The sequence below is a fragment of the Rhinoraja longicauda genome, chromosome 40 (genome assembly GCF_053455715.1).
Source record: "Rhinoraja longicauda isolate Sanriku21f chromosome 40, sRhiLon1.1, whole genome shotgun sequence".
NCBI classification, from domain to species: domain Eukaryota; kingdom Metazoa; phylum Chordata; class Chondrichthyes; order Rajiformes; family Arhynchobatidae; genus Rhinoraja; species Rhinoraja longicauda.
In genome coordinates, this window is record NC_135992.1 from 16,725,406 (window position 1) to 16,869,584 (window position 144,179).

Genomic DNA, 144,179 nt, shown 5'->3' on the forward strand with positions numbered 1-144,179 from the left:
AAGCTGTGGCCTCCAGTCTTTGCCATTTCCACTCTGGGGAAACAACTCTGGCTGTCGACCCTATCTACGCCTCATAATTTTATAAATTTATTTCAGGTCTCCCTTCAACCTCTGATGCTCCTTGATTCCCCTATCCTGGCTAAAAGACTGTGTGCATCCACCCCATCTATTCCCCTCATGATCGATACACTGCCAGAAGGTGACTCCTCATGCATGCCCCTCATCCTCAGCTCACATGTCCCAGCTCACTGGCTGTACGGAGCTTCATATTAATACACTGATCATTAATTTTCACTTTGATGGGTTCAAGGTGAGAGGGCAAAGATTTACCAGGAATCTGAAGGGCAGCTCTTTCACTCAGAGAGTTGTGGGTGTATGGAATGAGCTGCCAGAGGAGGTAGTTGAGGCAGGTACAAGACATTTAAAAGACATTTGGACAGGTAGATGGAGAGGAAAGACTCAGAGGGCTATGAACCAAATGCAGGCAAATGGGACTAGCGTAGATGGGCAACATGGAGGAGTGGGCAGAAGGGCCTGTTTCCATGCTGTCTGACTCTGAGTTGAATGCATTTCCCACAGTTGCGCTGGCAACATAGATAATGTTTTATGTTTTGCTCGTCACGCTGTCCGTTGTTTCAATGCTGTAAAGCCTTTTCTTTCTGGCATCTGTTTCCCTTGCTCCTAGAACATTCTTGGCCAACATTTTCTGGCTTGCAGTGCTGGGTTCTAGCCTTACACACTGGGACTGTGTGTCCTTATTTGCAACTGAAGTATTTGCCGGCCACACATCAGATGGGTGGTGCCCACCCGGTGGCGATGGCATCGTACATGGCCGCTGCGCCAACAGCCTGCCTCCTCTTTTTCTTCTTTTGCTGTTTTGGTCTGTGTTTACTTGTATGTTTTTAGTGTACTGTTAGATTTTCTATTATGTGGGGGGGGGGTTGGCGGAAACCATTTTTATCTCTTCCCTCGACGGAAATGCGACTTTTTCATTGTATCTCTGTCTGCACTGCGGCTTTACTCTCGTGGAGCTGGCGGTCCCTTTGTTAGGGATCGACTGCGGGAGCTCCAACCGCAGGCGCTTCGACCGCCCCGATCACAGGCACTTCGACCGCCCCGATCACAGGCGCTTCGACCGCCCCGATCACAGGCGCTTCGACCGCCCCGATCACAGGCGCTTCGACCGCCCCGATCACAGGCGCTTCGACCGCCCCGATCACAGGCGCTTCGACCGCCCCGATCACAGGCGCTTTGACCGCCCCGATCACAGGCGCTTCGACTGCCCCGATACGGGAACTTCGACCGCCCCAATATGGGAGCTTCGACCGCCCCAATATGGGAGCTTCGACCGCCCCGATCGAGGGAGCTTCGACCGCCCCGATCACAGGAGCTTCGACCGCCCCAATATGGGAGCTTCGACCGCCCCGATCGAGGGAGCTTCGACCGCCCCAATATGGGAGCTTCGACCGCCCCAATATGGGAGCTTCGACCGCCCCGATCGAGGGAGCTTCGACCGCCCCGATCACAGGAGCTTCGACCGCCCCAATATGGGAGCTTTGACCGCACCGATATGGGAGCTTCGACCGACCCGATCGAGGGAGCTTCGACCGCCCCGATCACAGGAGCTTCGAACGCCCCGATCACAGGAGCTTCGACCACCCCGATCACAGGAGCTTCGACCGCACCGATATGGGAGCTTCGACCGCACCGATATGGGAGCTTCGACCGCACCGATCACAGGCGCTTCGACTGCCCCGATATGGGAGCTTCGACCGCACCGATATGGGAGCTTCGACCGCCCCGATCACAGGAGCTTCGACCGCACCGATCACAGGCGCTTCGACCGCACCGATATGGGAGCTTCGACCGCACCGATATGGGAGCTTCGACCGCCCCGATCACAGGAGCTTCGATCGCCCCGATGCGCGGGTTTTGATTGCCCCGATCACGGGAGTTTTGATCGCCCCGATCGTGGGAGCTTCGACCGCCCCGATGCGGGGGTTTCGATCGCCCCGATGCGGGGGTTTCGATCGCCCTGATCGCAGGAGAAAAGGAGGAAAGAAGGTAAAAGTTATTTGCCTTCCATTACAGTGGGGAATGTGAGGTCGCGGGAAACAAGATGGACGTGCTGCCTGCCCTGGTGAGGACTCGGGAGTGCCGTAAGTGTGGTGATCTCGGTGTTTGCGGGGACATGGCTTCATGAGGACATCCCGGAGTCTGGTGCGAGTGTGGGCGGCTTTCTGACTGTTCGGGTGGACAAGGACTGCAGACAGAGTGACAGCAGTCGGTACAACTCTGGTCACATCACGGTGAAGGAGCGTGTGTGGCCCGGACATTGAACTGATGGCTGTTGGTCTCTGCTTATGCTTTGTGCCCTGGGGATTCTCATGCACCGCTGTGCTGGCTGTTTAAGTCTATGTTTAATTTTTATGTGGTTATGTATCTTGTTGCTTTTTTATATGACTGTTGGCAAATAAAATTCCTTGTATGTTTACATACTTGGCTAATAAATTAATTATAATGACAATTCCAGTTCATCATCAGTGCAGCCAGCAGTCTCACCTTTCACACAATCCCACCCTGACTTGGGTTGAGTGTACACTCCCATCCCACCGCTGCCTTCTGCCCATTCACCGCACTAATGAGTTGCATTGGGGGCATTCTGCAGCAGTTTTCAGAAATTATCTACAATTTAATTATAAAAACAGAAAATGCTGGAAAAACTTCAGCAAGTCAGGCAGCATCTATGGAAAGAGAAACAGACTGAGGGAGAAACTCATTAGTCGCGGTAGCAGACAAGGTGGGAGAGTGACGTTTGAGTTCAGTTTATTGTCACGTGTACCGAGGTACAGTGAAAAGCTTTTGTTGCATGCTATCCAGTCAGCAAACGGCTGGAACAAAGCGGTTCGCTCTGGTTGGGTGCAATAAACAATGTTTCTCTCTCCACGGATGCTGTCTGGCTTGCTGAGTTCTTCCTCACATTTTATGTTTTCATTTAAAATTTCTAGCATTTGTGTATTGTTCTTATTTCCGTCAATTTAGTAATTTCAATGAAGGTTACGAATCCTGGTTTATGGACATGCTTACATACGAACTAGCTGCCATTATATTGTTAAATTTAAAAAAACGACATACATCACACTTTCACCCTATGAATGTAGAACTAGTTTCTTCCCTCCACTTTTGTAATTGTTATTCTTTATCATCTTATGTGCTCTCAATGCCACCCATTACAGTCGTTTGGAGGTGAGGTTACCACAGCTAATGATGTGACTTGGGGATGTTTGAAATATCTGAACCTGTTCATTACGGGGAACTGCCTGCATCTTTTTCATCTCTTTCCCAGATTGTACAAAGGTTCTCCGACCCAAAACATTCAGCCTGTTTGTCTCCACACACACTGCGTGACCTGTTGAGTGTTTCCATCTGAACTTTGATGAGTTATTTAACCCTCTCAGGAGCCTGACATCACAAGCAATCTCAAATGGTGGCATGCTGCTCCAGGCCAAAACATGGTCCTTTAGGTTGACCCCATAAAGCTATTTAAATATATCTATTAAAAGATGTACAGTTAAATTGTTCTAAATTTATATCAGGACAGGAAGTCAGAGGAATCAGTCTGCTGAAAGAACTGACTATTTTTAATTTGTTCACAGGATGTTGAAGTTACAGGTACAGCTGACCTTTACTGTACATTCCTAACTGAGTGTCAGTGAAGATTGAAATGCTCAGGTGGATCTGGACCACGTGAGAGAAGAACAGCCTAATTCCTTCCCTGAAGAACAATGCTGGCCCACAGTATAGTACAGGTACATCACTGATTTTCCAGCACCCTTGCCATCTGAGCCTTGCTGGATGATCCATTTCACCAGACTAAAGGTCACGTAATAATAATTCAACAAAGTGGAAGCCATTTAAAACTGAGGTGAGAAGGAACTTTTTCACCCAGAGAGTTGTGAATTTGTGCAATAGAGGCCAAATCACTGGATGAATTTAAGAGAGAGTTAGACAGAGCTCTCGGGGCTAGTGGAATCAAGGGATATGGGGAGAAGGCAGGCACGGGTTACTGATTGTGGATGATCAGCCATGATCACAATGAATGGCGGTGGTGGCTTGAAGGGCCGCATGGCCTCTTCCTGCACCTATTTTCTATGTTTCTATGTAATACAAGTACAGGTGAAGAAGGGTCTTGACCTGAAACGTCACCCATTCCTTCTCTCCAGAGATGCTGCCTGACCCGCTGAGTTACTCCAGCATTTTGTGTCTATCTTCGTTGTAAACCAGTATCTGCAGTTCCTTGTGTCTCTGTATGATTTGGAGCCTGGTTACTGTCCCAAACCCGACTGACAACGTGTCGTGTTCGGGTATCACTGAGAAACAACTCCTCGGGCTTGGAATTGAATTCTATTTTCTGAGAGACTCCTCAAGCGTTGGTTTACTGGCAGAATTCAAAGGCCCTCTGCTGCCTTGATTTGAGCTCAGTCCTCCCAGCCAAAAAGCAGGGAATATTAAGCAGAATGCCCTCTCCCCATTCCTTCTTCCCAACGATGTCCTCTTGGTTAAATAGTTAGTCAATGAAAGAATAAGCTGTAAATATGCAGCATTTATTGAGCCGAGATCTAAAAACTAACCACTACGCACTCTCGTAATTTTGTCCGGATTTAAGGACGTGCCGGGCCATCAGTTGCCGGAAAATCGGTGGTGACCTGTAGTTTCATCGTCACCCTTAACCATAAATTTGTAAATCTCTATCAGGTCAGGAAAGAGCCTCAGACTCTTCATTTGGTCTTGGCATCGTGTTTGGCATGGACATTTATTGGCCGAAGGGCCTGTTCTTGTGCTGTACTGTTCTATGTTCTATGTATTATAACTTGCCCACTTTGGCATCGCTGGTAAATCTTTGTGCACTTTGGTTCTTTGGTTCCTTTGCTACCTTCTTACGCTAAGAGGTAATTTAGTCACTAGTTGACTGACCGCCGCACCACTGGAGGAAACGGGAGCATCGAGCAGTAACCAATAGTCATAGAGTCATAGACAAAGTGCACACAGACCCGCCCAAGGTGAGGATGGGACACAGGCCCTTGGAGCGGTGGGCAGCAGCAATGACTACTGCCTCACACTGTTGGTTACTGTTAGAGAAGAAAGACTCGTGGACACAGATATATCATATATGTGCAGAGTGGAGACCAAACCTGGTTGAAAGCAAGAGGATAACTCCTCGAGCTAAGAGAGGGAGGGCAGGCAGCAGCTCAGCTGTGTGTCCTAGAGACAAAGCAATTCACAGCCCAAGGACAAGTTCACCGTCTCAACTAAAGACAGAATTCATCCAGAGTACATATGTCCTCAAATAATTTATCAATTAATTGTCTTAAAAGTTACATAAACACCTACTTACATAATAAACACACCCCTCACCTGTACCGAACTATTACCTGCCGGGCTTTGTTCCGCCCTCTTTTCTACCTTTCTTTCCCATCCCTCCCTCCACTACAATAAGTCAGAAGAAGAGTCCCAACCTGAAATGTCACCTGTCCATGTTCTCCAGAGATGCTGCCTTATGTGCTGAGTTACTCCAGCACTTTGTGTCATTTTTAAAATAATCTGCAGTTCCTTGTTTCTACATAATTTACATGCTCTTTCATCGTTTATCAATGACCTAATTTATCCATTGTTCATTTGTTCTCAAATGCTGGCAAATGGGACAGGCTTAGATGGGGCATCTTGGTCGGCATGGATGAGCTGGGCCGAAGGGCCTGTTTCTGTGCTGTATGACTCTCTGACTCCATGAAAGACATTTGTACAGATATATGGATAGAAAGGGTTTAGGTTATGAACTATACGCAGACAAATACGACCAGCCCAGTGCGTCAACCCTTGGTCGGCATGGACAAGGTGGGCCGAAGGGCCTGCCTCTATGCTGTACAGTTCTATGATTCCATGAAAACAGAAAACATGGTGAGCAGATCAGGCAGCATCTCCGGAGAGAGAAAAAGAGCTACCATTTCAAGTCAGTAATCCTTCGTTAGAACTGGAGAAGTGAGCTTGTTGCACAGAGAAACTATAGTGCCTTGCGCAGCGATTCTGCCCAGTACACGCAGATTAGGAACTCACACCAAGCACCCCTGTAAAAAGGAACAAACGGCAATGGTGATCAGGGTTTATTCGACCTGAAAACACATCTCGGAGCTTAAATCCCAATCATTGTTGTGCCATTTGCTGAAAACATCTATGACCAATTGACCTTAATGCTTCAAAAATCCGAGTGGCTATGTGGAATCTATAAGTCATCTTGCTATTAATATAAACAGTGACGGCCTCTCCCTCTGGTCACTGCTTCAAGCTGAACCAGCCAGCTCCCCACCTCCGTGCCTGCTCTAGCCCCGGGCCGAGCTTCGAGGCCGTACCCTCGGCATCACAGGGACTAGCACCTCTGCCGTGTAACCGAGCTCTGCCGGCACCCTGCGCCTCTGGCAATGTGGTGGTAATACTGCCCCTCTGGCAATGTGGTGGTGAATCTGCCCCTCCAGCACTGTGGTGGTGAATCTGCCCCCGAGCACTGTGGTAGAGGGCACTGCCATAGTGATGGTGGTGGGCACTGCCATTGTGGTGTTGAGGGCACTGCCATAGTGGTGGTGGTGGGCACTGCCATTGTGGTGGTGGTGGTGGTGGGCACTGCTATAGTGGTGGTGGTGGTGGAGGGCACTGCCATTGTGGTGGTAGTGGTGGGCACTGCTATAGTGGTGGTGGTGGTGGTGGGCACTGCCATTGTGGTGGTAGTGGTAGGCACTGCTATAGTACTGGTGGTGGTGGAGGGCACTGCCATAGTGGTGCTGATGGTGGTGGTGGGCACTGCTATAGTGGTGGTGGTGGGCTCTGCCATAGTACTGGTGGTGGTGGTGGGCACTGCCATAGTGGTGGTGGGCACTGCCATAGTGGTGGTGGGCACTGCCATAGTGCTGGTGGTGGGCACTGCTATAGTGGTGGGCACTGCCATAGTGGTGGTGGTGGGCACTGCCATAGTGGTGGTGGGCACTGCCATAGTGGTGCTGGGCACTGCCATAGTGGTGGTGGGCACTTCTATAGTGGTGGTGGGCACTGCCATAGTGGTGGGCACTGCCATAGTGCTAGTGGTGGGCACTGCTATAGTGGTGGTGGGCACTGCCATAGTGGTGGGCACTGCTATAGTGCTGGTGGTGGTGGGCACTGCTATAGTGCTGATGGTGGTGGGCACTGCCATTGCCTCCACTGACCAACGCAATCGCGTCCTTGCTCTGTGACATTTCAGCCCACCCAAAACAAATGTGCAACAGAAAATGGCAAAAGTGGTTTTGGGGCTATTTATTAAACTACACTGAATGTGGCTGACAAGTCTGAAGAAGGGGTCCTGACCCGAAACATCACCAAGGGTGCAGCGATACAAAGCACTGTTTAAACCACTGCTGGATCACCTGGGGAGGGATAGGTCGGCTTCAGAGTGATGGGGCATTGGGCTGGACCTGATCTGACCATGGCCAGTCTCACTTCTGCTGCTCACAGTCGGTGATGCTGGAATCGTCCTGACCTGTGTGGGGTTCTGGTCCAGTCTGATGGGACCAGGGCCACAGCTGAACGTACGCACATGAGGGTTGCAGCAGGCTCTGGTGGGCTGGGCAGGCTGCACAGTAACACTCAGCAGCATGAAAGCAGAACCCCCAAGGAGAAATCACACACACCTGCAGTTCAATCGCTGGCATTTACAAGAGTAAAGGGAGGCTTGGCTGAAGCTTTCACAATAAATATGGATCACATGAATGCAGATAGATTAGTTTAACCTGGCATCATGTTCGGGCTAAAGGGCCTGTTCCTGTGCAGTACTAATAAACTATGTTCTAAGAGGAAACTGCCCCCAGTCTGGGTCGGGGGACTTTAATCTCAAATTTAGACCCAAGTTTTTCAGGAATGAAGTTTCAACACACTCCTACATGCAGAGGGCGAGAGAAACCTGGAGCCAGCTTCAGAAAACAGTACTTGATACCAGTAAAAGACACAAATGCTGGAGTAACTTAGCGGGTCAGGCAGCATCTGTGGAGAACATGGATAGGTGACGTTTCAGTGCTGAAGTAACTCAGCGGGTCAGGCAGCATCTCTGGAGAACATGGATAGGGGACGTTTCAGAGTGCTGGAGTAACTCAGCGGGCTAGGCAGCATCTGTGGAGACATGGATAGGTGATGTTTCACAGAGTGCTGGAGTAACTCAGCGGGTCAGGCAGCATCTCTGGAGAATGTGGACAGGAGACGTTTTGGGTCAGGACTCTTCTTCAGGTTCTCGTTCAGTGTAGGTGACATTTTGAGTTGGGACCCTTCTGACTGGAAATGTCAGAGATTTTCTCCAGAGATGCTGTCTGACCCGTTGGGTTAATCCAACATTTTATGTCTTTTTTTGTAAACCAGCATCTGCAACTCCTTGTTTCAACTCAGGTTCAGTTTAAATCAGAACAGTAGGACACCTTATTTTCTGCCCCAAGGATCAGTTCAATCCAGATTCAAGTTTCATTGACACCACGCTTCCAGCCACACACCGGTACCACAGCCTAGCATGAATGACTATTACTGCAAGCGGTTCTCCAAGACTAGTCTGAAGTAGGGTCTCGACCCGAAACATCACCCATTCCATCTCTCCCGAGATGCTGCCTGACCTGCTGAGTTACTCCAGCATTTTGTGAATAAATCGATTTGTACCAGCATCTGCAGTTATTTTCTTATACTCCAAGACTAGTTGTGACTTTGGGCACTGCCTGAGACTTGAGCCACCGCCTGCAGTAACACTCACTGCCTGGCACCCACCGAGTGCTGCAGTTCACTGTGCCCAACAGCGCTGTCGGTGGACAGGCTGCGGAACTGCAGCTGAGTCGCAACATCCTGCAACTTCTCGCAAGCTGCAAACACTAGTTTTACAAAGATAAGAGCTGGTCTTCGTTTCATGTTCAGCACATACGTTGTGGGCCGAAGGGCCTGTTCCTGTGCTCATAGAGTCATACAGCCCCTTCAGCCCAACTTGCCCACACCAACCAACACGTCCCATCAACACCAGTCCACCTGCCTGTATTTGGCCTATATCCCTCTAAACCGGTCCTATCCATGTACCTATCCAAAGGTTTTTCAAACTTTGTAATAGTATCTGCCTCAATTACCTCCCTGGCAGTTAATTCCATACACCCACCATCCTTTGTGTGGAAAAAAAGTTGCCCCTCAGGTTGCTGTTGAGTCTTTCATCCCTTACCTTAAACCTGTCTCCTCTGGTTCTGAATTACCCAACTCCAGGTACATTAAACTGTGCATTGACCCTATCTGTTCCTCTCACGATCTTATATACCTCCATAAGATCACCCTTCATTCTTCTGCACTCCAAGGAATAAAGTCTGAGCCTGCTCAACTTCTCCCTGTAGCACAGGCCCTCGAGTGCCGGCAACTGTGCTGTACTGTTCTATGTTTTATTAGGCCTTGAAAATTGATAGCCATTGAAGCAAGTAGCTTAGCATTTTTATTTTTAAATTCATGGTTGTGATCTGAGCATGAATGCCAACGACTGCATTTATAATCCATCCCTGCAGCCACTGACTCTTGAACACAGCACAACAGTATAGAAGAGTATAGAAATTGGGAGGTAATGTTGCAGTTGTATAAGACATAGGTGAGACCGCATTTAGAAAATTGTGTTCAGTTCTGGGCACCATGTAAGAGGAAAGATATTGTCAAGCTTGAAAGGGTTCAGAGAAGATTTGAGGATGTTGCCAGGACTAGAGGGTGAGCTATAGAGAGAGGTTGAATAGGCTGGGTCTCTATTCCTTGGAGTGCAGGAGGATGAGGGGTGATATAAAGGGGAATAAGCTGTTGCTGAGTCTGTTCAAGCTTCTGTACCTGCTGCTGGACGGGAGCGGAGAAGGAGAGGAATGAGTGGGGTGGGACAGGTCTTTGATTTTGTTGGCTGGTGGAGCTGGTTGCCGCAAGGTGGCAGCCAGCTCCACCAGCAGGCAGTGAGTGTTACTGCGGCAACGGTTCTAAAGGCGTACAGATATGTAGGTTAATTGGCTTCTGTAAATTGTCCCTAGTGTGTGGCATAGAACCAGTGTGAACGGGTGATCGCAGGCAGTGAGGACTGGGTGGGCTGAATGCCTTGTTTCCATACACTGTATCTCTAAACTAAATTGAATTGTCTGCAATTTCCTACGGTCTTGGGCAGAGCTGTTCCCAAACCAAGCTGTGATGCAAGCCAACAATATGCTTTCTATGGTGCATCTGAAGAAGTTTGTAAGTCACTGGTCTCCTCAAGAAGTGGAGCCATTGGTACCTGATGGATGTCCCATCAAAGTAGTTGGTCCACAACAGATTATATTAGAGCCAAGGAACTTGAAACTCTCAACGATTTCCATTAGGGCACCATTGATGTTGATAGGGGCATGCACTCATCCATGCTTCCCGGACTCAATAACTAGCTCCTTCATCTTGCTGACAATGAGAGGTTTGTGTCCTATCTCCACTCTGTACTACGTCTCATCATTGTTCATGATTCGGCCCATCACAGTGGTGTCATCTGCAAACTTGTAGATGGATTTAGAACTGAATTTGGTTGTGAGGTCATGAGTGTATAGGGAGTATAATAGGGAACTGGGAATACATCCTTGTGGGGCACCAGTGTTGAGAATGATCATGGAGGAGGTGTGGTCACCTATCCTCAGTGAGTGAGGTCTGTGGGTCAGAAAGTCGAGGATCCAGTGGCAGAGTGGGGAGCTGATTCCTTGATCCAGGAGTTTGGAGATTAGTTTGGATGGGATTATGGTGATGAGGGTAGAGCTATAATCGATAAATAGGAGTCTAACATAGGAGTGCTTGTTGTCTAAGTGTTCCAGAGATGAGTTTAGCAGAAGGGAGATGGTAGCTGCTATGAACCTGTTGCAACGAAAGCAAACTGCAGTGGACGAAGGCTGGCTGGGAGGCTGGAGTTAATGTGCGGTATCACCAGACTCTCAAAGTAATTTCATTGTTCTTCTGCTGGTACAAATGACAACTAAACACTCTTGACTATTTGCCACAGTCATACAGAGCAGGAACGGCCCTTCGGCCCATCACTTCAAGTACTGATCTATATTAATTACTTTTACCATAACCTGGCCCATAGCCTTCACTATTTCAGTGTTTCAAGCGTTCATCCAGATGCTCTGACATGTTGTGAGACTCTGCCACCACCCCTCAGGTAGCTTGTTCCAAATTACAAGCATCCTCTGACTTTAGACTTTAGAGAAACAGAGTGTGTGAAAACAGGCCCTTCGGCCCATCGAGTCCGTGCTGACCAGCGATCACCAAATATACTAGCACTATCCTGCATAAAAGGGACAAGTTACAATTTCCAGAAGCCAATTAACCTACAACCCTGTATGTCTTTGGAGTGTAGGAGGAAACCGGAGCACCCGGAGAGAATCATATGGACACAGGGAGAACTCCGTACAGACAGCACCGTCAGTCAGGATGTCTGGCGGTCATTTTACCGCTGCGCCACCGTGCCGCTACATGGATGGAAAAAATCTTCCTCAGATCTCTCCTACATTTCTTACTCCTCACCTTAAACCCTTTGCCCCCTGTCTTTGTTATCTCTGCCTTTGCGAAATGTTTCGTGCCTCTCACAACTTTCTACATCTCTATCACGTTACCCTTCACCCTCACCCATTCCAAGAACAACAAACCCAGCCTGCTAGCACCTTATAACTGAAACATTGAGCCCCAAAGCAGCGAGCTGGTAAATCCCCTCTGAGCTCTGAGAAAGGTGGCGAGTCCCTCCTTAAACCACAGCAGTCCCTCTGCTGGGCTATTGGATAGGAAGCTAACTAGACACAGCCGGCCACAGTCTGAAGAAGGGTCCCAACCCGAAACGTTGTCTGTGCATTCCCTCCACAGAAGCTGCCTGACCCACTGAGTTCCTGCAGCACGTTGTGTTTTGCTCAAGATTGCAGCATCTGTGGTTCCTTGTGTCTCTGTGGAGCTACACGCCTGCTGTCTGGGGGACATGGAGTGTGGTTTGGAGGGAGACCAGCAGGTGGTGGTGTTCCACTGCGCCTGCTGCCTTGTCCTTGGCGAACAAGGATTGGGAGTTGCTGTTGGAGGAACGTTGGTGAGCAACTGCAGTGACTGAACTGACAGCTCTCCATCTCCATGCCCCATACATGAACTGTGCCCTGACAACAGTTACTGAGCTGTCAGAACACCCAAACGCATTCTCATGTAAGAACAATCCCCTGGGTACATAACTGCATCCGAGGGGCACAGAAACTGTCCAATTGACACTGAATAAGAAACCCCAGTAATGAACAAACAGGAGGCTGCAGCTGCTGGAATCCTGAGCAAAAAACAAAGTGCTGGAGAAACTCAGCAAGTTTAGTTTAGTTTAGTTTAGAGATACAGCACAGAAACAGGCCCTTCAGTCCACCGAGTCCCTGCCGATCAGTGATCCCCGCACATTAACATTATTCTACACACAGTAGAGACAATTTTACAATTTTACCAAGCCAATTAACCTACAAACCTGTACCTTTGGAGGGTGGGAGGAAATCTGAGCTGCCGGGGCAAACATAGGTTTGCAGGTCACGGGAAGAACGTGCAAACTCCGTACAGACAGCACCCGTAGTCAGGATCGAACCTGGGTCTCTGGCGATGTGAAGCAGCAACTTTACCGCTGCGCCACCGTGTCATTGTGGTGGAAGGGCGTAATTCTGGCAGGAATGGTTAGCATGGATGTAATGGGTTGAAGGGCATGTTCCTGGGCTGCATGAGCCTTTGACTATCTCACATTTTCTGTAGCTCCTCCAGAGAAGCGGTTAATAGTTAATCCTGAACCATACATTAAGATGGTTCACTTGGCCCTTACCTTATTCCCAGGAAAGAGGATTTTAAAACTAGAGGGCAAAGGTTTAATGAGAGAGGGGAGAGATTTAAGAGGGACAACATTTTCACTTAGAGGGTTGTTTGTACCTGAAGTGAAGTGTCAGAGGAAGCTATAGAAGTGGATACAATAGTGACTTCTAAAAGACATTTGGACAGATATAGTGATAGGAAAGGTTAACCATAAGTTCTAGGAGCAGAATTAGGCCATTCAGCCCATCAAGTTACTCTGCCATTCAATCATGGCTGACCTATCTTTCCCTCCTGCCTTCTCCCCATAAGCCCTGACAACCGTACTAATAAAGTCTGTCAATCCCCGCCATAAAAATATTAATTGACTTGGCCTCTACAGCCGCCTGTGGCAATGAACTCCACAGATTCACCACTCTCTGACTAAAGAAATTCCTCCTCGTCTCCTTTCTGAAGATGGGGCTTATGGACCAAGTGCAGGCAAATGGGATTAACCCAGTCTTCCTTCAGTCAGCACACGTTCCTGAGCACTCTGCTCCCTTTCTTGTGATTATTTTCGTAACCCTCTCCCATGCGATCAACAGGAGCAGGAATTGGCCAAACAGCTCCTCTAGTCCGTTCCTACATTCAATAGCTAATCTGATCCTGGCCTCCACTCCACCTTCCTGCCTGTTCTCCACTACCCTTCCCCTGCTCTTTGCACCAAACACCACAAAGACCTATTATCAAAGACCTATTTTTCTCCCTGGCTCAGAGTAAATTTTCATAGAATCAGATAGGATAGAGTTGGGGATGTAAGTGCAGTGAGGAAAACTGACAGTCCCCTTTGGTGAGAAGCGGTGTAGTCTGTCATTGATCTCCGCGCTCTGGAGTTGTAGAGTGGCCTTTGTCCAACTGGTGTAAAATGACCCTCTCTTTCTCTCACTCGCAGTCCCTGTGAAAGGCTGGATTAATCAGGAGCGGACAATACCTGTTCTTTGGTTGAATCTCTTTCATCTCTCTTTCTTACAGATCAGAGGGGAGAGAGAAAATCTGCCCCATTGTGGAGATAACATGAGACCACCGCCCAGCTTTTAAAGTGCTGAGATATCATTTCAGGCCCTGTCTTCTGAATGTGATGAGAGCTTTGTTCGTTCTGATGGACGGATTGCCATTACGTGTCAGGAGTGAGGGACAGCCGTCTCAGCAGCTGTTATACGTGCCGACTTAATGCTCCAGGTTAGTCCCTGCTCTGTTAAAGCCTCTGATCACCAATGAAACTTGAGAAACAAGACCATTTACTGACATCTCCCACCGCCCAGCCTCTCTGAGGGGAGATGGTTAAAGGGCTCATTCATTTAAAGATCCAGCAACACGAGTTCAAATCCCACCATCACAGCTGGGGAATTTAGTGACTGAATTATAATACAAAATTTTATCATTGTAAAAACGTGATCTTATACACTGTGCGAGATGTAGTTGTTGATGGCAAGGAGACATATGTTGTCCATTCCTAACCCACCACTAAATCGATGATGGGTCTTCCACCAGACACCTTGCTTCAGAAGGATGAGGGGGGATCTCATTGAAGCTTACCAAATAGTGAAAGGCCTGGATAGAGTGAATGTGGAGAGGATGTTTCCACAAGTGGGAGAGTTTCGGACCAGAGGTCACAGTCTCAGAATAAAAGGACCTACCTTTAGAAAGGAAATGAGGAGGAATTTATTTTGTCAGAGGGTGGTGAATCTGTGGAACTCATTGCCACAGAAGGCCTTGGAGGCCATCAATGGGTATTTTTAATGCGGAGATTGACAAATTATTGATTAGTACGGGTGTCAGGCTTATGGGGAGAAGGCAGGAGAATGGGGTTGGGAGGGAAAGATAGATCAGCCATGATGGAATGGTGGTTGACTTGATGGGCCAAATGGCCTAATTCTTCTCCTATCACTTATGAACCTATGACTCTGTACCTCTCTCCGCAGATGCTGCCTGACCTGTCGAGTTTTCCCGGCACTCTCCAGTTTTAGTTCAGATTTCCAGCATCTGCAGGTTTGTGGCAGGCGGAGTGTTTGCAGGGTCTTATTCGAGGACAACAAATCAGTTTGAGTCGCATAAAGGCCAGGCTGGGAGAGGATGCAAGACTTCCTTCCCATGAAGGGTGCTACTGAACCAGATCCATAGTTACAACAATCTGGTGCTTTCAAATTACTGATATTAATTTGTTTCTTTAGATTAATTCCAAATTTAACTTCTTTAATTTAAATGTTATGACTACTACGGTGGGAGTTGGACTAATATCTCTGGAGAATCGCCCTGCAACTTAATCACTGAAGACACCAGATGCTGGAGTCGTGCAGAACACAAAGTGCTGGAGTAACTCAATGGGTCAGCCAGCATCTCTGGAGGAATGGATGAGCGATGTTTCAGGTCGGTACCCTTCTTCAGACTCATTCAACGTAATCTTTGTGCTGGACTGTGCCTCCGGAATACTGTAGCCTACTGAAACTGGTCCTTTATGTGAAGAAATAGGCATTCAGTAGTGGTCAGTACCCCAGTGTGCCCAACCGTGTGTGGAAAAGCCACAGACCTCCCTCTTCATGGGCAGTGTGGTTACCAGAGGATTTTGTAGCTGATTGATTAGTTGCTCCAGTGCTTTCTACGCCCATATCCTGCAGTTCCTCAACAAACTCCAAGTATCTAACACGCCTGGGTGATCATTGAGGACACAGAGTATAGGAGACCAGTCAAGCTGAGTTTATATTCATTTGCATGGCTAATGAGGGTGGCACAGTGACGCAGCGGGTGGAGCTGCTGCCTCACAGCACCAGAGACCCAGGTTCCATCCTGACCTCAGATCCTGACCTGTTGAATGTGCAGAGTTTGCATGTTCTCAATGTGATGGTCCCACATCCCAAAGAAGTGTGTGTTTGTAGGTTAATTAGCCTTTGTAAATTTCCCTTAGTGTGTAGGGAGTGGTTGAAAAAGTGGGATAATATAAAATTAGTATGAATGGGTGATCAATGGTGGGCATGGCCTGTTTCCATGCTGCTTCCCTAAACTAAGCTGAGGTACAGGTACAATGAACACCTTGCTAACTAAGCTGAGGTACAGGTACAATGAACACCTTGCTAACTAAGCTGAGGTACAGGTACAATGAACATCTTGCTAGCAGCAGCATTGCAGGCAACATATACACCATAAATCATATGTAAATTACACATCAAACCCCTCAAAGGAAGAAGGCTGGAGGGCAGGGTGGGTTGTGGTCCATGGACTTTACGCTCACTGCGGTGAGGGCTTGCGATCAGTGAACATATCTGCAGCTCCTGACACCACAGAGCCGGCACTGATGGGGGTGTAAAGCGGAGAGAGCATTAGAGCGCACAGCAACAGGCGTGCTTACCAGAGTGCGGTGAAAGTCCAAACCAAAGCAGAAAACCACGATTAATATGGCCAATGGCAAAGAACGTGACTCCCTGGCTGCGGGCTAGGTGGAGGGGAACACCATTGCAAAGTAAATGGGCTGAATGGCCTGTTTGTGCAACTTTCTGTGTCTGGAATTGCTTCTGTCTGCGTTGTATTTTGGTTCTTTTTGTTACATCAACCAGAAACAACCGCTGGAAAGGGGAAAGGTCACTATTTAAATGTTCATTATTTTAAAGAACCACATTTGTGTTTCATCACCCTAGGACTGGCTCAGTGAAGGGTGGTCACTGTCAGATGGAAATGCGGCCGGTAATCTTTACACAACCTCCCCAAGTCGGCAATGTGTTAATGACCAGATTGTGAGTAATTGTAATGTTGAAGGAAAGATAAATATCCCAAGGAGACCAGGATACTGCCCCGACTGCTCTTCCAAATATTGTCACAGGAGCTCCACATGCAGTGGAGAGGTGGGACAGCTGCAGATGCTAGAAACCTGCAACAAAATCAGAAAACACTGGCAACACTCAGCTGCCCAGGCAGCATCAGTGGAAAGTGAAATGGAATCCACAATTTGGGTCAAAGTTCTTCCCGAGGGACGGGATTCTTGCTGAGGATGTTTTTCCTGAGGAAGGGGATTGGCAGGAATGCTCCCACACCAGTGTAGAGCCAACATTTTACGTTGGACGGAGTTATGAGCAATATGAACAAATAACGGTGCTGCCGGTGGAGCAGTCTGCGTGGAACCAGGCATCGCAGCTGTCCAGCGGTTTCCCCACAGAAACCCCAGCTCATCGTCAGACCCACCACCTCATCCACACATCCAGCAGCATTCCGTCAGCAAAGGTCCCAGTGTCGGCCTGGCTCCGTGTTCATGTTCCTGGAGTGGGGACCCACGCACAACCTGCAGTCCCTTCCTGTATGACCCCCTTCCCACAGCAGGGGGACCTGAGCTGTGCGGAGTCTGCCAAACACTTTTGATGGCTGAGGTTCCACAGGGAGTACAGAACGATGGCTCTGTTCACAGAGTGGTTCCTTCCCGACCGCTCCCTGCTGTCTGTTCCTTGAGGCATTGTGTTGGCTGCAGAGAGGGAGAGGCCCCTGCATGCATTAGCCCCCGGCTCTTACACAGAGAGGGAAACCTCCAGCCGTCCTGGTGTGTCTGAACCATGGGCTGGGGAGGCCGACAATGGGGACTTCCATTAGAAGGGCCACTCATGTTGCAGTGCAGGGTAACACAATCTTACACCATCCTGAACAAAACGATGGAGATAATGTTATATTAAAAAAAGAGACCTTTTCAGCTGAAATGGATTTCTGAAAGACATGCTCAAAAGAAACAAAGAGGAAAGCTATATTGAAAGGGTGTTGGTCCCCAAGGACTGCCCTGAGAATCAAAGTCTGCCTCGCTGCTCTGAGGGCTGTTTGTTCAGTGGGGAAGGACGAGAGGTTATGGTGGGAACTGTACAGTGGCCGTCAGACTGGCCAGTCTCTCGGGCAGTTGTTGCCTCCCCATTGTTGGCCTCCCCAGCCACACCAGGACTGTCCGTGTAAGAACCAGGGGCTACTGCGTGCAGGGGTCTCTCCCTCCTTCCCTCCGCCCAGCCGAACACACAGGCAACACATAAAGAAGGGGCAGCCACGAAGGAAGTTTATGGTTGTTAAATCTCCCTGAATATCTACATAAAGGAAACCACTTTTTTATGGCTTTGAGAGTAGCAGGGCACACTAGGAAGAAGTTAGACTCAGAAATTATTATATAATAATAAAGGTGGTTAGAAATACAGCATGGAAACATGCTCTTCGGCTCACTGAGTCCATGCTGACCATTGATCACCTGTTCATTCTTGTTCTACGTTATCCCACTTTCACATCCACTCCCTGCACACACGGGTAATTTACAGAGGCCACCTAACCTACAAACCTGCGTGTCTTTGGGATGTGGGAGGAAATCGGAGCACCCAGAGGAAACCCACACAGTCAAGGGGAGAACGTGCAAACTCCACATGCACAGCACCCAAGGTCAGAATCGTATCTGGGTCTCTAGCACTGGAGGCAGCAGCTCTACTCACTGCACCACTGCCCCACACTGCACCCTATACACCACAGAAATACACCCTTCTGCCCAACTCATCCATGCCAGCCAGAAGCATTACTGACCTCCCCCCACGCCCGCGTCTGGTCATACCCCTCCAAACCTGTCCATGTTCCTGTCCAAATGTCTTATAAACATTATAATTGTACCCACATCTACCACTTTCTCTGGCAGTTTTTTCCTTCACACTCCACACTTGGTGAGAAAGGGTGACCCCTCAGGCACTTCTACATATATGTCCCCTCTCACATTCAGCTTGTGGCCTGTAGTTTTAGACTGCCAAACCCTGGGGAAAAGACCACTGTTCACCTTATCTATGCCACTCTATGTCACCCCCTCTATAAACCTCTGTGATGTCATCCCACAGCATCTTATCATCCAGGGAAGCAAGACCCAGCCTATCCAGTCTCGCCTTCGAAATGAAATCTTCCAGAATAACATCCTAGTAAATCTATTCTGCGCCCTTTCCAGTTTAATGACACCCTTGCTACATACAGCACGATGACCAGAATACTCTAGATGTGGCCTTATTAATATTTTGAACAGCTGTGACATGACATTCCAACTCCTGCACTCTGTACACTGATCATTGCAGGCAAGGGTGCCATACACCATCCTCACCAGTCTGTTTACCTGCATCACCACCATGTACCTGCATCCGAAGGCCTCTCTATTCTACAACATTCTCCAGGACACTACCATCTATTCTGCCCTGGTTTATCTTACCAAAATGCCACACCCTACATTCACCTAAATTAAGCTACATTGGCTGTGAATGTATGTCGCATGGTGGCTTGGCATGGTTATTAAGTTAGCAAACCTCGTGTTCAGATCACTGCTCCCACACTAACACGTCTCTCATCTGCCCTGCCATCTTTCCCAAGAGGTGGTTAGGTTTTACCCTTCTCTAGTCGAGCCATCTACATATTGATTGAGAACATTTTCATGAACAGACTTAACAAATTCCACCCACCCAAGCCCTTAACGCTATAGCAGTCCCAGTCAATATTAGGAAAGTTAAAGTCACCCACTATTACAACTCTTTTATCGGACATTACTGGCTCTACCTTGCACTAAACGTTATTCCCTTATCATGTATCATCTATACACTGTAAATGTAACCATGTGTTGATTGTAACCATGTGTTGTCTTTCTACTGACTGGTTAACACGTAACCAAAGCTTTCACTGAACCTCACTCAGTACACGTGACAATAAACTAAACTGAAACTTTATTACAGCTATCCGTGATCTCCCTCCATATAGCCTTCTCTAATTCCCACTGACTAATGGGCGGCCTAAAGTACAATCCCATCTCAGTGGTCACCTTCTGATTTTCAACCTTACAGCCTCACTGGATGATTGCCCCAAAATATCCTCTCAAAGTACCTCAGTGATGTTCTCTTTCATCAAAAACACAACTCCTCTCTTGCCTCCACCTCTGTCCCTGCTGCAGAGTTTGTGTATTGGAATGTTGAGCTGCCAGTCCTGCCCCTCCCTCAGCCACGTTCAGCAGGAGCTGTGATATCCCAACCCACATACTATCCATTGCCTGCTTTCAGCTGCCTTTCCAAGGTCTGCTTCATATGCTAACCTGAGGTGATTAACTGCTTCCTTTCATGAGAGACTTGGCAGCACTCGAGGTTAGCTTGCTTTGAATTTTACAATTGTGAGCTATTATCATAATTATATTTTTCTTGGCAAGCACATTCAGCTTCATTAGAGGCTCAACAGCAGTCACAACTTCTTAAAAGCACATCTTGTATATAATATTAACAGGAGTGTGTTCCTGTCAGACCCATAACCAGGGTTGATATAATGCTGCAGCTTCATGCAGCCCATCCAGATGATCAACAGCAAACAGAAGGGACTGGCAACAGCTGGCAAGGACCACCGATGGTGCCCTGAAGTGCCGGATCTCACCAAAACCTTCTGCCAGGGTCCAGCCCAATGTCAGAGATAGGTGGAGCTGCTGGAATTGGGCACAACCCAGCAGCTGGGTCTTGATCTCAACAATATAAGAGGAAAACTTGAATTTGCAAAATGCCTTTCATGACTGATACCAGGTACAGGCGGGTTCTCTTGTGAGGAAAGGTTGGAGATAGTCATAGAGCCAACAGCGTGGAAACAGGCCCTTGCCCAACTTGCCTACACTGGCCAACTTGTCCCAGCTACACTAGTCCCTCCTGTCTGCATTGGCTCATATCCCTCCAAACCCATCCTATCCATGTACCTGTCTAACCGTTTCTTAAACGTTGGGCAGACAAAGGCTCATAACCTCTGGAACGTAGGAGATGATGTGTGCTTTGATTGAAACATACGAGATCCTGAGGGGTCTTAACAGGGTGGACTGAGAAAGGATTTACCTCTCGAAATAAGTAAACTAGGGGTTCACTGTGTAAATACAAGAGATCTCCCGTCTGAGACGGGGATAACGGCAAGTTTTTTTTCTCAGGGGGTTAAAATTCTTTGGAACTCCTCAAAGAGCAGCACAGCAGAGTATTTGTAACAGCAGAGGGAGATGGATTTAGGGTGAGGATGAAAGGTAGAGTAAAGCACAAAGTGCTGGAGTAACTCAGCGGGTCAGGCAGCATCTGTGGAGAACATGGACAGGCGACGCTTCACAGAGTGCTGGAGTAACTCAGCGGGTCAGGCAGCATCTGTGGAGAACGAGGATAGGTGACGTTTCACAGAGTGCTGGAGTAACTCAGCGGGTCAGGCAGCATCTGTGGAGGGAGTGGACAGGCGACGCTTTGGGTCGGGACCCAGGTTAGGTGGGCAGGTGGAGTTGAAGTTACAATCAGATCCGCTGTGGGAAACAGGACCGCGAGGCGACTCCTGCTCTCAATGCACATCTTCCATAAGCTGAGGGTGGATGGGAAATGATCCAGAAAACATAGTGGCAGCACGGGGCCACAACACATCAATGAGAAAGTGACCAAATACCTTGCTATAAATTAATTATTCGGTGACATTAAACATCGACTCAGTTTGGGACATGTTGTGGGAAATGTTGTATCACACACTACTAAACAATGTAAATCTGTTAACATTCACAGCCGACACAACTAACACAAAACCTAGAGGACTAGTGAACAATGAATAGGTGGTAAAAGAGAGAGACTGGCTGGAGGAACAGACAAACAGGCGACTGCTAACATTTTAGCTGAAAAGTGCAAAATACATTTTGACGTGAAGAAATCGAAGAAAGAGGCAATATAAATCCGCGGGTGGAGATTAGAAGATTTAAAGAGGTGAGAGCACGAGTTTGGGGTAAGCTGGGTAGTTTGTTGAAAGAGTTAGTGCAGGTGGAGAAGGTGATTAAAAAGCATATGGGATCATAGGCTTCATAAATGTAGCATTGAATACAAGAGGAAAGAAGTCACAAAATAATCTTTATAAAATACTAGCTTTGTTCTGTGGATAGACCGGAGAAGCTGGGGCTGTTGTCCTTGGATCAGGAGTAGTAGTAGAGCAGATTTAGTGCAGCTTTTAGAAAGATGTCTAGAGAAGTATCTGAAGAGGATTTACAGGGCAGTGGGGAGAGGGCAGGGGAGGGTGCTGCAAACATTCCCTGATTCCAATTCTGAATTTGAGGTTATTATCACATAATACTTTGTGCCAAAAGATGATTTTGTGCAGTGCAAACGGCAGCACTGTGAACATGTCGGCACAAGAAACTGCAGATGCTGGAATCTTCAGCAACTTTCCACACTTCTCTTTTATCCCCCCTCTTTTCCCTTTCCCTGTCTTCTCCCCCCACTTCCCTCCCTCCAGCTTTACACTTCACTCTTCCTCCTCTTTCCTTATTTGACACCCTTTGGTCTCCTTTTCACCTCCAGCCATTGTCACTTACACCACCCATCGGCCAATTACCCCCCCCCCCCTTACCTCCATCCACCTATCACGTGCCATGCTTTGCCCCACCCCTCCTTTCTTTTCCAGCTTTCTCCCCCCCACTCCATATCTGCAGAAAGGTCCCGAACCGAAACGTCGCCTGTCCATTCCCTCCACAGATGCTGCCTGACCGCTGAGTTCCTCTACTCTGCTCACTGTGCTCTGCTCACTGTGAACATGTCTGGGTGCCTGGTGCTCAGCCTCTGCCAAGCGAACGCTCGGGATTTTACTCCAACGACAAATATTCCTTAGTTGTTTATGAATTTAGTCATAAGCAAAATACTTGCCAGTGTTATGAGGAACCACAAATCATTCAAGGTTTTAATTCTCCACTGCTGTAATGTAATTCCTTGCTTTATAACAACAAAATAATCGGGTTTTCACATCACATGTGCAACGTCAGGAACTCATCCACAGTTGCTTTTGTCAGCAGGTGTGAACAGATTCCATTGCTTCTGAATGATTATGCACAAACCTGCATTCTTTATGGCTGCGTTCATATTTGTATAAAACATTTATATACAGTAGATTCACAGGATAGTTACAGCACAGACCATTCAGCCCATAGGCTGTGCTAGCTTTTGAAAGATGAGTCAACAGCATGAATGTAGGAGCCTGCAGAAAGTGGTGGACACTACCTGGTCTAATACTAACCTCCCCACCATTGAAGGGATCTGCAGGAGCCACTGCCTCAAAATGGCAGCCAATATCATCAAACCTGGCCACAATCACACCTCGCTGTTACAATCAGGAAGAAGGTACAGGAGCCTGAGAACCATGACCTCCAGGTTCATCCCAGCAACCATCGGGCTCTCAAACACTGCGCAACACTAACCAGAACCCTTCCTCTGTTGTACTCTGTTCTAGAGTCATAGAGTCATGGAGACATACAGCACAACTTGTCCATGCCGACCAAGGTATCTCATCTACACTAGTACCACCTGCTCGCATTTGGCCCTTTGCGATCCATGTCCTAGGATTTCTTATATATGTTGTTATAGTACCGTTAAATGTTGTTATTGTAATAAGGAACTTGTTTTAGTTGCACTACGCATTGCAGTTTTGCACTCTTATATTCTGGTTTCCTCGTATTACTGACAATTAATTTATTGTATATCGATTATTATGTATTTATTCGTGTGTTATTGCGTAAGGCCTGTTTAGTTGCAGCAAGTAAGAATTTCATTGTTCCATTGCCAGTACATGGGACTATTCAACACTCTTGGCATGGTGCAAGATAAGATGTAGGCAACAGAGACTGGAGGAGCTCATCTTTATATGGGATGAAGCTGAGGAGTTGGCCAGAAAGTTCCTCAGTGTGCGATAGGCACATCAAAACAGGGAATGAAAGGAAGGGATCTAAAGAACGGGAGGAATTAACACTAGAGCGTGAAATGAGAATAAGTGTTTACAACTCAAGTCTGTTGGGAGCAACATTACAGAAAGGAAAATATATGTTAGAATTTCACATTGCTGTAATTGATATAACGCTTCAAGGTAGAATTGGGTTTCACTTATACTTTGTATCAGGCAAAGCAACCTAAACCCTTTGAAATGTAAACCATTGTGACAAAAACATTTAGTATCAAGAAACAGCAGGGCCAGTGAACAAAGGGAAAATCTGATCCCATTTCACTTGCAATCGGGAGAGGGCTCAATTCAGGATCAGTCACTGCACGGAGATAAAGAGAGATATTAGGACTAATGAAAAGGAGTGCAGTATTTAAATGCATAAGAGCACCAGACTGTGAAGGCCTTGGGCATTAGTAGTACAATACAGTCCGCATTCCCCTTGGTGTGAGGGCAGTCTACACTTTCACAGCAACACACTACCCAACTCACGTATCAGAGACACTGACCGCGCTGGTAACATTAGTGGATGCACTGTCCAAACATGCAAAGTCAAATCTCGTCACATAAACTGGGCAACTTAAATTAAATAAACCAAAGGTTTAAAAAAGCAAGTGTCAGTTAAGCTGATAACAAAACTATTGTTTTGGTAAAAATTCAGCTGGTTGACTGGTGCTGAAGGATGAGGGGGGACCTCATAGAAACTTATCGAATAGTGAAAGGCCTGGATAGAGTGGATGTGGAGAGGATGTTTCCATGAGTAGGAGAGTCTAGGACCAGAGATCATAGCCTCAGAATTAAAGGACATTCCTTTAGGATGGAGATGAGGAGGATTTTTTTTAGTCAGAGGATGGTGAATCTATGGAATTCATTGCCACAGGAGGCTGTGGAGGCCAAGTCAATTAATATTTTTAAGACAGAGATATATAGATTCTTGATTAGTACGGGTGTCAGGGGTTATGGGGAGAAGGCAGGAGAATGGGGTCCGGAGGGAGAGATAGCTCAGCCATGATTGCATGGCGGAGTAGACCTGATGGGCCGAATGGCCTAATTCTGCTCCTATCACTTATGAACTAATGACCTTATGAACATGAAATATTGACGCAGGTGCTGCCTGACCACTCAGTTACTCCAGCATTTGTGTCATTTCCTGGTATACCTGCATCTGCAGTTCCTTGTTTCTACCGAAATGTTACCTGTCCATTTCCCTCCCCAGGTGCTGCCTGACCTGCTGAGTTCCTCCAGCCGCATGTATACAGTGAAGATCAGAGCACGGCGGATGGCGAGCATCCTGTGGCGAATGCCTCACCTCCTGGCTTCCACCATCTACACGGCATAAACCAGCAGCCCCAGCCAGGGGCTCACCACCCCTATCTGAGGGCATGGGGATGGACAAAAAAATGCAGAGATCCTGAACAGTGTAAGAATGTATGAAAAACACCAGCTCTTGTGATGCCTCAGTTTGGTATGGCAACTGCTCTACCTGAGACTGTAATAAATTGCAGAAAGTTGTGAGTGCTGCCCAGTCCATCACACAGACCAGCCTTCCATCCATTGACTCCATCTACACTTCACTCTGTCTCAGCCAACATAATCAAACAAAGACCATTTACACCCTGGCCATTCCCTCTTCTTCCCTCTGCTGTAAGGCAGAGTACTCTTCCTCAGACTACTGAATGGACCCTTCATAAGCCAGGGATGGATTGCTGATTTTCTGACCTCCCTAGCTCCAGCTCTTGCACTTTTTACATCTGCACTTTCTTTGGAGCTACAACACTATATTTGCATTCTGTTTATTTTCTCTAAGCAGACCTGGTGTAATCCTGCACAGTCTGAATTGCCTGAATAGAGCACAAAACAAAGCTTTTCACTGCCTTGGTACGCATGACCATCATAAAACAACACCAACACAAGTGAGAACACATGGCATTCTAAGGCTGCATTTCTCATGCACATATCCACACACTGATTTGCAAACACATATACAGAGAGATACACAGCCACATATTTGCAACATAAAGTGGTGCAAAATGTTTTCAGTTCAATTGCCATTAGGTAGAATTTTGCATCCTTTCTGGCAAGACAACACTGTCACATTTTTAGAGTCAGGACTCTGGGTTCAAGTACTGCAAGGCAGATGTTGAGGAAATCAGACCCATCTGTGTTGGGTTCTCTGAAGCCAACAGCAGTTGCTCCCACAGCTGCCACTGCAAGAGGGACAGACAAAGATACAGAGGTCCCTGCACCCTTAGCTATTCTCTCATGTACAACCATGATTACAGGGAGATGATTGTGGGAAAGTTCTGCTGTAAACTTTTCCAGTCCCACAGAAAATTTAAACAAATCCAGTCATACCAATGTCTGCTTCACATTAACGACCAAACCCCAAACCTGACTCAAATCAGAAATTCTGGCATTTGGTTCACTCCTAGTTTTTCAAGGCTCCACACCATGCAGGGAGAGGTCATTTGTCTTTTCACTAAATAATGCTCTGAGATCTTTCATGTCAACCTGGTCTTGCCATTTGGAAATGGGTTCAGCTTAGTATGCATCACAGCTGCAACCTTCAGTGTTACACATTTCATTACCAGACCTTGGAAACTTTCAGAAAGAAGAGGTGGGATTGCTGTCTCCTGCAAATTGGAAAAATTCCTTTACATTAATTTAAGTCAAGATGTGAACTTAATTCAATCTATATGTGTATTAAAACCGCATCCCTAAATTAGGTTAAGGCCCCAGAGTGGTAGGTTAACAATTCTGTGCATTTAGACCCATGCAATGTTGTACAAAGCAGGAAGCAGCTGAAATCCAGCGGCGTAACCACATCTTCAGCAGCATGGCACCCACTTTAACAGTAACCAGTCACCCTTCTTCAGCCTTCCACAGATGCTGCCTGACCCATTGAGTTCCTCGAGCACTTAGTTTTGCTCAAGATTCCAGCCTCTCCAGTGCCTTGTGCCTTCAACTTAAAGAGATTGTCAAATTGGCAAGAGAGAGAAATCTCATGCCTCCAGGGAGTCCTTAATATTCCAGTCAGTATTTTTATTAGATGATATCAACCATTGAAATGTCATGGCCTTATCAGACTAAAATCATTCAGACGTTAGTTTAGAAATCTGGCCAATAAATACAAGAACACTCTTATTACTATCAGTAAACCGGGAGCATCTGGAGTCACGCTCCCAGCACATGTCATGTACGGGGGTGTGAAACCATTGGAACCCTCAGATCAGATGAGTTTATTGTCAGGTACACCTGGGTACAATGGACTTCTTCGGCAGGGCGTAGCTCAGGAAGTACACGGTAATGTACAAAATCATGAGAGGAACAGATCGGGTAGACGCACAGAGTTTCTTGCCCAAAGTAGGAGAATCGAGAACCAGAGGTTTAAGATGAGGGGAGAAAGATGTCATAGAAATCCGAGGGGTAACTTTTGCATGCAAAGGGTGGTGGGTGTATGGAATGAGCTGCCGGAGGAGGTAGTTGAGGCAGGTACTCTCGCAATGTTTAAGAAACATTACACAGGTACATGGAGAGGACAGGTTTAGAGGGATATTGGCCCAACACAGGCAGGTTGGACTAGTGTAGATGGGACACGTGTAGGAAGGAACTGCAGATGCTGGTTTACACTGAAGACAAACACAAAATGCTGGAGTAACTCAGCAGGACAGGCAACATCTCTGAATAGAAGGAATGGGTAACGTTTTGGGTCGAGACCTTTCTTCAGACTTCAAATGGGACATGATGGCCGGTGTGGGCAAATTGGACCGATGAGCCTGTTTTCATGCTGTATGACTCCATGACTATAATGAAACATACAACACAAAATACAATGATACAACAAAATGAACAAAAAATACAATGACGAATGCTTGGCAGCAGAATGGTGCAGATGCAGTGCAATGTGAAGTAGTGTAAAAACATATGAAACTGTAATAAAATAATAACTGAATGAGGCAAAGGTAAGAGTAAGAAGACGTGGCAGCACGTCCAGGTAGGAGGTGTGTAAGAGATGGTTGGTTCAGGGCTCCAATAGCAGTGGGGAAGAAGTTGGTCTGAAGTCTGGACATCTGAGCTTTCTAGTTGCTGTATCTCCTCCCAGATGGTAGAAGAGAAAAACTGAAATGGCCAGGCTGCAGGCATCCTTGAAAACACTTCCAGCTTTCCCTATGCAGGTGGAAGAGGGGCTGGATGGACGGAAGAAATGGATTGGGCTATGTTCACCACTTTCTCTGAAGAAGGGTCACAACCCAAAACGTCACCTGTCAATGTTCTCCAGAGATGCTGCCTGACCCGTTGGGTTACTCCAACTTTTTGTATCTCTTTTTGTAAACCAGAACCTGCAGTTCCTTGTTTCTCAATTTTTTAAGACATTGACTAATACTGCTTTCACTACCCTCGCAGTGAGACCAGAACAAGGCAAAGAATATAAGTTGGTGAATAAAGATTTTTTAAGGAGTTCAGCAGAATTTCCTTTGTCTTTAGAGAGAAATTTGCTGTCACTGGATGTAATTAAGATGAGAAGAGCAGATACATTCAACTTGAGCCCAAAGAAGTAATGAGGGAGGAAGGAACAGAAAGTTATATTAACGAGGTTAGATTAAGGCAGAATAAACTCCCTCATGGACATGTTCACAATTGAATGATCTGTTTTTGTGGTGTAAATATTTGTAACGCACAAAACGTGCCAAAACTAAATGCTTCCATTTAATCTCCCACAGGATTGGGGATTGGTTTGCTGGTTTTTGTGAAGGCAAAAGCATGTACTGAAGATCACAGCCAATAAAACCCCAGACACATTAGATGCAACAGATTCTGAATGAACATCGAAGCTCTGTCCTTTCCATTTGTCCAGAAACCTTTACAGGGAGCAAACTGATGGAGAAACTAACTTTCATACTATATTGAGTGTTAAATGTTGTAAATATATGTAAACATGGCCTACATTTCCAGGATTAAAACTGTGTTTGCAATGAACCGAACTCTGCTTAAATAAAATGGTTAAATTAACTACTGGCAGTTCCAAAACAGTGCAAGGGATACTCCTCATCTAGGTCTGCCCTGCTTCAGCGACACCAGGGGCCTGAGAATGAATATCCTGCACCATTCCCCACAACTGTGATAAAAGGAGAGGGCTAGAATGGTCACACCATGATACACAGCCCACTCGCCCACCCAGTGCAGCATTCTGCAAAGAGTGAGTGCATTCTGTTAAGCTGCAGCAAGCAAGAATTTCACTGTTCCCATTGTCAGCACATATGACAATTAAACACTCTTGACTCTTGACGCTAAAATGATGGGTGGGGGCAGAGTGTTGACAGAGTGCTTGGTGGGGTGGGGGGGGAGGAGGTTTGGTCAAGCAAGACTAGTGCTGTGTAGGAGGGAACTACAGATGCTGGTTTACACTGAAGATAGACACAAAATGCTGGAGTAACTCAGTGGGAGAAGCAGCATCTCTGGATAGAAGGGATGGGTGAGGTTTTGGCTCAAGACCTTTCTTCAAACACTAGTGCTTGCTGGATGCAGGCAAAGGGCACTGACGGCATGGAGCTGCCAGGGAAATGTCAGTAAATGAAAGCCTGCACTTGTGGCCATCCGGCTAGTTCTCCTTTCATCTGTTTATGTAAATTCACTCTGTCCAAACGTCAAAAGATCCCTACTTTGGCAGCTGAGCTTTATTTTTACTTCTGCAACACAGCAGTAAGCAGCAAAGTGTCATGTGCAGCAAGAAACATAGCTAACGTTTCAAGTCGACAACCTTTCATCAGAACAGGCATGTTAAAATAAACATTTCATGTTACAGAGAAGGGGGAAGAATGGAAAGAACAAAGTTAATGTCAGTGATAGAATGGAGGCCATGAGACTGAATGACATAAGTGGTGTTGGTGCTGGCTGAGAGAGGGTGGTGAAGGCTTGTTAATCACAGCTAGGCTGTCTGGGGGAGCATAAATGGACAACGATGAATGAGGAGTGAAAAGTGCTGGAATTGTGAAAAGCTAAACACTCCAAGTGCCGGGAATGTGGAGCTAAGCAGAACACCAAGGCGTTTCCAGTAGGTCAGGCAGCATCTGTGGTTCTTTTACATTAGTGAACCAAACCGTAGCTGGGTGACTACTTTTCAGAACCCCACCATTCAGTGACCCTGAGCTTCCAGGTGTCTGACAGTTTGATTTTCCATCCTTCCGACACTGATTCAACAAAGATAAATATCAATCTAACAAGGCAGACACACTACAACATGTTTGGACAGATACTTGGATTGGAAAGCTGGAGAGGGATACAGGCCCAATAAGTATACATGGGAGTAACGTGGAGAGGTGTCGGGGTCAGCGTGAACAAGGTGGGCAAAAGGGACCATTTCTGTGTGCTACATTTCTCTGATTCTACAATCACATCTTCCAACTAGCCCCCGTACTGCCTTCGCACATAAACAATTTCAATCTTTGCAATTGGCATCGGAACTGGTTTGTAAAGTTAAATCACCTCTTCTTTCTCCATCGATACCACCTGACCTTTTGGGCATTTCCACATCATGTCAGACTTCCAGCATCTGCGGCGTTTTGTCTCCCAGTTGGGTTTCTCCAGCTCTTTCCTGTTCTTCTCACTCGTTTATACCTCCTCTGCAGATTGGCAGCTACTGACAGCCTTGAGACGTTGCCTCAATGGTCGTTTCCCAGTCAGCATGCTCTCAATAGGCTGAATGGTTCCTTCTGTGCCACATCATTCTGATCCTAATATCCTCAAGTCAAACACCATGGAAACAGGTCCTTCAGCCTGACTTGACCATGCAGAACCAAATTGCCCCATCTGCACCAGTCCCACCTGCCTGCATGTGGCCCAAATCTCTCTAAATCTTTCCTATCCATGTATCTGTCCAAATAAATATTAAATGTTATAATTGTGCCTGATTCAACTCCTCCCTCTGGCAGTTCATTCCGTATACTCACCACCCCCTGCATGGAAGAGTTGCCCCTTAGGTCCTTATTAAATATTGCCCCTCTCACCATAGACATGTGATCTCTAGTTCTTAATTCTCCTCCACTGGGAAAAAGGACATTTGCCCTATCTATTTCCCTCATGACTTTATACACCTCAAAAAGATCACCCCTCAGCCTCCTGCGTTTCAAGGAATAAAGTCCTAGCTTTCCCAACCTCTCCCTAGAACTCAGGCCTTTGAGTCCTAGCAACATCCTAGTAAATTGTCTCGGCACTCTTTCCAGCTGAAAGGCATCTTTCCTGTAGCAAGGTGGCCAGAACTATTTACAGCACTACGTGTGGTCTCATCAAAGTCCCGAGCGATGGCTGCACATTTACAAGAACTCTTTTTCCAGAAGTGGCATTAGGCCGAGTCCTTGACTCAATCTGCCTTACACAATATAAAGCAGAGCAGGGGCTGTTCTAATATTTAACCGTCATCCAATAATGTACGAAACTGAGCCTGGTCTTCATCACATTGCTGGTTGTGGCGGCACAAATTGGTCATGCTACAACAGAGATTACACTTCAAAAGTATTTCATTGGTTGTGAATCACTTTGTACTCCCAAAGATTGCAAGAAGGGCTCATAAATGAAGGTCTCATTTCTTTATTGACTGAGACAACAAAATTAAGCCACACATTTCAACAGCAAGAATAACATCTTCGAACTGGTGTGTTGTTGGTTGTGATGTAAAATAATCCTTCCTTTATGACCCAGACTAAGTCAGCAAAATATAGCACACATCTATCAACTTGGGTGCCAGAGTTCACAAAGTGCTTGTTAAGTTATAATAACATTTTACACAGTATTACATCACAAATGACCATAAACCATTGGCAGCCATATCCACCACATTATTCCACCATGCTCTGAGAACACCCTCACTTGTGGCCAGGGAACAGTGGAAATATTTTGCATGTTCGGACCCTGTGATGTCCCAGATCACGTAAAAGAATGCGATAAACCGTTGCAGTCCAACACTTGCTACTTGTGGTCTCCAGATGTAGCTAATTGCAGAACCGTGCAGCAAATAAAATCTGCGTAATGGACACCACCACCAGGCAGGTGATCCTAATGCCCACATCTGTACAGTGAAGTTAAACCTTTTGTATATTTATTGAAAGCTTCTCTTCCTTCATAAGTGAATTAGTTAACTGGTTAAATGTATGTACACAAAGTATATTTAGCTGTGAAGCGGGTGTATGGCATGTTCCATTGAGATTACTTCACAAGGTTAAATACTTACCAATGCCAACCAATGGCAATGTTAACAATGTAAACATTTCCGATAGATGAATCCGTGTTAAATACATCACTAGTTAACAGAAAGATATCAGAACATCCTCACTCATTTCTGGAGATGGGGGGGGATTCAACACAACATTGCCTTCCTCGAACCAAAGAACACAGAAAATCTTATTATAAATTTATTCTCCATTTTATTATAAACAGCACAGGAAATTGTAGGTATCTACGTGTCATTTAATTCACCAATTAGGTGACATAACCCACTCCCTCCTTCCCCATATACTCTTCCCCTCCATTTGCCGCTCCCCATGCCTCACCTGGGCTCACACCTATTTCTCCCCTCCCCTTTCCCTTCAACCTACATTCCTTTCTCTAGCTTCACAATTCACAACTCTCGAATCCTTTTCCTTCTCTCCCGAGATGCTGCCCGACCCGCTGACTTGCTCCAGCATTTTGTGTCTACCTTCTCTAATCCTTTTGTTTTACACCTTCTGTATTTTCACCTCTGGTCTTTGTCCAACCATCTGCCTATCAAAAACTCCTCCTCACCTGTGACAGCCAATAACCTGCTGGGCTTTGCCCTGCCCCACTTCTCTTTCAGCTTTCTTTCCCTCCTTCCCTACAATCAATCTGAATAAAGATTGCGACCTGAAACATCACCAATCCATGTTCTTCAGAGATGCTGCCTGACCTACTGAGCTATACTAGCACTTTGTGTCTTCTTTTGTAAACCAGCAACTGCAGTTCCCTGTTTGTATACAGGGAATCTGATGGGGTTTAAAGATGATGACAGGTTTGCATAGGGAATATAGAGAAAAGTTGTTCCCATTAGGAGATGGGCTAAAGACCAAGGAATACAGATTCAAAATCACAGGTAAGGGTTGCAAGGCTATAGATGGAAGTAATATTTTTATTCAGAGGGCTGCTCTGAATTCATTTTGCATGGAATTCACTTGCAAAGGGGTGGTGGAAACAGTCACTCAGGCTTCAAACCTGAACTAGGAATGGCAATCAATGAGAAATCATTTACAGTATTTTTTAAGGGAATGGGACAGATTTGATTGTAAGGGGCTAGCTAGCATTGATCAAATGGGCCAAATGGCCTACTTTTGTACTTCGTAACTGAAAGTTTTCACTGGATTGAAGATGACTCTCACAATCACATGATTTTGTTCCCAGGGTGAATGGTGAACGTAGTGAAGGTGTGACCACTGAGTGTAAATTCTCAGTGCAGTCAGCACCGTGTGAAACCGCAGCACCCATAACCCTCTGCATCGGCTGATGCACAGCCCCGTCAGTCCGCAAGAGGCAACTTCTAGGAATAAAATAAAGTTCAAAGAGCAGGTGCAAGAGGCCTGAAACTTGGAAATGCTCTTAACGGAAATCAAAATGCAGTCATTGAATTAATTATGCTAGATTATATGAAAAATCAATGTGCAGAACTCCCCTACCCTGTCTGCAGTCATGTCCTATGAGACAGACAATAAACTTGAAAGGAAATTACTGCAAAACCTGTTTCCTTTCGGTCGACCCCCACACCCCGCAACAATCAAAAAACTATTTCTGTCTAAATGCTGTTACTCTAAACATTCCTGATTACATATTATTCCCAATACTGTTGCTTCCTCACAGAGGACAGAGACACTTCATTATAGCTTTAAAAATAACCTGTGCATTGATATGCGGAGCAGGTCAATTAGCAGTTTCACATTTGTATCCTTGTTGATTCAGGTCATTCCAGGACTGAGCCTGAGGAGGTTGACACAGTTTCTTCTGTGTCAATACAGTCCATATTAATACCTAGCCTCATCACTGAAGGACATCCAGCCAAAGATCAGCGGCATGCGGGTTTACATACAGAGTGTTCAGTTCCTCATCTCAGCTAAAATTCCAGAGGAAATCAAAGTGTGAGAAAAGTGCAAAGTGCAGAAATGGGGGGCGATGTCTTCAGCTAATCTGCCCAATCAGATACAGTCATAGAGCCTCGAGAGTCAAGAGTGTTTAATTGTCATATCCACACAGACAGCATCAGAGGTCACGATTCAACCCAGGTGCTGGAGATATGAAGCAGGTGTTCTACCAGCTGCACCATCAATACATCCAGAAACACCAAGAGTTACTACAAACTATTGGTGTGAATTGGAATGTATAAGTTCACATAGAGTTAGGACTGTTAGGTCTGCACTGAGGATTGAAACAGGCATGAACTTATTCAAGAAATAAACACAGCAAACGTTGTGAAGATTGATGTAAGCCATTAAATATCCAATCATCCGTGTCACCATCACTTATATGGAAGAACAAGCTGAAATATCATAATCACCAGAAGGAGAATTCAAATGCATTGCACCCACGGAGTGAAATCAAACAGAATAGACAATTGAAACAGAAACAGGATTGGTATTAATTTAAGATGGAGACAATTAGCTGGAGTAACTCAGCGCGTCAGACAGCATCTTTGGAGAAAAGGAATAGGTGACGTTTCAGGTCGAGACTCTTTTTCAGACACTGTTGATCCTGTTGAATCGAAAGTGTCAAGGTCTGCATCTGACTCACGCCTAAACTCTGGCAAGCAGTTCCAGGTAAAAGCGGAAGCTATTCAAACGCCACAGATGAATCATCTAAAGCCATTCCCTTACACAGAAATATGTCAAGTCCCATCAATCATTGTTATTTACGTTGCTGCTTGAGAAGGTATTGGGCATAATCAGTAGCTACACTCTCATCTTGACAGCCTGTCCTCTGAGACAAGATGTCTGTGCACCACCTCGAGACCACCACACCGCCAGAGGCTAAACTGAGTTGAATATCCCCTTCACTCAAACAAAGATCTCGCTACACTTATCTGAAATAAAAACAAAGTAACCTTTTTCAGTGCATGTGCATCTATCTTGCTTTTTTTTGGGAGTTTACTGTGTTTCCCCCATTTGATTATGGCTGCAACAATACAATGAGTTGAGAGGCTATGACAGCACTCTGGGTGGTCCTTGGTTCATGAATGGCACCATCTGAATGCAAGGTTTCCTTTTCTTCTTACAGAACACCATGCAATAAATCTGAAACATCAATAGGTTAGACACTTGGACATAGCACTGTTTTCATCGATGCGACGTGTAAGAGGATTATATTTTTTCTGGAGTGGAACACATTCACAGTAATCTCCTGGTTGACTTGCATTAATCCGGGAATTCATCCAGGCAGACATGGCCGCATATCGCACTTGCATGGATGACAAGCTCTCAGTGTCGGACACGCATATAATGATGTCATTCTCTGTGCAATGGTCCTGCAGAAAGTTGCCATGGAAATTAGTCGGCATAGTTCCAAGGCACATCTGTCTTCTGGCACTCTGTCTAACCAGGTTTTAATAATGCTGCAGCAGTTGATTTAAAGGGGGCCTCCTTGAACAAGTAACAGCTTGGCACTGGGGACCCAGGTCAGGTACAACCCCTTTAATTTATCCACTTCCTCTGACCCATGGTCACTGATAACCCAATGTTCCTTCACACAAAGCCAGAACTTAAAATAGAAGTAGGCCATCTACTGCCTCGTTACTGCTACACCATTCAGCAAGAGATTGCACACGATTTATCTAAAATATCACAATTTAACTCTTGACCAAAGCGAGTCAAATGTCACAATTTAACACTCTTGACTTGACAAGCTTTGAGGGATAAGGGCCTGATGTAGGCAAATGGGACAAGTGTATTTAGGCATCATGGTCTGCATGGACAATGAAGGCCAAAAGGACTCGTTTCAGTGATTTTAAGATAGAGAGACAAGATCTTCATACAATATTCCAGGCATGTTCTCAGCAAGTGCATATAATTGGAATGTGGCATCTCTATTCTTAATCAGATCAAGGGAATCCTTGATGACAGATGCCTTCTCCTTAAGGCAGCTCCCCATGTAGATGCTTTCCATGGTGGGGAGGGCTGTGCCTATATGGACAGGGCAGTGTTCAGCACTCTCTGCAGCCTCTTGTGTTCATGGATATCAGTATTGATGTACCAGTCCGTGATGCAACCAGTTAGGATAGTTTATATAGTGCCACGGAATAACTTTGATAGAATATTTGGGACATTTTGAATCTCCTTAAATTTCTAAGAAAGTAGAAGTTGTTAGTTCTCACGACCCCCTGATGAAAAGTGGTGTGTGGTCTCCCAACTTCCTCTTTCTGAAGTCAACAATTAGTTCACTTTGCAGTGACACTCTGTCAGGCATGATCTCCCTCTAACTTGCACTTCAATGTTTATTTTTCCTATCTACAACAACCTAGTTCCTCCTCAGTTGCTGCCTGACAACACTTCTGCTTTCATTTTAGTTTTCTAGCATCTGCAGTTTTTTTCTCTATTTTCCATTTTCCAACCTGCCTCATGCTCACAGATGTAATGTTTCAACCTGTGGGCCACGATATGCATCTGAAAGATACCTAGAATGCCTCTCATATCCTTTATGATCTCACACCTGACAAGATATATCCGAGACCACCCAATTCATTTCCTTGCCATTCATTTGCAGGTGTAAAATTAATCAGTGGGAATCAACCGTTCAAGTGAGATTATTTTCCACACAGTTAAGATCAGCTTCCTGACCTAAATACCTACCAGACTAAAGCACAGAAAACATTTGAAATATACAACAGCTGATAAGATAAAAAGTCAGGCAATGTTTTCAATGAACCTCGACATGGAGTTCCAAGAAGCCTATTAAAGTATTGCTTCATCATTCCTATGTGTGTAACATTTATTCATGATATTTCAAGAGTCTGAACAATGTACCTTTACTTGAAGGTTCAATGCACAAAAATGTTATTCAAAAACTAAAAGTAGATCAATGAGAAATAAGTAGAGATTAAAGTTGAAACATATTTTTTAGGGGAACCCCAATGGAACAGGCATTTGGATGGAATATTGCTTTACATTTTGTAAATTTTGATTATTATTAAATTATAACTTTACAATTTGTGAAAAAAAATGAACATTATCTGTCAGCATATGCTGCTGCCATCTGATTTACCTGAACAACTTAATTCTTCATCGGATTTGTTTACATTCTTCCAACAAGTTTTCACCAGAACTGATTCATGTCCATACTTTCTCCCGGATTTCTATCTAACTGAATCACATTACCAAGAAATTGATGCAGTACATAATGCCAAGTTAAGCAAATTTTCAAAGCACTTTTTTGCAAGCAATTGTGAATATTTCATAGTCTTCTGGCAATCCTTATATAATTAACAAGATGTAGTAACACTTCAAAGCACTTCTGCGCCCCATTTAATTAAATTTCCACATTCACGAAACTAGTCATGCACATTGTTAAGCAAAGGATTTTCTTTTTCAGACTGGCACATTTTGTCATGTACTTTGGACAAATACATTGTCATGTATTTTAAGGATAAGGGGGAAGTCTTTTAGGACCGAGATGAGAATGTTTTTTTCACACAGAGAGTGGTGAATCTGTGGAATTCTCTGCCACAGAAGGTAGTTGAGGTCAGTTCATTGGCTATATTTAAGAGGGAGTTAGATGTGGCCCTTGTGGCTAAAGGGATCAGGGGGTATGGAGAGAAGGCAGGTAAGGGATACTGAGTTGGATGATCAGCCATGATCATATTGAATGGCGGTGCAGGCTCGAAGGGCCGAATGGACTACTCCTGCACCTATTTTCTATGTTTCTATGTTTCTATGTTTGTCATGTACATCAGAAGGCTACCAAGGGAGCATAATCAAAATTGGAACCAAGTTAGGGCATATCATGATACATTCACTTAATTTAAAAGATACTTGGACAGGTACATAAATAGTAAAGATTTAGAGGGATATAGACCTAATATGGGCAAATGGGACAATCTTAGATGGGGCATCTTGATCAGCATGGCCGAGTTGGGCCAAAAGGCCTGTGTCCATATTTAGTTTAGTTTGGTTTACTGTTGACACGTGTACCGAGGTACAGGGAAATAGTGTCGGAAAATAACTGCAGGTGCTGGTACAAATCGAAGGTATCACAAAATGCTGGAGTAACTCAGCAGGTCAGGCAGCATCTAGGAGAGAGGGAATGGGTGACGTTTCGGGTCGAGACCCTTCTTCAGAGGTACAGGGAAAAGCTTTTCTTTGCGTGCTATCCAGTCAAACAAAAGACTATACATGATTACAATCAAGCCTTCCACAGTACACAGATTAAGGATAAAGGGTACAACATTTAGTGCAAGATAAAGTCCGATTAAAGATAGTTCAAAGGTCTCCGATGAGGTAGATGGTTCAGTTGTCTGATAACAGCTGGGAAGAAACTTTCCCTGAATCTGGAGATATTCTAGGAACTTGAAGCTTTTGGTACAGCACTGGTAGATGGGAGATACAGCAGTAGTACTTCATGACCCAAATTTCAATATGCTCAGAATTGAACGAGTAATGGATTTAGAAATATTTAAAGGGAGAAATTCTGATTACAAGAAGATTTCACATGAATATTTACTTGAATTAATAATCCCTTCAGCTGAGTTTGTATAAATTAATGGAAATTCGTACCTTGTAGCAAAATAATAAATCTGTCATCTGGAAGTTGAAGGTGTCACCAGGCGTAATCTTCATTCATAACCATGCATATAAACTTAACTGATGAGCTCTTTCATTGTTCCTTGGCAGATGGTATTGAAGTTAGAAGACCCTGCTTCCGGTCCAGAGCTGTGTCGAGTTTGTTATGACCTCAGTAAGAGTTGTGACTTATTCTAACGAGTATCTTAGCCTAGAGGGAGAAACAGTATCAGTCTAGTTTCCCACCATCTAACACTATCCATGAAAATGCACAGAAATCTGGTCATGATTGGCTGATAAAATAAATATAAACAAGCTGTCAGCATTCTGGCTGGATTTGAATATTATGGTATTTTAGGGTTGTTGACCACACAGGAACATTCTTTCCACCCTCAATATGTTTCGTTGCCAGTACGTACCAATTAAACATTGTTGACTCCTTTATATCTCGGCTCTATCTATTCCAATACCTATTGGCATGCTTTCACGTGAAATATTAATCTTCCTGTGAAGCACCTTATGATGGTTTCCCAAGCTAGTGATTGTATGTAAACACACCGGGAGAGAAAACTGAAGAAAATAGACTCACTGACTAGAAGTGTTTATGCATTAATTTAATGAGTTTATGATTTTTTTATTATAAGTTAATATTATACTTGATAATCTACATAAAATGTCATCTGGTAATATCTCAATTTGAAAGTTCTATAGTTTCCTTCTTCCCAACCAACATCTGTAATCTCCTCCAGTTCCCACCACCTTCTTAAGATTTCTGCCACCCCACACCTTCAGTTCAAACAATTTGGCCGTTGCCAATTTTAACCATTCCACCACTGTGGCTGAGCCTTCATCTGCCCAGATCAGAGCTCAGAAATTCCTCCCCCGAACCTCACCACTTCCCCCTTCACCTTTAAAACCAACTTCCATTCATATCTTCTTGTGCATCTCAAGGTAAAAATATTTGCCAACTTTCCTGTAAAATTTCAGGTGGTGGTTTAAGATGCTACATGGAAAAGATTTTCTTGCTGTATTGAGCTTCGTCCCCCCTGATCCTTCTAAACTCCAGCAAGTGCAGTCCCAGTGTCGTTAAACGCTCCCAATTTGTTAACCCAATCAGACTCGGGATCATTCTTGTAACCTCCTCTGGATCCTCTTCAACGCCACAACATCCTTCCTCGGATATGGGGCCCAAACGGCTAGTTTTAGGAACAGTGTTGCTAGCACTTGTTAGCTGTTAACTGAACAGTGGTCCTCGCAATTGTTCCTAGTGCTCCGAACAAGAGCTTGCTCTACGAAAGACCATGCCGTATCTGGTCTGTATGGCCATGGTAAAATAATTCCCACTCAACAGGCATTTTTCATTTCTCAGCACGAGAGGGAAACAAGTCATCCTCGAGCCCAGCACACAGTCCAAGGAGAAGAAAAGTGAAAGTAGGGCTAATATTTGGGTAAGGAATGATGTTGTGATGACATAAATAAACTCAATAAAAATATAGAAATGAGCAAAGGTAAACACATCTAGTTCATTACAAAATCCCGTGCCCACATAAGGAATACATTTAGTGCTGAGATTCCTGATTTTTTGTGTGATATGTAATTAGGAATGTACACACATCACACTTCCTGCCCCTGTGTCTAAACACAGCAGACAGGTTTGGCCTCTAAGTGTCAAACATTCTAAGAGCAGTGTTAGCTCTGTGTGTTTTTTTCTAAACTTCACTTTCTTCAGGGGCAAACCCTCACAAAAAAAGGCAAACTAGTTTTTGTACTATTTGGAATTCTGGGCATTCTGATCAGGCATTTGGGGTTTTCCAAAATTTCCCCAAACTACGAACAATTCGGAGTCGAATGTGATAAGGAGCGTTTTCTTAGTGTTCAGGAGCTGTGTACGTTGCTGGTTACGTCTAGTTATTTTTCTTCCCTTATTTCTCCCAAACTGAGGACACATTTCAGAGCACCGTTCTTAGTTCCCTTCATTGTGTAAGATTTGAGTGCAAGCAAAATTCCTTCCCTGAAGAACTTCAGTCAGCATTTCAATAGATGCAACATTACAACAATCCGATAGTTTCATGACTTTTGACTCTGAACCTATCTTTTTAATTTCCAAGTTATTTAATTACCTGATTGTAATTTCTCCTGTAGCCATGGTGAGATTTGAAGTAATGCCCCCTGAACAATACTCTTGGCCTCTCAATGCAAGACTGGTAGCATAGCCATATGGTTCTCACTACATTACCACTTACAGATTTTCTGGAAGGAGAATTTTTAACTTAGTTTTATACTTTACCAATAAGTTAGATTTGACTTCTTTGAGTTTATCGTACCACTACTGCAGATCTGGTGAGACATATTAAAAAAACACAAAGTACTGGAGTAACTCAGCAGGTCAGACAGCATTTCTGGAGTCCATGGATAACTGATGTTTTGGCTTGGGACCCTTTGTCTGAATGGTGAGACATATGGTGACTTATACCAGTTGCTGAGTCCAAACATGGAAAAAACCTGTTATAAAATCTATCTTTTCAGATGAGTGACACTAAGTTAAAAGAATACCGAATTCAATATAAAATACACTCTCCGTGGATCAGTGCCACTCGGCAGATCTAAATCGTCTGAAATCCTAAACCTTTTATACTACCAATCTACATCAATGGACTGTAGCCAAACATTTCCGTGTAATAGAAGTATCAACAATTTGATTAAATTCTTGTTCAGTAGACGGGGAAATGCACTGGGAGCTAACATTTCAAATCAATCATATCAATCAGAAATTCAATAGTTCAATGCTGCTTTATTTGTCGCATGTGCAACTGCACATTTAAATTCTTTTGCATTTTCACACATGCAGGCGCTGCCATTTCCTGCATTTCCACATCCATTTCCACATCCAACGTCCGGCCCGCTCATCCACTCGGTTTACTGGAACAGTTCCCGATCCAGGTCAGCCCCAGGGTCCTGCAGGGCCTTCCTCCGTATCAACCCGTGAACCGACATCCCTCTCCTCACTCCACCATCTTTGTGTCCCGAGGACGTCTCCTCATTCCTCATGAATTTGGGTTTGTTTTAAGCCACTGTACCAATGGACCATTTCAGGGTACAATATATGATAAATCTGTGAATTGCCAATGTAGAAACACTGAGCGTTGGTTTGGTTTGGTTTATTTGTCACATGTACAGGGACAACAGTGTTGTTCTACATATAGCTCGTTCTGCATGCTATCCTATGAACTCATACCATACATGACTACAATCATTCATCTTCTGGAACAGCACACAGAGAGTTGCCACATTACAGCATCTAGGAACTTGCTGGAATCTCTGAATCTTCCAAATCTCTGAAATGCCCGATATTGGCGTGAGGAGATATACAATTTCTTCCCATTTTAAGGTCAGTGTCCTGGTGGCACTGGATTGATGAAGTAAGGGCCGGCCTGGCCAGGGCAATGCCTCCCACTCAGCTTCACTCAATGCTCAATAATTTGATCTGAGCAGCGAGCTATCACACTTTACTACATTAGCTATCAATTTTCACAAAAGCTCACCCGCGTTATCCTGTCCCTTTCAATCTTTCCCACACCAGGATCTCCCAGAGAAAGGCAGGGGAGCAGGTCTTTATCTTTTCAGGCTATCTCCATCATACTTCTCTGACTATTCTCCCTCAGAATAAAACAAGCTGGAAAGACAAACTACATGTCAGTAATTAGGTTTGCATTAGGAATACATGCAAGCATTGATTGAACAACAGTACGGCAATGAATAAAGACTCCTCAGGCAGATGGCGAAATATCAACGAAGGAGGCAGTTAAAAACACTGCATTGGTTGCTCTGGAGTCTGGACAGCTGATTTTTTTTTCCTTGACAAATACCAGTGAACCAGATTGGTTTGTATAACAATCTCGTCTCGTGTTTACCATTACCGAGTATTAATTACCTAAATTTAAATTCCTCAGCTGCCATGGTGGTATTTGAGGAGTTTATGGATCAGTGGTCCAGTAACAACCATTACACTACCATACCTCAGGGATGACAGATATTCCTACTTTAGGAGGGACCACACAGAGAGCAAAATAGAAAAGAGCCAAAACAATTGAATACTTAAGTACTTTAAAACCCATTGTTTTCTTTCTCACTCATCAAGCTATTCAATTTAGGTATTGGGTTCCCACACACAAGAGATTTTAGAAGATACTAGACCAAGTGGGCCCATTCCTCGTAGTGGGGGGACAGGGAAGGGGAGAGGCTGTGACTGAGGAGCCCACTCTCTCCTCCCCCACCCCCACTCTCACTCTCCCCCACCTCCCCTTTCCCCACCACCCCTTTTCCCCACTCTCTCCTCCCACCACCCTCCCATTCTCTCCTCCCCACCACCACTCTCTCTCCCCCACCCCCCGTTCCCCACCACCCCCCTTTCCCCCACTCTCTCTTCCCCCCACTCTCTCCTCCCCCAGCCCCACTCTTACTCTCCCCCACCCCCCTTTCCCCACCACCCCTGTTTCCCCCAATCTCTCTTCCCCCCAACACCAACCTCCCTCCCCCCCACCCCCGCTGTCCCCCTCCCTCGCTGTCCGCCTCCCCAGTCCCACTCTCCCTCCCACCCCCACTCTCTCCTCCTTCCACTCTCCCCGTCCCCACCACTCTTACTCTCCCGGAGCGGCGGACTACTGGAGACGGGCAGCGCAGCGGCGGCTGTGGCCTAGCCGAGCTGGGATTACTTGCGGCGGTTGTGGGGGGAGAGGAGAGGGGAAAGAGAAGAGAAGCGAGGGGAGAGAGGAGAGGGGAGCCTCTGATTGCGGGCGGGCAGCTCCGCTAACGGCGTCCATCTTGTTTGTGCAAGTGACTTAAACAATATAAGACCGATTTAAATAAAACTTGTTATAAAGAGTCGCCGTGAGAGTGGTGATTAAGTGCAAAAATTGTGGTGCTATGGTTTACCGTTTTGGCAAAATCACAGAAATACATATATTTACATATGGATATATATATATATATATATATATATATATATATATATATATATATACCCAAGATCTGCGTTTTAGTAGTATCATAATATATATAGTTTGAAACTCTCAAAACTAAATTTTATGCAGTAGCTTGTTGTAACATCTACCAAAATCCCCCAAATGCTGAATGCACCTTTCTGTCAGCACCAGGTAGGCTGGACTCTAGTACCAGTAACAAGGTGTATCTGGCCTCCAGCCAGGCGTTCCAAATAACACTGACGAGGAAATGCTCAGATAACCACATTCTTACAGTCAACGACACAAAGAGAGCCTCCGATTGCAACTTGTTGATGGTGATGAAGTCTCCTGTGTTGCAACAGTTCTAAGTGAACATCTGGTGTGTGTGTATACGTGCCTCTGTGGCTAGGACAGTGCGGGCAACTCAATAAATCCAGGGCTGGGTTGTAAACCTTCAGGTACCAGTGATATTACAGGGGCCGGCTCACGTTCCTTCATCCAGCTCAGGTTTCTCGTTCACCTCTTTAAAGGAGATTATGAATATTAATCGATTTCTAATGCATGGTGTAGGTAAGTGATATCTTTGCCTGAACTGTTCACTGTATCGCACAATAATTAAATAAGATCCTTAAATTTTGTCACAGTCCTATTGTCCCAGAAAGGCTTTGAAGTTCAAATATTTGAACAGAATTGATAGCAGTGATAGCTGTGAACACCTGGATGCTGTTGGAACAGCCTTTTAAAAGGAGGTATCTATTTTCTAGTCATGAATAGGTTGGATTTACAAATATTTTCCTTTCTCTTTTGTCCACAACAAGGAGTCTCTGGGAAAATAGATTTTTCTTCATTTTTCCATTACAGAAATCAGTGATGTCACAAAACAGAGCCAGATGTGGCACAAGATACAAAATGCCTGGATTGAGCTTGTTTAATAATGCACTTTAACCTGCTAATACAAGTTTTTCCTCATTACACAAGATGTGTAAATTATTTAATGATGCGCTTTAACCTGCTAATATAAGTTTTTCCTCATTACACAAGATGTGTAATCAACATTCTGGTATCCTGATCTCAGAAACTTTCACAATGTGAATGGATTTACCATACCGATTTCTAATTCCCCTTGTTAATCTTTAATTATATTAATAAATGCACAATACCTCCAGGGTAGTTGCAGCGTGGGTTGGGAAAACATATGTAGAAGCAGGACTGGATTGTATAGCCACTCAAACTTATTCTGCCATTCAACAAGATCATGGCTGATTCCCATAACTTTGATTCCTCTGCAGTCCAAGAATTTATCCAAGCCTTGAATGTACATAATGAACATATGAGGAGGAGAATTCCATCACGTAATTGAAGACCAGAGAATTCTCCTTGGTTTCTGGTCCAGTACCAATCCCTCCGCCAACATGACTAAGGTTCTTTGCCTGGAATGTCTGACACAGCCTCCACTAAAAGTTCCACTTGCCTCCCCGGGGCCCCCCTCGTCCCGCGCCCCACCCCCTCGTCCCGGGCCCCACCCCCTCGTCCCGGGCCCCATCCCCTCGTCCCGGGCCCCACCCCCTTGTCCCGGCCCCCTCGTCCCAGGCTCCACTGCCTCGTCCCCCCCCCCCCCTCGTCCCGGCCCGATTCTGAACATGGATTGGCACCATTGTCTGGTTGGGGAAGAACAGTTCAGATTCATTGTTGGGTGATGTGAGGGTGGAGAAGGGGGATGGGTAGTAAGGAATCGCAGATGTTGGTTTACACCTAAGATAGACACAAAATGCTGGAGTAAATCAGCGGGACAGGTAGCATCTCTGGACAGAAGGTACGGGTGACCCTTCTTCAGCCCGGCACTTTCCTTTGATTGGGTTATGGGCACCAGGATGTGGCCATCGGGGTGGATGGGGTAGTCAGGGACTGCAATTGGGAAGATGGTGGGATCATGTTGGAGATTAGGGTGGTGGAAGCGTGTGATGAAAATGAGTGCACAGGGGGTCAGTGACACCCATCATCCTCCAAAGGATTAAGTTGTTATGTGTGCGCATAGCATAGCTGGTAAAACAGGCCAGGAATGCCTACCATCCAAATTCCCCAGCAGTGCTTCTGTGCATGTGTGGGAATCAAACCCTTGGAGCTTGTCACATCAGGGGTGAAACATCCAGTAGCACCTACATAAATTTCTGCAGTGACTTTAAATGACCCAGAGAAGAAATCATCACTTTCATCAGTCAGACTATTGAGTATAGAATTTGGGACATCATGTTACAATTGTAAAATACATTAATGAGGCCACATTTACAGTATTGTGTTCAGTTTTGGTCACCATATTATAGGAAAGATGTTGTCAAGCTGGAAAGGGCGCAATTTACAAGGATATTTCCTGAGCTACAGGGAGAGATTAAGCAGTCTAGGACTTTATTCCTTGGATCACAGGAAGGTGATGGATGATCTTATAGAGGTGTTCAAAATCATGAGAGGAATAGATTGGGTAAATGCACAGTCTTGCCCAGAGTAAAATAATTGAGAACCAGACAACATAGGTTTAAGGTGAAGTGGGAAGATTTAATAGAAAACTGAGGGGTAACAATAGACAATAGACAATAGACAATAGGTGCAGGAGTAGGCCATTCAGCCCTTCGAGCCAGCACCGCCATTCAATGCGATCATGGCTGATCACTCTCAATCAGTACCCCGTTCCTGCCTTCTCCCCCTCACTCCGCCATCCTTAAGAGCTCTATCCAGCTCTCTCTTGAAAGCATCCAACGAACTGGCCTCCACTGCCTTCTGAGGCAGAGAATTCCACACCTTCACCACTCTCTGACTGAAAAAGTTCTTCCTCATCTCCGTTCTAAATGGCCTACCCCTTATTCTTAAACTGTGGCCCCTTGTTCTGGACTCCCCCAACATTGGGAACATGTTTCCTGCCTCTAATGTGTCCAATCCCCTAATTATCTTATATGTTTCAATAAGATCCCCCCTCATCCTTCTAAATTCCAGTGTATACAAGCCCAATCGCTCCAGCCTTTCAACATACGACAGTCCCGCCATTCCGGGAATTAACCTAGTGAACCTACGCTGCACGCCCTCCATAGCAAGAATATCCTTCCTCAAATTTGGAGACCAAAACTGCACACAGTACTCCAGGTGCGGTCTCACCAGGGCCCGGTACAACTGTAGAAGGACCTCTTTGCTCCTATACTCAACTCCTCTTGTTACGAAGGCCAACATTCCATTGGCTTTCTTCACTGCCTGCTGTACCTGCATGCTTCCTTTCATTGACTGATGCACTAGGACACCCAGATCTCGTTGAACTCCCCCTCATCCTAACTTGACACCATTCAGATAATAATCTGCCTTTTTATTCTTACTTCCAAAATGAATAACCTCACACTTATCTACATTAAACTGCATCTGCCATGTATCCGCCCACTCACACAACCTGTCCAAGTCACCCTGCAGCCTTATTGCATCTTCCTCACAATTCACACTACCCCCCAGCTTAGTATCATCTGCAAATTTGCTAATGGTACTTTTAATCCCTTCGTCTAAGTCATTAATGTACATCGTAAATAGCTGGGGTCCCAGCACCGAACCTTGCGGTACCCCACTGGTCACTGCCTGCCATTCCGAAAGGGCCCCATTTATCCCCACTCTTTGCTTTCTGTCTGTCAACCAATTTTCTATCCATGTCAGTACCCTACCCCCAATACCATGTGCCCTAATTTTGCCCACTAATCTCCTATGTGGGACCTTGTCGAAGGCTTTGTACAAAAAGGGTGGTAGGTATATAAAATGAGCTGCCGAGGAAATAGTTGAGGCAGGTATTATCATAACGTTTGAGACATTTGGACAGGTACATAAACAAGATTGGTTTGGAGGGATATTGGCCAAGTGTGGGCAAGTGCGACTAGTGTAGATGGGGCATATTGGTCAGCGTGTGCAAGTTGGGCCTGTTTCCACGCTGTATTACTCTTATGACTTGACAACCCAAAAAATCAATTCTTATGTGTAGGATGGAACTGGAGATGCTGGTTTACATGAAAGACAGACACAGAAAGCTGGAGTAACTCAGCGGGACAGGTAGCATCAATGGAGAGAAGGAATACATGACTTGCTTCAGAAAATAATTCTTATAATTTGCCTAAAACAGATACAATAGTGTCTTGCTTTTGCAGTCTTTTCCACACGTTCATGTTTTATGTGTGTTGAGTCCATGTACCTGTGATGCTGCTGCCAGTGAGTGATGTCGTCATTGCACCTGGTCCAGTGCGGACAACCTGAGGGGACGCCGGCACCGCCCCTTCCCGCCGTTTCTTCCGCGCACGCGCGACCCCACCCGTGCCGGGCCCGTGACTGGCGCATGCGCCGTAATCGCGGCTGTCGACCTAAAGCGCATGTGCGGTGCGAGCCCGCGGAAATTTAAACCGATTTCAGAAAGTAAATTGAGAGAAAAAAAATAATATAATAAAAGAAAACTGTCTCAGCGGCCGGGCTGGAAACAGCAGTCGGGTCGGCGCCCGGTAGGTATTGAGGGAAGGGGAGTCTGCCTGTAAGCGGGGAGGCCACGGGCGGCCGGAGCCTGTACGCTAGGCCGCAGGACGGTTGCCCGTTAAGGGCCAGTGCCCGCGGCCCGTCCGCTGCCCACCCCCCCGGCCGGGACCCCACCCCCTCGTCCCGGCCCTCTCCTTGCCCCGGGCCCCCACCCACATCCCCCTCCCATCTCGTCCCGGGCCCCCAACCACCCACTCCCCGTCCCCCCACCCACTCCCCCTCCCCTCGTCTCCCCCCCCCACTTCCCCCTCGTCCCCCCGCCCCCCCCTCCTCGTCCCCCCGCCCCCCCCCTCCTCGTCCCCCCGCCCCCCCCTCCTCGCCCCCCTGGGCACCCACCTCGCCCCGGCCCCCACCCCCTCGTCCGGCCCCTTCTCGCCTGGGCCCCCGCTAGCCCCAGCCCCGATAATCCTGAAACACGGACAGGATTGGCCTAAAAGTACTGTTTCAGAGGATTTTTTTAGAATCGTAAAGTGTCTCAAAGCAATTCACCAGAGAGTTGTCAACACAAGATATGACATTGAGCCACATTCTGATGTGGGCTTTGCATAATTTTAATTTGAGGTTTTTTTGAAGGTTTTTCTTAAATAGAAAATTTGGATTGCAGCCTGCAGAAAGGCAGCTATTGAAATTAAATTCTGATATCCATTGGCACAGATTCACCACCCTCTGACTAAAGAAATTCCTCCTCATCTACTTCCTAAAGGAACATCCTTTAATTCTGAGGCTATAACCTCTAGTCCAAGACTCTCCCACTAGTGGAAACATCCTCTCCACATCCACTCTTTCCAAGCCTTTCACTATTTGGTAAGTTTCAATGAGCCCCCCCCCCTCTTCCTTCTAAACTCCAGCAAGTGCAGGCCCAGTGCTGCCAAATGCTCATCAATTGTTAACCCACTCATTCCTGAGATCTTCTGAGTTCTGAGAAATTTCCAAAATTTAAAAAATGTGATCAAGAATTAAACTTAATTTCTAATTAAAAAATTAGGCGCACAGTTGATCAACTCTAGATTGTAGCTGGTTGTGCAACATTTGCAGTAATGTTTATTGACTTTTAAATGATTTACTGAAAAATAACCTATCATAAAGAATCTCATTTGTGTTTTCCATTGTGAGTACTGAACAATCTGCTTTCTATTGAATCTGTTATTTCATAAGATCTATTTTCCACTTCATCCCTCTCTTGAGTGCTGCCTGTAGCTGAACCAGGTTGTTTGTAACCTCCTTGACCTTGGCATTTAATTCTATATCCTACTAATTGCTATAACTTCAATGTGTCCACCTCATCATCTCCACCTAAGCTTCATGCATCTGTTACTCTCTTCTTGGGCATTCTGACCTCTGAATGACTATTCCAGTGATCTCCTGGGCATCTCACTGGCTAGGTAAACCTTGTGAAACTGTAGAAAGCATGAGCTCATAAGCACATACTCATAAATGCCATCCAAAATCTCTGTGCTCATTTCCTAAATCATACACCCCCCCAATTCACTCGTTAATGATTGAACCAAAAATGTTTCCAGTTTAAAATTCTCATCTCTGTTTTTAAATTCCTCCATTACCTCATTCCCTCTCTCAGTAATTTCCTTCAGCTTTGCAACCCAATTATCTACTCAAATTTTGGCATTTTGCATATCCCTGATATTCATTACCTCATCATTGTCTCCTTCCCCCAAAGTCTTAGCTTCTGAAATTCCTTCTGAAACCTCAGCGACGCACCTCATTCTAGGACACTCATCTGAGGTTTAATCAAGCTGCTTGCTTAGGAACATGCATATGTAAGAAGCATGTGGCTTTGTCTTGCAAAAATCCTAGGGATGCTTAACTATGGTATTGCTATTTATAAATGAACACTTTTGTATAATAATTATTTATTCTTTTTGACATATTGTGCATTATGCAGATCTATAATTTGGTACTTCAGAATATCAAAGCAACAATTTAGTCATGTGGTTGAGAGGCATGATTTAGAATAATGGTCAAAATATTACCAAATCTACTGTGGAGTTGATTCAATCAAATGAAGACCTTAAGGTTTTACAGGGACAGTGATATGTCCATTGGTATCATATTTTTGATATTTGTTTCTCATGCTCAACTTTTCTGGATCAAATAGATGTATTGGTTAGTTGCAGTATAAAGTCCCTTTAACTGTTGTTGGGTTTTAGCTTTATGTTGTACGTCATGCAGCATGTCACAGCTCAGAAGATGTTCTATAGTCTGGAGACCACGTCCGCACTGGCAGTCTGCCGCATCTTCTGCATCTCCCCACTTCAGCATGTTCGATTTGCTCCTCCCCATGCCTGGCCGCAGTCTGTTGAGACTGCGTCAGGTTATCCACGGTTGGTCAGAACCTGGTGGGAGTTTCTCAGAGGGATTGATTGCCATGTGAGTGTCTTCCGGAGATTTCGCTGGGTCTCTTCCCAGAGTTTGAGCCTTCTGGACGATGCACTGCAGTCCAGGGGATGGACAGAAGAGAGGAAACTTCTGCGTGAATTCAAACGCTGAGGTAGCAAGGGGTGGTCATGTAGGGGGTATCTTCCATCCTCTGATTGTCTGAGGCGTTCTTTGACTGGCTACAGCTCTTCTGATTCCAGGAGGTGCAATGCCAGAGAGTAGGTAGATGTTGACAGTCTTGGTAGGTTTCATGCATCCAATGATTAGATTCCCTCTGCCATATTTTCTCCAAGAGGAAGGTTGCAATCACATGATTGAACTGGTAATGTTACCGCCTAATTAATCAGTGGATGTCATGGTTTCTCAGAGGTGGAGTGATTTTGATACCTCAGAGTATCAACCTCAAAGTAGTTATTATAAGAGCATAATTTAAGATGATAGTCAAAGTTAAGATTTATGTTTGAACCTGCTAATCAGATAGTGTGTCTGTTCTATTTGGATAGCTTGCAAAACAACGTTTTTCACTGTACCTCGATAGACCTGACAATAATAAACCCAGAACATAAGCTGCAATATGACAGGATTAATGTCTTGTATGTTTATTTTGTGGACAATCAGGACAATCTGTCTAAAATATGCACAAATTGTTAACGCAGACATACATGGCAAATTGGTGTCTGCTGCCTAAATATTAATGTTGGAACTGAGTGCAAAAGTAAATGAATAGGCAACATGTAGCAAGGCCACATTTGGACTGTTTTGAAAGATTTGAAGTATGTTGGTTTATCATGAGTAAAGGAGTATTATGGGTAAAGCAGATGAACTTAGAGCTTGGATCAGTACTTGGGATGATGATGTGGCCATTGCAGAGATTTGGTTGTGAGAGGCAACAGGACTGGTGGCTCAATGTTCCACAGGTTTCGATGTTTCAGACTAAGAGAGAGAGAGAGAGAGAGAGAGAGAGAGAGAGAGAGGGAGGGAGGTAAAAGAGGTGGAAGAGTTGCTTTACTAATCAAGGAGAATGTCAGATAGGTCATATCGGAGGGTTCGTCCACTGAGACAAAATGGGTAGAGCTCAAAAACAAGGTGCCATCGCTGTAGTGGGATGATACTATAGTCAGTGCGAGATCGGGAACATATGCAGACAGATTATGGATAGATGTAAAAGCAAGAGCATTTTAGTGGCTGACTACAACTTCCTCAATATTGACTGGGACTTGCTCATTGTAAAAGGCTTAGATGGGGCAGATGCTGACTGACCCTAAGTAGATCAAATCAGTACATTTATAGTCTGAAATACATTCCAATTTCTTATTTGATTATATTTGCTTCAGCTGCAGGTACAAGAGGAGGCAGGTCCAGAGGAACCATAACCTGTGAATGAGAATCATGCCACAGGAGGAAGAAGGCAATGTGACTGTAGTGGTCCGGATCAGACCTCCAAATCATCGAGAATTGGAAGCCGAAAGCCATGCTGTTGCACAAATGGTGGATGAAAATGTCCTGGTCTTTGACCCAAAGGAAGAAATTAATGACATGTTTTCAGGAGCTAAGTTCAGAGATCGGGGCATAACGTGTCGGAAAAGGAAAGACCTGAAATTCGTGTTTGACAGAGTTTTTAATGAAAACTCTACCCAACAAGAAGTGTTTGAGTTCACAACTAAACAAATTTTGGAAGGAGTTTTGAATGGGTACAATTGCTCAGGTAAGTGTTAAAGCTGCATGTATTGGTTGAAAGCATTGAACCAATGTTGCAATAAATCTATATGTGTACTGAGTGACGTTAGCCAGCTGCAGCCAATTTATACAGAATTACAGATACCTTTTTGATGTGAAAGTGTTTCTGCAAGGAGTGTATATTTCTTACTATATTCTAGGCATCTTTATCATTTGAGTTCACATTAATTATGTGGTATAAGAGAGGCCTAATGTGATAGTTTTTTCATTTTAATTCCAAGGATAATGGTCTCTTCTACACAAAACTTTCAGAGTTTTTGTTGAACCTTAAATTTGCATGCTTTGCAATATATAGTATTAATGCTTGAATAATATAATGCTCCATGGTCTAGAATAAGTTAAAGAAGATAGATACATAAGCTGGAGTAACTCAGCGGGACAGGCTGCATCTCCAGAGATGCTATCTTCGGTTTGTCTATCTTCGATTTAAACCAGCATCTGCAATTCCTTCCTACACACTGGAATAAGTTAAATTCTTTGTGGATATTTACAGAAGTCTTGCAATTGACCTGTTAGTGTGTCTGGGACATTTCCCTCGGGGTTGGAAAATCTTTGGAAATCAGACTAAAATACTGAGGCACAAAGTGAATACAGCTGAGTAAACCATTGCCATATTGAGTGGTGCTTAGATTGTTTCATGCACTACCCGAATGATAGTATACAAGCTAGTATAACCACTGGTACTTTTATTAATGAATACTTAAGGAACATCTATTATCGTCTTAACCTGCTGCATTTCACTCTAACTAAACTGTGATCATCCACCTTACTTATGCCCCTCACAATTATACATCGACAAGGTCCCCCCTCAGCCTCTTGCGTTTCTTGAGAATAAGTATTGATGAGAAATATTCATTTGACATCTTGCCCATCTACTGTCTCACATGGACGACCACGTCGATCCTATTCTCCCCAATGGTTACCCTTTTGCTCTTAATATACTTGTAGAATCTCTTGGGATTCCCCTTTCCCTTATCTGCCTCTTTTCTTGCCCTCCTGATTTTCCTACATCTTTTACACTCAGGGATTTGCTTGGTTCCAGCTGCCTATACCTTACAAATGTTTCCTCCTTTTCCTGACCACTGCCTCAATATCCATCATCAACCAAGGATCACTCACTCTGCCAGCCTTGCCCTTCACTTTAACGTGTTGTCATTCGACTCTCCCTATTTTACTTTTTTTTTTAAATCCTGCTTGCTAGAAATCCTTTCACCTGCAAACAGGTTTTCCCAATCAACCCTTTCCAGCATTGTTTTTGTCCTAGATTCCAGCATCTATAGTCTCATTTCTCATGAAAATGTTTTTGTTCCACTGTGACATGTTTTTGCATTTTGATTGGAGTTTCTATCTCTTGGATTTTAAAATGGTATCCTCTGCCTTCCATCTCTTCTCAGGAGTTATCTACCATCCCCCTCCCAATTTCTCCCTCTCTTGCCCTTTCCTTCTTGGACCCGTTTCATTCTGCTTTGCCAGTTTCTCTTCTTTCTGTCCTCTTTCTCTGATTACTCCGAGATTGACATTTGCAGGTGGATACATTCATTCAGCTAATGTGGGGAATTGTTGTTACTGAACTAATATCCTTTGCGGCTATTTAAAATTTTATCATGTCATCTTCTCCAAACTTCTAAGCAGCGACAAAAAGCCATGGTCCAACTTCTGCTTGCTGTTGTTCCTCAATATGCCACATATCAATGGGAATCAGCATTGGTAGACTTGTTAAACAAAGATTTGTCATTTACTCCACTCATTTGAGTAACTGTCCTTTTTAAGTCAATTAAATGGTCAAAATGCTTTGTCTTGTGCATCAAAAATGCAAAGGGAACATGGAGGCCTTATGAAAATGTCAGGCACATTAATCTTTAAAACTTAAACTCATTTTGGTCAAAGTTGTTTCAGTTTAGTGATGAATTTTGTAATACAGTCTGTCAATGATCAGCAATATAAATATGTTTGCAATTAATACTGGAATTTTGGACTGTAATCAAATGTTAACCCTTTCCACAATACTGCTTTATATTTACAACCCTGAGGCAACGTTACGATTGAGAAGATTACTGTCTGAAAGTAGTTGAAGCAGATAACATGCCACTCGTGACAAAGTACTTTTCTGCTCCTGTGTTTTGATAGCTTCAGTCAAAGCAGCACAAAGTTTATTCCTTATTAATTCTAACTTTCCACCAGACGGATAACATTCTAACCAAATTTTATAGACCAGCTTACTCACAATAAGCATAAATGTGGAGGTAAAAGCTACACGATTTACATTTATTTCTAGATCTACAGTTTTGGTCTCCAAATTTGAGGAAGGATATTCTTGCTATTGAGGGCGTGCAGCGAAGGTTTACTAGGATAATTTCCGGAATGGCGGGACTGTCATATGTTGAAAGACTGGAGCGGCTAGGCTTGTATACACAGGAATTTAGAGGGATGAGAGGAGATCTTATCGAAACGTATAAGATTATTAAGGGGTTGGACACGTTAGAGGCAGGAAACATGTTCCCAATGTTGGGGGAGTCCAGAACAAGGGGTCACAGTTTAAGAATAAGGGGTAGGCCATTTAGAACTGAGATGAGGAAAAACTTTTTCAGTCAGAGTTGTGAATCTGTAGAATTCTCTGCCTCAGAAGGCAGTGGAGGCCAATTCTCTGAATGCATTCAAGAGAGAGCTAGGTAGAGCTCTTAAGGATAGCGGAGTCAGGGGGTATGGGGAGAAGGCAGGGACGGGGTACTGATTGAGAATGATCAGCCATGATCACATTGAATGGCGGTGCTGGCTCGAAGGGCCGAATGGCCTCCTCCTGCACCTATTGTCTATTGTCTACAAGCCACAAGTAATCATTGGTGCAATTCTTCTCCATTGCTTGAAGAATACTTCTCCAAAGGGTTTATAAGTAGAATCTATATGGGCTGTTGTTTCACTGGAGCAGATTGAAATGTGATGGAGTTCATTAGTCTAAAGTAACCTACAAGTCCATTGAGTGTAGCTTCAGGGAAAGCAGGTACAATTTGTACAGCGTATGCTTTTGCTGACCATACAATATTATCTTTGAGTGTGCCTCTTTCCATTTCTATTGTATGACTGTAGAGTGTTGCTCATTTGAACAGTGTATCATGTGGATGAAGCCTTCCTCTGACCTTTAATGAATATGCAACTGAGACAGACAAGAGTAACTTAAAAAGAAACACGGATTAGGTGTGAATTTCTTCAGCTGTACCTCAGCCAGTAGCTCTCTGGGTCTTCAGAAAATTCAAGCTCCATTCCAGACCACAATTAAATGTCTAGTTCAGTGGTGCACAAATATTTTTGAGAGAGGGACAGATTTATGATTCAAACTACATCTAAGAGTCATTCAGGCAGGTTCTCTGAAGAGAGTTAAAGTTTAATGCCAATAATCTTATCAGAAGCATTTTTTTTAGCATTTTCCATTTTTATTTCAGATTTTCAACATCTGCAAGATTCTGTCTTTGGATTACTAAATTTTAGCCATGTTAATAGATACAGATGCTACAGTTCTTGTTGCTGAAATCAGCCTAACAATTTCTTATGCTAAAAATAATTCCTGAAATATCTAGCAGGTCTAATCAACATCAGTAGAATAACAAACGGTTCAAGTTCAAAACACTTTATTTGTCTCTGTGGGGCAATTTAAAAAAGCCACCTTGAGTAGTACAAAAACTATTTGGGGGGGGGGATTAGCAGGGTGAGCAGCGGGAAAGGGGTGGTTGGGAGTTGAGGAGCTGAACAGCCTTGGGGACAAAGGTTGCCCTTCTCCTCTGTGTCCCACAACCTGGCCAGTGAAGTCGGCGTCCTGAGGGGAGCCACAAACACAGAGAACAGGATGTGTGAAGGGGTCCTGTAACATCCTGCCAGCTGATCTTGGCATCTGCTGGTCGTATTGGGTGGAGAGGGTTCTGACAGGAGTCCAATAATTTTGGAACAGACCATGTGGGATTATTTTAATTTGGCATTGTGGGCCAAAGGGCCTGTTCCTGTTCTGTACTGTTCACTGTCCTATAAATATATAAAAATGAAAACATTCTCACTTGACGGTGCAAATATTATTCTTCAGCTCAATTGCCTTTCTCTTGAGTTTTTGCACAGGACCACTGACAAAAAAGATGAGCAGCTTGCTACTGTTCCATTGTCATGAGATGTAGTGCATATAATAGTGTATATAATGGTAACTAACTTTAAGAACAGAGTACCAGAATGGTGTGATTTGTGTCATGTGATATATTCATTATCTTATCAGTCTTGTGAATATGTGAGAGTATGTGCAGTGTACATTTGTAAAATAAAGAAGACAGACACAGGCAACAGTGTGTACTGAAAACCTATGCTTGTTTCTATCTACATGCTACTGCCGTAATATCTTACATGAGATTTTCAAATATATCTTTTATTTTTCAGTCTTTGCCTACGGTGCAACAGGATCTGGCAAGACCCACACGATGCTGGGCAGCGTGGATCAGCCTGGAGTGATCTACCTCACGATGCAGCAGCTCTACGAGAGAATCGAAGAAATGAAAGATGAGAAAATTTGTGAAGTTGCTGTCTCGTATTTGGAGGCAAGTTAGAAGCAAAATTTGAGCAGGTCGTTTTAAATATAGTAATGTACTTTTCAATCTTTAATATTATTTTATATTGTTTCATTTTTATCATTTAAATTCCAAGCACACCAGCCAGTTTCTGTTCAATTGTTTGCAGAGCGATGATACAAATTCAGCGGGGAGATTTTCTGCCTTTGCTGGATACCAAATGCTATGGGATTGGGATTTGGCTGGATTTCGATATCCTGATTAGAATGCTGAGCCTCTGCCCAGTTCTATGGGTGAAAGCAGGTAGACCTCTGGAGCTCTGCCGTCATTCTGGTAGAAGATTAGGCTGTGTCATCAGCCTATCCCCTCTCCACCATTATCATCTGAATATGATGAAATGTGATTACCTCACACTTATTCCATGGTAACATTCAAACCAAGGCATCAACAATTCCAGCACACTCATTGTTGCTGTTGACTGTGGTGCCAACTATTCCCAAACGTTTGAGCACAATGGAATTAAATGATCATTTACATTTGGGATTTTTTTTTAAAGATAATTATCTGGAAATACTGAGCAGCAGTTTTTTCTTGGAGCTCCGAATAAATTACTTACAAATTACTCCAAGTATCCACATGTATGTGCAATCCCGTCTCCAAAAGGAGCAAAATACTCTTGTATCTGTTTCAGATAAATGTAGCCAAAGGAAGTTGAGTTGATGTGAGACCACTGTGAGTATAATGTGCTGTGGATGCCTCCAGCTGCCTAGCCCAAAATGACAGTGACAAGAAACTGTCACTGCAAGAAAATGTGCATCTTGACAAACTTGCAAAGAAAGCGTAAAACAAAAACAAAAACGTACAAATCTGATATAAAACTGAAAATGCTGAAATCACTGGATTGGCAGAGTCTATGGAAAGTGAAACGGGGTTAATGCTTCGAGTCACGGACTTTTTAGCAAGAAAATAAAGAATTGAAACAAATTTAAGTTGTGGAGAAAAGGGGAGGGGAGTTGGAGAAAAGAAAGGGAATGTGTATTAGGGTGGACAGAGGTGAATGATACATAGTGATGGTGCTTGCTGAGGAAAGTTAATGAAACAATGTTAAACACCGGAGATAAAAATAGAAGATGAACAGAAATAGAAAGAAGAAAGGGATGAGAAAAACATGCACTGCTGGAATTGTGAGCCGCACTGCAAAAGCTAGCATTCTGGAGAGAAAAGAGTTAAAAGTACACGATAATGACCTTTCAAAAGATGAGACAGTATTCCAGTGTATGTTGGATGTCAATGTCTAACGGTAGAGAGGCTAGAATGGAAGTGAGACATAGAATTAATAGTCGGACAACTGAAAAATCAGAATCACTTGCAGTCTGAATGAAGGTTTTCTGCAAAATAGTTATCTATCCCTTGGTTTTCTACAATCTACCAAATGCAATGCCCTAAATCGAAAAGGTACAAGCGAATAACTGCTTTACCCAATGGATACAAAAATGTTTGTGAATACAAAAATAAACGGAATAATGGAGACTTGGTAGAAGTGTGGTTAATGGAACAATAGTACACAGAAGAAAGGACTTTGTGCCCTGTTTTTTGATCATGTTCGCTCCCGGTGAATTAAAGGTCCTGGAGAGAGTTGGTAATGGAGTTGGTAATGACAGCAATTCTTACTATAATAAATCAGTCACTTATGTTTATTACGGCATGCTTAAAAATCTAACACATCAACCCCCACCGAATGCAAAACTCTTATTCTTGCAGCATCTTTGATATCATGAGAGCTACAGTGCAGGGTTGTCACCTGCAGCCTGGTGGCCTCCTTCCTTGTAAACTTATTTGTTGTTCGTTCTTTAATACTTGATTGATAATTGCTTCTTTTCACTCTATTGGTTTTTTTAATTTCTATTCCCATACGATCTGTGTGCTTTTTTGCCCTCAACTGTAGCAATTTGATAATTTACCCCAGGTACAATGTTACAGTTAAGCAGACTCCATGTTAGATTTTCCTTGGAAGAAAAATAGCTGGTAGTAATCTAATATTGATTTGTCTTTCTGTTTGTGTTATGGATTAATGTTATGGATTTTTCAGTGTTTGAAAAGTAGGATTAAATGGACCATTTAGCAGGAGGCTCGTGATAAATTTATAGATGAAAAGCATTTAATTGGCCTTATGGCTTTTAAAAAGTGGGACATGTAAGCACATAAAATATTTCCACAATTTCAAGTTATATCAAGCAGAAGGTGTTGTCTAATGTCAGCTTCTTGAGACATCATGTGGGCATGGAGTTGCATAACCATTCCACGTTATTGGCTCTGAAATAATTTGCAATGTAGTGACATTGCATTTGTTGCCTAGATCAGCGTCGAGTTGTGCTCCAGATAAGCTACAATTCCTGCAGTGGTCCACAGTAACTATTCTGAGGAGAGAAGTAGTGTTATGAGTTAACATGATGGGCAAACATTGGTTTTATGTATGCATCCCACCCATGCCAGAACTAATGAAAAGATGTAACCAAAAATCTGTTTAATAATACTCAATCAAATCCATTGTTTTTTTCATTGCCATAGATATTGCTCATCATATTTAACCAGGATTATATTTCCTACACTTTCAACCTTTGTTCTGCAGGTATGCTATGGTGTATCCTTCCATTCCCCACATGTCTGCTCTCGCTCACCTCCTGCCTTTCCAGATAGAACAATGACAATGAGTTCCCTTGTTCCTCTCCTTTCACCCCTCCAGCCTCCGCATACAAAATCTTTCTGCTTTTCTGCCAATTCCAAAATGATCCCATCACAGGTCACATTCTCCCCTTTCCCCATCTTTCTGCTTTCCACAGGGATCATCATCCCAGTCTGAAGAAGGGTCTCGACCCAAAACATCGCCCATTCCTTCTCTCCAGAGATGCTGCCTTTCCCGCTGAGTTACTCCGGCTTTTTGTGTCTATCTTTGGTTTAAACCAGCATCTGCAGTTCCTTCCTACACGCATCATCATCTAAGTGACTCCCTGGACTGCTCATCCCTTCCTTGCCTCTCTGTCGCCAGACACGTGTATAGCAGCCATCCCTTCACTTCTTCCTTCACCTCCATCCAGAGTCCTAAACAGCCCTTCCAGGTGAGGTAGGGATTCCCTGGTCTACTGCATTTGGTGTTTATGATGTGGTTTCCCCTACGTTAGGGACACCAAGCACAGACACGGTAAGCATTTTACGGAGCACTCTGTGTCCACTCTGCCCACAGCACCTAACTCATTACAGCTCCTCTTGCAGTTCCCATGCTGACCTGACTACCCTCGGCCTCCTCCGTTGCTACATTGAGGCCAAATGGAAAATTACCAGAACAATAACTCATTCTGTTTGACTAGCTTACAACCGAATGGCATGAAAGATTAAACTTCCCATTTATGGCCAACCTCACTGTTCTGCTCCCACATTCTCACCTGTCCACCTAGATTTTTCTCTGATTGTTCACCTATCCAAATCCTTCCCCTTTCCCTCTCTCCCACCTGGTTCTCTCTGCCCTTGATCTCTCCTCCACCTCAACTGGTTCCACTGATCAATTTACCAGCCTTTGTCACACCCTTCCTCATACTGCTGTGACTCAATCTTCCCTCTCTGTCCTGATATAAAGTCTCAACCAGAATGTCGGCTACCACCTTTAATCTCCAAAGATGCCTCTTGACCTACTCGGGTCTTCCAGCATTCTTTTTTTGTTCCATCTTCTAACATTTGCAGTCCCTTTGACTTAATACTCTGGAGTATTATTGGGAAAGTATGTGCTGAAAATCTCTTAATTAATTAATATAACAAATAAGGTTTTACTTTTAATTGTTTATTTGAATGTTTCCACAGAGTGATCCTGTGCATTGCAGTGTATACTAATCCTGCCACAAACACCTGTGATGTAATTTAGCATCTGTTCAGGGCCTTCGCCCAGCTGTTACCCTTGCCTCAGTAACTTGAATCAATCCTACATGAAATATTATCACAGTAATTTCTGGGTTTTTTTAAACAATTTTATTTGTTTGATCATTTTGGAGAGCATGAGTTTTATTGCTAGTTTGTACTTTTTCTTGGTTCCTTAATGTTAATTATATGTTTTTTTCTCTCTCTCGCTGTGCTGTCAGGTGTACAACGAACAGATTCAAGACCTGCTTGAACCCAAGGGCTCATTGGCTGTGAGAGAGGATCCACAGAAAGGAACAGTTGTTCAGAGGCTAAGCTACCATCAGGTGGGTCACAATCACAGTGCCATTCGCGACTGCTCTGCTGCTGATTAACCACTGCTGTGCTGTTGGCTACATTAGTGTAATTATTAACGCCCTGCTCAACATCTGTTGATGGTGGATGTGATGAAAATGAAATCTATTTATTGATTTTCAAATAATGACATTTTATTGCCTATTAACTCATCTCCAAGCTTTTGCAGAGCACGATGAGTTTTAGATTGCGTTGGAATTTTTACAAAGTACTATTTTTACTCGTGGTGGTTACCCTTATTTGGACGGAAAGAAGAGAAATGCGACTCAGTTTTATGGAGTTTCTCTGCCTTGTAAACTAATAACAGAGCTTTGATTGGATCACATCTTGAATAGTTCTCGTCTCCATGTTATAGAGATATCAGAGGAACTGCAAAAAGATTTACAGGAAAGAGTGGAGATTATCTCTATTGGAAACAGATTAGGGCTGAATTCTCAAAACAAAGTTGAGATAAACCCAAATAGAAGTCTTTAAGATTCTGAAAATTTAATGGAGTAAATGTTTCCCTTGCAAGTGAACACAGAACCACTGGCCATAAATATTAACTCTAATCACTAATAAATCCACTCAAGAATTCAGGAAAAACCTTTAAACTTGCATTTATACGGTGCAATTACTGCCATGTGGAGGAGCCGAGGGTCATTAGTTTGGGTGGGGAAGGTAGTGAATTAAATGTCGATGATGTTGCAGGAAGAGGGCGGAGGTACCTTGTGGAGAATATAGATGATCATAAACCTATTTGGATATTGTGTCATTTCTCTGCATTGTAAATATTCCATTGTATTTTGCAAATATTCAGCAAGCTTCCACATCCTGTGCATCTCTGCTTTAATTTGCAACTGATATATTTCAGAGATTGAGGTGTGTGAAATGAGACCACGATGGTGGATGTGGCCTTTCTTACATTTTTTGCTAGAAATGTTTGCCTTTTCTTATTGCCCTGGCCCAAAGCCAAATATTCATTTAATTATTGGGTGGGATGCAGAGTTAAAGGTGCACAGTTGGAGGAACTGCAGGGTTGAAGTACCCACTGTACTTGTGGATATGATCATAAACCCCTTGACTTGAAGTGGCTTTTTTTGCTAGTTAAAAGGAAAGTTACAGCAAAAATTCTAAATTCAGTTTATGTAGTTATTTATTGATCAAAATACGTCCCAGGAGGATGTATGTGTTGAGAAACTTGATAATTTATGGGGCCCTAAGGTGCTCAATTAAATTAAACTTAAATAATTCATAATAACTAAAAGGAACTGGGACCATATTTGCCCAGTGACATTTTTAAAAATTCGAATGGGAATAAACTTGTTGCCATTTGTGTCTCTGCGCGACAACATCTTAATCAATAGTGCCCAAGTAAGTGAGGCTTTAAGGAACTACCAAATTGTCGCTTCATTTATAATAGATCAGAGAAATTGATGTTTGTTATAGGTGCTCACATGGAGTTTTATAAAACAACACATCAAATTGATAAGTTCATGGGAATCACAATTTATTGTAGGTAAGATATATCACTGATGATATAATTGACTTGATTCAATGAAAACAATTTCAAATAATAACTGTGCCTGCTAATTCTCAATCTGGTATTAGGCACGAAGCAAAGAAAGAGAGCCATTAGAGGATAGACACAAAGAGAGCCATGAGAGGATAGACACTGAGTAACTCAGTGGGACAGGCAGCATTTCGATTTATTCACAAAATGCTGGAGTAACTCAGCAGGTCAGGCAGCATCTCGGGAGAGAAGGAATGGGTGACGTTTTGGGTCGAGACCCTTCTTCAGTCTGAAGAAGCGTCTCGACCCGAAATGTCACCCATTCCTTCTCTCCCGAGATGCTGCCTGACCTGCTGAGTTACTCCAGCATTTTGTGAATAAATCGATTTGTACCAGCATCTGCAGTTATTTTCTTATACTATGGGACAGGCAGCATCCCTGGAGAGAAGGAATGGGCGACGTTTTGGGTCGAGACCAGACTGGAGGGACTTAGTAGATGAGACAGCATCTGTGGAGGGAAATGATATTTGATTATTCAGGTCCAGTCCCTATATCGGACCTCAGCATGAAACATCATCTATCCAGTCCCACAACAGATGCTGACAGACCCGCTGAGTTCCTCCAATGGTTCTATTTTTCTCCAATTCCAACAGTGCACTCTTCCATGAGAAGTGAAGGATGTCTGACAATATCTTGCAATGCCTTATTTATATGTAATATATGCTGCAAAGTCATATAAACATTTGGGAAGGGAGGTGTTAAGGAAATGGATCTATCACAAGGGAATATTCCATAATCAATTTTGTGGCCCTTAAAAAATATATATATATTTGATCAATTCTCGTCAACCCACCAAGCTATAGCACTAAAGTTCTGCTCTGATTACTGGTAAGTCATCTAAACCCTTTCTAAAAGTGAAGGAAGCTTAATCTGCTGTCTAAAAAGTTGACTTTTCTGTGGGTTTTTTTTCCGATCCTTCAGCCCAAGACTGCCAAAGAGCTCTTGAAGATGTTGGCAAGTGGAAACCAGAACAGGACCCAGCATCCCACTGACGCCAACGCCACATCCTCGCGATCCCATGCTGTCTTTCAGGTTAAAACCACTGAGACTAAACACAGGACTAACACAACTTTGTAATTAATATTTGAAAGTTGCATGCTATCCATGGGACCTATTTTGTAGGCGTGTACATGTACAACTAAATGGGGAACGTGTTCACCTCATGGTTTGCTTCAGCAAATCTCATGAATTCAATTAGAGTCGCAGTGTCGTGCAGCACGGAAACTAGTCTCTCAGCCCAACTCGTTCATGTCAGTCAAGATGCCCCACCTAAGCTAGTCCCATTTTCCTGTGTTTCGCCCATATTATCTCTAAATCTTTTCCATCCACTTATCTGTCCAAGTGTCTCAAATGTTGCTATTGTACTTGGCTCAACTACTTTGTCTGGCAGCTCATTCTGTAACCCACTAACCCACCACCCTGTGTGTGGAAAAATCTGCCCCCTCAGTTACTTAAATCTTTCCCCTCTCACCTTAAAACTATGTCCGCTAGTTCTTGATTCCTCTTCTCTGGTTAAAGGTGTGCTTTCCCCCCATCTATTCCCATCGTTATTTTATGCACCTCTATAATATCACCACTCAGCCTCCTGCGCTCCAAGGAATAGGCCTAGCCTACCCAACCTCTCCCTATAGGTGGATTTACTGTACAGCATGCTTATTCTAATCTTGTATGTTGCCAAAGTCGCATGCAGAAACTGTGCTGCCAGGTCCCCGGTCGAGGTAAAGTTAAATGTCCCAAATTTCAGAGAAGATAGTTAATTCTACTCTGCCTGATCTTGCATGTTGAGCAGTAAACTCACATGGTAAAACGAAGGGTATGTGAATAGTACATGTGAAGTATTGGTAGCCAAGAAAATTACCTTATTATTAAATATTGCAGTGACCTAAAAAAACAAATGCCACGCCTGAATGTGGAACAGCGAACAGTTTTATTATTGTGGAGAAGCAGGTCTAAGATTGAATTGTGTTTATTGCTCAGGAAGCAAGAACTGTGACTTTGACATTTCATCAAGTTTTGTTATATGTAATTGATAGTTTTTCTTGTTATAAAATAGGTCCATGTCAAACAACAGGACCGTATTGCCAGCATCAGCAAGAATCTGCGGGTGGCAAAGATGTGCTTAATTGACTTGGCTGGGTCCGAGCGAGCCACTGCGACCAGGGCCCAAGGAGCTCGCTTCAGAGAGGGAGCAAACATTAACCGCTCCCTGCTTGCACTGGGGAACGTAATTAACGCACTGGCAGACATCAAGGTGAAACCGTTTAAGCAGCAAAAGTACAGTATTTTATAAATCAAAACTCACTATAAATGAAGTGACATTGAGACACATGTTGCCATCTCTCTGCAACCGTTGTAAAGTGGGGTTGGCCAAATATTATTTTATTTGAAATTTGTGTTCCTTTAAAAGGGTTGGACAGAGTTCTGCTGAAAATCAGACACCTGATCCAAATAAAAATTGTTTTAATAATATGTTATTGTCAGTTGCGTGACTTTCTGCATATTTACTAGAGGCTACTCCCACAACATAGATCACAGTGCTGTGACTCGCAGGCCACAATGGTTCTGCAGCAACATAGTTATCTAGGAGAAAGTCTCCTCGTCACCCTTTTGCTGGAGGATGTCACTCAGCCAAATCAATTAAGAACAAAAACCTGAATGTCAGGGTGGAGAGGAAATGTCAGATTAATCTGACACAATTTAAGTGTTTCAAGCCATCGGGAATGTTTGAGCATCTGAATCAATAAAGTGATTAACTTGCTTTATTCTGAGGATGCCCCTCGCATCCCATGAGGAAAGATTCAACAGAGTATTTTGTTCACAAGGAATTCACCACATTTCACATCGCTTTTCCAGAATAGTTTGTATTGAAAGTTCTATGGATGTTTCTAAATGTTACTGCTTTCTTTTGTTTCTTGACCTGCACAGGGTAAAAAGTCCCACATCCCTTACCGAGACAGCAAGTTGACACGTCTACTTAAAGACTCGTTGGGGGGGAACTGTCGTACAGTGATGATTGCCACTGTGAGCCCTTCAGCCTGTACTTATGAAGATACATACAATACCTTAAAGTATGCAAATCGTGCTAAGGATATCAAATCCTCTGTAAGTATATCTCATCATAAAGATAAAAATGTCAAATTAAGCTTTTTTGTTTTTGTTTTTACCAACTTTCATAAGTAATACATTATCAATGAAAACATAACATCAGCTGTGTTTTAAGATTGGCATCATTGATGGCACAGATGTTGTGTGACTAAGGGCCTGTTCCTGTGTTGTACTGTTCCATGTAATATTCTGCTCAGAAGCGCAGGTAAGAACAGAGTGGGGTACTCTTTCCCCCTCCATGAGGGCAAGTTGAGCAGCTTCTGGTAGAGCACTGCACCAGTCAAATGTTTGGCTTAGTGCCAAGGTGCATCCGTGGAAATAAAAGAAAGCAAATAAGAAACAAAAAAATGAAACGTGAAATTACTTGGGGCATTTCAGCGTTTGAGTTCTGGGAATGGCAACTATGCTGGTGCAGTTGAGACATGCTCGAATAAAGTTAAGGTTGAACTGCACTGTAAAGGTCTGTCACCTTAACTGCTTACCCGAGGCGTGCATGATATGCAGTGCACCTGATGTTCCCTGTCTGCAGTGAAAAGAAAAAATTGCCTTAATCCCCGGCTTTGTTATTCATAAACTTACTGAATGCCAAGCAGAATAAGGCGTTCCTTATTTTCAGAACAGTAATTTGCAGTGATGAATAAGTCAATCATAAAATCTAGAATTTACACATGATTTGCGGAACACATTGTTCTGCACGAAAATTGAAAAACGCGCAATCTGGCATCTCTTTAGCTGACCTGCTCTTGAAGACACTTCATACATTTTTCACAAATTGAAAGTAAATGCCAGAAAATATTAATTAATCTCTAAGAGGGGAAGACTGGTAAGTCTATTCGGAAAATCTTCCTGGTGTTACTTAATCCATTGCATATTGGGAGCGTGGTTTACTTTTCTGCTTAAATTAGATTATTTAATCACGGGGGAAGGTGAGACATAATTATCAGACCTCGCCGCCATGGATACTTTCTCTCCTGTGAAACCTGCATGGTTTCCCATGTCTATTATTGATCATTACTTTTAGGAGGCAGAAGTGATTGTATGTGATCTATTGTTTCTGTTGCAGCTGAAGAGCAATATTGTCAGCTTGGACTGTCATATAAGTAAATACGTAGCCATATGCGAGGAACTACGGAGAGAGGCAAGTACTTTGTTTTCTTTTAATTATTTTTAAGCTCTAAACTGGACACTTCACTTTCGGCTAAATGGTTCAGAATTTGATTATCAGCAGATTCATATCCAGAAGTGACCATCAGCAAGATAACAGCTGTACAAGTCAAACTCTATTATTGTCATACCTGTATCTGTTTGCGTGACTTGGTGGACTGTTGACTTGGATTGAAAAGTTGTTAATATAGTTACTGTTTCTTTGAGCGCCAATATATAATCTGCTCAGTAATATTGTGGGATATCCCATTTAGAAATGGTATAGTATTTTCTGCAAAATATAAATGTCACCAATTTGATTTTTTAAACATAAATGAGTGACGTAAATATTCTTCATCTGGACTTTCACGATATCTTTGATTCTCTACATTTGGCAGAACAGGAAAGAGGAGAACAAGACAATATATTAGTGAATGGTTGTAACTTTCTGTAAATGTGGATTGTTTTTTTCATAGAAAAGGCGTGTCTGAGGGATGAGGTGCTAGAAACCTGTATGACAATGATAGACAGACGCAAAAAGCTGGAGTAACTCAGTGGGACAGACAGCATCTCTGGAGAGAAGGAATGGGTGATGTTTCAGGTTGAGACCCTTCTTCAGACTAGTTCTTCAGGCCAGAAACATCACCCATTCCTTCTCTCCAGAGATGCTGCCTGTCCCGCTGAGTTACTCCAGCTTTTTGGGTCTATCTTTGGTTTAAACCCGCATCTGCAATTCCTTCCTACGCATGACAATAATAGAGTTTGATTGAGCAAATGTGGAGAAAATGTTTCTAGTTGTTGGGGAAGACCAAAACCAAATATCATCCATGTAAAGCAATAGATTTACAAGGAAGCAAGAAAGTTATCTTTACCCAGAGAGTGCTAAGGATGTGGAACTTTTTCTCACAGGGAGAACTTCAGGCAACTGAGATAGAGGACTTTAAGGCCAAACTGGATAATTGTACGAAGGAGGGAGAAGACAATAGAGGTTATGCTGCTAACATTAACGAGAGGCAGGTGTAGGCTCTAAAGCATAAACCTTTTGTTCACAATAGCTTGTAATATGCTACAGACTTGATCCAATTTGAGAGCCAGTTATCCATTTTACCTTTACCAGTCCCACCTTGTGATTACTCTCACGGCAATAGTCTACTGTCCCTGAGGAAATAAAGTGCGCTGAATCAATGCCTATCACCCAGTGGCTCTAACATAGAAAATAGGTGCAGGAGGCCATTTGGCCCTTCGAGCCAGCACTGCCATTCATTGTGATCATGGCTGATCACCCCCAATCAGTAACCCGTGCCTGCCTTCTCCCCATATCCCTTGATTCCACTAGCCCCTAGAGCTCTATCTAACTCTCTCTTAAATTCATCCAGTGATTTGGCCTCCACTGCCCTCTGTGGCAGAGAATTCCACATGTAAGGAAGTGCTTTAAAAGAATGGTAAATGCATACATCTGCATCAGTCTTCTGGTCAATTTAGACGCCCTGCAATTGGCTTATGGGGGAAAATAAACTGACGTAGGAGGCCTTCTCTCTTGCACCAGATTCAACTCTGGATCACCGTGATAATAAGAACACCTACATCAGCATGCTATTCATTGAATACAGTTCAATCTTCAACAGCGTAATACTGAATAACCTCACCCTCAAACTTGTGGACCTTGCTCTTGAGCCTCCATCTGCAACTGTAAATGTATGGCACAAGCTGCCAGCGAAGGTAGTTGAGGCAGGGACTAGCCCAATATTTAAGAAACAGTTCGACAGGTACATGGAAAGGATGCGTTGGAGGGATATGGGCCAAAAGTGGGCGGTGGCACTGGTGTAGCTAGGACACGTTGGCTGGTGTGGGCAAGTTGGGGTGAAGGGCCTGTTTCCACGCTGTATCACCCTATGACTCTATAACTGGCTTCTTGACTTCCTGACGAGCAGACTGCAGTTGGTAAAATTGGTCATAATATTTCATCCACCCTGCTGTGTATGTTGATATGACTGAGGTCCATACGGGCACACGCTGTGCTTACCGGATGACATTCTGCAATTACAAATTATATGCAGCAACCCATTGCCTGGAAGTCCTTGAGCTGAACATGGTATCAGTGGATGTGAGCTTGGTTGGAGGCAGGGTTGCCTGTATTATCCCAGAGATCAGTATTAGGATTATTGCTATTTCAAGCCTTCAGAAATCAGCTAGTTGATGTTGAGTGATGTGCACGTATATGTAGAGGATGCAAGACTTACGAGGATAGGGGATATTAAACTGGTACCATCAAATCTTTTGTGTGTAGGGAAATGGGGCATAACTTAAAGGTGCAAGTGTTATGTGTTTGGGTTTGCCCAATGTTAAATATACATCCACCTTAAAGACAATGAAAGGAAAGGTCCAGCTGTCATAATCTATAGATTCTTGATAAATGCTGTGAATCTATAACTGAAACTTAGAAAGGATTTGGTTGTATTCACCTCAAAACAAAGCATACCATTATGCTTGTTTGCATACCATTATGCTTCCTGTTACCTTATGTTCATGATCTGAATGATGTAACTCTGCATATTTTCCCTTAACCGCACACTTTACACTTCTTTAGCTTCAACTTTCTTCACACCTCTCTTTTGTTAATCAATCGGCCACACCTCCCCCCGCCCCCCACCCACCAAACCACCTCTGCAAGTCCTGTCCTGTTGTCAAATAGAAAATTAGCCTGCTTAATAGTCAAGCCTGGAAAATTGTTATTTATCAAAATCAGTGTAAAGTGGAATTTCCATATCACAGTTGATTGTAGTTTTGAAGGGAAATTATGTCAGACCTTTATGGGTATGAAGGAACTGCAGATGCTGGTTTAAACCAAAGAAGGACTCAAAAAGCTGGAATCATTCAGTAGGTCAGACAGCATCTCTGGAGAAAAGGAATAGATGATGTTTCAGGTCGAGGCCCTTTTTCAGACTGAAGAACGGTCTCTACCTGAAATGTCACCTTTTCCTTTTCTCCAGTGATGCTGTCTGACCCGCTGAGTTACTCCAGCTTTTTTTGTCTATCTTCATGTCAAACCTTTAGCTGTATGTAGAAGATTACAATTCCCTCCGACCATCTGATGAAGCATTGGGCGTTCCCAAAAGCAAGGTTAATTCAGATTATTTTTTCTCAGTTCCTCTGCCTGCTGCAAAGTTGTTCCTTCCCTTTGTGAGGCATGTTCTCTCTTCATTAGCCATTGGGCACTCTCACTGCAACATCCTGCCAGGAAATGTCTTCATTCACATTTCTGTACTTGTAGATTTTGAAGCGCGATGTCAGTATTTTGCGTGTGGTCATGGTGACCAGGTCTAATGAGTAGTTGCACTCTTTTCTTCATATCCTTTTGCTCTGGTTGCTGTGTTTTTACTGTAGTATTCCAACTTTCTCAATGCAGATGAGATCTGCAGACTTTATACTGCTATTCCTTTGCTTACAAAGAGCAACATGTTGCCTAGTCTTGTGGACCTTTCTAAATGTCATGATCTGGTTTGAATTTGTTATTTAAAACCGGGTCATATTTGAAGATTTTTTTTAGCTGCTTGTTGCTATCTCCCCATCTGGAAAAGCTATGTAAAACAGTTCAATTTAACCTTTGAACAAGATGAATAGGTGGAATTAAGTTTCAGGCTTTAGGCTCTTCTATGGGAGGTGTGTTTCCTCTGTTAAGTTAAAGGTGAAATCATAAATGTTCTGACTAACTAAAGTATTGAAGATTAGAAATGGTTACTGTGTAAAGAGATTGTAATAAAGAATCTGCACTTAGACAGCCTTTCATTTTGTGAGCAAATTCACTTGAGCATTATGGCTGTGGATACGATCCCTTCATTCCATAAAACTACATGTAATGCATCTCAGTTGAACTGTCATTACCAAATGAACAATAATCTCTACTATCAAGGAAATGGTCTCTGTGATGTTTTTCATAGTATTGTTGGATCAAACAGATCTTTCCTTTCTTGATAATGTCAGCATTAAAATTGAACCCAGCCATCAAGCTCAAATGAGATGTTCTGCTCCTCTGCACTGCTGTCGTTTGTTATATCCTTTTTCAGATGAGAAACCTCAGTTGTTGGGTGTGCCCAAGGGAAGAGGAGAGGGAGGGATTGTGTGGCTGCCCTCTGTGGAATTTTGTTCAGAACATAGCCTGCAGCTCCTGGGCAGTAACAAATTCCTGTGTGATTAGCCACAACCAAACCGAGTTGAATGGACAGTGACTGACTCTTTTGGAATTTTATTTTTCGGCAGGTCACCCAACTGAAAGACAAGCTGAAGGCTTATGAAGAAGGGAAGTGTGCCGTTACCAGGAGTGGTCCAAGTACAGTCCAAGCCATGCCTTCCAGTCAACAGCAGGGGTAGGATCCCTGGTTTTACTCGTATTTGATCAAGTAAAAGCATTGCTTTTAAAGATAGTTTCAGATTGCAAAAGCAGTTGATTGCAAGCTGGCTAAGCATTGCCACCTCCATACACTGCTAATTTTAGTTTAATTAATGAATACAGGAATAGTTCAGTGCACACTGCAAGTCCCAAAGCACCTCAACAGTAATTGCTATCACAAAGAAGGCATGAGAGGAATCTATCCCGTTAGATTTGAAGAAGGGTCTTGACCTGAAACGTCACCCATCCCTTCTATCCAGAGATGCTGCCAGTCCAGCTTTTCGTGTCCATCTTCGGTTCAAACCAGCATCTGCAGTTCCTCCCTGCACCGTTAGATTTCATGCTTATAATTAGATAACTTTGTTCTTCTATTTCCCATTAATTTTATTCTCTAACAAAATAAATAAATTATGCCCTACGCAATCACGACATTGGCTGCATTGAACTAGAGTCCTCCCACAATCTATTAGACAATAGACAATAGGTGCAGGAAGAGGCCATTCGGCCCTTCGAGCCAGCACCGCCATTCTATGTGATCATGGCTGATCATTCTCAATCAGTACCCCGTTCCTTCCTTCTCCCCATACCCCCTGACTCCGCTATCCTTAAGAGCTCTATCCAGCTCTCTCTTGAATGCATTCAGAGAATTGGCATCCACTGCTTTCTGAGGCAGAAAATTCCACAGATTCACAACTCTGACTGAAAAAGTTTTTCCTCATCTCAGTTCTAAATGGCCTACCCCTTATTCTTAAACTGTGACCCCTTGTTTTGGACTCCCCCAACATTGGGAACATGTTTCCTGCCTCTAACGTGTCCAACCCTTTAATAATCTTGTACGTTTCGATAAGATCTCCTCTCATCCTTCTAAATTCCAGTGTATACAAGCCTAGTCGCTCCAGTCTTTCAACATATGATAGTCCCACCATTCCGGGAATTAACCTAGTAAACCTACGCTGCACGCCCTCAATAGCAAGAATATCCTTCCTCAAATTTGGAGACTAAAACTGCACACAGTACTCCAGGTGCGGTCTCACTAGGGCCCTGTACAACTACAGAAGGACCTCTTTGCTCCTAAACTCCTCTTGTTATGAAGACCAACATTCCATTGGCTTTCTTCACTGCCTGCTGTACCTGCATGCTTCCTTTCAGTGACTGATGCACTAGGACACCCAGATCTCGTTGTACGTCCCCTGTTCCTAACTTGACACCATTCAGATAATACTCTGCCTTCCTATTCTTACCACCATAGTGGATAACCTCACACTTATCCACATTAAACTTCATCTGCCATGCATCCGCCCATTCACACAACCTGTCCAAGTCACCCTGCAACCTCATAGCATCTTCCTCACAGTTCACACTACCACCCAGCTTTGTATCATATGCAAATTTGCTAATGGTACTTTTAATCCCTTCATCCAAGTCATTAATGTATATTGTAAATAGCTGCGGTCCCAGCACCGAGCCTTGCGGTACCCCACTAGTTACTGCCTGCCATTCTGAAAGGGACCCATTTATCCCCACTCTTTGCTTTCTGTCTGTCAACCAATTTTCTATCCATGTCAGTACCCTACCTCCAATACCATGTGCTCTAATTTTGCCCACTAATCTCCTATGTGGAACCTTGTCAAAGGCTTTCTGAAAGTCAAGGTACACCACATCCACCAGCTCTCCCGTCAATTTTCCTGGTTACATCCTCAAAGAATTCCAGAAGATTAGTCAAGCGTGATTTCCCCTTCGTAAATCCATGCTGACTCGGAACAATCCTGTTACTACTATCCAAATGCTCCGCAATTTCGTCTTTTATAATTGACTCCAGCATCTTCCCCACCACTGATGTCAGACTAACTGGTCTATAATTTCCCGTTTTCTCTCTCCCTCCTTTCTTAAAAAGTGGGACAACATTAGTTACCCTCCAATCCACAGGAACTGATCCTGAATCTATAGAACATTGGAAAATGATCACCAATGCGTCCACAATTTCTAGCGCCACCTCCTTAAGTACTCTGGGATGCAGACCATCAGGCCCTGGGGATTTATCAGCCTTCAGTCCCATCAGTCTACCCAACACCATTTCCTGCCTAATGTGGATTTCCTTCAGTTCCTCCGTCACCCTAGGATCTCTGCCCACTAGAACATCTGGGAAATTGCTTGTATCTTCCTTAGTGAAGACAGATCCAAAGTACCGGTTCAACTCGTCTGCCATTTCCTTGTTTCCCATAATAAATTCCCCCGCTTCTGTCTTCAAGGGACCCACATTTGCCTTGACTATTTTTTTCCTCTTTACATACCTAAAAAAGCTTTTACTATCCTCCTTTATATTATTGGCTAGTTTACCCTCACTTGCAGCACAGACTGATTCATGGTGATTGTTCACACTATTACCCATTGAGTATTTTGGAATGGAAGGTGCAATGCATGTGTACAACAAACTTACAACACTTGTATTGTTCTTGCGTTCATCTGAGATGCTCAGCAATGTGAATTGGTTTACCCATCACCAACAGTGGGCACTGTTTTATCGTTCTATATGTTTGAGTGCATTACCTCGCACTTGTCTGGATTAAATAAATATTAATAGGATTTATGCTTCAAACCTGGAACAAAGCATCTGCATGCTTTAGAGTTCTCTCGGCAACAATCACTTGCTGTTTGAATTATGGATGAAAATAGATTTCAGTTTTAATTGGGAGAATGTATACAAATAAAGTATATATAAATAAAATTGGCATTTATCTGGTAACTTCCATGACCTAGGTTCCACTGACATCCCCACCAGCAACAAAAACAAGTTCCCACAAGCCATAAGTGTCAATGGCCAAATAATATTTTTTTTTTTTTAAGTTGCAGAGGGGGTAAATCTTGGCATAGAATACCTAAGATAAGATCTGCTGTCCTTCAAAATGGTGCCAGGGCAACTTCTGCATCCAACTTGAAAAGGCAGGGCAAATTGTTCTCATCCATAGACAGGACCTCTGATGATACGGCACTCCTTTGATGCTGTACTGGTGTCAGCCTGGATTTCGTGTTTAAAGTTCTGGAATGGGCTTGACCTTCAAACCTCCCATCTCAGCAGCAACCCCAACCCAGCGGATAAAAATGCTGAACTCGCCATCAGTTCACTGTTAAGTGAAAGGCTGATGTGCAATGGTTTCCAAAATCCAACATTTGTGCATACAGACGTGTATACGGATCTCCAGAACATTTGTGTTCATTTCCCATGTGTTCACATGAAGGGTGAGGCAAAGTTTCTAGCATGCTGACAAAGTATATACAGAACATTCTTCAGTCGGTTGACTGTCATTAATCAGCTTGCATTCACTGCAGTGTGGTGAGTCGTTAATAAGGTGGTCATTAGCTGAAATCCATTTATAATTATCAACAGTGACACTTTTGTGATGTGACGAGAGAGATTTATGCATAATTAAATTTTTAGTTAGCATATTTCTGCATTGTAAGAAAATACTTAATTGTACAAGAGACTGCCCCCAGTGAGGATTTGCCTTTCTGCTACCTCCAACTGATCTCTGACCTCGTGTAGACGGGGAGGAAAAGGATGTTTCAAAACTCCTCCTGTGGAGAAACCTATTAATCATGAGACAGCAGCCTATAAAAAGCTATTGGAAATTTCAATAAACATTTCAAGTTTTCTTTAAAATGCAGAATGTTTCATTTGTGCTTTGGAACCAGAATAATAGGGTGTTCTTGCCCAATTTTTGTTTTGAAAAAAAAATATGATGAGGTATTTTGTGACGGTACAGAGCACTGCCCGTAAATACCAATGGATAAATTTACAGGGTTGTGGGGTCGATACCCAAAACACCGACTCCGACTCCTTGATTTCTTGTGTATCCGACTCCGACTCCAGCAGCACCAAGATTGCTCCGACTCCACAGCCCTGAGCAGGCAAAGGCCACTCATTCCCTCCAGTCTACACCATTGTTTAATAACACGATGGGTTTAATAGATGATGGTAACCTCGCTCTGCATTTCCATCTGTCCATGGTAACCTCTCACCCCTTGTTTATTAACTGTATCTGTTCATCAATAAAGGCAAGTTGAGATTTCACTGAGATGTGATTTGATAGGAGTGTTCAGGACTGGCCAATTAATGGAGTTGTTTTTAGTCAGAGTTGTGAATCTGTGGAATTCTCTGCCTCAGAGGGCAGTGGAGGCCAATTCTCTGAATACATTCAAGAGAGAGCTAGATAGAGCTCTTAAGGATAGCGGAGTCAGGGGGTATGGGGAGAAGGCAGGAACGGGGTACTGATTGAGAATGATCAGCCATGATCACATTGAATGGCGGTGCTGGCTCGAAGGGCCGAATGGCCTTCTCCTGCACCTATTTTCTATTTTCTATTGTCTATTGGTGTCAGAATGGACACTAAGTAGAGGTTGCAGATGTGAGATGTTAGGCAAGAGAAACCAGAGGGATATGGGGAAAACCCCATTTGCAGAGAGCAGTTCAGAACTGGAATTTGCTCCCCATGGGATTGCTGTAAATAGAATCAATCAGGACTTTCAAAGGAAGTTGAGTAGGCATGGGAGAGAGAATTTTCAAAGTGACAGGAAAGAGCTGGAGAATGGGTCAAGAGGGATTGCTCGATCCTAAGATTTGGCAAAGACTTGAGAGGTTGAAGAGCCTCCTGTCCTGGTTCAATAATTCAATGCTCTGAACATCTTCTGAATCCAATGCATACATTAATCAGTTAGGTAGACACAAAATGTCGAGTAACTCAGCGGTTCATGCAGCATCTCAAATTCTTATCCATTTTTTATTTCTGAGTGTATATTTTGCCTCTGTGGATTTCTTCATGCATGTCAGGAATTTATACTTTTGAGCAAATAAATTTAAATCCACTCAAATATTATTTCTATTATAGTACAATAAATTATAGTTTACGATTTTTGTGTAAAACAGTTCAGCAAATAAGTCCTAACTAAATTTACAAAAGACATAAAGCAAAGGAGTTTGATAATCTATGAGGAGAATACTAATCGGGTGGACCATGATGAACACTGATGCAGAGAAGTGGAAAGTGGCCCCTCTGCCAGAAGGTGCGGGGAGAGCTGCTTGGACAATTAATGCCATTGATGTTTTGTGAACAAATAAATAAAACTCCAGCCGCCATACTTTAGGAAGGATGTGGAAGCACGAGAGGTGATGCAGCAAAGGCCAACGGAAAAGTTCTGAAGATGTTATTCCCCTTTGAGCGTAGACGGTGTAGAAATCTGATAAGAGGTTTCCAAGATCTCATTGAATCATAAGGTTTACAACACGGAAACAGGCCCTCCCGTTTGCCATGCGTGCCGAAAATTCAGGGAACAATATAATTGATGGCCTTTTCTCTATTAGCTGAAGCATAGTCGACAAGAGCAGGAAGGTTACGCTGGAACTGCAGAAAGCAACAGGGAGGCCCCAGCTGGAGGACTGCGTGCAGGTCTGGTCACCACTGTTCAGGAAGGATGTGATAGCGGTAAAGAGGGGATTTGAGGATTTACGAAGAGAATTTCCACTATGAAGGATGATTACCCAAACCGAGTGTTTTTTGGAATGTGAGGGAAATTGAAGAGATATATAACACCAGAAGCCCTAAAGAGAAGGGAAGAAGGCATTTCCCTTCAGGGCAAGTATTTGGATGCATAGATTTAATTCAGATGGTGGAAGGTCTAGAGCATTGAGTGGGGAGGAAGGTGGGGTGATAAGGGTCTGGACCACATTGCTGAAGGGGATAGAAAATGTCATACCATTTTAATGTACTATATATGGCTTTGCCATAACCTGCAAGGCTGTGGAACAGGGGTTGGAAATTGACAATGGCCTCTTACTCTCTACAGCAGCACCAGATCAGATGCCAAGAATCAAACCGAAAATATAGAGTAGTCGCCTATCCTATCCGCTCTCTCCTTCTACATTGCTCCTATCAACATAATCTGACTGGGGGCATTACAGGACTCAATATTATGCCCCTCCTATTGCCAGTATCACCACCTGTCATCTCACTGTTTGCTTGCTTGCTCCATTGCCACCATTTGCCTTGGAATATTAGTGTTCTCATGCAATCCTTCCAAAACCAACCATCCGTTTCATTCATTCTTTCTCCTTTTGTGTTGTGACAAAATATTTCCAGTTTGGTTAAAGGTCATTGACCCAGAACACTTGCATAATATTTTGAGCAATTTGATCCCTAGCGCCATGTTCTTCAACATCTACAATATTTTCCTTCTGCATTTTTTGCTGCTTTTCATCTGATAGTAAATGCTGAGCTACATTTTGGGTTTCTCTGTTTAATCCTGGCAATACAAGCTGCAAAACCATAGCTGCTTAGCAAAGTGCTAGTTTTGTGCAGTCAGTGCCAATCCCAATATAACTTTCCTGGATTCCGTTCAGTGGACGTGGCTGAATGCCAGGCTGTTTTAGTCAGTAGGTCTGCACTGGGATTTCTCTGGAAGTGGCAAGCCAACATCTCACCAGTAGCCAATGTAGAACCAGCTAGAGACAGGAGCTCAATATCGTTGCTAGTCGGAAGAGCTCTGTATTTAACTATTGAACCACAGAGGGAGAGTTGAGAGTAATTTATGGGGAAATTACTCCTGTGTTCTGTCTAGGGCAGTCTGCACTCCTGGTTGATTGCCATTTTAATTCCTCTTCCCGTTCCCACACCGACCTGTCTGCCTCAAGCCTTCTCCACTCCCAAGATAAGGCCAAACATAAACTGGAGGAACAGTGCCTGGGTAGTTGAGCACTGAATTTTGCAATTTCAGGTAACCTGCTCCTCGCGTCTTCCAGTCGCTTTACTTCTGATCTCCCCAGGTCTCCACCCTCTCACACACCCTTCTTTACAACCCCACCCCAGCTCCCCGTCATCAGTTTCCATCCCCACTCGTTCCATCTGTCCACAGCCACACACTCATCCCACTAGGTCCACTATTCCCATCTGCCTACCCCACCTCCCTTAATCGGTTCCAGGCTTCACTTCCTTTCCTATCAGACTCCATCATCTGCAGCCCTTTGTTATCTCCACTTATCACCTCCCAGCCTCCACTTATCACCTCCCAGTCGCTTGTCCCACCCTTTCCCCCTCGCCTTTTCACACTGACCACTTCCCCTCTACTCATTCAGTCCACACAAACGATCCTGACCCAATACGTTGACTGGTCATTTCCTTCCGCAGATACTGCTTGAGCCACTGGATTTTTCCAGTAGATTGTCTTTTTGCACCAGATCTGCATTCTCTTGCACCTCTGTAATTTATGGGATTTGTATGTTTCTAGCAATGCCGCTGCTTATTGTACAGCCCTAAGTGCCCTAACTGAAGAGACAATTAAAAGTTGACCATATTGTTGGGTCAGGGTGACGTACAGGTTGGATTTGGGATGGCCAGCAGAGTTTCTTCCCTCAACGGCATTCGTCGGCCTGATGCAGTTTTGCAGCAATCTGGTGGTTTCATGGTTACTGAGAAGTCTTTACTTTTAAGTTCCAAATTGATTTAATTGCTTAAATTTGTTCCTCGGAATCAATGGTCCATAACTCTGGCTGCTAGTTCAATAACTTAACCACTGGCCTACTCTCCTCTTTCTTGCTACTTGAGGCATATAATGGCAGTCAGGACAATGGGGAATAATAAATTATTTCCAAGCTGATGTAAAATGAGCTCCCATGAAAGTCTTGAATGCTTTACTACTTACGTAGAAATGAGCCTAATGTTTTCAAATACAGTCAAACCAAATAAGAACTTGCACCCATTCTCTTTGGCTGAATGCGGTGGTTTGACTGGAATGTGCGGTTCCATGGAAATCGGCACATTCGATCTCTTTGAAGACAATGACTATTTGGATGGCATTTTGAGCCTGGGGAAATGTCATTAGGCTGAGGTTCTTCTGTTGTGAGTTAGATAGAAATATGCTCCTTCAATGTGATCTGTCATTCAAGATTGTGAATGCTCGCTTCCCCTGTGTTCTTTGTGCTCAGCATTAGAATGTACTTGCTAGTTATGTGTCCAAATAGCTTCAAACATGCTCGTAACATGTAGAGGGTAATGGCTGAAGGCAGGCAAATGTGAATGCAAATTAAATTTTGCATTCCTATTTGTGCCTGTCAAAAAAGAACTCTCTCCCCTAGTTCATCGTCTTGTTAACAAACCTTTGGATAATTGGAAAGAGCCTGGAACCTGAGATATGTTCCCTCCCATCCCCCTTTTTTATAAAATGTGTTTATTTAACAGTTTAAAATGTGGAGGGAAACTTGAAATTCCAACCAGCTGCTAGGCAGCCTTTGTAGAGACTTGTCACTTTCCTTCTGATACCCAAGGCTGCATACAGCAACACAACTCCTACAATTTGTGCATTCTGCATTTAGGAGGGCTTTTCAGTACACTTTCCTCAGACAGTTAACTCTCCTTGACTATATCTTTTCATTGCTTAAAAACCCAATAGGGAAAGAGGTCTAATTGTGACTCACAAAATAAGTTAAAGATAGTTTTGGATGAAAGAAAAGCTCGTATTGCTGCCAAGCAGAACCGCAAGCACAGGAATTGGAACGATTCAGAATTGAGCAAGGGAGGACCAAGGCTTGAATAAGAGAAGGCAAAGAAGGATGCAAGTGTAAGTTAGCAAATAACGTAAAAGCGGGTCTCCACCCGAAACATCACCTATTCCATCTCTCCAGAGATGCTGCCTGACCCGTGGAGTTACTCCAACATTTTGTGTCTATTTCAAGGTAAAAGCCAAACCACAGTAGCTTGTAAAGACAAGTAAAACGTCAACAAATGTTAATATTAATGTCGGTCCCTTGCACACCGTGACCGTGAGAAATTATGTCGATGAAAAACAAAAGATCAGATGCATAAAACAAATAATTTATGATCCTTACCAAAATAAGTTGTTAAAAAATCTTACAGAAAATAGTGCAGGTCCAGAGTGAATTTGGACCCGAAATGTCGCCTGTCCATTCCCTCTGCAGGTGCTGCCTGATTTGTTGAGTTTATCCAGCATTTTGTTTTGTGCTCATGATTCTAGTATCTTGTATCTATGTGAAATAAGTCATTGGTTAGAAAATAGTTGCAGAAATTAAGGGGAGTGAAAGCTCATTAAACTCCAGGATCTGATGACCTCCATCCCAAGGATTTTGCAGGATGGGGATAGTGAATGCACCCCTGGCATATTTTAAGAAGATGCTAAACATTGGTCTCATCTAACAAATTGCTAAATATGTTGCTGCCGAGCCTTCTTACCTGGTTTAAAGAGTCCGTGGTAATGTAAGGAGCTGGACACCCTTTTCCAATTACCTTAATATTTGTATTGGACTTTGCAAGGCCAAAAGTTCATCAACTGCACAACTCTTTTCATAAGAAAAATTCAGGTGGGATGAAATATTCACTGATATGAAAAGATTGTTTCAAGCAATTCCTTATTTTTCTACTTTCAGCTTGGAGAAGTCTTTGCAGGGCGCCTTTGTTAGTCGCCAAGAGATTCAAAGGGATTACTTGGAATTGGAAGCTCATGCTAAAGAAATGGAACTGAAGGCTTTCTTTCGACTGCGGGACCAAGAACGAATTAAAATACTGTGTACTGAACAACAATTGGAACAGGTACGAGTCTTCACTTTAAATTGGCACTGCCTTGTTTGCTGGCAAGGCCTGTCTAGTGGGTGGTTTAAGTTAATAGTTTATGAGGATGCATTTTGTGGGGAGGTAAACATGAAGCCTCATATTCAGAGTTAATCTGAATGGAAAAGATTGAAGGTATTTTTCAAATTCATAGTTTTGTAATGATTAGAGAGTCAAAACTATATAAACCCACTGCCGCTGTGCGATTCCTGACTACAAACCTCTCCCTTGTCATGCTTGTCAATGACATTTGATTGTAATTTCCAAGTACTGTATCTCCCTGTAATGCTAACAAACTCGTTCGTCATGCAGCAGTTGTGTGTCCCTCTCAGCTCTTCAAACTATTGCTGCAGTAAAACCTCACATAACCATCAAAGTTATTGCCTGATTTACTGTTCAAAAACTTAGAATAGTATTAGGCTCTACAGTCCTTCCGCCTTGCTCCACCTTTCAACACGATTATAGCTGCTCATCCACTTTGCTACCCTTTTCCTGCCTTCTCTCTGTAGCCCTAGATTCCTTTAATGTTAAGAATTGCTCCACTTCCTTTTGAGGTCGAACATTCCACAGGTTTGCTACTCTCCGAATGAGTGGCTCTCCAGCCATCGGGAACGTCCTCTCTTAACAATGAAATATGAAGTACCCGCAGATGCTGATTTATATCAAAGATAGACACAAAGAGCTGGAGTAACTCAGCGGGGAGAGGGTCAGGCAGCATCTCTAGAGGAAAAAGGACCGGTCACATTTTGAGTTGGGACCCTTCTTCAGATGTTGTCTGGCCCACTTAGTTACTCTGGCACTTTGTGTCTGTCCTCTCTTATCTAGTCTGTCCTGCTCATGAAAAATTTATTGGGTTCTATGTGACCACCTCTCTTTCTTCTAAACTCCAGTAGATATAGGTCTAACATAGGCCTGACATACCCACCCAATTTCTCCCTACCCAATAAACCTGCCGGCCCCTTGTGCCTGTATTTGACTCGTATTCCTCTAAATCCTTCCTATCCATATCTGTCATACATTGTGGACATGGGCTGTTCAGCCTAACTTCCCCACACCGACCAACATGCCTCATCTACACTAGTCTCACTTGCTTGTGTTTGACCCATATCCCTCTAAACCCATCCTATCCATGTAAACGTCCAAATGTTTCTTAAACATTGTGATAGTACCTGCCATTTCACTTAAATCATTGGACGAGATTAAATCCTGCAGTTTCATCAAAACATGGGCTGCTGCTGTGGTTTTGGAAAGAGGCACTGAAGGGGAAGCAAAACGATGTCTCTGGGGAAAGTGGGGATCATGAGATCAACGCTCTCCTTGCAGGCCAAGCTGATTTGACAATTTATTTAAGAAAATAAAACAAACAAAATATCAAATGATTTTCTTTTAAGATATCTGTGGTAATTGCACTTCAGAGATATAATATACAGTTAATGCAAAAGAGCTCTTGTACTAATAGATAAATTCATCCAACTGTTACAGCTCCAGCTGGTGAACTAGAAACAGCTGCTGGAAATATGTCGGAACTAATAAATAACAAATAAGTAAAAGACAGATGATTAGCCATCAAAAAAGTATTTATCTTTTTCAAATTATGCTGCCAGAGCCCTCTTTGTATCAGGATAAGGGACCTGTGTTTTAGTTGCCTTGCCTGCAGGAACATGACCAAAGGTTGCCAAGAGGGTAAAACAGGCTGCATGCATCTCATGGGCATGGTAAATGCAAAGGTGGGAAGATGCAGGGAAACAAGCAGCAATGACCCTCCCCATTCATCATTTAAAAGAGCAGGAGTTATGGATGCCCACTTTTGCACAGTCATATTAAAAATGTGTGTTTCCCTCCAAAAATCCATGGACTTTTTTTATATGTTTCCACAGACCAGATTAGTACTGAATAAATCCTGCAAGGTCAGCAGTGATACTTTTGAAATTGAGTTGTAATCTGCAGTTCTGCTGACTCGTGTAGATAAAACAAACTTGGCCACTTTTCTCAAAGAATAATACCACAATTCCTTGAAAACTGAGTTACAGGCAGGTAGGGATGAAGAAGGCTTTTGGCATGCTGACCTTCACTAGTCAGGGAATTGAACATAGATGTTGGGACATGATATTTGAGTTGTATAAGATACTGGTGAGAACCTCATTTCGGGTATTATATTCAGTTTTGGTCACCCTGCTATAGGAAATATGCCATTAAGTTGGAAAGGGTATAGAGAAGATTTACAAGGATGTTGTCAGGACGATAGGCCCAGAGCTCTAGCTGGAAGTTGGGCAGGCCTAGGTCTTTATTCCTTGGAGCGCAGTAGGCTATGGGGCAATCTTATTGAGATGTATCAATAAGATAGGGTGATGTAGTCTTTTTTCCAGGATATGGAAATTATGAGCTAGAGGGTATAGGTTTATGGTCAGAGGTGAAAGGTTTTATAGGAATCTGAGGGGCAATTCTTTCACCCAGAGAACAATCCACTTTCACAGTGGGTACATGGAACAAGGTTCAGAGGAAGTAGTTGGGGCAGGTTCAAAACAATATTAAATGACACTTGAACAGATACATGGATTGGAAAAGTTTAGAGGGATATGGGCCAAACTTGGGCCATTGGGACTAGATTAGATTGGGCATCTTGGTAGGCATGGATGAGTTGGGCCAAACCACCTTTTTCATGCTGTATGACTAATTCATAGGTTCTAAGCCAGCAATGGTCCTCCAGCCAGCAACATGAAAAGAGTCAGAATATTTGGTTGTTTGGCATCATGAATTGGCACACAGTTTGCTAGTAATCTTACACTTCTACAGGACTTGATCGGCTGTTATGAGTTAGACAATAGACAATAGACAATAGGTGCAGGAGTAGGCCATTCAGCCCTTCGAGCCAGCACCGCCATTCAATGCGATCATGGCTGATCACTCTCAATCAGTACCCCGTTCCTGCCTTCTCCCCATACCCCCTCACTCCGCTATCCTTAAGAGCTCTATCCAGCTCTCTCTTGAAAGCATCCAACGAACTGGCCTCCACTGCCTTCTGAGGCAGAGAATTCCACACATTCACCACTCTCTGACTGAAAAAGTTCTTCCTCATCTCCGTTCTAAATAGCCTACCCCTTATTCTTAAACTGTGGCCCCTTGTTCTGGACTCCCCCAACATTGGGAACATGTTTCCTGCCTCTAATGTGTCCAATCCCCTAATTATCTTATATGTTTCAATAAGATCCATGAGTTCCATGAGTCCTGAGTATTTGTGCTGTAAAAGAAAAGTTTTAAAGGTTATTGCAGATGTAAAGATTATATCTCAAGCTAGACATTCAAATAAAGGGAAGGTAGACACAAAATGCTGGAGTAACTCAGCGGGACATAGATACATAGACAATAGGTGCAGGAGTAGGCCATTCAGCACTGCCTTCGGGCCAGCACTGCCATTTAATGTGATCATGGCTGATCATCCACAATCAGTACCCCGTTCCTGCTTTCTCCCCATACCCCTTGATTCCACCCTATGAGCTCTATCTAACTCTCTTCTGAATGCATCCAGTGAATCGGCCTCCACTGCCTTCTGAGGCAGAGAATTCCACAAATTCACAACTCTGGAAAAGATTTTCCTCATCTCAGTTCTAAATGGCTCTTATTCTTAAACTGTGACCCCTGGTTCTGGACTCCCCCAACATCGGGAACATGTTTCCTGCATCTAGCGTGTCCAATCCCTTAATAATTTTATATGTTTCTATAAGATCCCCTCTCATCCTTCTAAATTCCAATGTATACAAGCCCAGTCACTCCATTCTATCATCATATGACAGTCCTGCCAATCCGTGAATTAATCTCGTGAACCTATGCTGCACTCCCTCAATAGCGAGAATGTCCTTCCACAAATTGGGAGACCAAAACGACACACAATACTCACCAGTTGCACAGGGCCCTGTACAACTGTATCATATCATATATATACAGCCGGAAACAGGCCTTTTCGGCCCTCCAAGTCCGTGCCGCCCAGCGATCCCCGTACATTAACACTATCCTACACCCACTAGGGACAATTTTTACATTTACCCAGCCAATTAACCTACATACCTACATGTAGAAGGACCTCTTTGCTCCTCTACTCAACTCCTCTCGTTATGAGGGCAAACATGCCATTAGCTTTCTTCACTGCCTCCTGTACCTGCATACTTGCTTTCAGTGACTGATGTACAAGGACACCCAGGTCTCGTTGTGCTTCCCCTTTTCCTCACCTGACACCATTCAGATAATAATCTGCCTTCCTGTTCTTGCCATAAAAATGGATAACCTCACATTTATCCACATTATACTGCATCTGCCATGCATCTGCCCACTATCCCAACCTGTCCAAGTCACCCTGCATCCTCATAGCATCCTCTTCACATTTCATACTGCCACCTAGCTTTGTGTCATCTGCAAATTTGCTAAAGTTACTTTTACTTACTTCATCTAAATCATGAATGTATTTTGTGAATAGCTGGGTGGGTGACGTTTTGGGTCGAGACCCTTCTTCAGACAATAAAGGGTCTGCTTTCATAGTTCCAGAAAATGCAGTGCCTTTGGTTTGTCTCAATATTCTGGTGATGGGATAAAGAATGCGATGTAACCATGTGGTGCGTGAATGAATTTAATGTCACTAACTATATGCCTAATCGACCAGGCTTCCTGTAAGTTTGAGCGCAGCCAGGCATCGTCCAGTCGGCGCCATGACCATCTCCTGGAGAAAATGCAGCAAGATGGAGAGAGGCTGAAGGAGAATGGCAATCTCATCTCCCAGCTGGGAACGAAAGTTGGTTCTGATGGTAAAACCACATCATTCCCTCAGGTAAGAGAGGGATTAACTTCTGGAATGTATATCATCCCTCTTCCTTCTGGGCATGATGTCTGAGTGCAACAAGTTTTAGTAACTCTTTCCTGCTCTTATGAAACAGGATCGCTTTACCTTAAAATAGTTCAAAGTAACATTGGTACCATATTTACTGGAAAATGTACTCTTTAAAAATTGACCAAACCTCTGCAAGCTGTGGGGCCCATTAAATCAGTAGACCATGTATACAACTCCTGTAGGTGAAGACATTTAGACCTTCCTGCCTGCTGTTTAATGAGTTCAGATTTAATCAGTGCGCGTGAAACAAGACCTCATCCAAACACATCGAGGTTCGTAACCTCTGCAGTTTCACCTGCCGGCTAATTACAAGCATTAACAGCAGCAACTTCTGGAGAGGATCTTGATCCAAATTCCAGGCGATCCTGTGTCCTGAGGGAATGTGGAGAACACACGCGGGGATGCAACCGGTGGGAAGACAGCTCAATGCTCAGTGCTGGGGTGAAATGATACCAACACTATTGTATTCGTTTGTAAATTCTCCCCTTTTCTCCAAAGTTATTTATTGCTGACCAGATCCTGAAACTGAGTATGCAGAACCTTCTATTAGAGGCTGAATTGAGCAATTACAAGCAACGCAGCAATTCAATGACCCGCCTGCTGATACTGCAAGACCGAGATGGTCGACAGACAGAAAAGTAAGAAGCCGATGTGTTCTGTTAACCCACATATACACAGCTTACGGTTTTGGTCACTGGCTGAATCAGCATTTGTCCATGAAGACTATAATGCACAAAGTCACACTGTGAATGCACTAGGTGCTATCTCTGTCCTGTGCAGAGGCAGTTAACCTTGAAACATAATGGGAAGTTAAGCCAGCGAATCTGTCCCAAGTCAAAAAAAGCGACAGGGAAGGAAAGCAGTCTGTCTTTCTGCTTTTATCTGCCATTATATGCTTCTGGTTAGGAGCAGGGGACAAGACAGAGCATGCATGTGGTTGCTTCCAAGTCCGATTAAGGTGCCAAACTCTCACTCTCTGCCAATTATTTCAGAGCCATAATTCACACAGGGAAAGGTGATGAAGTGAATGGTGTGGAACAGTCAAACATATAATTCAGAACCAGATTCACCCACCCTATGATTGTGAAGGACTCTGTACTGTGCTGGGTGTGAACAGGGTGCTTTCACCTCACGCAGGGACCAGTACGGAGTTTAATTTAGAGATACAGTGCAGAAACAGGCCCTTCAGGCTACTGAGTCCACACCGACCAGCTATCCTACACACATTAGGGACAATTTTACATTTATACCAAGCCAATTAACCTACAAAGCTGTACGTCTTTGGAGTCTGGGAGGAAACCGAAGATCTCGGGGGTCACAGGGAGAACGTACAAACTCCGTACAGACAGCAATAGACAATAGGTGCAGGAGGGGGCCATTCGGCCCTTCGAGCCAGCACCGCCGTTCAATGTGATCATAGCTGATCATTCTCAATCAGTACCCCGTTCATGCCTTCTCCCCATACCCCCTGACTCCGCTATCCTTAAGAGCTCTATCTAGCTCTCTCTTGAGAGATGGTTGGGATCGAACCCAGGTCTCCGGCGCTGTAAGGCAGTGACTCTGCTGCTGTGCCACCATGCTGCCCAGTTATTTGCCTCACTGGCCCCACATCCTGCCTTTTGCACCAAGGTGACTTCCAAAACCGCAATCAGATGTCAACTTTCACCAAGTTGGCAAAAGTCAGAATTGCTGCCTGTTTAGTGGCACATAGATGGATTATGAGCTGATTGTTTTTTAAGTACTCTTAGGTAGGTGCATCTCTTTCTGCCAGTGTTAGATAAAGGAAGACATAAGTGGCCATATACATGTACCAGGGCATTGCTAATTATTGGATCACCACTCCAAGGCATGACAGAGTATCGTTTCCTCAATACTGGGGCTGCCCTGGTTCTCATAAATGTTATTGGGTTTGAGGGATTAGTGGTGCAATGTTTACAAAAAACTGGTAATAGCTTGGAAAGGGAACCTTCTGTGCATGTCCTCGATTAGTTGACCCATTAGGTTTGATACTCAATCTAATAAATGCTAACAACATCCATGGATTTGGGGCCAGACGCCAACTACTTACTATCATATCATATCATATCATATATATATAGAGGTGTTTCACTTTTACTCAAAACCAAAATATTGGCAACAGTTGAGAAATTACTAGCAAAAAAATGAATCTGTGTTAAGCAGTTCCCAGGAAAAAGTCCTCTGGTCTTGAGACGGACTTGTTACAGTGCTGAAGAACTTTGCTTTGTTTTGCATTTCCAGATTAGTGACGAGCCTGCTTCAGATTGCACAGAAGCAGTTTAACACCCTGAAAGAAGCAAACCTTGCAACTGCAGACATGGCCTCGCAGTTCAATGATTTGGAGCGTCTTGTGCGAGGAGAGAAAGTTGTCCTGTGGGCAGATCAAATAAGCGCAGAAGAATCTAAAGAGAATCAGCATTCAGAAGTGACAGCTCTTGCTACATTCTCTGAGCTACACCAGCTACCTGAGAACCTATTTAAAGTTACCGGTAAGCCTGTTTCCTCCTTGCTTTTTGTCCTGTTATCATATAAGTTTATATTCCGAGACAATCACTTGTTTATATAGATGCAGAATCTGTTTCCTCAAAACCTGCCAACATGGTTAAAATGTAGTCTCTTTGCTCATTTGTGGTTTTTGTCACCATTTGACTTGAACTACATTTGACTTGTAATTCAATTCCTATAAATTTGTTCAATACATTTAAATGAGCATTTACTTCTGTGTTTATCAATTTTATCACAAACAGTCAGCTCAAATGTCAGAAGTACTGTTTTTTGAGAGGGTGCATCACCCTTTAGGCCATGTATTCACTCATGCTCACCTCCACCCCACTGATCATGAATTCACAAGACTTGCCAGGGGATTATACACTTCTCGTACTAAACTGGACAGATTATGCTTCAATTCATGGCCTATGCTATTTCTTAGAGTTTGGATAGCGCTAGAAGCCAAAGTTCATATTTCTAATTGCCTAAAATTTAAAGTTTGTTTATTGGATTTGAGATCCCTTGAGAATGGGGCGGCGTAGTGACGCAGCGGTAAAGTTGCTGCCTTGCATTGTCAAAGACCCGGGTTTGATCCTGACTATGGGTGCTGTCTGTTCGGAATTTGTACGTTCGCCCCGTGACCTGAGTGGGTTTTCGCCGAGATCTTCGGTTTCCTCCCACACTCCAAAGACGTACAGGTTTGTGGGCTAATTGGCTTGGTATAAAATGTAAATTGTTCCAAGTGTGTGTGGAGTTGTGTTAGTGTGCGGGGATCGTTGGTCGGTGCCGGCTCGGTGGGCCGAAGGGCCTGTTTCTGAGCTGTATCTCTAAACTGACCTAAACTAAAACTCAATAACTGTGTTTTGATAAATACATTCCTGCCCTATTAATCATAGTGAGTTTGGAGGTGTGTGCATCAGTGCACGGCAGGTCTCGTGCTGTGACAGCTTACTGTCATCACAGGCGAGGCTTTCTTTTCAAGTTGTTCACTTTTGTTGGTTCTGTGTTTGCATAACAAACCTGTGAGGGCCAACATTACCCTGAAAAGCAAATTGGATCTCATTTAGAAGTGGGAAATCTGTTTTCTGTTAAGCAGGAATACCTTGTCCAGAGTAGGCTCATAATATTTTAAAGGATTAACAACGTTGAGGTAATTATTTAGCTAAGAATCTAGATCCATCAAATCCATAACCTGACAGCAGGAGAGTTTTTAACCATAACAATTTAAGCTGGTGCTAGGTCTGGGCATGCAATACAATAACACATAATAATTGCATAATCTTTATAACGCACCTTTAATTTTCAATCACAGCTCTGTACAAAGTGTACTAGCAACGTCAAAAAAACGGCCTGATTTATTGCAAGCTATAACAATATTGACTTTAAATTTATTAATACTGAAAGGTTTTTTGATAATGATTTAATACTGGAAAGAGACATGTGAGTACATCGCTCCAGATTTTACTTACTCCAATTTGCTATTAAGTAGTGAAATTTTCTCCCGATGATTTGGAGACTGGTGCCATTTAATGTCAAAAAAGTGGAACACTTTTATATTGTTGGTGTAGTGAATGTTTTGTATGATCTGGCTTGGCATTTCACAACAGCACAACACTTCAAACCATGCTCAACATGATCTCTTCATTTCTACGGTAGGTGTGGCACTGAAATTACTTAATGTTTAACAAAATAATCGTCATAATCATACTTTATTAGCCAAGCATGTTTTGCAACATTTTTTTGATTTGCATTTGTCATACAGTCATACCAATAAAAAGCAACAGAACACAAAATACATTTTACATGAAAATATGTCCAATGCTTCCATTGGTACATGAATAAAATACAGATGCTCCTCGACTAATGATGCGTTGACTTACGATATTTCGACTTTATGATGGTGCAAACGCAATGCACACTCAGTGGAAATCGTACTTCGAATTTTGATCTTTTCCCCGGCTCCCGATATGCATTTTCGACTTATGACATTTTCGATTTATGATGGGTTCATCGGAACATAACCCCATTGTAAGTTGAGCAGCACCTGTACTTTTGTTGAAATTGTTTAAGTTATGTTAATTATTCAAATGCAAGCAGAGCACAGCGGGCCGGTACGTGCTCGGTCTGGCTCGCCACTTGCATCCATCCCACGTGTTCTTCCCATGACTAAAAATACATTGATGCCAGTCCTTGATCAGTTGGCACGATGCCTCTGCCAGCCTGCCTGGCTAAGCAGATTGCAAAGGTGACTGATCCTCATGTTGCGTGTTCTGTGCCCCCTCCCCATGACTTTTTATAGCTGGGATGGGAAATCAATGATATGTTGATCTTCGAGGAGGACGTTGCTTGTGTATTGCTATTGTACATTGGCTACAGGTAGAAACATTTCAGGCCAATCTAAATTTGAGTTATGCTTTAATCTTATCTAATATTTCTGGAAATGAACATGTATGGTGAATAATCCCGACAATGACACTTTATAATTACAGCATGGAAACAGTCCCTTTGGCCCAACTCATCCAAGTTGCCCCATCTAAGCTAGTTTTGTTGCCTGCATTTGGCCCTTGTCTCTAAACTGTTCCTGTCCAAATATCTTTTAAATATTGTTATTATACCTTTCTCAAATATTTATTTTGACACCTTCCTTTCCTATCAGATTGAATAATCTTAACTCTCAGTCCCTCCCAGCCTCCAGTGCTTTCTCCACCCTTTCCTCCCACACCTGACTCCATCTGCTAATCAGCTACTCCTCACCTGTAACCTGTATCCAGCTATTACTTGCCAGCCATCACGTTTTATACCGGCTCTCTCCCACCATTCTTTCAGTCCAGAGAGAGGATCACAACCTAAAACCTTGACAGCCTATTTCCCTCCGCAGATGCTGCCTCGTCTGATGAGTTTTTTGATACCAGCAATGTTTTTTTTGTAGATTGATCATCTTTGCTGATCATTGAAAGATTTTTGAACAAACTCCCCTGGGGAATTGAACACTGAAATAATAAAATTATTTACAACCAGCAATTGCAGAAGATACTAAAAAGCGTGAAATGACTTTTAACTGAGCACTGCTTCATGATTTTCTACTCCTTAGTTTGTTGGGGATCAGAGGCAGCAGTGCAGGAGCCCATGGATGTTCCTGTAATTGAATTGCAACAATATACTGTGTACAATTTTGATTAGATCTTATGAACATACCACAACCTTCAACCAATAATCAGTCCAAAGGCTTTCCTAGTTCATTATGAAACACTTACCAAAACTATACATCACAATCGGTTATCATTGTTGCTATAATTTTCTGAAGATTTGGGAGATCTTCAACACACAAGAATGGGTATGTAGATGATCTTTCTCTGTAAATAGACAAGCGTATCTACCACCAATCCAATATTGTATGATCCGAGGCTAGGCTTTCTTTTATGAACCATGTACGGGGATAACTGCTTTAGAAACATAGAAAATAGGTGCAGCAGGAGGCCATTTGGCCCTTCAAGCTAGCACTGTCATTCATTGTGATCATGGCTGATCATCTACAGTCAGTAACCGGTGCCTGCCTTCTCCCCATATCCCTTGATTTCACTAGCCCCTAGAGCTATATCTAACTCTCTTTTAAATTCATCCAGTGAATTGGCCTCCACTACTTTCTGTGGCAGTGAATTCCACAAATTCACAACTCTCAAGGTGAAAAAGTTTCTTCTCACCTCTGTTTTAAATGGTCTCCCCTTTATTGTTAGACTGTGTCCCCTGGTTCTGGGCTCCCCCAACATTGGGAACATTTTTCCTGCATCTAGCTTGTCTAGTCCTTTTATAATTTTATACGTCTCTATAAGATCTCCTCTCGTCCTTCTAAACTCCAGTGAATACAAGACTCGTCTTTCCAATCTTTCCTCATATGACAATCCCTCCATCCCAGGGATTAACCTTGTGAGCCTATGCTGCACTGCCTCAATATCAAGGACGTTCTTCCTCAAATTAGGAGACCAAAACTGTACACAGTACTCCAGATGTGGTCTCACCAGAGCCCTATACAACTGCAGAAGGACTTCTTTGTTCCTGTACTCAAATCCTCTCGTTATGAAGGCCAACATGCCATTATCTTTCTTCACTACAGGCTTACTTTCTACTGCTCCCGCTAGTGGGCGAGCCTAGGATCAGAGGACATAGCCTCAAAATAAAAGGACTTTTAGAAAGGAGATAAGAAATAATTTCTTTAGTCAGAATGGAGAATCTGTGGAATTCATTGCCACAGATGGCTGTGGAAGCCATGTCAATGGATATTTTTAAGATAGAGATTAACAGAATCTTGATTAGTAAGGGTGTCGGGGGTTATGGGGCGAAGGCAGGAGAAGGAAAGATAGATCAGGCATGATTGAATGGCGGAGTTAAATTGATGGGCTGAATGGCCTAATTCTGCTCCTAGGACTTATGAACTTGCAGATGCTGTCTGACCTGTTTGGTTATTTGCAGTATTTCCCATGTTTATTCTGCTAACTTCAGTCTCTATTGCAAATGAAGGCGGGGGCCCCCCTGCATAAATCTGTCTGTACCTGAGCATCTATTAAATAGTTGGCGATCAGCACAGTAACCACACCAGCATTACAATCTGGCACTTGGGAGAGATGGCATGATACTAGAACAAATTGATTTAAAAGAGATTATATATACAGCTCCATAGATCTATAACATAACAACACTTTATTGTCACTCGGCACAACACCGAGCGAAATTTCAGCAGTCACACAAAATACAGCAAAAAAGAAAAGAACACAGGACACCCGACCCCAACACAAACATCCATCACAGTGACTCCAAACACCCCCTCACTGTGATGGAGGCAACAAAACTTCCCCTCTCTTCCCCCCGCACCCACGGACAGGCAGCTCGACCCCTACCGAGGCAATTGTATTAACAAAGGTAATGAGTATTGTTAGTTAAGTTTTAAAACTAACATTGGCAAACGATTGGAAATGCAATACCTGAGTGGATCTTCTGACAATTTTAGTCAAAAGATTTGCTTTTTTTTTTTTGTCCCCTTCCAAATGCTTAGTCCTCTTGTTCATAAATTTGTCATGAATGCGCTGTACCCAGTGGTTAGTGTTTGTAGTGACACAAACATTTCTGCCTCTGACACCCAAACAAGATTAAGTTATAATCTTTGTACTAAATGTACATAGTATATTTTTAACAGACTCTTGTGCTAACTGATCTATTTGTATGTGATTTTTAAATACTAATTCCAGGTAGTGGTGGAAATATTTTTCAAATAGAAACATTTAAAATATATAGTTGTTGCCAGTATGTTATAATAGTTCAGTTCAGTGAGTCCTCGGTGATGGTATGTGTACTTGGATCCAACAGATACTTTTTAAAGCAAATTCCTGCCTCCTTGCTATAAATGTAAACCACCTAGGGCATTATTAGCCCAGCTCCAAATATGTGCAGATTCAGATTAGAGACTGCAACTAATCAGGGGATTAGTCAATGGGAAATGTACCTTTTCAATGCACTTTGAGTAGTTAACATTGTTTCAGGTCAGGTATGACATTATCAGTGTAAAGAGTCAAATTCCTCATTCACTCTTCATCTGTTGCTTCACCCACTGCCTTAGACTCCAACTTGAAGCACTGCGGTGGGACTGACCAACCTGAGTAAATGGTGTCTTCAGGAGATGGTTAATGGTGCTGTTGGGGATCTTTTGCTTCTGACTTCTCGAGTGGAAGTAAAAGATCTCACAGGACACTATCTCGTTGCTGTTTAGGGGAGGCTTTGTACAAATCAGACACTGTTCCCTGAGAGAGAGAAAACGGGGAATTACAGACCAATTAGTCTAACATCGGTAGTGGGGAAAATGCTAGAGTCAGTTATTAAAGATGGGATAGCAGCACAATTGGAAAGTGGTGAAATCATTGGACAAAGTCAGCATGGATTTATGAAAGGTAAATCATGTCTGACGAATCTTATAGAATTTTTCGAGGATGTAACTAGTAGAGTGGATAAGGGAGAACCAGTGGATGTGTTATATCTGGACTTCCAGAAGGCTTTCGACAAAGTCCCACATAAGAGATTAGTATGCAAACTTAAAGCACATGGTATTGTGGGTTCAGTATTGATGTGGATAGAGAACTGGCTGACAGACAGGAAGCAAAGAGTAGGAATAAACGAGTCCTTTTCAGAATGGCAGGCAGTGACTAGTGGGGTACCGCAAGGCTCAGTGCTGGGACCCCAGCTATTTACAATATATATTAATGATTTGGACGAGGGAATTGAATGCAACATCTCCAAATTTGCGGATGACACGAAGCTGGGGGGCAGTGTTAGCTGTGAGGAGGATGCTAGGAGGCTGCAACGTGACTTGGATAGGTTAGGTGAGTGGGCAAATGCATGGCAGATGCAGTATAATGTGGATAAATGTGAGGTTATCCACTTTGGTGGCAAGAACAGGAAAGCAGACTATTACCTGAATGGTGGCCGAAAAGGAGAAGGGGAGATGCAACGAGACCTGGGTGTCGTGGTACACCAGTCATTGAAAGTAGGCATGCAGGTGCAGCAGGCAGTGAAGAAAGCGAATGGTATGTTGGCATTCATAGCGAGGGGATTTGAGTATAGGAGCAGGGAGGTTCTGCTGCAGTTGTACAGGCATTGGTGAGACCACACCTGGAATATTGCGTACAGTTTTGGTCTCCTAATCTGAGGAAAGACATTCTTGCCATAGAGGGAGTACAGAGAAGGTTCACCAGATTGATTCCTGGGATGGCAGGACTTTCATATGAAGAAAGACTGGATAGACTCGCCTTGTACTCGCTGGAATTTAGAAGATTGAGGGGGGATCTTATAGAAACTTACAAAATTCTTAAGGGGTTGGACAGGCTAGATGCAGGAAGATTGTTCCCGATGTAGGGGAAGTCTAGAACAAGGGGGTCACAGTTTAAGGATAAGGGGGAAGTCTTTTAGGACCGAGATGAGAACTTTTTTTTCACACACAGTGGTGAATCTGTGGAATTCTCTGCCACAAAAGGTAGTTGAGGCCAGTTCATTGGCTATATTTAAGAGGGATTTAGATGTGGCCCTTGTGGCTAAAGGGATCAGGGGGTATGGAGAGAAGGCAGGTACGGGATACTGAGTTGGATGATCAGCCATGATCATATTGAATGGTGGTGCAGGCTCGAAGAGCCGAATGGCCTACTCCTGCACCTATTTTCTATGTTTCTAATTAATCAGTCCACAGAACTTCTAAAATTACTTACGGGTGCACAATGTTTAGTGATGTTTACTGGTTATGCAAGATGCCACGTAGTTTGAACGTCCAAATTCCGTTGATTTTTACTGATTTGTTTGAAGAGTAAAAGCCCTTGATGCAAATCTCTGCATCATTGATTCAGAGGAAAGGCTGTGCTTGTTTTTCATGTGGGTAAACTCTTAATAAAGTAAAATAAGGAAATTGCAATTCAATTTCAAGGAAACAAAGAGCCAAAACGATACACGATAGTGCGACAATTTTAGGCCCACCTTACTCACCATTGTCACTTTAGTGATAATCCAAGTAGTTTTATTGAAATCGGTGTTATATTTTTTAAGTTATTCACATTTTAAAGTTTAAAAGGAGGGAGGGGGGAGGACAGGGTGCTGCACCAATGCAGGAGAGGTTTGGGCCCAACGGGTCCACTTTGTCTAGTTAAATAATACATTTACAAGACCTGGTGCATGGGTGTAATTGGCATTTTAGGCTGCTCTCATGTATCAATGAAATGTAATGTAACAGCATGTTTTCGGTGGGGGTTTTGGCCAAAGAAGTGGTAAAATGGTTCTGTGTTCGGATCTGGTGAAGCACACCTTTATGAAACATGTTGATGTGTGTAATCATGAATGGCTTTTTTGGTAAGGTTGTCATTGTAGACTAACGGGAAAATGTTTGTTTATAAAGTACCTTTGGTGACTGATCATGAGTTGTATGGTACATCATTATTGGAGTACAGCAAATGTGGTAACCCCTTTAAGCACAGCAAGCTCCCACAGACTCCATAATGCCCCTGTCATCTGTTGAGGTGACATTGATTGAGAAATTGGCATTATCCAGGACCTGGGAGGAAATGCCCTGGCCTCCCAAACACTGTCCCTATGTTTTACATTCTCATGGGCAGATTCTCTTTGACATCAAGACTGACGAACAGTGGATTTCTCCATAACGAGTAGACACTGATCTTCCTCGGGTCTCATTGTCTCTCCTGTGCCAGTTCCCCATATTCTCCATAATCCCAAAAATCCATCCACTTCCTCTTTAAATACTTCCAATGATCTTGCCTCCACAACCTTCTGAGTAGAGAATACCTGAGATTCACTGCTCTCTGTAAGTTTGCATCCTCTGTATCTCAGTGCTAAAGGATTGGTCCTTTATCTTGTAACTATGTCTGAAATTTGTGGAAACATCTCCCATATCGTGCTCATTCAGGAGCTGGTATGTTTCAATGAGAAACGGTGGCGCAGCGGGTAGAGCTGCTGCCTGACAGCACCAGCGACCAGGCTTCAATCCTGACTATGGATGCTGTCTGCATGGAGTTTATACATTCTTCCTGTGACTGTGTGGGGATTCTCCGGGTGCTCCAGTTTCCTCCCACACTCCAAAGATGTACCAGTTTATAGGTTAATTGGCTTTGGTAAAATTGTAAATTGTCCCTAGTGTGTAGGATGGTGTTAGTGTACAGGTGGTCACAGCTCGGCAAGGACTCGGTGGGCCGAAGGGCCTGATTCTGCACTGTATCTCTAAAGTCTAAATAATATATCCTTCCAAAATCTAGAGAATACAGACCTGTTTAGCTGTTCATGACAGGACGGTCCACTTATCCCAGGGATGAGTCGGGCATATACCATTGGGACTGCGTCAAGACCAAACCTCTGCACATTGGTCCAGGTGTGGCCTCACCAATACCTTGTACCATTGTAACAGCACTTCCATATTTCTCAACTCCAATACTGTTGCAATAAAGACCAACGTGTCATTTGCTTTCTACTTACTTGCTACATCTGCCTGTTAACTTTTTGTGATTTCTGTACAAAAACATCCAAATCTCTCTACACCGCCCATCTGCAATATTTCTCCATTTAGACAATAGTCTGCTTTCAGTTTTCACTTCTTAACTTCACACTTTCCCATGTTGAGCTCCATTAGCCAAGCTTTCGCCCACTCACTCAACCTATATGTAGCCTGTAGCAGAGTCCAAATATCCTCACCACAACATGCCGTCCCACCTGTTTCCGTCAGACTTGGATATTTCACCCTCTGCCTCCTCCTTCACATCACTGGCATATATTGTGGACAAGTGAGAGCCAAGAGCTGATCCTGAGGATGTCCCATGAATTGTACCTCCTTGCCTGGAAAAAGTCCATTGATTTTGGCTGTGTCTTCTGCATGATAAACAATCTTCATTCCATGCTGATGCCCTTCACTAATGCCAGGAGCTCTTGCCTCCTGCACCAGCCTCGTTTGTGGCACCTCGTCAAAAGCTGGATATGTGACCTGCTACATTTCTTCATGGTTTTGTATCTGTTTAAATTGTAAAGATTGTGCTACCTTAACAGTTAAGCAGAGAGTTGAATGTTTGCACTGTATGTTCAATATGCTTGGACAACAGAGAAATGCTTTGAACTGTCTCATTTACATTAAATTAAATATTGTAAAATGAAACAGTTCTCAAACCATTTCTCTGTAGTCCAAGCATGTTGAACGTACAGAGCAAACTATCAACCTTTTGCTTTCAACAATACCTTTGCTAAGATCTACCTCTTCCTGACCCTAATATGTTTATCCTGTTAGCTATGACACATTTAGTGACACTAATGAGTTTAGTGATCTTGATTGAAGGTTTCGAAGTAACAGGCAAGCTCCACGTAATTTGGCAGATCAGAGTAGGAGGGTTGGAATGAACTAGTTGTACAACATTTGTAGACTTGCAAAGTAAAAAGCCGGAGGGGTGGGAAGCAAGTAACGGCCTTCATTTTTACTCGGGAGGGGTGTGTGTGTGTGTTTTTTTCAACTTGCCAATTATCGCAAAACTAGAATTGTAAATTGATTAGGTAATGTGCACAGCATCAACCTTCTGACCAGGCATAGATTAAAAATGTACCCCTTGCAATGAAGGAAGACTCTCACCAAAGTTCCGTCTCCTTTAAAGGGTTCCATGCAGGAAGGCTGGTTGAGGGTGGCTTAGTTGGCCCTTGGTGGACATTCATCAGCCATGGTTTCCAGTGCATAGTAGACTGAATGATATTTTTCCTCTGAATAATCTGTCCTCTTACTTTCGTATTTCCTTTTGTCATTCCTCATTTCCCTTTCTCTTCTCAATCTTCGGGGAGGAGATACAGGAGCTTGAATGCTTAAATGTCCAGACTTAAGAACACCATCTTCCCCACTGCCATCTGATTCCTGCACCAATTGAGTAAATCAGGCTTAATCCCAGACTTCACAGTTTCTAGTGTCCTTTAGAAATACGATGATTAGATTAGTGCAATTAGATGTGACTCAAATGCCAAAGAACATTATCAGCACTTCCTGAAGACCACAAGTACATTTTTACAGTGAGTCTTTGTGGTTGTATCAGGAAATGTTATGCAGAAGAAGTAATTCATCCCACTAAACAACAGTCTGAAATATTGTTTTGTGTTTTCTAGGTTTAGTATTGGCAGCAAACAGCTGTGTACAGCCGCAAGTATCCCCAGACATTATGAATTATGCTATGATCTCATATGGATTTGTTGCAGACATCTCGAATGTCAAGTAATACCACAAAATCAGCCACAGATTCATGAAACAAACATCATCTAAATATAAATTTAACTTTCTAAACCAGTTACTCTTCACTAAAACAGGCCAAATCCTTTAACATTGCAGATCCGTGGCAACTGTGCTCTTCATGTACAACCCTTGATATGGGAGCAGGAGCAGTCCATAAGCCCCGGCTGCTGCAAAGCCATTGAATGTGCACAGCGTCAACCTTATGTCCAGGCGGAGGTTATATTTGTTATTTGTCCTCGTGTTCTTTCTGCCAGAGCAGAAGGAAATGACCTACCTCATCTTTCAATACACCCAATCATTAAATCGCCCAGAATAGACAACTCCAAAGATTCATTGTCCTTGGAAAGAAATTTCACTTCATTCCAATCATCCATTGTCTCTTCCAATGATGCTTTTGGATCCTTTGTGTTTGGCTCTCCTTGCAATGCAGGCATTCCCAGTATCAATCCTGTCAAACCTCGCTAATCTAATGTTTCAAGGGCTCACCTTTCAAGTGGCAGAGTATATTGACCAAATCTGTTAAATTCTTGAGCAGTAAGACAGAACGCTTGTGGCCTTGGAAATTTGTGTTTGCACAAACTACCACTCATCTGATGCATTTCCTTTCAGAGCAGAAAGGAAACCACCATTTTTTTTAAAATTTGGGATTTGACAAGTTTTGATCAGGTTAGGCTACAAGAAATTGAAATAAAGGCCAATCGAATACAGCGATTAGCCAAAGGAAAAATTAGTGGATGTTGGAAATCTGAAATACAACTGAATGTTTGAAATATTCAAGTTTAGGCGACTTCTGTGGAGAAAAGCAGATTTACTGGTTCAAGTCCATGAAATATCAGATGAAAGGTTGTCAAACTGAAATGTAATTTCAGTTTCTCTCTTTGGTTTGATTGAATGTTGAGTGAATTAACGTTTTAATCCTGTCCTGTTTGATTTTATTTAGATTGTTGGAATCCCAATATGTAAACGATACAAACTAGTGTATGGTTGAGCTGAAAAATCCCACATTTTAAGCCCAGGAGAAATCTGGGCAATGATAGTACTATATAAAGTCAAACATGGCCAAATGGGACTAGCTTAGATAGGATATCTTGGTCATGATAGACAAGTTTGGCCAAAGGGCCTTTTTCTGTGTTCTATGACTCTCTGACTAAAATAGTATCTTGGAATCATACAGAACAGAAACCGGCCCTTCGGCCCAACTTGCCCATGTCTTGATGCCCTATCCACACTTGTCCCACCTGCCCGCATTTGGCCCGTATCCCTCTAAACCTTTCCTATCCATGTACCTGTCCAAGTGTCTTTTAAATGTTGTGATAGTACCTGCCTCAACTACCTCCTCTGCCCTGTGGCAAATACCTCTTCCTGTTTTATTTCATGCAATGTCTTACTTTTATTATTCTCTCTCCTAGTGCCATCCATAAAGAAAGCTGCAGCTGCAGAACCAACTGAACCAGCTCCATCGGAGACTGGTGCAAATAAACGGCTCCCCACAAAGCGGTGCCTAGCCGAGCTCAGACCGCCAGCCAGCCTTCAGCAGAAGGAGCTGCTGATGCCACTAAAGAGAAGGCGTACAGAAATCGAGGTCCGTACAGATGACCTGACAGTAGCTGAGTTGCGAAGGAAACACAGCTCCTCCCGAATTGACCACGTCAACTTTGTGGCAAAAAACAACACAAAGCAGACCCAGCCGTTCTCAAATCGCAGCAACACTCTTGCCAATGAAGGATCTAAATTTGTAAACATGGCCCCACATATCAAAAGAAGCTTCACACCAACCGTGTCCAGGAAGAGGAAGGCTCCATCCAGCACCGCTCCCAGCACCAGCATCCTCCCCACGATGTCAAGTCATTGCACTTTGAATGAAACCTTTGAAACTGGAGAAGAGTGTGATCAGGATGCCACCATAACTCTTGACCCTTCAGCTGATCAAAGACTCGCAGCTACCCCGAACAACAGCACAATGCCGCACACCAACAACTCATTTCTACAGAGGTTTGACTCTTTTTATTTGTATTTTCCTTGCCTGTTATCCCAATAGAATTTCTTTTGGACATCATTTTTTACTTGTCACTGCTTCAGATCCCTAGTTAAGCCTGTTTACAGGATCCCCCTCCATTATTCTAACCATGTTTAGTTTAGAGATACAGCATGGACACAGGGCCTTTGGCCCATCAAGACCACACGGACCAACGATCACCCATTCACACTATTTCTATACTATCCTACTTTTTCATCCACTCTCTACACATGAGGGCCAATTACCCTACAAACCTGCACGTCTGTGGAATGAGAGGAAACCGGGGCACCAGGAGCAAACCCACACGGTCACAAGGAGAACAATCTGGGCACAGGCTCGGCGAGCCGATCAATCTCAGTGGGGTTTGTACCGTTTACGGGAAGGAAGGGGAGGATAAAACTGTTTATTGTTTTTATTTTCAATTAATTTTAATTCAAAAGAAGCTTTTAAAGCTTTTTAATCAGAAGTATTGTGTGAAATTGGAGAATTTAATGACCATACCGCTGTGTTGTAAGCTACCTAGGTTAACCCTTTCATATTCCAAGTTGGAGCAGGGGAACTACATAGAAATTGTTTGAAAACGTTGAAGCAAAGCATGTTGTGGATCCAATCTGCCTTGGTGTGATTAAGTTCTGTCATGCAGTGAAAATCAAAAAATCTACAGATGCTGGATGTCTGAATTAAAAGATGTGGAATGCTGACTACGTCAGGCAGCATGTGTGGAAAAAGAGCCAGAGCTAATGATTCAGTTTAAAGCTGATGTGTTTTCTCTCCTTCCCATTCTGGCAAGCTTCCACCTGAAATATTAACTCTGTTTCACTTTACACAGATGCTGCCTGACTTGCTGAATGGTTCCTGCTTTTCTGTTATGACATATTTAAATAACTTCGAGAAAGAGAAAAACTAATAATCCCTTTAATGTGGTTTATTTTCTTTGCGTAAGTCTTTGTTCAGCGATGTCCTTTATTTTATACTTGCAGATTGGGCCTGCCGAGATTTGCAGTTAAAAGCCAGCCTGGCGCCCTGTTCACGGCTAAAAACCCATCCGTGACTGCCAGCAGATCCCACACGAGAACAAACGCCAGAGTAACAGGACAGCGGAAGAAAAGATATTCAAGGTCAGTTGGTACAGGTGGAATGCATAATCGGAAGGGGAAGGAGAGTAGCGTGAGGTATCCTCGCTCTCTCTCTCTCTCTCTCTCTCTCTCTCTCTCTCTTGCTCTCGCTTTCTCTCTCTCTGACTGTGTTCATACACCCACTCCTTCCTTCTGCAGCCTTCACTCCCTCCCTCCATATCTCACCAGCCCCCCCCCCCCCCCCCCCGTATGTGTGTGTGTCCCTCTCCCTCCTTCCCTCCCCCACACTCGTTGCCAGTGGTGAGTGGGGTTTGATGGCTCCCAGACGTCAGCTGTTGCCGTTGTGTGAATGTGTGGAGACCGTTCCCAAGCGCTTTAATCACCAGCCAGATGGTCTTCACTAGTGGGGGGAAAGAAGCTGGAATTGCAAGAATGTGAACATCAGAGTGTTGGATCGGGGAATGTTCAAAGGTTGGGAAACCCACCGATGTGTTTAATTACCATGGGAATTTAAAATTATATCATTAATGGTTATCAGGGCAAAGCATGTTCCATTTAACCATTCACATGTAAAATTAAAAAACTGGCATTCTTTTATCGTTTAATGGCGTGGTTAGAAGTGTGGTTAATAATGGTTATCTAAATATTTAACAATCCTAATGTTTAATATTTAAAATATGTTGCAGCAAAGCATTAACAATTTTAGGTTCTAAAAACAAAATCAAGTATTGTTCATGGTAAGAGCTTGTTCACAGCTAAAGATGCAAGTTCCCTCTCTAGCCCCCCTGAATTGTGATGTTCATAGTCATGCTACATGGAAACAGGCCTTTTCACCCAATACATCCATGTGCCTTCCTGAACTAGTCTCGTATACACGAGCTTGGCCCATATCCCTTGATTTCTTTTTTCTATCCTGTCCAAATGTCTTAAACATTGTAATTATAATTGTACCTGCTCTACCACTGCCTCTGACAGCTCATTCCACATACCCACCGCTCTCAGTGCGAGAGTTTGCACCTCCTCTTATCATTCACAATATCGGGTACCTCACCCCTATAAATCTTTCCCCCATTACTTTGGGGCAGACTTTTCACACAGAGGGTGGGGGTACATGGATCACTTCCAATCGGAGGAGGTGATTGAGGCAGGTACAGTGACAACATTTGAAAGACATTTGGACAGATGAATAGAAAAAATGTAGAGATTTATGGAACAAACATGGGCAGATGGAATAGCATAAATGCAGATGGAATAGCATAGCATGTTGGCCGGTATTGAGTTGAACCACAAAGTCTGTTTCACTGCCGTTTGGCTCTTTGACACTCTTTAACACCCATGTCCTGCAGTTTTAGACTCCCCCACCATAGGAAAAGACTGTGACGATCCTCTTTGACTTTATTGTCCTCTAAGGTCATCTCTCAGCCTCCTAAGCTCCAGGGGATAAAGCCAAAACCTATCCATTTTGCTCATTCTTTGCTTATCTGAAAACCTTTTATCTCCATTTTACCTCCAGGCCTTGTCATTATTTTGACTCGTCTGCCAACAATCCCCGCCCCCACCCCTCACCTGTATCCACCTATCACGGAAACAACAATGAACTACTGATGCTGGTTTGCATCCCGTGTTCACATACCATGATTCCATCCTACACCAACCCCCCCCCAATTGTCCAGACCCTTCCAACAGCATTTTGCATCTTTTGTTCCACCTATCATTTGCCAGGCTCCCCCCCCCCCCCCCATATCTCATCCAGCTGTTTCCCCTACCCCAAGAACTTGAAAAAAAGATCCTGACCTAAAACATCAGATATCCATCCCCTCCACAGATCCTGCCTGACCCGCTGAGTTCCTCCAACACTTTGTGCTTTACTCAAGTATCCAGTATCTGCAGTTCATTGAGTCTTCATCGTGATACATGTTCATTTTTTGTGCTAATGGTTTTCACCGGGAACAAAAAGGAATGAATATTTGGGCCCTTCTTGCCTTAATTCAATATTCAAATTCCTTAAAAACAATTTTATTAAATCAGAAGCTACACATATGCCAATGATGTGTATTGTGCACAAAGTGTACGCAGCTGACAGTATTTATTGTGTTTGTGCCCTGCATCGGTTTTAATCTGCAAGTAAACCTGACTGGTGATAATGTGATTCTTTACCAGGGTAACTTTCACACCAATGTTCACTGGCAACAATGACAAGCATTAACCCCCTCTACACTTTGGAAACTGCTGTCAATTCAACAGTAATGTTTCCACAGAAGTAAACAGCCCATGGGGGTAGAACTAATAATGGTGGGAACACTCAGCAGGCCAGGCAGCCTGGTGGTAAGGGCACAGAGATAACATTACCAATTTCCCATCAGAAAGGTGGAACATCACAGCGATGCAGGTTTTAGGATGCAGATGGTGGGAAGGGAGGGGCAGGAGAAGGAATGGGCAGGTTGGAAGACCAGGTAAAACAACAGAATCATTCAACGGGGTGGTTAAGAATATTTAATTGTCATTTTTACCAGCAATGGAACAATAACATTCTTGCATGCTGTAATCAAACACTAGAGGGCATAGCTTTGTGAGAAGGCACCTGGATTAGAGGGTATTAGCTATAAGGTTGGAAATATTTGGATTGCTTTCTCTTGTGCGTGCAGGCTGAGGGGAGACAGGATAGGTGTATAAAGTTATGAGAGGCATAGATAGGGTAGATGGTCAGAACCTTTTTCTTAGAATGAAAATGTGAAAGACTAGAGGTCATAGCTTTAAAGTGAGAGGGACAAAGTTGAAAGGAGATGCGCAGGGCAAATATTTGTTAGAGGGTGGTGAGTGGGTGGGACACGCTGTCACGAGTGGTGGTGGAGGAGGCAGATACAAGTGGTGGTGAGTGGCTGGGACACGCTGCCATGGGGGGTGGTGGAGGAGGCAGATACAAGTGGTGGTGAGTGGCTGGGACACGCTGCCATGGGGGGTGGTGGAGGAGGCAGATACAAGTGGTGGTGAGTGGCTGGGACACGCTGCCATGGGGGGTGGTGGAGGAGGCAGATATGAGTGGTGGTGAGTGGCTGGGACACGCTGCCACGAGTGGTGGTGGAGGAGGCAGATATGAGTAGCATTTAACAACCTCTCAGACAGGCACATGGAGATGTAGGAAATGGTGGGATATGGAGCATCTGCAGGCAGAGATTAGTTTAATTTGGCTTCATGTTGGGTGGAGACATTGGGGCCTAAGGGCCTATTCTCATGCTGTACTGTTCTATGTTTATTAATAATTGTTGTGTGATCCTTTGCTCATAGTGGCTTCTCAGCCAGTGGCCGGCAATACCAGGGTAAATCCAGGAGGTCTCCTGCCTGCAAGTCTCCACTTACATCAGGTATTTGTGTCTGACATAAAACCTTGTACTAGTCTCATTGGCCTGCATTTGGTTCATGTCCCTCTAAACCTTTCCGGCCCATGTACCTGTTTAGGTTCAGGGTCATGATTTTTCACGGTGACTTCCATCATCCCTCCATGAGAAGTCACTCATCTGAAAATCGATGAAGTGAAATGTCCTTTTGGCTTTGTTTGATTTCCACCATTTACTCGTTGTGTTGGGAAACACAAAGTCACTGCCTGCAAGATAGGATGTCTTGTCAACGGACTCTGACATATGAGCTATAAATAGGTTTTATATACAGATGCAAACATTTATTCCTTCCTAGGATAAAGCTGAGATCGCCAAGAAAGAAATAAATGTTAACATCTGTGTTTACTGTTGTAAGGTTGAAAATTGATGTATTAATTTCAATCAGTATAATGAGGAGTTGAGGACTGGTCTAATCCTACACGTAGTGAACCTTGGTCTGTTACCCTGTGTCATAAAATAGAAGTTTCCGTCTAAGTTTCCATCATAACACAAGCAGTGATTCAGTCTGTGTAGGAAAGAACTGTAGATGCTGATTTAAAAATCGAAGGTAGACACAAAATGCTAGAGTAACTCAGCGGGACAGGCAGCATCTCTGGAGAGAAGGAATGGGTGCATTTCGGATCGAGACCCTTCTTCATACTAATGTCAGGGTAGTGGGCGGGACAGAGATTGAATGTAGTCGGAGACAATAAGATCGGTGGGAGAACTGGGAAAGGAGAGGGGATGGAGAGAGAGGGAAAAAAGGGTTATTTGAAGTTAGACTGGTCTGAAGTAGGGTCTTGACATGAAATGTCACCCATTCCTTCTCTCCAGAGATGCTGCCTGTCCTGCTGAGTTACTCCAACTTTTTGTGTCCATCTTCGGTTTAAACCAGCATCTGCAGTTCCTTCCTACACACGAGAAGTGTTGAAGATAATTTTTGATCTGTGCACAATTCACAGTGATAGACACGGCACAGAAACAGGCCCTTCAGCCCACTGAGTCTATGCCAACCATCAACCACCCCTTTACACTAACCTTTACATTAATCCTGTTTTTTTAAATTTCCCCCTCATTCTCATTAACTGTCCCCAGATTCTACTCAACAACGAGGGGAAGTTTGCAACAGCCAATTAAGCAACAAACATATGTGTGTGTGTGTTTGGGATGTGTGAGTCCCTAGTGGAAACAAATGTGAGCACAGGGAGATCATGCCAACTCCACACAGATAGTAGAGAGGTCAAGATTGAACTTGGGTCTCTGCCACCGAGAGGCGGCAGCTCTACCAGCTGTGTGACTGGTTGGTAGGTCAGACTGACATGACACTTTGTTCGAGTGTGGTCACAAAGCTGCCATCACAATTCATGCTCACTAGTAGATGTTTATCTGATCTTCAGGCAGTAAACAAGGTTGAGTTTCCAAATCTGAAATCCTTTTAACAATCAGTTAAAGTGACAGGAATGCAAAAAGTAACCATGTAGATCACAAGGAACAAGTTTACAGAGACAAAGATATAAAATCTGGAATTCTGACAGGCTCAAAGTTCATAAGAGAAACCCATGATTATGTCACAACTTTCCCTGATAACGACTTAGCATCCCTTTAGTTGTTATTTTATAGCTACTTCCTGACTCAGATTGCAAAGGTGAGGTTCAGGCAAGGAAAGGATGGAATATGGAATTCCTGGTCGTAACTCCCTCACTACCATGTCCGTCTTCATCTGTCTGCGGTTAGTTTTTGATAGGGCCACAGTATATGTGTGAGTCTGCACAGACACAGGAATGCTGGAGGGGCTCAGCCAGACAGGCAGCAACGCCACAAAGACAAACCACATCACATTTTAGGTCAACGGCCCTTCCTCAGAACTGGGGCAAGAGTGGAGCATTTACATTCTTCAAATTCAGCATCTGCAACATCATTTGTTTTCATTACTGTTGAAGTCCCAGCCAGCCCCCACCTCATCAGCTGCAGTAACATTTTAAAGTACAAATGTAGTGACCTAAACTTTTTCCCTCCTCCCTGCCACTTGTTGGGCTCCTGGTAGTCCCTTGGGAAAAGTCTAGCAGGTTACTGGATTACACGGCTATCCATCCTTGCCAGTCAGTGGCCAGAGAATGCATGGCCTTCTGCCAGGGGGATGTACTAGCTTGCCACTGTCCCTGTTGCAGCTGCAAACATTGGTGACACTGCTCTTGCAACATTGTGTGCAGTTCTGGCCAACACATTGCAGAGAGATTCATGGGGATATTGCTGGGAATAGGGGGCTGTAGCAGTGAGAGTTACGCTTAGAGGTCTACAAAATCAAGAGGAGCACAGATAGGGTCGATGCTCGCACTCTTTTTCCAAGGGCACAGGACACTAGAGAACACAGTTTAAGGCGAGAGGGGAGAAATTTGGGGGATATGCGAGGGCTAAGCTTTCCACGGGGGGTGGGGGCTGGGGGCTGGGGGCTGAATGTCCGGTGAGCTGGTGGAGGCAGATACCATTACAATGTTTAAAAGATATGGAGGCATATGAGCCTAATGCAGGTTACTGAGATGAGCTGGAGAGTTGTCACATTCAGCGTGAACAGTGGGCTGTAAGGCTGGCTACTATGCTGTATGTATCTGTACTATCAGTTCTTAACTCTTGTACACATAGAATTGGTATAAGGTTTAGTTACACTTTGCGAAGTTATAATGCCTGGCCTTTCTTTACACAGCACGGTACTCCAGCCCAATGTTACGTTCACTGGGCAAGAAGAATGGAATTGGCGGCAGCCTGCCAGTCGGCCAGAGCTTTCAATTCCTGTCGCAACCCAGTTTGAAGAATTCAAGTAAAATGCTCTCGTTGTGACCAGAGGATGATTGAGAACACGAGACAGTAATTGCATTTGTTTGCTCCCACTTGCACTGTCTGCATTTGAAATTCGAACTGCGTTGATAATATTGATTATTGAGCAGCCTGATGCCGTTTCCAATCCTGAGGCTGACCTTGCAGTATTTTCAATGCTGTTAACCTTTTAACAATTTTGCATTCATTGTTTTCATTCCATCGTAATTTGCCCGACTCCCTGACAGGGCAACCGTGCTCTGGTTCCTGGATAGCACTCCGAATGTTTTTCACCTCACTCCATGGCTGGTCGGCTGGAAACGGGATCCATTCACTCCGTCTTATTGCGCTGCCTAACGGGATTGAGGTCTGCACTCTCATCCTGTGGCTATGCTGATTCTGTGAAATCTTCCCTCTTTTGAAAGCCATGCAGGTTGTACAATTACTTTCATTTTCTATTCCTTGTTATTGTATCTCCATCTGCCATGCTGTAAATCTTTGTTCTTTGTTCATTTAAATAGAATAAGATTTTTAAAGTGATGGGCTCTGCTGCTGATAACGGCTTGATGTAAAGCCATAATCCACAGGCACTGGAAAGCTCGAGGGCAAAATGGGTGCAAAGTAAAATCCATTAAACATGATAAAGGTGTCATTTAAATTCTTGATTCTTCACTGTTAAGAGACAGCAGGAATTGTAACAGTGCCTATCCAGATGAAGGAGGTGGCATTCCATAGTTCTGCCAGCCAAATGAGCATTGAAGTCTGAGTCCCTGCTTGGAGGTTGTGCAGCTCTGTTGCTAATAAGTGCACACAGTCAGAACTGCTCTGATAAGCTAGCTTGCATTTTAATGGAGGCACAAGAGACTGCGGGTGCTGGATTCTTGAGCAAAAAACAAAGTGCTAGAGGAACTCAGCGAGTCGGGCAGCATCTGTGGAGGGAATGGGACCTTTCTTCATATGATGGTTATAGCAAGTTTGCTTCTTAACTTTGCCATAACTTACGAATATTTTCTTGTCGAATATGCTTCCTTCCCATTGCATTCCATTGTGTGGTGTGCCTTGAGCAGAAGTGAAAAGCTAGGTTTCCGCTATCCTGATTTCAAATCTTTGGTCTAGTTTGATTTGACAGTCTTTATCACAATGCCTAAATCTTGTCCTGTGCAGATCTTCTCCTCTGTGGCACTGTGCAGAATGTGGCAATATATCGCGTGAGGAGGAACAACATTCCTTTTATGTGAATGTGCCACACCTTTGTTTCATGCATGGTAGAAATGGAAGTAGTCCTTTCAGCTTTTAAGAATGTTCTGCTGAAATTGATTGCACAGGTTATGACATCTTAGCTTTCACAAATTAATATTGTTGGAGAAATTGGTTGTTCTGAAGGCACGAATACTGGGAACAAAGAAGGTTTCTTCAGGCTCTTAAATGTGAGCGTTAGTATTGTTGTTCTATCAAATGAAAGGGCAAAGTTACCCCATTACACAGGGAGAGAGTATAGTTAATGTTTGGCCTCGGCAGCCATGCAAGGGCTGCCAATCCGTTAGCCAAGGTCCATCTCTGAAGAAGGGTCTCAATCCGAAACGTCATCCATTCCTTCTCTCCAGCGATGCTGCTTGCCCCGCTGAGTTACTCCAGCAATTTGTGTCTACCTTCCATCTCTGGCACATTGCAAACATCCCATGGAGCAAATAGTGCAAAGGAAAGAGATTTATTTGTATGATTTCTGGGGCAACCTGTCAGTGACACTGTCGGTGACAGGACAACTGAGCGTGATAACAGAAGCAATATTTTGAGGGTAAAGACAGATAAAACACTTTGGTATTATTGGAATCAGGAGATTGTTATTGTCTTCTTAGCCAATTCATCAGTCAGTAGATTCCAGCCTCTTGTGTCTCAACCACTTGCAAGTGACAACTATGTAAAGAATTGTTATTGTGAACATTGTACATATTGTATGCTAAATTAAACCCAATACACATTGCAGCACTCTGTGTCTTTATGGAAGAAGTTTTTACTTTGAACTTGCAGATTACTCCAAGTATTAATCTCATAAACTGACATACATAGCCTTCCAATCGTATTATAATGGTGGCTTTTCCGTTCCGCCAGTGGCATTGCCTCCGCTAACTTGTTTTGCTGCCTACGTTCCACAATATCTTTCAGCTCCTGTTGTTGGGTGGTCAAGCAAGATGAGCCACAGAATGGCCACCACACTCCAGAGATTTTGCCCTGACCGGAACGAATGCAGTGTATTGTAACTAGGCTGAGAAGTGCAAAGGGGGCAACCCAGCAGTAAATGCTTTGTGGCTTAATTGCCGAGTGGAAATGTGAATCAATAGTACTCCTTTGATCACAGGGCAAGCAGGTAAATCATAAAGTTTGATGTATGTATATAGCTTAAAGAACATGATACTTTATTGATGTCAGCATTGTATATTGCTTTATATTTTAACTGGTCTCTATGTACGTGTTGTGGGGAGATCTTTTGTCCCTTACTATGTTTGAAATATAAAGTACTGATTTTATTAGTGTTCGGAGAGCACCCATGAAATGCAAACTTAAAGCTTGCTAATGCAGTCATCCAATACAGAATCTCTCGTGATTAATCATTCAGATGAAGGACAAAACTATGAATATCATGCTGTTTGTACAAATCCAGCACCAGTTCTCATTTCAAAGACTTTATCCTTGTGCTGTGCTTTATGCTCTTGCTGTATAGTATCTCAAACCATGATGCAAATACACTGTGGAATTTATCATTTAAATCTGTTGGAATGGCACTCTTAACTTGAAGCTACCTGAGGTTATGTAGATTCCCACTAGAGTGGATACAGTGACCCAGAACCCGAAACACATTGCCTTGGCACAGTGCTGGCCAGAGCAACATGATTGCTCAGCAGGTGACAACCGTAGAGACTTGGTTGAGCTGACTCTGCCCACCAAGCACGACACATTCCTCTCCAGCATGAAGCAACGCCGGTGTATGTTTGATGCAATAGGCACTGTCATTGACACAGGAGCACAGGAAGCTTCAAGTTTCAGAGGAACCAAGTTAGTAACTTGGTTAGCCAGCACCTGAGAGCCTGTTGCTTAAGAGTGTTCGGTGCACATTTGTCAATGTTACACTAATCTATATAAGCAAGTCTAATGTGGTGTACAGAGACTTGCAATTGCCCAGCCGCATTGTTAATGGGTTATGACTTTATCAAGTACACTGTGCATGTGATATCCTTAGGCAGCATAATGTTGGATTTGGTGGCTGCTCCCCTTTCTTATCCTGTCAAATATTGTACTTCATTTTCATTAAATTGTTTACTAATAACTAATGGGTATGTGATTTATTTGTTTTGTAAGCAGTGAGGTTTAAGCCCTGTCTTACTATATTCACTGGTTCTTCCTCTAACCGAGAGAACGGGTCATGTTTCCACCAGACCTCAGTACTCTCGTGATCAGGCTGGTTCTGCATCTGCCTTCCTCTGGGATAAGAGCCAGGGGTCCAGCGTGCAGGTGGGACGTGCGGCCAGATCTAGGGTTCAGTGTAGGTGGGACGCGAGGCCAGATCTAGGGTCCAGAGTGCAGGTGGGACGTGGGTCCGGATCGTGGGTGCATTGGGCGATGGGTTAGGAACTGTGTGTCGGTCTGTGTCTGATGTGGTGAGCTGTAGACCTTGTATGTTTCCTCTGTCACGACAAACAGAAGCCAGCTCCCCAATACCCTCTGGCTTTGTTTTCCCGCTTCCTTTAAACTGCTGGGCTCGATGAAAAGCTTATTAACATGAAAATAAGTGCAACAAATATGCGCTGGGGTATGAATAAGAGAAACATCTAATAGTCCATAAAATCAGATAGGCTGGCACCAGTAACCAGGGTGCCAGACCATCAGTGTTAATGTGGTTGGGTTTCTACATCACTTCTACATGGCCATTTATATATAAAATTAAACACATCCTCATCCGTGACATTTTGCCCCGAACTACGATTTATAAATAGCAGTCTTCTGTTGATGTGTTAGCCCTGTTGCTCCATACTCTTCATTGCCTTTTGCTTAAATCTTTGTTTCAATATTCCCTTTCTTGTTTCCAAATCCCTCCTTGGTCCAGGCCCTCACTATCTCTGAGATGTTGTAGTTCACGTCGAGAGGTCACCATTCAGCTGTTTAGGTCAACGCAGACTTTAAAGGCCTCTGTAATGTAGGCTGTACCTACATTGGCCGAACCCTGCTCTCTGGAGTGCCCTCAATATGGACCAAGATTTTGTTCCCAATCCTAATATCCCGGGGCCCACTGTTGAAATTAATTTACCACCTTGTGAAACAGCGTGGGAGATTTTGGCTTTGTTAACGGCGCTGTATTAATACAAGTTGTTGATGGATTTGAGCAGCTTTATTACCCGTGTAAGGTTGGAACCAGCAGTTGGTCTCCAGCTGGCATTTGAATAGCAAAATCTGTGAAATGGACTGCTGGCTTTTAACGCTGAGAGCCTGAGGGTGTGACGTATCTCCAGCGTTTGGGAGGGAGTAAGAGCGGTTCTTGGCTGAGGCTGAGAACATGGGTAACTTTACAGAAACTGCTTGCTCCATCTGATTCCCTGGACTGGTTCTGATCACTTCAAGCAGCAGGATTCTGCTGTCCTTAAGCTGACCTTAAGATCAGTCTGAAGAAGGGTGTTGACCCGAAATGTTACCCATTCCTTCTCTCCAGAGTTGCTGAGTTACTCCAGCATTTTGTTCTATCTTAAGCTGACCACGTGACTGTGGGGAAGGGTCTGTTATTAATGCTCCGGGCAGCGTAGAACTGATTCGTTTTCAATCCATTGTTCTTTTTATGGAAGGCTGATTAACTTCTGATATTTCAGAGCACAGAATTTCATTGAGAATCATGCACGGTTTTAACCATTGCAAGTTTATTTCAATCCATTACATACTGTATCTATGAAAGACACAAAGTGCTGGAATAACTCTGAGTCGGGCAACAGCCATGGAGAACACGGATATGTGATGTTTTGGATTGGAACCCTGATTCAGACTCACACTCGAGTGAAAAAGGGTCTCGACCCAAAACATCACCTATCCATGTTCTCCAGGGACACGATGTGTTACTCCAGCACTTTGTGTCTTTCCTCGGTAAACCAGCATCTACAGTTTCTTGTTTCCACACTGCCCATGTTCCCCTCATGTGACTCTTGTTGAAGCAGACACTTGGAGATCTCGTATTTTAGATATTTGGCCAAGGATGGATTGTGGTCATAAACCTTCTCATCAACATTTGTTGTTTGTACAATGGATCATAACTCATTGGACAAAAGTGCCTGTGGATGGTAAATGGGGAGAACACTGAGGAGAACAACAGAATCCATTCATTTGTTCATCTTGATTGCAGTATAATGCACAATTTAAACTTCTCTGATGTAAATTTGTTTCTTGCTGAAATATTGTTAACTGCGTGATTAATATTTTATCTGGAACTTTATTCTGAGCGCAAGGTCTATCTTTGTTTCTGGTGTTTCTTGAAACTTATTTTACGCAGAAAATCATAAAATGAGCTTGTTGCCCTCTACCACCAGCGGGCACCAGGTCTGGAGAATGTCGCTTTGTTCACAAACATCTGGCTCTAATGTTACATTAGCCAGACTTAAAACCCATTAAACCTGAAACGTGGTAAGGTTTCAGACCTGATCTTGATACTTTTGTCAGTGCTGATTATGTTTTTCGGGTGGGTTGTTGCTGTGATTATAACAGTATTTGAGGCAGGCCTTGGCGATCCTTGGAGACCTCAAGCAGAGCCTTGTTTCCACAAACTGGACAAGGATGTGTACTTGTCTGCCCAGGGAAGCCGTTGTTTCGTAGAATGGAGTTCATGTTTTTTTTAAATCCTCCCTTTCAGATCTCTGCAGCAGATTCAGTGCCTTAGACCCAACTATTTTTGATTGCTGTTTGCTTTTGAAGGGCACATTTCAGAATACCTTGTCGTGGCAGAGCTGAGTTCTGGAGTTTGGACCAATTGCTTCAGCAGAATTCTGCTGTTGAATAGAGGCCAGAATGGAAACTTTTTTTCTTGGCTAGTTTGGCATTTGTTTGGATATCTAATCATCTTTAACATGAGCCCATCTCTTATTCCAAGTTTTTTGTTCAACTCTCAGTCAAGCTGTTTAAGTATAGGACCATAGGTTACAGCAACTTGGTAATTACATGGTAGAAACAAGGAATTGCAGATGCTGGTTTACAAACTAAGGCACAAAGTGCTGGAGTAACTCAGCAGATCAGGCAGCATCCCTGGAGAACACGGATAGGTGATGTTTCAGGTTGGGACCTTTCTAATGTGACCTGAAGCATCTCCTATCCATGGTAGTCACATTACTGGGCTGCTAATCAGGAGGTCCAAATTAATCCAGAGCCGTGAGCTCAAGTCCTGCCACGGAGCTGAGGTTTGGAATTTCACAATTACTTACATTTGGAATTAAAAATAAATCAGTATTAAGAATGTTAGCCATGATTCATGTGGAATTTTAATTAAAGTAACCTGTCTGGTTGAACCCCTGGCTTCCTCCCAACATGGTGTGCCAAGACACTTGGTCCATTTAGGGATGGGCTGTATGTTCTGGTCCTGCCTATAACACTGAGGAATGTAAAGTGAGAGTTGATGCCTCCTGTCCTGTTCTGGCAAACTGCACAGTTACTTGGGAGAGCCCTGGAAAATACTACCCAGATGGGCGGGCAAAGTAATGCAGAGGGTGGCATGGGTGGGTGTCCTGGCAAGAGGCAGAGTAAAATTTAGCCTGATTGCTGGCTTTCTGTATGAGCTTCCTCTAGCAGGAGAGTGAAATGATGACCATAGTTGTTTAATTTAGAGATACATTGTGGAAACGGGGCCCTTCAGCTCACTGGGGCCCACGCCAACCAGCGATCCCTGCACACTAACACTGTCCTACACACACGAGGGACAATTTGTACCAAGCCAATTAATCTACAAACCTGTACATCTTTGGAATGTGGGAGGAAACCTGAGCTCCCAGAGAAAACCCACGCGGTCACAGGGAGAACGTACAAACTCCATACAGACAGCACCCTTAGTCAGGATTGAATCTGGGTCTCTGGCGCTGTAAGGCAGCAGCTCTACCCGCTATGCCACCATTCCGCCCATATACTCAGTTGGTTGCGAACTCCTGGTGTGGCTTAAGGACTCTACAGGGTCTGAGAAGCCACTCCACTGTGGCCTGAGACAGGTGTCGGTCTGCAGATAAGCTGGAATCATCTGTGTATTTTAAATTCTGCACCAAAGCTGCCCTACCTCTCATTAGCCAAGTCAATTCAAGTTCATTTGTCACATACACATAAATGTGAAGTGAAATGAAAGATTACCCACAGTCCAACAATAAGAGCAATAAAAAATAAGCAATAACACACACAATCAAACAAAAAGCAACATCCATCACAGTGAGTCTCCTCCAGTCACCTCCTCACAGTGATGGAAGGCCAGAATGTCTTTTCTCTTCCCCTGCCGTCTTCTCCCGTGGTCAGGTTGTTAAAGTTGACAGGCCGCTCCGGACAGTGGAAGGTCCGCAGCGCCTTCACTCTCACCTCTCCATCTGTGACATCATAAGGGTCCCGTCCTGAAACGTCGTCTGTCCGTTCCCTCCACAGATGTTGCCTGATGTGCCAAGTCTGCAGCATTTTGTTTTGTTTTTTTAACTGACCAGCATTTTTCCACCTATACAATACACAAAATTGCTGTCATAACAACCCCTGCTGGCATTTGCTATGCTTGTAAAACCAATTTGTGAGGTAGTTCTCAGTCAGTTTTTGGGCACAGATTTGTTCACAATGAAGCATTAAGCTGGGATATCACTCGTTTTTACTGCAGTGTCATGAAACATAGAAAGTAGGTGCAGGAGGAGGCCATTCGGCCCTTCGAGCCAGCACTGCCATTCATTGTGATCATGGCTGATCGTCCCCAATCAATACCCCGTGCCTGCCTTCTCCCCATATCCCTTGATTCCACTAGCCCCTAGAGCTCTATCTAACTCTCTTAAATCCATCCAGTGATTTGGCTTCCACTGCCCTCTGTGGCAGAGAATTCCACAGAGTAAATGCACTTCTGTCTGAGAGTTGCCAGTGGAGGTTCTACAGTCTTAACACTTGCAAGTCTAAAATATGAAGATGGGCACAATGCTGGAGCAACTCAGCGGGCCAGGCAGCATCTCTGGAGATAAAGGATTGGTGATCTGTAGTTTGTGTCACAGTGCAGCCAGCTATCTAGTGTGCTGGAATGAACTGCAGATGCTGGTTTAAATCGAAGATAGACACAAAATGTTGGAGTAACTCAGCGGGACAAGCAGCATCTCTGGAGAGGTAGACACAAAATGCTGGAGTAACTCGGCAGGACAGACAGCATCTCGAGTTGTGCTGCAGTGCGGAAGGAATTCCTCTGCCTTTGAAACTACTGCCAATTGTCCCACTCCCCCGCTCCATCTCTTGAGCCCTGCCATTTTCTTTTTTTTCAATATATAATTTCCTTTTGAGAGTTACTCATCAAATTGCTTCCACTAGTTTTGTGCTGTATTTCAGGTCATAGCAAATTACTACATTAAAAAATAATTTGCATCTGCCCTCTGCTTTTCTTCCCAGTACCAGTGCCCTCTGGTTAATGGCCCTGTTCCCAGTGGGAACAGTTTCTCTCTTGCCCCCAGCCAAACCCTTAATTATTTTGAATACTTCTACGATGTAATGTTTAGAGGGGTTTTTTAAGTGAAGGAACATGTGCCATCTTCGTTTAGCTGTATAAACATGCCCAGGAATTTCTATAAAGGTTTGATGTTATCTTGCAAAGACAGGTGTGGTTTAATATACATCCTCAGGGTTAAACACCTCTGACAAATAAACCCTGCGTGGATACACTTTAAAACAGTAATTCTGCAGTGAGTCGGAGCAAGGGGTTCGGGCGATTTCATTTTCAAGACTTTTCTTTCAAGGGTTTTAATATTCTGTTTTATTTGTATTTAAAAGTTTAATTTGGGTTTAACTATTACAGGGACACAGGTTTACAGTACAAAACCATTACAGTACAGGCCATTCACCACAGCTGTCCACCACACGAGTCCCCTTCACCCAACTTAAAGTTATTACTGTAAGTTTCCGTAAGCATCCTATTAACATAATCTGATCCTTTCTCCCTCATGCCTTAACTATTCCATCTGGTAGCTAGTTCCACATTCTAACCACTCTCCAACCCACAGATTTCTTCCTGAATTTCTTATTGCATTTACTTGTAACTATTTTGTATTTTGTATCCCTAACAGTTATTCTTAACCAAACTGTTTCGAGTAGCTTTGTAATTTTTGGGACTGTTATTGGTCAGGCCTCCTATAAAGTCCAAGCCCGTCTGGGGCATCAGGCATTAAGCTTTCTGCTGGTGACTTTATAATAATGCCTCAAGCTTATCTATTTAATCTGCTGGAAAAGTGAAGTAAAAGCTGCTTTTATGTTCATACCAGATGGTTGCAGTTTGATTATCAGTAGACAGTGTTGCTGCAAGGCCGACGTGAGGTTTCCTTAGCTCAGGGCTTGTCACAGAGAGGAGGTGCATATAGTCACGTACAGCACGAGGGACTGGCACCTTGCATCATTGCCCCGTTACGTGAAGGCAGCGCGCTGACTAACAAAAGAATCCCAGCCCTGTGGGTCATCTGAAAGTCGGGTGAGTTATGGAAGGAGTTATCTTTTTAAGTGGCATATGTTTTATTTTTGGGTATCACTTATTGGAGTTATAGAGTTACAGGCACTTCAGCCCACCTTGTTCAGGGTGACCGTGAAGCCTATTCTGCACTAGTCCCCTTTGTGTACATGAGGTCCACATCCCTTCACCTTTTCTATCCAATTCCAACTGTACCCATTTCTGCCACTTTCCTAGATAATCTTGCCCCTAAAATCACCTTTAAATTTCTCCCCTCTCACCTTGAACCTGTACCCTCTAGACTCTTCCAACCTGGGAAATGTCTCCCATCATTTTATAAACCTCCATGTTACCCTCAGCCTCCTATGTTCCATTGTAAATGGACCAGCCGATCACATCCCTCTTTATAACCATAGCTGTTCCAGCTCTGGAATGTTAACGACCAATGTTCCTTTGCCCAAAGACCGTAAACCAATATCAGCACCAGTCCGAACGCAAGAACTTTCTTAGCTGAGACTGTGATGAGCCTCAATTAAATGAAGTGTTTGCAGCCTGCTCATGGTGACAATGTGACAGACAATTGGCTTATGGCAAGCTCCCACAACAGCAACGTGTTAATAATCTGATCACTTTCTCTAGTGGTCAGCTTGAAGAACACAGCCCTCCACCACTACTCTCTGCATTCCACGGCCAAACCAGTTTTGAATCCAATCTACCAAGTCTCCATGGATCCCATGTGCCTTAATCTTCTGCATCAGCCTACCATGAGGGACTTTGTGAAAAGCTTTACTAAAATCCATGGAAACGACCACTGCCCTACCCTCATCAATAAAGAGTCTAGAGTGTTTCATTGTCAAGACCCGAAACGGAGCGATGAAATTCTTGCCCTAGCACAACAGATATGCAACTCTGTAAACACCAGAGTAACAAAGTTCTGTATATCACAAAATCAAACAAAGAATAGTGCAAAGACAAAAGCAATGCTCCCAAGTCTGTAGCCGGGAGTTTCTATGGAGGTTGTAGCGTTTAATAGCCTGATGGCTGTAGGGAAGAAGTTGCTCCTGAACTTGGATGTTACAGTATTCAGGCTCCTGTAGGTTCTTCCATATGGCGGGTGTGGGTCTCTGATGGTGCTGGCTGCCTTTTGTGAGGCAGCAACTCCTATAGATCCCTTCGATGATGGGGAAGTCAGTACCCATGATGCCCTGGGCAGTGTTCACCACAGTCTTCATCATTCCTGGATGTTTGATTTGCTGAACCAGGCCGTGACGCAACCAGTCAATATGCTCTCTACTGTACACCTGTAGAAGTTCAAGAGATTATTCATTGACATCCTGAATCTCCTCAGTCTTCAAAGGAAGTAGAGGCTTTCTTTGTTTGCATCAATGTATTGGGTCCAAGGTTGATCTTCAGAGATATGCACGCCCAAGAATTTTAAGTTTTTTTTACTCTCCCCATCACCGTCACGTTAATAAAGACAGGTTTGTGGATTCTCGATCTTCCTCGTCCAAAGTCAACAATCAGTCCTTTGGTTTTGCTCACAATGAGAGCAAGGTTCTCGTGGATACCAATTTCGTCACCACTTCAAAAAGTTCAATCAAGTGTGTAAGACATGACCTCCCCCACACATAACGATGCTGCCTGTCCCTAATAGGTCCATGCTTTTCCAGATGTGAGTAGATCCTATTACTGAGAATCTACTGCAATAATTCCCCTCCCACTGATGGCGGGCTCGCTATCACTTAATTTCCTGTTTGTGTCTGCAGCCCTTCTCAAACAAAGGAACAAAACTGGCTATTCTCCAGTCCTCTGGGGTCTTGTCTCTGGCTAAAGATGATACAAAATTCTCTGTCTGGTCGCTAGTAATCTCCTCTCTTGCCCCTCTCAATAATCTGGGGTAGATACCATCATGTTCTGGAGACATCCATGCACTGCTGTACCAAGAGACCCAATGACAACACCACATTGACAGACACAAAGTGGAGTAACTCAGTGCGGCAGGCAGCATCTCTGGAGCGAGCGAATGGGTGACATTTCGGGTCAAGACCCAAAGAATGGTCTCTCCAGAGATGCTGCCAGTCCCACTGAGTTAGCCCAGCATTTTGTGTCTATCTTCGGTGTAAACCAGCACTTGCAGTTCCTTCCTACACCGCCATCACCTTGATATCAGCATGCCCTGGAATATTAGCACATGGGTGGACATTTGGCTGGGGAGGAGGGCTTGATGGTGGAGCGAGAGACTTAACGTCACCCAGACCCTCAATGGGTCGGCTGGTGGGAGGGTGGGGGGTACGATGGGGGAGGTTTTGGGACGAGCTTCAGCTAATTTGTGGAATTAAAGGTGGAGTTGTGATCTGTAGGTAGCTGTGGATGAGCTGGAGAGACTTACAGCATGAGGAGGGACCGATGGTCTTGTTTATCGGTTTAGTTTAGTTGATCACGTGTACTGAGGTACAAGTGAAAAGCTTTTTCGCTGTGTTCTGTCCAGTCAGTGGAAAGACTACATGATTACAGTCAGGCCATCCACAGTTTACTGGTACAGGGTAAAAGGAATAACATTTAGTGCAAGATAAAGTTCAATATGTCCAAGGGTCTCCAATGAAGTAAATGGTAGGTCAGGACCGCTCTCTAATTAGTGACAGAACGGTTCAGTTGCCTGATAACAGCTGGGAAGAAACTGCCCCTGAATCTGGAGGTATTTGTTTTCACTTTCGTTTGTCGAGAAGGAAGAGGGGCCATCAGGACAATATTGAATACTTTTGTAACCTCGTTGGTGTGCTATACGTGGCGACTCTTTACATACTTGTGTACTGTATGCAAAACAGAATTTCACTCTACCACGTACATGTGTCTGAGATTGAATCTGCGTGCAAGATTTGTCCGTTTGCACCTCGGTGCATTCTGTGTACATTGTTTCATGGTCACATGCTGCATTGAAAACTACCTTTGCTGGTCTGCTTTGACAGCATTCACACTTTAGACAGTGAATACTTCATTGCAGGGGGTTTTGCCAACTGCCCAAAGTGCATCTCAATACACTTCTTGGACCATCACTGCTATTTGATCACCCATTGACTGTGTTCCTGTGTTGCCAAGCACTCTGCAGTAAATGTGGGCGTAGGCTCTGCATGATAAACAGAACGCCTTGTTGTCATTTGAAAATGTAGCAGGTAGACTGCGTAAGAAGGTGTTAGATGTAACAAACTAATTCTCCATGATGTTGACCGTGATATTATTTCACAATGGTACAGTTTGCCTTGAAGCTGTGTCTGTTGAAATGACTTAATGGAAAGAGTGAAAGGCTAAAGGTCCTGTCATGCAAGTTTAATCATTTATTAACCAGAACGCATTTAAAGGTGTAGATATTTCCTGAACCTCCAGGCAGAGCTGTTGGGAAACTCTCAATTGGAATTAGCACCAGACATTGGAGCCATGTTGCACTTTCAAAGTCGAAAAACATAATGTGTTTGGAAGACTCTGGGAAGGATCTGTATCTGCACATGGCAGTGGACGATGTTTAAGAAGGAACGCTGGGTTTCAACATCTCTGACTCTGCCTGAGATGGGCTCCTTGTCCGTACAATATCTTGTTCATTTATCCTGGGCTCAGAGATCCAAAGGTAAACTCATTGTGTAGGAAGGAACTGCAGATACTGGTTTGCACTGAAGATAGACACAAAATGCTGGAGTAACTCGGCAGGGCAGAGTGCTGGTTTGCACTGAAGATAGACACAAAATGCTGGAGTAACTCAGCAGGGCAGGCAGCATCTCTGGAGAGAAGGACTGGGTGATGTTTTGGGTCGAGACCTTTCTTCAGACACTCAACCCAAAACCTTCCTCGATCCTTCTTTCCAGAGATGCTGCCTGTCCTATTGAGTACCCTCTCACTGTTGGCCCTGGTCTGACCAAACAATTGTCTAACAGTTTACACAAACTGAAATAAGAGTGAGAATTAGGGCACATGCTTTCCTGTTTATCAATCCAACTTTCCACATCACCACTAATGCTCTACACATCCACTCTACTGCACATCACCGCCCTCTGTGTCCCCTATTTATCAATCTCACTAGTCAACGGGGCAACCACAAACCTTCCCAGAGGAATTGCATGCCTCTGAATAAGCTTCCTCCTTATCTTGGTTTAAAATAGATGTCCACTTCTCCCCAGATTGTGTCTTCAGTTCTAGACTTGGCAGACTCCCAAATTCACCTGCTTGTTCTCTGTCAATCTCTTCCTATTGCGTGTTGTGCCAGCATGTTAACCTCCAGCATCTCACGAACAAGCACATAAATATTGGTGCAGAGTGATGAGTGTACATTAGTCATTGAGCATGTGGTAGCGAAAAAAAACCTGTACTTCCCACCCAAGTGAATAACTTCACATCATCTGCTTCCAATCGCTCACTCCCCACCTGCACTTCTCTGCGTCCCAGCTCTCGTCTGCCTTGCCATCCCACTTTATACTTTCAGCCGACCTGTCCACTGTGCTCCCTGGCACCCCACCAGTAGTCCTCCAGCTGAGGTCGCAAGATACCATTTTCCCCCTCAGTCGATATAATCAATGATGATGGTAAATCATTAATTCTTTCTATGGATTGTCACCAGATCGAACCATTCCTCTACAGAATATAAAATGCATTTATTCTCCTGGCTCTGTCGCTTCAGTAGAGTTAAGATGGCCTTTTGCCAACTGTCCACATTGAAAGCAATTCCATGCTGGCGGAACTCTTTCTTGTTTCAGGCTTGTTAATTCTGTACTTCTGCCATCTAGTTCTCAGTTTGGATGAAGGATTTGCTGGTGTCCACAATGTGTGTAATTGTCCTTGTCAGAATTTGGATTATATCTCGTCAATCTTTGCAGTTTAAAAACTTACTCAACAATGGAAATCAGAACTTGATTGTAAATAGCACGATCACCTATTTACTGCTCTTTGTTGAGATCCTTTCAACCTGTTAATGGTCCCTTTTAAGTTGATTGCCTGAAACAAAGTAAACATTTTATAAAATTATGTAAAGTGCCCAAATAATTGATCTTATCTTAGAACTGAACGGCTTGTCTGTGATTAGCCTTGTTGTTGTTGTTCATCAACACCATTAGATCTATTCAAATATACAAAGGAAAGACTGTTTATTAATGGAGTATGAAGTGTGGTGTCAGGGCTGCCAAAGTGTTTCAGAGCAAATTTACTGTGATGTGTGAAGTAATGCACTGGGAAGGCAAGCAAGGAAAGGAGTTCATGATCGATTCATTTCACTGACTCCCTGGCCAACAGGGGAATGAGCATTACATTAAACCCATTCACTGGGACTGTCAGAGATTGGGCGATATGGGACACCCCTTTGGGAGTTATTGGATACCAGCCTATTGATACAAAATGAATAATAAAAATAATAAAAAGGAATGCAGATGTTGGTTTATACCAAAGATAGACACAAAATGCTGGAGTAACTCAGCGGGTCAGGCAACATCTCTGGAGAACATGGATAGGTGATGTTTCGGGTCGGGACATGTTCTCCAGACATGTCTGACCCGCTGAGTTACTCCAGCACTTTATGTCCATCTTTGATACAAAAAGATCCAGTCTTTGAGACACAGGAAACTGCAGATGCTGGAATCTGAAGCAGAAAGTGCGGAGGAACCCAGCGGATCAGGCAGCATCCGTGGAGGGAATGAACAGACGATGGTTTTGGTCTGGACCTTTCTTCAGACCAGTCTTTCATCTAGGACAAGGGTAACTGCAGGATAACTTCATCCTCAATATTGATGGTCTCCCAGTATCCACCTCCCCTCACATCCGGAATCTTGGAATCATCTTTGATCAAACCCTCTCCTTCGACAAACACATCAAACACATCACCAAGACAGCCTTCTTCCACCTCAAAAACATCGCCCGTCTCCGTCCATCCCTCTCCTCCACAGCTGCAGAACATCCACGCCTTCATCACCTCCCGTCTGGACTACTGCAACAGCCTCCTCTATGGCTCACCCTCAAAAATCATCAGTAAACTTCAATACATTCAAAACTCCGCTGCCCGTCTACTCACCCACTCCCCGATCCGTGACCATATCACCCCCGTCCTTTACAAGCTCCACTGGCTCCCCATCCCCCAGAGAATCCAGTACAAAATCCTCCTCATGACCTACAAAGCCCTCCATAACCTGGCCCCATCCTATCTGAAGAAGGGTCTCGACCCGAAACGTCACCCATTCCTTCTCTCCCGAGATGCTGCCTGACCTGCTGAGTTACTCCAGCATTTTGTGAATAATACCTGACTGACCTCCTCCACAGACACACTCCCACCTGCACCCTCCGCTCTGCTGCTGCCAACCTCCTGTCCCCCCCCCCCATCCGGACCAAACTCAGATCCTGGGGGGACAGGGCTTTCTCCATCGCTGCTCCCACCCTCTGGAACTCACTACCCCAAACCGTCAGAGACTCCTCCTCACTCACCACATTCAAAACATCACTGAAGTCTCACCTGTTCAGCACTGCCTTCAACCACTGACCGTCACCTCACCTTCTGTCTCCTTTTTCTGTTTGTTTACTTATTTATCTATTTATTTTCTTCTCTATGTTCTAGAAATCCCTGTAAAGCGTCTTTGAGTGTTTGAAAAGCGCTATATAAATGTAATGCATTATTATTATTATTATTATAAATGACGTTGTGTGCTGAGAGACCAGCTTCTCAGTGCAGCGGTAAAGAAAGGCTGGAGGTGTCTATTCCAAACGACTGGACAATTGTCATGATGTGCCTATCCAAATAAAGGAGACGAGGGTGAGATTTACTTGTGTGCCAAATTAGGGCAGGTGTAAAACGCAAAAGAAAGACCTATTTTCTTCTGTCGGTAACCAGGAGCAGGGGTTTAAGTTAATTACTTGACGGATTGGAAGCGTTGAGGCAGACTTGCTTCACCTAGTGGGGGATGGAGATGTGGGACTCGCAGTCTGGACGGGGGCTGGACCCTCCTCATTTTAGAAGCACCATGAAGCACAGGGGGCTCTGACCACTTGGGCCATGGGCAGGTATGTCCACTTTGGCAGGCACGAACAAGATGGGCCAAATGGCCATGGCGTGCCATGAATTTCTGTGATTCTGTGTGGACATTCAGCCCATCATGTGCATGTTGCTGGCGAAGGAGCTACCAAGCCCACCCACCCACCTAGCCCTGAAGATCTGCTCTTCCAGTCATTGTAGTGCCAAAGGAACAGTGAAACACTTACTTGCTGCAGCATAATACACATAGATAAAAAATAATAAACCAACATTTCACATCTCGGCTTAGTTTAAAATAAAATGAGGGGCTTCTCGTTCAACCAAACCTCTCCGGCATCAATTTGCCAAACGCAGGCATGTAGGACTAGTGTGGATAGACCATGGTGGCCTGAGTGGGCAAGTTGGACTGAAGGGCCAGTTTCCCGTTGTATGTCTCCATCAGGGGAAAGAATTAACAGATGACGTTTCTGGTCAGGACCCTTCAGACTGAGGACACCTGACAACGACAGTGTTTGTCCAGTTGGGTGAACCTTGAACAGAGGGGTATAGTTTTAAGGGGGTGGTGGAGGCAGAGACTCACATCGTTTAAGAAGCATTGAGACGATGCTGGAATCAGCATGGTGAGAGGGCTGTGGACCAAGAGCTGCAAATGGGATTAATGTGGACAGGTGCATGATGGTCAACATCAATGTGATGGGGCCACGTGATTCTGTGACTCCCTTTGAACTTCAGAACAAGGGGTCATCCATTTAAGATGGAAATGAGAATAAATGTAACCTCTCAGTAAGTCATGGATTTTTAAAGTTTATCACTCCAGGGAGTGTGGAGGCTGGGTTGATGAATGTATTGATGGTGAAGATAGTGGGGAGCTGGATCGGAAGGGAAGCGAAGCAGAGACCGTGATCAGATTGGCTCTGGTCTGACAAAGTTGGATTGGCCTCAAGGCAGCTGCTTCTCCAGCAACGATCAGAGGTGATAGAAACATAGAACATAGAAAATAGGTGCAGGAGTAGGCCATTCGGCCCTTCGAGCCTGCACCGCCATTCAATATGATCATGGCTGATCATTCAGCTCAGTAGCCTGTACCTGCCTTCTCTCCATACCCCCTGATCCCTTTAGCAAAAAGGGCCACATCTAACTCCCTCTTAAATATAGCCAATGAACTGGCCTCAACTACCTTCTGTGGCAGAGAATTCCACAGACTCACCACTCTCTGTGTGAAGAAATGTTTTCTCATCTCGGTCCTAAAAGACTTCCCCCTTATCCTTAAGCTGTGACCCCTGGTTTTGGACTCCCCCAACATCGGGAACAATCTTCCCGCATCCAGCCTCTCCAACCCCTTAAGAATTTTATATGTTTCTATAAGATCCCCCCTCAGTCTTCTAAATTCCAGCGAGTACAAGCCCAGTCTATCTAGTCTTTCCTCATATGCAAGTCCCGCCATCCCAGGGATCAATCTGGTGAACCTTCTCTGTACTCCCTCTAAGGCAAGAACGTCTTTCCTCAGGTTAGGAGACCAAAACTGCACACAATACTCCAGGTGCGGTCTCACCAAGGCCCTGTACAACTGCAGCAGAACCTCCCTGCTCCTAAACTCAAATCCTCTTGCTATGAATGCCAACATACCATTCGCTTTCTTCACTGCCTGCTGCACCTGCATGCTTGCTTTCAATGACTGGTGCACCATGACACCCAGGTCACGTTGCATCTCCCCATCTCCCAATCGGTCACCATTCAGGTAATACTCTGCTTTCCTGTTCTTGCCGCCAAAGTGAATAACCTCACATTTATCCACATTATATTGCATCTGCCATGCATTTGCCCACTCGCCTAATCTATCCAAGTCACTCTGCAGCCTCCTAGCATCCTCCTCGCAGCTAACACTGCCACCCAGCTTCGTGTCATTTGCAAACTTAGAGATGTTGCATTCAATTCCCTCGTCCAAATCATTAATATACACTGTAAATAACTGGGGTCCCAGCACTGAGCCTTGCGGTACCCCACTAGTCACTGCCTGCCATTCCGAAAAGGACCCGTTTATTCCTACTCTATGCTTCCTGTCCGCCAACCAATTTTCTATCCACCTCAACACTGAACCCTCAATACCGTGTGCTTTAAGTTTGTACACCAATCTCCTATGTGGGACCTTGTCGAAGACCTTCTGAAAGTCCAGATATAACACATCGACTGGTTCTCCCTTATCCACTCTACTAGTTACATCCTCGAAACATTCTATAAGATTCATCAGACATGATTTGCCTTTGGTAAATCCATGCTGACTTTGTCCGATGATTTCACCACTTTCCAAATGTGATGCTATCACATCTTTAATAACTGACTCTAGCATTTTCCCCACTACCGATGTTAGGCTAACTGGTCTATAATTCCCCGTTTTCTCACTCCCTCCCTTTTTAAAAAGTGGGGTTACATTAGCTACCCTCCAGTCCTCAGGAACTACTCCAGAATCTAAAGAGTTTTGAAAAATTATCACTAATGCATCCACTATTTCTGAGGCTACTTCCTTAAGCACTCTGGGATGCAGCCTATCTGGCCCTGGGGATTTATCTGCCTTTAATCTATTTAATTTACCTAACACCACTTCCCGACTAACCTGGATTTCCCTCAGTTCCTCCATCTCTTTAGACCCCCGGTCCCCCGCTATTTCCGGCAGACGGTTTATGTCTTCCTTAGTGAAGACAGAACCAAAGTATTTGTTCAATTGGTCTGCCATCTCCTTGTTCCCTATGATCAATTCACCTGTTTCCGACTGCAAGGGACCTACATTTGCCTTAACTAATCTTTTTCTCTTGACATATCTATAAAAGCTTTTGCAGTCTGTTTTTATGTTCCTTGCCAGTTTTCCCTCATAATCTATTTTCCCTTTCCTAATAAAGCCCTTTGTCCTCCTCTGCTGGACTCTGAATTTCTCCCAGTCCTCTGGTATGCTACTTTTTCTGGCTAATCTGTATGCTTCATCTTTTGTTTTAATACTATCCTTGATTTCCCTTGTTAGCCACGGATGCACTACCTTTCCTGGTTTGTTCTTTTGCCAAACTGGGATGAACACTTGTTGTAGTTCATCCATGCCACCTTTAAATGCCTTCCATTGCATGTCCACCGTCAACCCTTTCAGCATCAATCGCCAGTCTATCTTGGACAATTCACGCCTCATACCCTCAAAGTTACCTTTCTTTAAGTTCAGAACACTTGTTTCTGTATCGAGGAGAAAAGATGAGGTACGAGGGTAAACTAGCCAATAATATAAAGGAGGATAGCAAAAGTTTTTTTAGGTACGTGAAGAGGAAAAAAATAGTCAAGGCAAATGTGGGTCCCTTGAAGACAGAAGCAGGGGAATTTATTATGGGGAACAAAGAAATGGCAGACGAGTTAAACCGTTACTTTGGATCTGTCTTCACTGAGGAAGATACACACAATCTCCCAAATGTTCTAGGGGCTGGAGAACCTAGGGTGATGGAGGAACTGAAGGAAATCCACATTAGGCAGGAAATGGTTTTGGGTAGACTGATGGGACTGAAGGCTGATAAATCCCCAGGGCCTGATGGTCTGCATCCCAGAGTACTTAAGGAGGTGGCTCTAGAAATAGTGGAAGCATTGGAGATCATTTTTCAATGTTCTATAGATTCAGGATCAGTTCCTGTGGATTGGAGAATAGCAAATGTTATCCCACTTTTTAAGAAAGGAGGGAGAGAGAAAACGGGTAATTATAGACCAGTTAGTCTGACATCAGTGGTGGGGAAAATGCTGGAGTCAATTATAAAAGACGAAATTGCTGAGCATTTGGATAGCAGTAACGGGATCGTTCCGAGTCAGCATGGATTTACGAAGGGGAAATCATGCTTGACAAATCTACTGGAATTTTTTGAGGATGTAACTAGGAAAATTGACAAGGGAGAGTCAGTGGATGTGGTGTACCTCGACTTTCAGAAAGCCTTCGACAAGGTCCCACATAGGAGATTAGTGGGCAAAATTAGGGCACATGGTATTGGGGGTAGGGTACTGACATGGATAGAAAATTGGTTAACAGACAGAAAGCAAAGAGTGGGGATAAATGGGTCCCTTTCGGAATGGCAGGCAGTGACCAGTGGGGTACCGCAAGGTTCGGTGCTGGGACCCCAGCTATTTACGATATACATTAATGACTTAGACGAAGGGATTAAAAGTACCATTAGCAAATTTGCAGATGATACTAAGTTGGGGGGTAGTGTGAATTGTGAGGAAGATGCAATAAGGCTGCAGGGTGACCTGGACAGGTTGTGTGAGTGGGCGGATACATGGCAGATGCAGTTTAATGTAGATAAGTGTGAGGTTATTCACTTTGGAAGTAAGAATAGAAAGGCAGATTATTATCTGAATGGTGTCAAGTTAGGAGGAGGGGGAGTTCAACGAGATCTGGGTGTCCTAGTGCATCAGTCAATGAAAGGAAGCATGCAGGTTCAGCAGGCAGTGAAGAAAGCCAATGGAATATTGGCCTTCGTAACAAGAGGAGTTGAGTATAGGAGCAAAGAGGTCCTTCTACAGTTGTACCGGGCCCTGGTGAGACCGCACCTGGAGTACTGTGTGCAGTTTTGGTCTCCAAATTTGAGGAAGGATATTCTTGCTATGGAGGGCGTGCAGCGTAGGTTCACTAGATTAATTCCCGGAATGGCGGGACTGTCGTATGTTGAAAGGCTGGAGCGATTGGGCTTGTATACACTGGAATTTAGAAGGATGAGGGGGGATCTTATTGAAACATATAAGATAATTAGGGGATTGGACACATTAGAGGCAGATAACATGTTCCCAATGTTGGGGGAGTCCAGAACAAGGGGCCACAGTTTGAGAATAAGGGGTAGGCCATTTAGAACGGAGATGAGGAAGAACTTTTTCAGTCAGAGGGTGGTGAAGGTGTGGAATTCTCTGCCTCAGAAGGCAGTGGAGGCCAGTTCGTTGGATGCTTTCAAGAGAGAGCTGGATAGAGCTCTTAAGGATAGCGGAGTGAGGGGGTATGGGGAGAAGGCAGGAACGGGGTACTGATTGATAGTGATCAGCCATGATCGCATTGAATGGCGGTGCTGGCTCGAAGGGCTGAATGGCCTACTCCTGCACCTATTGTCTATTGTCTATTGTCTATTGTCTATTGACTTTGTCACTCTCCATCCTAATGAAGAACTCCACCATATTATGATCACTCTTGCCCAAGGGGCCTCGCACAACAAGACTGCTCACTAACCCTTCCTCATTACTCAATACCCAGTCTAGAATGGCCTGTTCTCTCGTTGATGGGGAAACATGAAACGTACAGGACGTTCTTTGTCAACGATGGTGTCATCAGTTACAATGGGCCATGTTTTTGTCGGCAATGAGCATGAGTAGACTGGTAAAGGAAGTATTTGTATGTTAAACATATATCATCTACCTCTCTAAACATCCAGTCACATAATTTTGTACTAAGTGAATGGACTAGTTTTGTCATTTGGAATTTGAAACAAATTGTGTGATGCACTAGGTAGTTGAAGGTACTATATTAACGTTTAAGTAGCATTTAGACAGGTATGTGGATAGGACAAGTTTACAGGGATATGGGCCAAGTGCAGACAGGTGGGACCGGTCTAGATGGGGTATGTTGGTTGGCGTGTGCAAGTTGGGCTGAAGGGCCTGTTTCCACACTGTATGACTCTTTGGAGAGAAGGAATGGGTGATGTTGCCGAATACTCTATCAAACTTCTACCAGTGTATGGCAGAGAGCAAAACATTGCAGATGGGCAGGTTTGTAAATTGCCCTCCCAAGGATGAAGGAGCTGACAGAATGGTGGACACTGCCCGGTCCCTCACAGGTACTGACCTCCCCACCACTGATGGATCTACAGAGAGTGGTGGACACTGTCAGGTCTATCACAGGGACTGAACTCCCCACCATCGAAGGCATCTACAGAGTGGTGGACACTGCCCGGTCCATCACAGGGACTGACCTCTCCACCACTGGTGGATCTACTGAGAGTGGTGGACACTGCCCGGTCCATCACAGGGACTGACCTCCCCACCATTCAGGGATCTATGAAAGGCAGCCAGCATCATCAAAGATCCGCACCACCCTGGCCATGCTCCCATCTCGCTACCACCATTGGGAAGAAGATACAGGAGCCAAATCAAAGGAGCTGGTCATGGACCTCAGGAGGTAGGGTGGTGTACATGCTCCAGTCTGCATCAATGATGTGAAGTGGAGAGGGTCGAGAGCCAACTACTTAGCACCAACAATATGTCCTGGTCCAATTTGTCAATGTGGATGATGCTGTGACCAAGAAACATCTGCAATGCCTCTACTTCCCCAGAAAGTGAAGGACATTTGGAGTGGCTCCTCTTACTCATTTCTACAGGTGCACCGTAAAGAACATCCTATCCAGATACATCACAGCTGCTCTGTGCAAGATCGCAAAAAAAATGCCGAGACTTGCAGATATAACCCAGTCCATCGCTCAAACGAGCCTCTCCTCTATCAACTCCATCTACACCTCAAGAAGGCAGCCAAGATAATCAAGGACAACTCACCCTGGCCATTGCCTCTTTCCCACCCTCTTCCATCAGGCAGAAGACATGAAAGTTTGAAAACATACCACCAGATTCAAGCAGAGTTGCATCCCCATTGTTATCAAACTCTAGAACAAACCTCTCCTTTGCTAACGATGTTTGCTAACGATCTACCACATGCAGCCCGAGCACTTTTTTAATCCACACTTCTCTGTCGTTGTAATACTATATTCTGCCCTCTGTTTATTTTACCTTTCACACTATCTGATGTTGTCACTAATGCTATAATTTGACACAAAACAAAGTTTTTCATTGTGTCTTGTTACAGGTGACAATCATAAGCCAATAGTTCAGAAGAAAATGGAACAATTTTGCGGACTGTTTGGTTTCCAATTGGATACTTTCAAAGCAATGAAATCATTTCAGCATAAAATAGTGCTTTAAAACAATCATCTGCACCATCTGGAACTGCTAAAACATTGAAGCCATCTGATAAATCATTGTTTTGTTAAACGAGGATCCAAGTTGATAGGTTACAAGTGGTGTTGGGTTTCACCCGTGCTGCTTTCTAGATTGATAATAATTCTCATCTGCTGCTCGATACTCCACATCCATCGCACATAGAAGTGAGGAAAGTACTTTTTGTGCATCTATCAAAAACCGGCTCAAGTTACAAATACCTGGACCCTCCACTCCAATAAACGTGAAGGTAAACAGGAAGGAATTCTCCGTGACCACGTTAATATCAAATGCAGCTCCAACTGAAGGCACATCTTAAAGAGCTGACAGATTCTCACATGCAGAGGAAGGGTGCCATCTTATAATGGTACTAAGGAAACCATTCAGCCCATCAATCCGTGCTAGCCCCCAGGAGAGTCATCACAGTCATCTACTTCCTCTTTCCCCATATCCCCACAGTTATTCATTCCCATCAACTCTGGTTATTTTTGCTGATAACCTGTAGCTCAGGGGTCACAGCTTAAGGATAAGGGGGAAGTCTTTTAGGACCGAGATGAGAAAACATTTCTTCACACAGAGAGTGGTGAGTCTGTGGAATTCTCTGCCACAGAAGGTAGTTGAGGCCAGTTCATTGGCTATATTTTTTTTCCTAGTCAGATGTGCAGCACTTTGGTCAACGTGGGTTGTTTTTAAATGTGCTATACAAATAAATTGACTTGACTTGACTTGACTATATTTAAGAGGGAGTTAGATGTGGCCCTTTTTGCTAAAGGGATCAGGGGGTATGGAGAGAAGGCAGGTACAGGCTACTGAGCTGAATGATCAGCCATGATCATATTGAATGGCGGTGCAGGCTCGAAGGGCCGAATGGCCTACTCCTGCACCTATTTTCTATGTTTCTATGTTTCTAACTTACAGTAACTTCTTTAGGATGTGGGAGCATGTCAGAGGACCAGGATGAAACCCAAGAGATGACAGAGAATTGCAAACTCCAGACAGAAAACGCACAAGCTGAGGATTGAACCCCTGTCCTTGTGGGTGCGAGGCAGCTGCACTAACCGCCACACCGCCCAACTCCAGAGATTGTTTGCAGCAAGTTCAACTGGTTCTGTCCTCTGGTGAAGGGATTGGCCAGTTGACATTGTGTAGAGTGGTGAGTATGTTTGAAGAGTCCCTAGGTGAAACGTCACCTATCCATGTTCTCCACAGATGCTGCCTGACCCACTGAGTTACTCCAGCACTCTGAAACGTCACCTATCCATGTTCTCCACAGATGCTGCCTGACCCGCTGAGTTACTCCAGCACTCTGTGAAACGTCACCTATCCATGTTCTCCACAGATGCTGCCTGACCCGCTGAGTTACTCCAGCACTTTGTGTATTAATCAACATCTGCAGGTCCTTGTGTCTGTATCTTGAAATAATCCAACACTTGCACCCATTGTAGTCAGTTTCCGTCCAACTTCTCCGTCTGTGAATTGCCGTGATCTGTTATTCAGAGTTAGTTTCTGGATTAACTCCAACTTGACCGGTTCTCCAGATCTGAAACTTCAAAGGAACTGAGAGCTGGCAACCGTGCAGGGTAATTGCAGCTCTGAATAAGAACACCCTTTGTAAGTCAGTGCAAAGTTGCAGGAACAGAGTGAGCTCAGTAATTAAAATCACAGCACTAGGAGGAATTTTGCAAGATCATCTTAACCTAGTTTGCAGTTTGTCACTAGTTTGGCCCTTGCTATGTGCTTGCAACACTCTGCAGAGTTTGACACACACACCTCTGTTACCTTTGAAATATTTTTAATTTATTGAGCCAATTGGTTCACGTTGGTGTCAATCCTGGTGTTTCTCGTCCATCCCGGGTTGTTCCTGAAGGAGGCAACGTTTTGGTCAGTCTAAACCACAGGAGGTCCACTGTGGGTCAGAATAGTTCTTCTCTGAAGGATGGTGTTGAAACCTGATGATTTCTTTCCAAGAATTGTGGTTTTGTGGTCACCGTTACTGATGTAATATATATTCATTTAATTACTTGACTTTTAATTTTAACAGGAATGCTGTAAACAGCTGGGCAGGCAACATCTGGAGTTAATATTCCAATCCTCGACCATTCGTCAGGTCCCAGACATGAAACAATAACTCTGTTTTTCTCTGCACAGATGTTTTTATTTCAGATTTCCAGCATCTGCAGATGTTCTGCTTAGCAGTTGTCCAATGGCCAAGGAGACCAGACGGCAGACATGGCGAGAGGGGGAGGGTTAACTGGAACTGGAGACTGTAGCTGGGGCTGATACTTCCTTAAGCTTCGTGCTGTGAACTGGTGACTTGTCAGGGACTAGTTGCCACACTAACAACATGGAGAGGCCAGGACAATATGTAGTGTATGTGTAACGGTGAAGTGTATGTGGGAGTGTGGAAGGAAGCCTTGCTCCTCCCAGGTTTTCAATCTTTGTAACCTTTGCCTTACTTTAATCAGGCACTGCTGTAAAAGAATGTCTTCTTTCAGGTGTATAGTCAAACCAAAGCCTGATCAGTCCAAGAGAACTCGGACTGTCTTTAGTTTACAGATACAGTGCAGAAACAGGCTCTTCGGCCCACCAAGTCCACGCCGACCAGCAATCCCCACACACTATCCAACACACACTAGGAACAATTTAAATTTATACCAAGCCAATTAATCTACAAACCTGTACGTCTTTGGAATGTGGTAAGAAACCGAAGATCTCGGAGGAAACCCACGCAGTCACGAGGAGAACATACAAACTCAGTACAGACAACATCTGTAGTCAGGATCGAACCTGGGTCTCTGGTGCTGTAAGGCGGCAACTCTACCACTGCACCACCAAACCCCCTTTTAATCTGACTTTTCTGGACTTTATCTTGCACTCAACGTTATTCCCTTTATCCTGTACCTGTGGAAGGCTTGACTGTAATCATGTATAATCTTTTCGCTGACTGGAGAGCAAGCAACAAAAAGCTTTTTCACTGTTCCTTGGTATACGTGACAATAAACTAAACTAAACTAAACCACCCCCTGCCTCGGCTGGTGAATGGGGGGAGGGTCTGTGGTTAGGCCCACCACTCACCGCCATCTCACGGACGCGTGCTACGATCGACCTACTCAGGAACGGTACCAGGAGGGAACATTGTGGGGATTCTGACGCCTGTTAGTTCTGCTCTGGTCTTTCAGGACAAAGAACCCACTGCACAGGAACCCCTTTCCTTGGAACGACTTGGTCTTGGTCTCGGTGAAACGTAATTAGTTGGTTGGAGACACTAGGAGCATTTTCTTCAATCGAGATACAGCTGAAGATGGGTTCCGACTCAACGCCGGCTGTCCATTCCTCCACAGATGCTGCCAGACTGCTGAGTTACTCCAGCACTCTGTAATTAGTTGGTTGAGTGCTTGGGGGAATGCCAGCAACATATTTCAGTGTTTGCTCATTCACATTTGTCTCTCTAAGGTGGAACCTTTTTTGATTTCTGGAAGCTAACCCTCCATTAATCAAAGACCCGAGCAAGAATGTTGTGCCAATTTTAAACCATTATAGAAGCCTTCCTCCATTTTACAAGCCACCACACAAAGTACAAATCTAAACTTGTTTGCAAGTACATTGGGTGTTAGTTAATTTGCAATGAAGGCATGTGTTAACAACTAGGTTAGATGAGACAGCTGGAGGGCAGAGCATGAATGGGGCTTAGACGACCTGCCTTGAGAATGGGCTGGGTTTGACGCGGTCATGAGGGGTAATGTGGATCTTCAGGAGGTCCAGACGGTAGCCCAAGGAGATCTGGAACAAGGTCCAAGGAAGTCTGGACCGAGGCCCAAGGAGATCGAGACCGAGGTCCAGTCGCTCCCATGGGAAAGTGCCCATGGAGCCAACACTTCATCTTCAAGTGCTAACACGGAATTTGTGGCATCGACCAAACCACAACACTTCTTTAACTGTGGAGGGAAAACTCAGGCTTTAGTACAAGTATGATGTCTGAAATAAATGTGTGCCTGATGGTTCCAGATGTAGTTGGAAAATGCTCCCCTGCCCTCTGTGTCCTCTGTACTTGCATTATCTCCATAGAGAGGTGACCAGTCAAGGACAGCAACATCTTCAACAACAGCTAGGTTTAGGTCTGCTATACCTGGGTACAGTGGAAAACTTTGTTCTGTGTGCTATCCAATCGAATCAGTTAATATTATACATACATTTAACAAGGCAAACTCAAGTACAATAGACATAACACCCTCTCCAGCACCTGACAGCAACACCTTCACTGTGCAGGAGTATGATGTTAAGCGCGTGCTCAGAGCAGTGAATCCCAGGAAAGCTGCAGGCCCCGATGGTGTGACGGGCAGAGTGCTGAGGGAATGTGCAAACCAATTATCTGAGGTCTTCACAAAAATCTTCAACCTGTCCCTTTTAAAATCCACCATCCCTCCCTGCCTGAAGTCCGCCACAATCATCCCACTATCGAAAAAGTCTGTCATCAGCGGCCTTAACGACTACCGTCCGGTAGCACTCACACCGGTCATCACAAAGTGCTTCGAGAGACTGGTCCTGCAGCACATCAAAGCCAGCCTCCCACCCACCTTCGACCCATACCAGTTTGTCTACAGAGCAAATAGGTCTACAGGGGATGCCATCGACACTGCTCTTCACACTGCACTGACCCACCTTGAACACCAGGGGAGCTATGTGAGGATGCTCTTCCTCGACTTCAGCTCTGCCTTTAACACGGTCATCCCGAGCAGACTGGTCACCAAACTTTCTGACCTTGGATTTTCCCAAACCATCTGCCAATGGATCAAGGACTTCCTGACCAACCGCCCCCAGACCATCAAAATAGGCCCTCACCTCTCCTCCACCATTACACTGAGCACTGGCTCACCACAGGGCTGTGTGTTGAGCCCCATCCTTTACTCCCTCTACACTCACGACTGCGCCCCCACCCATCCCACCAACACCATCATCAAGTTCGCGGATGACACGACTGTGGTTGGACTCATCTCAGAAGGAGATGAGACAGCCTACAGGGATGAAATCCAAAGGCTGGCAGCATGGTGTTCAGTGAACAATCTTGTCCTGAACTCCTCCAAAACAAAGGAACTTATAATAGACTTCAGGAAAACCAGTGCAGAACACGACCCACTCTACATCAATGGGGTCTGTGTGGAAAGGGTACCCGCTTTCAGGTTCCTGGGTACGCACATCGCAGAGGATCTTACCTGGTCTACCAACACCATCACCACAGTGAAGAAGGCACAGCAGAGACTCCACTTCCTGAGGATCCTCAGGAAAACCAACCTGCAGGAGAAGCTCATGATGTCCTTCTATCGCTGCTCCATCGAGAGTGTGCTGGCATACTGTATAACCACATGGTATGCCAGCTGCTCAGAAAAGGACAGGAAGGCCCTTCAGAGGGTCATCACGACGGCCCAGAAGATCATCGGCTGCTCACTGCCCTCCCTGGAGCACCTGTTCAGTCTACGCTGCCTCAGTAGAGCAGGCAAAATAATAAAAGATCCATCCCACCCCGGCCACCGTCTGTTTGTTCATCTGCCCTCTGGTCGACGTTTCAGGTCGATCAAATCCTGAACAAACAGACTTAAGAACAGTTTTTACCCCAGGGCCATACGAGAACTGAACACTACTTTCTGCACTAGGCAACTCTGTTAAAATTTTTGTACTTAATATAATTGTATTTATTTGTTTTTGCATTTATTGCATATATGTTTTTATGCACCGTCAGGATTGGCTATTTTTTAATTTTGTTGTACTCGTTGCAATGACAATAAATGAATATTATTATTATTATTATTATTATTAAAGGGGAAGATACAGAGTGCAGAATATAGTTCTCAGCATTGTAGCGCATCAGTACCACAGACAAAGTCCAATGTGCGCTATGGGGCACAGGTGAATCAGACAGTACCCTGGCTTGTGGAAGGACCATTCAGAAGCCTGATAACCGAAGGGATGAAGCTGTTCCTGAGTCTGGTGGTTTCAAGCTTCAGTACCGTCTGCCGGATGGGACCAGGAAGGAGGAATGACTTGGAGGGAAAGGCATTTGGTTACGTTGGCTGCTTTCCCAAGGCAACGTGAAATGTACCTGGAGTCAATGGTGGGGAGTCTGGTCTGTGTGATGAACTGGGCTGCAGTCTTAGGCAGTGTTGTTCCCAAACCAAGCTGCGATGCAACCCAACAGGATGCTTTCTATGGTGCATCTGTCGAGGTTGGTCAGCGTCATTGGAGGCGTGCTGAATGTCCTCGGTCTCCTCAGCCTTTCTGGCTTTTGCATCAATGTCGTCGGTCCGTGACAGGTCATTGATAATGTTTATTTCAAGAAACTTGAAGGTCTCAGTTCTGAATCATTGATGCTGCCTGGGCACATGGACTCCATCACGCTTCCCGAGGTTGATAACTAGTTCCGTCACTTTGCTGTCATTGAGGGAGAGGTTATTGTCTTGACACCAGGTTACTTAGTTCTCTCTGCCTTCCTGTACTGCACCTCGTCATCGTTTGAGATCCGGCCCACCACAGTGGCGTCATGAGCAAACCTGTAGATGGGGCCATTTGTGGGTCAGTCACTTTCAGTCCAGAACAGGTGGGAGCAACGGCAACAAACCTAACGAAATAAAAAGTGTCAAGTTGCAAAACAAGAAGGGCAAAAGCTGACAATTGAATGATTTGCCAACATGATTTATTTTCTGAGCTTCATTTTGGTGATTTTACTTAATGGGGCATTAGAGCAAATGTCTGTGTCCCTGCTCTTTCTGGAAGGTACATTGCACAACATTCTGGAGTTCCACCAGGTATCGAGTCCACCTGTGATGTTTGTGTAAATCGTTGTGTTGAATGATGGTGTGTGCAATAATCAACTTATTCCAGAGCTGCGGTGTGATGGAGAGCGGATGTGACAGGCTGTCTGTGGTCAGGGTGTTGCAAGCTGTGCATGTATTGATCAGCCCGTACCCGCCCGCTGCCTCTGGCCAAAGTCCCTGTGAGAGGGAGGGATGTTGGGACCTCCATCTGCACCAAGCTCATGGTCACAGTCAGTGGAGTTCGAACAAAGAACGGCAAGGAGCACAAATGGAGCCGAGACGCCCTCAATCAGCAGAGCCCTAGGTAGGTACACTTCCCCATCACTTGCTGCCGCTACCCCCCTCCGTCTACAATGCCCTCCCTTCCTCTACACCCCCCACCCCAATCCCCTCCCCCACCTCCCCCTCCATCTACACCCCCTCCCCAATCCCCTCCCCACCTCCATCTACACCCACTCCCCTCCCCAATCCCCTCCCCTCCATCTACACCACTCTCCCCCTCCCCACCTTCACCTCCCCCTCCACCATGCCCCCCTCTCCCCCTCCACCACTCTCCCCTCCCCACCTTCACCTCCATCTACACCACTCTCCCCTTCCCCTACACCACGCTACCCTCCCCGCTCCCCACATCTCCCTAAACCTCCCCTCACGCTCTAGGCTGCCCTCCCCTCCCCTCCTCCTACTCCCCCACCTCCTGCAGGCAGTGGGTTTTGCCTCAGGCGGGGACTGAGGGCACAGTTTGTTCCACAGCCCAGCAGAGTGGGACACAGTGAGGGCATGCAGCAGAGTGGGCGAGCGGCGGTCTAGGCGAGCGGCGGTGTGGGTACGCGGTGCGCACCGGTGTGGGTGCGTGGCGGTGTGAGTACGTGGTGCGCGGCGGTGTGGGCAAGCGGGACGGTGTGGGCGAGCGGCGGTGTGGGCGAGCGGGACGGTGTGGGCGCACGCGGCATGGGCGAGCGGGACGGTGTGGGCGCACGGCGGTCTGGGCGTGCGGCAGTCTGGGCGCGCGCGGTGTGGGCGAGCGGCGGTGTGGGCGCACGGCGGTCTGGGCGTGCGGCAGTCTGGGCGCGCGCGGTGTGGGTGAGCGGTGGTGTGGGTACGCGGTGCGCGCCGGTGTGGGCGAGCGGCGGTGTGGGCACACGCGGCGTGGGCGAGCGGCGGTGTGGGGCGGTGCAGGCTGGAACGTGTCTGCTCTGCTCATTACCGTCGTTATGTTCCCAGCGTCGGGTTCCCTGGGTCCACAGCGTGCTGGTTCCCTGGGTCCACAGCGTGCTGGTTCCCTGGGTCCACAATGCTCTGGTTCCCTGGGTCCACAGCGCTGGTTCCCTGGGTCCACAGTGCTGGTTCCATGGGTCCACAGCGTGCTGGTTCCCTGGGTCCACAGCGCTGGTTCCCTGGGTCCACAACGGTCTGGTTCCCTGGGTCCACAGTGCTGGTTCCCTGGGTCCACAGCGCTGGTTCCATGGGTCCACGCGCTGGTTCCCTGGGTCCACAGCGCTGGTTCCCTGGGTCCACAACGCTCTGGTTCCCTGGGTCCACAGCGCTGGTTCCATGGGTCCACAGCGTGCTGGTTCCCTGGGTCCACAGTGCTGGTTCCCTGGGTCCACAGCGCTGGTTCCCTGGGTCCACAACGTGCTGGTTCCCTGGGTCCACAGCGCTGGTTCCCTGGGTCCACAGCGTGCTGGTTCCCTGGGTCCACAGCACTGGTTCCCTGGGTCCACAGTGCTGGTTCCCTGGGTCCACAACGGGCTGGTTCCCTGGGTCCACAGCGCTGGTTCCCTGGGTCCACAGCGTGCTGGTTCCCTGGGTCCACAGCGCTGGTTCCCTGGGACCACAGCGCGGGTTCCCTGGGTCCACAGCGTGCTGGTTCCCTGGGTCCACAGCGTGCTGGTTCCCTGGGTCCACAGCACTGGTTCCCTGGGTCCACAGGGCGCTGGTTCCCTGGGTCCACAGCGCTGGTTCCCTGGGTCCACAGCGCTGGTTCCATGGGTCCACAGCGCTGGTTCCTGGAGGAAGCCTGCAGTCTGTAACCAGTTTAACATCTGCTCTGTGTTTGTCGTGCTGAGGCTGAGAGACGGGTCGGCACTGGCTGACAGAGGTGTTTCTGAACGACAGACCGTGGCACTCTGAGCCCACCTGCCTGGGGGAACAGTTGTATTGTTTTGTTATTTTCTGGGCATTTGTTCTCCATTTGTAGTTGCCCTCAGAGAGGGCAGGCTAGTATCTGACCATGGGGTGAGGCTGGAAGATTAACCCCTTAGTATGACTACAGTGGTATTAATGACATTCAAGATGCAAACAGAAATAATGGGGACGCGTTTATGGAGAATCCCTCACTTGGAGCTGCTGTTGGGGTACATGTCCATAACTCCCTGAAAGTGACAACACAAGTAGATGGAGTGGGCAACCAGGCGTACGGTTTGCTTGCCTTCATCGGCCGAGGCATTGAGTATTTGGTCAGGCCGCATTTGGAATATTGCTTGCAGTTCTGGTCGCCCCCATTGCAGGAAGGGTGTGGAGGCTTTGGAGAGGGCGCAGAGGAGGTTTACCAGAATGCTGCCTGGATTAGAGGGTTCCAACTACAGGGAGAGGTTGGAGAGGTTTACCAGAATGCTGCCTGGATTAGAGGGTTCCAGCTACAGGGAGAGGTTGGAGAGGTTTACCAGAATGCTGCCTGGATTAGAGGGTTCCAGCTACAGGGAGAGGTTGGAGAGGTTTACCAGAATGCTGCCTGGATTAGAGGGTTCCAGCTACAGGGAGAGGCTGGAGAGGTTTACCAGAATGCTGCCTGGATTAGAGGGTTCCAGCTACAGGGAGAGGTTGGAGAGGTTTACCAGAATGCTGCCTGGATTAGAGGGTTCCAGCTACAGGGAGAGGTTGGAGAGGTTTACCAGAATGCTGCCTGGATTAGAGGGTATTAGTTGCAGGGAGAGGTTGGAGAGGTTTACCAGAATGCTGCCTGGATTAGAGGGTATTAGTTGCAGGGAGAGGCTGGAAGGACATGGATTGTTTTCTCTGGACTACCAAAGGTTGAAGGAGGCCTGATAGAAGTGTATAACATTATGAGAAGCATAGATATGGTAGACAGTCAGAACCTTCATTCTATGGTGGAAATGTCAAATACTAAAGGGCAAAATATCAAATAACAAATACTGAAGGTGAGAGGGGAAAAGTTTAATAGAGCTGTGGGGGGGAGTTGAGAGACTTGGATAGACATCTGGTTTATTCAGGGAATGAAGGGACCTAGATTATGTGCAGATAGATGGTCTTGGCATTAAAGTCCCAGCCGACAGACAACGCTCTCACTGCCCGGCAGAAACCCTCAACGGTTGCTTACAAAGCTACCTTTTTGCATCAGCATTACAAATATCATGTAGACAATAGGCAATAGGTGCAGGAGGAGGCCATTCGGCCCTTCGAGCCAGCACCGCCATTCAATGTGATCATGGCTGATCATTCTCAATCAGTACCCCGTTCCTGCCTTCACCCCATATTCCCTGACTCTGCTATCCTTAAGAGCTCTATCTAGCTCTCTCTTGAATGCATTCAGAGAATTGGCCTCCACTGCCTTCTGAGGCAGAGAATTCCACAGATTTACAACTCTCTGACTGAAAAAGATTTTCCTCATCTCCGTTTTAAATGGCCTACCCCTTATTCTTAAACTGTGGAATTGGGAAGATCACATTTCAGAAAAAAAAAGATTTATAAGCTGACGTTGGGGCCACGAGCGTTTAAGTGATTTTGGTCAATGGAGAATGGGGTTGTGTGTTAGGGTTGGGGTGAGAGTAACCAAGCCCTAACTCTAACCCTAACCCTAACCCTAAGCATGGTTGTTGTGTCTGCAGCCACAGAACCCCCAGCACATGCAGGTCACCCCACAGTCCAGGGGCAGCGTCACGCTGAACACGGGACGTCAGGCGTGTCTAGGCGTGATGGGTTGGTGGGATTACCACTGTTGCTCATCAGGACAAACCACCCAGTCCGTTCACCTCCGATTTATTGCAAGTCTCCCTCAGTAAGGAGATTCTGCCAAAGAATAAAGACCCCCCCCCCACTTAAACTAAACACAACAGCAGGGTTGTCTTCAGCCCTGCTCCTTCATTCATTACAACATTGCCTGATCTCAATTCCCCCTCCCTACCTTCCTTCCTCCTACAATCCCCATATTCCACACGTTCTCTGGAACGCCGGAGGCTGAGGGGAGACCTGACAGACAGAGAGTCAGAACCTTTTTCCCAGGGCGGAATGTCAAAGACTAGAGGCCAGAGTGTAAGGTGAGAGGGGCAAAGTTTCAGGAGATGCACGGGCACGTTTTTTACACTGAGGGGGGTGGGTGACTGGAACGTGCTGCCAGGGGTGGTGGTGCAGGCAGATACCATAGTGGTGTTTAGGGTCAGGGTGGTGTGGGTCAGGGGTCAGGGTGGTGCGCGGGGGTGGTGTGGGTCAGGGTGGGGTGGGTATGGGTGGGGTGGGTCAGGGTGGGGTGGGTCAGGGTGGTGTGGGTCAGGGTGGCGTGGGTCAGGGTGGTGTGGGTCAGGTCAGGGTGGTGTGGGTCAGGGTGGTGTGGGTCAGGGTGGTGTGGGTCAGGGTGGGGTGGGTATGGGTGGGGTGGGTCAGGGTGGGGTGGGTCAGGGTGGTGTGGGTCAGGGTGGCGTGGGTCAGGGTGGTGTGGGTCAGGTCAGGGTGGTGTGGGTCAGGTCAGGGTGGTGTGGGTCAGGTCAGGGTGGTGTGGGTCAGGTCAGGGTGGTGTGGGTCAGGGTGGTGTGGGTCAGGGTGGGGTGGGTCAGGGTGGGGTGGGTCAGGGTGGGGTGGGTCAGGGTGGGGTGGGTCAGGGTGTGGTGGGTCAGGGTGTGATGGGTCAGGGTGGGGTGGGTCAGGGTGGTGTGGGTCAGGGTGGTGTGGGTCAGGGTGGTGTGGGTCAGGGTGGGGTGGTTCAGGGTGGGGTGGGTCAGGGTGGGGTGGGTCAGGGGTCAGGCTGGTGCGCGGGGGTGGTGTGGGTCGGGGTGGGGTGGGTCGGGGTGGGGTGGGTCAGGACGGGGTGGGTCAGGGCGGTGTGGGTCAAGGTGGGGTGGGTCGGGTCGGGTCGGGGTGCTGTGGATCAGGGGGTCGGGTCGGTGTGGGTCAGGCTGGCGTGGGTCAGGGTGGTGTGGGTAGGGTCAGGGCGGTGTGGGTCAGGGTGGGTCGGGTCAGGGTGGTGTGGGTCAGGGCAGTGTGGGTCAGGGCGGGGCGGGTCAGGGTGGGTCGGGTCAGGGTGGGTCGGGTCGGTGTGGGTAGGGTCAGGGTGGGTCGGGTCACGGTGGTGTGGGTCAGGGCGGTGTGGGTCGGGTCAGGGTGGTGTGGGTCAGGGTGGGGTGGGTCAGGGTGGTGTGGGTCAGGGTGGGTCGGGTCAGGGTGGTGTGGGTCAGGGCGGTGTGGGTCAGGGCGGGGTGGGTCAGGGTGGTGTGGGTCAGGGTGGTGTGGGTCAGGGTGGTGTGGGTCAGGGTGGTGTGGGTCAGGGGTCAGGCTGGTGCGCGGGGGTGGTGTGGGTCGGGGTGGGGTGGGTCGGGGTGGGGTGGGTCAGGGCGGGGTGGGTCAGGGCGGTGTGGGTCAAGGTGGGGTGGGTCGGGTCGGGGTGCTGTGGATCAGGGGGTCGGGTCGGTGTGGGTCAGGCTGGCGTGGGTCAGGGTGGTGTGGGTAGG

The 144,179-nt window shown here is 44.6% G+C and overlaps 1 protein-coding gene across 1 annotated transcript; it reads left to right on the plus strand.

Annotated features, from left to right (window-relative positions):
• The first annotated feature begins 51,664 nt into the window (after positions 1 to 51,664).
• Positions 51,665 to 111,244, plus strand: LOC144611338 (kinesin-like protein KIF18B). The gene is made up of 16 exons (XM_078430397.1): positions 51,665 to 51,980; positions 56,423 to 56,580; positions 60,678 to 60,782; positions 63,284 to 63,394; positions 64,416 to 64,613; positions 65,288 to 65,464; positions 66,531 to 66,605; positions 70,868 to 70,974; positions 80,425 to 80,587; positions 85,257 to 85,421; positions 85,998 to 86,119; positions 87,741 to 87,988; positions 100,182 to 100,764; positions 101,770 to 101,907; positions 105,151 to 105,227; positions 107,941 to 111,244. Exons 1-16 carry the CDS (start codon positions 51,665 to 51,667, stop codon positions 108,072 to 108,074), a joined length of 2,877 nt encoding a protein of 958 aa, XP_078286523.1. The 3' UTR covers positions 108,075 to 111,244.
• Positions 111,245 to 144,179: the final 32,935 nt, after the last annotated feature.

What these genes read in the sequence shown, in the direction of transcription:
- LOC144611338 (XM_078430397.1), top strand. Translation starts at nt 51,665, where the DNA reads ATGCCACAGGAGGAAGAAGGCAATGTGACTGTAGTGGTCCGGATCAGA. An exon ending in GAATGGGTACAATTGCTCAG is followed by an intron (nt 51,981 to 56,422) that starts GTAAGTGTTAAA and finishes TTTATTTTTCAG; the next exon opens with TCTTTGCCTACGGTGCAACA. An exon ending in GATGGTCGACAGACAGAAAA is followed by an intron (nt 86,120 to 87,740) that starts GTAAGAAGCCGA and finishes TTGCATTTCCAG; the next exon opens with ATTAGTGACGAGCCTGCTTC.